This window comes from Alligator mississippiensis, chromosome 1 (genome assembly GCF_030867095.1).
Source record: "Alligator mississippiensis isolate rAllMis1 chromosome 1, rAllMis1, whole genome shotgun sequence".
Lineage (NCBI taxonomy): Eukaryota > Metazoa > Chordata > Crocodylia > Alligatoridae > Alligator > Alligator mississippiensis.
In genome coordinates, this window is record NC_081824.1 from 479,149,580 (window position 1) to 479,289,793 (window position 140,214).

The window sequence follows — 140,214 nt, forward strand, 5'->3', positions numbered from 1 at the left end:
TTGCCCCCTGCCCCCTACATAGAGCAGTGCCCCCCAGGCATGGCACAGTGTGAGGGGGCCAGGATGTTCCTGGGTCTGGGGCTACACGTGCAGAGTCTGTACAGCAATCCCAGCATGGGACTATTGTTAATTAGTCTCTTTACGATGTCGAGAGCTGGGGGCCGCCCCGGTTTTGGCGGCCGATGTGGACAACGGCACCGGCTAGTTGCCGGACGGGCGGCTAGTCCTCAGCCAGGGCTGAAAAAAATTGTCCGGGTGCCGCCGCCGGTTTCTTGGCGGCTGGGCTCCCGAGTTTCTTGAAGACAAACATTACGGGGGACAACTGAAAGAAAAACAGGGTGTGCACGTGGGGGGTCAAAGGTTCAAAACGAGTGCTCCCCCGGGGGACAGGGAGCAGAGCACCCCGGACAGCGCCCACCGGCCCGCAAACTGTTTCAGCTTGCCGGCGGCTACCGCCCAGTGGTGCTCCGCTCGGAGGCGGGCGCGCAGGACACCGAGGAAAAACGCCCCGAGGTGCCCGGGAGCCTTCCCGGCCAGAGCCTCCTTCCTGGATAGCCAGATGACGAGCTTGGCCAGAGCCAGGAGGAGGTTGACCAGTCGGTCCCGGGCCCGGGTGGGGCGACGGATGGGGAGTGCGTAAATAAACAGGTGCGGGGAATAGTGCAGCCAGAACTTGAGGAGCAGGTTCTGGAGGAGGAGGTGCAGGGGCTGCAGCCTGGCGCACTCGAGGACCAGGTGCGCCAGGGTCTCCCTCTCGTCACAAAACGGGCATCGGTCGGAGATGGTGTCAATCCGCGCCAGATACACGCCCGTCGCGACGGCCCCGTGAAGGAGCCGCCAGCCTAGGTCCCCGGCGGCTCTCGGGACGAGCTCCGAGTAGACGCTGAGCCACCGGGGACCGTCGGCCACGCCCTCGCCAAAGTAGTCCCGCCATTGGGTGTCTTGGCGGGACGCGAGGGCGGCGTGGTGGAGCGTCCTGCGGACGAGCGTGTAGAGCTGGCGCCGGTGGGCCGTCGAGAAGCGGACCGGCGGGGTGTCCCCCAGCCTGCAGAGGTGGTGAGGGGCGGAGTGCCTCGGGGCCGGCCGCTGGGCGGGCCCTATCAGGAACTCCGCCGGGCTGGGGGATTCGGGAGGGCGGGGACCGCCCTCTCGCAGGACTCGCTCGACGTAGGCAAGGGCGTCTGCGGGCAGCGCAGCTTTCACCTCCCGGACTAGGCGCGAGCAAGTTGCACGCCCTATGGTCAGGCCCGTGCGCCGGGCCAGCGCCGCGGGGCCCAGCCATCCTCGCTCGTCGTAGTCCAGGAGGTCTCCGAGCCGGGTGACGCCCACCCGGGCCATCCTCAGGGAGGCCTCTGGCGAGGCTGCCGCCGGGACCGCCAGCTGCGGGTTAAAGAACAGCGGCTCGGCCAGCAGGTCGCCGTCCTTGGCCACCCGCAACGGAGACCTGGAGGCGGAGATCAGCCCCCAGGCCTTGAGGAGGTCTCGGTAAAAGGCCGGCAGCTCCCCCGCCACCCGCACGAGCTCCAGGCCGCGCAGGAAGAAGAGCTGCCGGTCGTATCGGAGCCCCCGGAGGCGGCGGAGGAAGGCGCGCCCCAACAGGCTCCACGCCGCGTGGCTACCGTCACTGTACAGCAGTCTCTGCAGGGCCTGGAGGCGGAACGTCAGGACCTGGCTGCGGAGGCACACCAGGCCCTGCCCCCCCTCCCGCAAGGGGAGGGTCAGCACCCGTGCAGAGACCCAGTGCCGTCTTGGCCAGAAGAACCCCAGCGCCCGTCTCTGGAGCCTGGCAAGAACCTCGGGGGGCACGGGGAGGGTATTGAAGCGGTACCAGAGCATGGACAGGATCAGCTGGTTCAACACCAGCGCCCGGCCCCGGAGGGACAGGCACCGCAGCAGCCCCGTCCACGCCCCGATCCGCCTCGCCACCCTCAGTTCTAGGTCTGCCCAATTCTGCGGGGGGGAGGGGTCTGTGGGGCTCAGGTAGACCCCCAGGTAGAGCAGCGGGCCCGCGCTCCACTCGATGCCCCGGAGCGCGGGTGGGAGCGAGCCCACCTGCCACCCGGCACCCACCGTCAGCCCGGAGCTCTTGGCCCAGTTGACCCGGGCGGAGGAGGCCGCCGAATAAACCGCCTGGCAGGCCGCCACCCGCTCCAGATCTTCCGGGCCCTGGACCGCGAGGAGCACGTCGTCGGCGTACGCCGAGAGGACCAGCCGCAGCGCCGGTTCCCGCAGCGCCAACCCGGCCACCCGCCTCCGCAGGAGGCACAGGAAGGGCTCCAGGCCTAGCGCGTACAGCTGGCCCGACATCGGGCAGCCTTGACGCACCCCCCGCCTGAACGGGATGGGTTCCGTCAGGGACCAGTTGAGCTTAACCAGGCACTCCGCGGAGGCGTACAGCACCTGGAGAGCCCGCACAAAGCGCGGTCCGAAGCCGAAGGCCCGCAGCGTGCCCGTCAGATACCCGTGGTCCATCCTGTCGAACGCCTTCTCCTGATCGAGGGAGAGCAGGCCGAACGACAGGCCCTCCCGGCGCGCCAGCTCCAGGAGGTCCCGCACCAGGTACAGGTTGTCGAAGATGGAGCGACCTTGCACCGTGTACGTCTGGTCGGGATGGATCACGTCCGCCAGCACGGACCGCAGGCGCAGCGAGACGGCCTTCGCCACCACCTTATAGTCCGTGCAGAGGAGGGACACGGGACGCCAGTTCCTCAGGTCGCGGAGGTCTCCCTTCTTCGGCAGGAGAGTCAACACCGCCCTCCTGCACGACAGGGGGAGCTCCCCGCGAGCCTCGGCCTCGGCCCAGACCGCGGCAAGGTCCGGGCCGAGCACGTCCCAGAAGGCCCGGTAGAACTCCGTGGTGAGCCCGTCCAGCCCCGGCGCCTTGTTGCCGGGCATGAGACGGAGGGCGAGCGTGAGCTCGGCCAAGGTGAGAGGAGCCTCCAGCCGGTCACGGTCGCCCGCGCCCACCTGCGGCAGTTCCTCCCAGAGCGCGCTGCGGGCCGTCGCCTCGGTCGGCTCCCGGGAAAAGAGCCTTCCGTAGAAGGCCCTCGCGCGAACTCGCAGCTCTCCCGGGGCCGAGAGGGGGGTGCCATCATCCGCCAGCAGGCAAGTGATGTGCTTTTTGGCCCCCCTCTGCTTCTCCAGGCCGTAGAAGAAACGGGAGCCGCGGTCCATCTCCCGCAGGAGGTGGACTCGCGCGCGGACGAACGCGCCGCGTGCGCGGCGGTCCTCCAGGGCTCTCAGCTCCTCCCGCCTCTCCCTGCACTCTCCGCAGAGGGACGGATCCTGCGGGTCGGCGACCAGGCGCCTCTCCAGCTCCAACACTTCCCGCTCGAGCCGCTCTATGGCCGCCTCCCGCTCCCGGGTGTGCCCCCGGGCGTAGCTGCGGCAGAAGAGCCGGATGCGCGCCTTCCCCCCGTCCCACCATCCCCGAGCCGAGGGGAAAGACTGCCGCTGCCCGCGCCAGGCCAACCAGAACTCCCGGAAGGCCGCTCCGAAGCTCGGGTCCTCCAGCAGGCTGTTGTTAAAGTGCCAGTAGGCCGACCCCCGCCGCCCGGGGCCAAACGCCACCCGGGCGCACACCAGATGGTGATCGCTGAAGGGGGCCGGCCTCACTCTGCAGGACACGGCTCGGGCATCCACGCGGGGCGAGATGTAAATCCGGTCCAACCGGGAGTGGCTCGCCCGCTCCCCCCCCACCCGCACGTACGTGGGGGCCGGGGGGCCGTCGGGGTGACAGACTCGCCAGGCGTCCACCAGGGAGTGCTCCTCCAGGATCCCCCTGAGGGCGTCCGCGGCGGCCCGGCACCGTTGCCTGCGCGAGCGGTCCTGTTCCTCGAGGGTGACGTTGAAGTCCCCGCCTAAGACCAGGCTCTCGCGAGGGCTCAAGGTGCCCAGGTAGTCGGCCGCCCGGCGGAAAAAATCCGCCGCGTCCGGTTCCGCGGCGGGGCCGTACACGTTCACAAAGTTCGTTACCGTCCCCGCCGCTCGGGCCCGGACGTGGAGCAGGCGGCCCGGCACCGCCTCAACGTCCTCTAAGATCTCCGGCCGCAGGCTCGGGGAGAACAGGGTGGCCACCCCGCACGAGGTGGCCGACAGGTGACTCAGGAAAACCCCGTCTCCCCACTCCAGCCGCCAGGCGGCGGCGTCGGCCGGAGTCGTCCAGGTCTCCTGGAGGAAAGCCACCGAGTAGCCCCCCTCCCGCAGGAAGGAGAACACCTGGCTCCTCCGGAGACCCTGCCTGCAGCCTCGGACGTTGAGGGTCGCGATGTTAAGCGACGTCATGGCTGGCGGGAGGGGGCTCCGATGGCTCGGCCGGGGGCTCGCGCAGGGCAACGCCCAGCCGGTACCCGGCCCCGCGCCCGTACACCGTCAGGGCGTCGTACATGGACCGGGCCCGGGTGTACACCCGGGCGTTGCATCTGTTCGGCCCCTTCCCCTCCCTCACCAGCGCCCTCGTGGCCTCGAGGATGCTGTTAAAGTCGCCCCAGCAGTCCAGGGCCAGCTGCACCCGGGCCGGAGCGCGCCGGGTGCTTTCCCGCTCCAAGAAGGCCACCAGGTCCTCCCTGGAGACTGCTGCTGGTGCTGGGGCTGGGGCTGGGGGGGTTGCAGGCTCAACGCTGCCTGCTGACCCCCCCGCATCCTCAGCCTGGTCAGGTCCAGTGGGGCCTGGCTGGTTGGCTTCCGCCGCCTCCGCCGCGCCTCCGGCGGAGGCTTCCTCGGCCTCCATCTGGACCTCTCGGTCCGCTTGGCTCTCCGACTCGGCCCGAGGGAGATCTGCAGCCCCTTCGCGGGGGGCCTGGCTGGGGGTGGGGGTGGGGGTGGGGGGGGGGGAACCTGGCCCCTGCTCTTCCTCCCCATCAGGTGCCGCAGGGGCGGCTTGACTGGGGGCGGGGAGGGCCTCCCCCTCGGGACCCGTGCCGGAGCTCACCGGGGTGAGCCCCAGGGTCTCTTCGCTGAGGGGGGGGAGGGGCGCTGAGCTTGAGGTTGAAGCTGCTAGTGCTGTTTCTGTTGCTGTTGCTGTTGGGGAGGGCCCTACCTCCGCGATGGCAGGCTCAGGGGGCTCCTCCCGCATGGGCTCCTCCTCTCCTTCTCTTTCTCTCTCTCTTTCTCTCTCTCTTTCTGGGGCCTCCTCCACAGGGATTACCCGCACTTTCTCGGGAGGGGGGGGGTCTTCCGGAGCAGCTCTGCTGGCTGGTGAGGGGGCCTTTTGCACGTCGGCCCCCTCCCCCTCCTCGCCTGTGTCCGAGGGGGGGCCCTCCTCTAGGGAGGGATCGAGCTGCTCCGCGGCCTTTCTCTTTTGGGCCCGCCCCGATGGAGGAGGGGGGGGGCCCGCCCGCTCGCCCGCAGGGTGGTCCTCTCTATGGCCCGGAGGCTTGCCCGCGGTGGACGCTTGGCCCCGGGCCGGGGCTGGGGCTGGGGCTGAAGCCGGGACTGGGCCCGGCTCGGGGCCTACCTCCCTCTCCCCGTCTCCTGCTCCCTGCCCCCCGGTGACTGCGGCCGAGGCCGAGGCCGAGGCCGAGGCCGAGGGCTCTGCCGCTGGGGGGCTCCCGCCAGGGCTCCCGCCAGGGCTCCCGCCAGGGCCGGGGGGGCTGGGGGGGCCGGTGGCAGGGCCCCCCCCTCCACTGGCGGGGGCCTGCGGTGGCCGCCGCGCTTGCCCCAAGGGGCATTCTTGGCGGAGGTGCCCTACCCCGCGGCACTTGTAACACCGCAGGTCCCCCACCGTGAAGAAGATGCGGTGCAGGGCCCCCCCAAACATTACCTGGAGGGATCCCTCCGCCCCCAGCTGCGCTCCCGCCGCCGGCTGGATCGTTACCTGCCGGCGGAACGAGCGCACGTGTCGCAGGGTGGGGTCCCGGCACCCCAAACCCAGGGGCAGCACCGGGGAGATTACCTTCCCCAGCGATGATAGTCGGGGCAGGAGGGCCCAATTAGGGAGGTACGGGGGCACCGAACTAAGGACCACCCGGGTCCCTGGCTCCTCTAGGGGCTCCACGGGGACGTACTCCCCGTCCACTGTGAGCCCCCTCTCCACCGCCTTCTGGGCGGCGGCCTCCGTGGCAAGGAAGAATACTCCCTTGCCGTGGAACCTGGAGGCCGCCACAATTTTCGGGGCCCCCACCACCCGCGCTAGGGCCCGCACGTAAGGTTCGAAGGCGGACCCTTCCCGCTCGGGCAGCCAGCATCTCACCCCATTTCTCCGGGTGAGTGCCGGGAAGGGGGCCCCCCCTCCCCCCGGGATCGAAGACGCCCAGGCGGTGGAGGTGCTGGCGCCCGGCCCCCCGCCCGGCCCCGCTGCGCGGCCGGCGGCCGCCTCGGCGTAACTGCGCGCCCCGCCCTTCTCCCGGGGGGGGGGCGCTCCTGCTGCGGGGCCGGCGCTAGGGCCGGGACTCGGGCCGGGGCCTGACTCGGCTGGGTCAGGGTCAGGGGGCGGGCTGCCTTTTGGGTTTGCGGGGCCCTTGCCTTTCCCCGCCCCCCCTTTTGCGGAGGAGGCCCCTGACGAGGAGGAGCCCTTCCCTTTCCCCTTCCCCTTGCCCCCACCCTCCGCTCTAGGGCCGGGGCCGGGGCCGGGGCCAGGGGCAGTGCCGGGGCCGGTGGCCCCGAGAGAGGGGTCAGCCATTTCACAAACTTCAACTCCCCCTCCTTGCTTGGGAGGAGGGGGGGGGGGAGGCACCTCCTCCATGCTGCACCGTGCCGGGGAGGACCACGGGGGTAGGGCGGCCGGGACACAGGGTCACACTGGGGAGGGGGGGGGCACGCTGCTGGCCTGCTCGGCCTTCACAAAACACCGGGAGCGGGGAGTGGAGCACAGGACGCACACAAAATGGGCAGACACCCGGGGGGAGGGCGGGGGAGGGGAACAAAGGCAGCCCAGCCGCCAAGCAATCCCAGCATGGGGCCGTGCTGCACCACGCAGACATCCCCTGAGAGACCTCACTGCTCCTTGGGATTCGTCCCCATAACCCTGCACCTGGGGCTGCACTGCCCACGCTACGCCTCACTCCCAGCCTGCTCCTGGTGCCTGCACACACTCTCCTGGGACGCCTTTGGTGCAAGGTCTGACTGAGTCCAGGTCTACTGCAGCCAGGAGATATAAGAGGTTCAAAGGCCTTGGGAGAACGGTGAGGAAAGATTTGCTCATGGTCCATTGGTAGCTGCTGGGGTGAGAGAGCAGACGCAGGAGTCCCCTGAGGGCCACGGCTGGACACGGCCGGCAGAGCCCTGGGGACAAGCTGCTGGGACAGACAAGAGGGCTGGCTCCCAGGCCGGCATTCGCTCGGTGCCTGCAGCGCTGCAGGGGACAGTGTCTGTGGGCTGCATTGACGGCACTCGAGCACCTCAGTCCTGACTGCGCCCCTGGGGTCGGCCTGCGCCGCCTGGCACGAGGGGTCACACTGAGATTCAGGACAACCGCAAACTGGCACAGGGCTCAGCTTTCAGCCTCTGACTGAAGCAGGACTAGCACATTTCCAGTTTCAAAAAAGAGGGCACCTGGCAGGAAGGAGGGGGTATAATATGATAGCAGAGGGGGCAGAGATATGACTGTGCCCTGCCCCTGCCCCTCACTGCCAAGCCACAGCCACCTCAGCCCTGCAGCTGCCTATCACTCCCAACCCACAGTCCTCTGGCACTGCCTGTGCCCTGAGCTCCTGACCCACCGTCCCCTGCCTCCCCGCCCCGGTGCCCCTCACTCCTGTCCTGCAGCCCCCTGCTCCCCGCAGCCCTGCAAGTGTCTCCTGGAGGGCACGCAGCTCCCCCTGCCCCTCCCCAGCTCCCTCCCTGCCGGAGAAGCCGGTGCCTCCCCTGCCCTGCTGCAGCCCAGTGCCGGCGGGGGGGAAACTGCGGTGCTGAGCAGAGCAAAATCCCAATTCCCAGACACTTGGTGATATTAAAAACAAAACACCCAGACAGAGATGGGAGGACCCCAAAAGAGGACGTGTCTGGGAAAACCCAGATGTATTGTAACCCTGGACTGAAGGGACATGGTTTGTCTTTGCTGACCTGCTGCATGAGGAGCCACTTCCCATGAGGGTCCCATGATGCCCTGAGGAAGGGGAGGTCGCTATCTCTCTTCCCTCGTGCTGGCAGAGGTTTCTGCATGCAGGGGTTGTGCTGCTGGCTCTGGTTTATTCCTGCAGTGACCACTCTGCTGCCTCCGGGCAGGGGCAGGGCAGTGGGTGCGTTAGCTGGTCTTTAGCTTGGGCTCCCAGTGTGCTAAGCATCAAGCATGGGGGAGGCCTGTTGGCCTGAAATCCATGAGGAGGGTCCCAGGGAAAGCCAGTGCTGCCCCCAGCCCTTGCATTTGCTCACACAGGGCTGCCACGTGAATGCCACTTTCTCCTGCAGGTCCCTATTTCCCATGGGCGGTGGCTCTGGCCGTGATTCTGCCCCTTGTCGTTCTCCTGGGCAGTTTCTGCCTCTGGCGGCAGCACCGTGTGAAAGGTAAGTAAGAAAGGGGGGAGACTGTGTGGAGAGGTGAGCTCCTCGGAGATGGGACAGGACAGGATGGACGGGGCTCCATCCACTGCTCTGAGAGGAGCTCCAAGCACCGGGATGGACTGAAGCTGTGGGAGGTCTCTGAGCAGGCCAGACCCCACATCTGAGCCAGGAAAGGGGCCACGTGGATTCACAGCCCTGGAGCTCGGTGAAGAGCGCACACCGAACACCGCAAGTGCAAAGTGCTGCACCTGGGGAGAAGGCATCAACAACACACCTGGAGGCTGAGGGATGACCTCGGCAGCACAGCGGCAGAAAGGGATCTCGGAGTCATAGCTGACTCCAAGATGAACATGAGCCGTCGATGTGATGAAGTGATTGGTAGAGCTAACCACACTTTATCATGCATTAGCAGGCGCATGATGAGCAGGTCCAGGGAGGTGATGCTCCCCCTCTACGTGGCACTGGCCAGGCTGCGGCTGGAGTACTGCATCCAGTTCTGGGCGCTGCTCTTCAAGAGGGGTGTGGATAACCTTGAGAGGGTCCAGAGCAGAGCCACTCACATGGTTAGGAGCCTGCAGGTAAGGTCTTAAAGGAGAGATTGAGGGACCTGGATCTCTTCAGCCTATGCAAGGGAAGGCTGAGAGGTGATCTTGTGGCCATTTACAAATTCATCGGCGGGGAGGGGGGCAGCAAGAAATAGGAGATGCTCTGTTTGCCACGGCACCCCTTGGAGTAACCAGGAACAACAGCCACAAATACACAGAGCGGGTTTAGGTTGGACATCTGGAAGAAGTTCTTCACGGTTAGGGTAGCCAGAATCTGGAACGGGCTCCCAAGGGAGGTGGTGCTCTCCCCTACCTTGGGGGTCTTTAAGAGGAGACTGGACAAACACCTAGCTCTTTCCTACATGGGTCAGGGGGTCGGACTCGATGATCTATCGAGGTCCCTTCGGACACTACCAACTATGAAACTATGACACTGCAGCCAGCTGTCCCACCAGATCTGTGCTGCTCAGCTGGAAACATGGATGAGGAGGGAGGATTTCTGTGCTGGGAGCCTATTAATGTGCTTTTCCTGTTGCAGGGAAACACCATTACCATGGAAGTGGTTTTCCTAGTTGCAGGAGAAAACCACTTTCTTGGCAGGAGGTAGTACCCTGACGGATATAATGCATAGTTAGTCTCCCACTTTGTCTTCCAGTGGGAAGATCTCAGCTATATAAGGACTTTATGGAAATGAGAGACTCCTCCCTCGCTTTCTCCTGTGGCCATACAGCTGAGGGCAAGCAAAACTCAGGGACATCTGAACCCCGATCCTCTTGGTGTGGGCCTGCACGGAGGATGCCCGTCAAAGGATTTGGAAGTATCTGATGCCCCAGGCAGGGGTGGAGGATGCTTGCTGGTAGCAAGGCTTCATGTGGTTCTTGGATGACTCATGGATTTGCAATTGATTTGGCTGATTTGATTTGGGACATGAGCATTTTTCGTTTAAAACAAAAAGTGTTTCTCCCAAATTCAATTCTCTCCTCAGAGCTAGGACTGCTTGGCCGGAGATCGCCCCACAAGAACGGGCTGCACGGCATGCTGGTGTGCTAGTGTGTCTCGTGCACTGCGGGTGCTTCCTGCTGGTTTGCTCCCTGGTCTCCAGGGAGCCCGTGGGTGAGAGCACGGTCTTAGGGTTGCCAATGGCTGTGACCTGACCCGGTGTCTCCAATTGCGGAAACACAGAAATTGCTCTCGGGACGTGCAAGGCCATTCTCACACAGGGCTGGTGCTTGGGCCCAGCTGCTCTCGCTCCAGCTGTGCTGAGCAGTGACTGTCAGGCAGGACGATGCCTCCGTGTCCTGCTGGACTGTATCCCAGGGCAGGCCCCCAGGTCCATCCGCACCTCCTTCACTAAGCCCAGGCTGACATGAGCATGTGCCCGACAAAGGCCCCTCTGCCCCATCCCCTCATGGACATGTCTCTTCTACCCTGGTCCCAGGGGCAGCTACTCTCCATTGTCCTCACAATTAGGGGCAGGGACTAGCTGCAAGGACAGGGGTTGGCCTAGGATGGACCCCACCTGGTATCCAGCCCAGGTCCATGCCTCCCGCTGCTGACCCACTTCACCTTCCTCAGTCCCATCCCAGAAGCTCGAGGTCAGCTCAGTGGATGGACACAGAAAAGAGCAGGAAAGGGATGAGGACAAAGGGACACAAGAGTGGAAGGGCCCACGTGGGCCCCTGACTGCAGGGCCTTGTGGCCACAGGCCATCACACAGCTGATGTTTAGCCAGAAGGGTGCACAACAAAAGCCATCCAGGCCCTGCTCCCCTGCATGCACAAACACCTCTGACCCCGGGGACAGGTTCCCTTAGTGGGAAAAACCCACCAAGCTAGAGAGTATACAGTCTGGCCCAGAGCAGGAGAGACAACGGCCCACCCAACACCTTGGGCACCTGGAGGGCCAAGAATGTATTGGGTAAAAGATGCCCGATGATCCCAGTAAGTGGAACCAACCAGCCCACAGTCTTGGCCAAGCTGACCTGGGAGATAATCCCCCTCTTCAGTACGAGCAGGGAACCAGCCCCCCTGGGCCAGTCTCTCTCCAGTACAGCATCACCTTCAACTACCCCTGCCCTAAGGGCAGGAGTCAGAGGGGACCGGGCAGGGGGATGGCTCCTTTGGAAGAGACCTTTAGAGCAGGTCCTGGAGGGGATAGGAAAGAGTGGGGCAGTTTGCACCATGCCCTGGAGCAGGTCAGTCCGAGGCAGCAGGGACGTGGTGCGCAGGGAAGCTGATGCACACCTGTCTGTGTCGGCCCATCCCCTTACGTGCGTGTGACAGTACGCGCGTGTGCACAATACACTACGTCTCTGAAGCAATGAGCTAGGGGGACGTAGCTTGTCAGTACGACATAGCATCAGTGGGCACAAACCATGATGCCAACACTGTATCACCATAGTGATGAACTACGTTGCCATAGCTTGTCAAAAAAAGTAACCGTGCATCTCTGGGACTGCACAGCCCTGGCAGCACTTGATTTAGTACTACATGTCCACAGTCCCAAAAGGATGACAGGAAATAGGTTGCAGCTGAAGCAACCAAGAGCTCTGTCCTGAGCTGAAGGGAGGCCACGGCATCCCTCACAGCACAGGGAGCCCCTCGCTCGCCCCAGGGCCACGGCTGCCCCTGCCCGTCCCAGGAGAACGTGTGCTGAACTCTTGTCCAAACACAGAAGAAACGTGCTTTCCTCAGTGGTCCCCGTGGCTCCGTTAAGCCAGCTCAGGTCTATGCAGGGACAGTCAGGAGACAGAGCCCAAAGTGCCTGCCTGACTGTAGCAGGCCAAGTGACAGCCTGGTTTGTCCCCAGCTAAGGGCCATCCGCATTTCCACTGCAGACCCCAGCAGTGCGCTGAAGGGCTGCTCCTGGGCACACAGACCAGCTCTCATGGGAACAAGCCGGTGTCTTTACCAGCACGGTGACTATTGCAGAAGGGGTCCCTGAGCCCACAGCCCTGAGCAGCCTTTACACTCCCTGGTCCATGCCATTGCAGGAGACAGGGAGACCTGGCCCGTACGTAGCAGGATCCCTCCTCACATGGGATCCCCTGGGCTCTGGCCCTTCCGCGGCCTGCAGTGGGGCGAGGGGCAGGACTCTACCCTGGAGCGCACGGCCAGCCTTAACTCTGCCCTGCCCGGACCCCAGGAGCTAGTCCCACAGCCCGGATCAATGTAGGATTGGGGCTGCAGTTCTGAACCAAGGGAGCCTTGTTGTTAAATATGCTTTAAAGGTTCCCCCTCCTCAGGGAATCACAGCAGGGCAGAGATCGGGATGTTCAGGGACTGTGTCTGCATTTCCAGCCTGCAGCAGCTTCTTTTCAGTTTCCCCTGAGCTTTCCTTGGTGTGTAACTCTGGGAAGGGGGCCCATTACACCCCCCTTGCAGTGTGTTTCCCCCATAAGTTGCTGACAGCTCCTTTCACCCCATCTGGAGGGGCAAAGGGTTTCAGAGATTTCATACGCTTTCGGACTAGAAGGGACCTCAAAGATCATCAAGTCCACCCCCTGCCCCGGAGCAAGAGGTCAGCTGGGTTCAAAGGATCCCAGCATAATAAGCATCCAAACGTTTCTTGAATGAGTCCAGAGTAGGTGCCTGCACCGCTTCTGGAGGGAGTCTATTCCACGTCTTGGTGGCTCAGACAGTAAAGAATTTTTTTCTTATGTCCAGCCTAAAACAGTCTTGGAGGAGTTTATGACCGTGGGTGCTTGTTTTTCTTTAGGGTGCTCTGGTGAACAGATGTTCCCCCACATCCTGATGCAAACCCCTCATGTACTTATAAGCTGCCACCACGTCCCCCCGAGCCTGCGCTTCTCCAGGCTGAAGAGTCCCTTGGCTCTCAGCCTCTCTTCATAAGGCCTGTTCTCCTGCCCTCTGGTCATGTGCACGGCTCTCCTCTGGACTCTCTCAAGCGTCTCAACGTCCTTCTTGAACTGTGGAGCCCAGAACTGGATGCAGTACTCCAGCTGCAGCCTCACCAAGGCCAAGTGCAGTGGGTTTGGGGACCCAGGTGTGCTGTGGCCAAGGGGACAGTGAGGGACAGCCCCTGCGTGTATAGGTACAGTGGAAAGGCCATTGCTTGGTGCTCTTCATCACTGTGTCCAGTCTCCATCCGTGTAACACGTCTCTCCTGCTGTTTGTTTCAGAGAGGCGCCGTGCAGACAAAGGTAACTTTTCTTCATGGATTTCCCTACGGAGGGAAGGGGGAGGTCTCATGCTGTGCAGCTGGTGTCCCAGCAGGCCTTCAGGGCTCTCCTTGGAGAAGCTGTGTGTGATGTGTGCTGAGGAGCTCCCCAAGAAACCTCATCCCCAGCACCCCCAGCCTGCTGCTCTGTCCCCCCCCGTGCAGTGCTGCGTGGGAGCCCCAGGGGCAGGGCTTGTCTCTCCAGGAGCCAGGGGCTAAGGGGCAGGATGCATATGGGGGGAAGGCACAGATTAGAGGGGCTGGATTAGTTGTAGCTTGAGAGAAGGAGGGTGGTGAGAAATTGGGCTGTCAGGATTTAGGGGAGGCTACACCAGCAGAGTTACAGAGAGTTGGCAACCATGGTACTGACTCGTGTCTTTATTTTCTCTCCTCCCCTTTCCTTCCTGGGACCCTTGGCAGAGCTGGGTAAGTTGTGGTTTTGGTTTTTGCAGTGTCTTGTCCACTGACATGTGTCCTGTGGGGTTTGTGCCTGGTTGTGTGACCTCTGGTTTCTGGTTATTTCAGGACTTGCCCGAGCCCGACAATATGCAGGTAAGTGGAGCCAATGCTTCATCAGAGACTCCTGGTCTTGTCTCCCCAGGGACCTTTGCTTTCTGCTCTGCCCTGACACCCCTCGCAAGCACTACCAGGTGGAGTCACGATGTCCCTGCCTGTGTGCACAGGAGACAGGACGCTCCCCAGAGAAGTTGCTCTGCGGAAATGCTGGGGCCAACCGATTTCAGTGGAGCTGCCCTGGACGGGGCTCTTCAGCCTCCTGCTAATGAGGGGTCGAGCTGCTCCCTGCTGTCACCGAGTGTGGAGGAATCGCCCCTCCAGTCCCCCCTGCTGTGACCAGGCAGCGCTCCCCCCCACCATGTTTCATATACCACGGAGCTGGGACCTGGGCTGCAGACATGCCTGACCCAGGAGGACCTGCTCTCTTTGTCTCAAGTGTCCCTGCCACTGCAGGCCATGTGACTGGCCATCTCACCTGGCAAGGGCTGATGTCATTGGGAAACACCGGCCCACAGCCAATGGGGCTGCTGGTGGTGGGATTTTAGTGATGAGGTCACAACAGGTGTATACAAGGGGCCGCATGAGGAAGGGGAAGGGGATATATTTTGGGAACATGGAGCAGGCACGCGGGTTGTGCAGCTCTTTCAGACTCCAGATCCATGTGCGAGCAGCTTACCAGAAACGTCCCCAGGAACGGTGTTCTTGGAGCGTGGCACAAGGCTACCAGGCTGCTTCTGTTTGCTCAGACGTGCTCTTTGGATACTTCGCTGGCTTGTCCCCCTCCCTGAGCCTAAACTCCCCACCCAATAAAGCTATCCGCTATAGCAAGCTTTGTGGTACATGGTTGAGATGGAAGGGACCTGCTAAGGTGGGCTCGGCTTTTTACTTCCCCCCTGCCCAGGAGGTGACAGGGGAGTGCTTCAGGCCTATAGAAGCACCCCAGATCCCCAAGGACTACAGGGCCTGTGTATCCCGGGTGGCACAGGGCCCAGACAGAGACCTGAGTCCGGGTGGTGGCAGCATTTCCCCAGGCTTGTGGGTGTGCTGCGGAAAGGGGACGGCCAGGCGTAGGCACCCCAGGGACACACCTGGAGCTTGGTAGCTGGTCGGGTGCAGTGAGGCAGGTGGCTCAGCACAGGAACACCCCCACTGGCCCGCCACACCATCCATGGGCCTCACCACTCCCCCCTCTCTGCTGCTGCAGTGGCAGGTAGTGGGCAGAGGGCCAGGACAGCTGCTTATTTTTAGGGTCACTGGGGTGAGGAACCAGGCTCCAAACCTCGTCCACCAGAAGTGTGAGATCTCCGCCAAGGGAGAGAGGAGCTGCACCCCATCCGGGCCTTTAGTGCCCAGGCAGCAGGGGAGATGGACACGAAGGGAGTGTGGAAGTCAGTGGGATTGGAGAGCTGCAGGGTGAGGGGTGAGGAAGGGGCAAGAGCAGAGCATGCAGGGTGGGGGAAGGGAACTTGGCCTGGGTGATGAGATAGAAAACGACTGATCTGTGGTGCTGGGGTCAGGAGAGAGAAGCCTGGTAGGAGAGTCATGTTGCTTTGGGGGCTATAGGGCTGAGAGGATGGAGCCACGGTCTGCAGGTGCTGGGCAAGCTCTGGCCCCGGGGCTTGGCTGCAGGCTGGGGAAGGAGGGAGGGAAGGAGGAGATGCTGCAGTCAGGGGCCCTGACAGGCAGGAGCATCAGCTCAGCCCTGCTCCCCTCCTTCCTGGCTGCCTGGGAGGGGCAGCAGAGCCCCCCGAGCCCCCATGGGCCCTGCTCTGCAGGCTGCTCAGTGGACTGGTCTCAGGGGGCTCCTGGCTGCAAGGTGCTGTTCCCAACCATGGCTCCCAGCACAGCCTGAGCACCCACATCCCAGTGCTGCAACAGCGACAGGGCAGGAGCCAGCCTGTGCGGCAGGGATGGCGGCAGTGGGCTGTCCGGCTGAGGGGTTGCTGGCTGAGGGCTTCTTCTCCCAGCCACACAGCCAGCACGTCTCTCCCTCCCTGCTGCTTCCTCCTGGTGTCCTGCGCTCTCTTTCCCTGACACCCACGTCCTCTCCCAGCTGCCGCCAGTCTGTGCCCAGCTGCTCCTTCTGCCTTTAGTGCTCAGGGAAACCCCTCTCCTTCTCCCGCGGCAGCTCTTGGTCAGGCCGTGTGTGTTTCCTGGGCTTTGGACGGTGGCTTCTGTTACTCCAGGTCCCTCCCTCCAGGAAGGGGCTTCACTACTTCTTCCCTGAGGCAGCAGGGAGGGCAGAAAGCAGCCTTCAGCCGAGCCTGGGGTTGCCCAGAGAGCACACACACACCAGTGCAAGCACCAGCCCCTCCAGGCAGCAAGAGATGCCGACCCAGATGCCTGGGTCCCTGCAGCTGTTCTCCGCCCAGGGGGGTGCAAACCAGCAGTCAGTGCAGGCCTGACCCGCACAGAGCTGAAGCCAAGCAGCCACTTTCACTTGGGGCTGGTACACACGTGCTTGGGTCTGGGAGGGTCAGTCCCATAGATCTTAAATGGCTTTGATAGCCCAGGTCAGCTCTGTTGTGTGGGTGACCCCTGGGGATGTCATAAATGGAAGAGACTCTTCAAGGAAACCTAGCATGCCTCCCTCCTTACACGGATGCACACGCCCAGCCATGCAGAGCTGTCACCATCCCTTGTGGGTCAGATGAGCCCGGAGCCAGAGTGACCGTGGGGAGGGACTGCGCTGGGCCACTCTGTGCCCAGATCGGGGAGTGAGAGCTCGAGCCCCAGCTCTGCGTGGATCCCTCAGCCCCGCTCTGGTCCTGGCTCTGGCAGGTTGTTGAGTGAGCAGGGGATGGAGAGCACACACGTTCCCTGGGGTTGTGGGCCAGTCCCTGCAAGAATTGTATATGTGTGTGTGTGGGGAGGTCTGCCCATGCATGCAGGGGTCTGTGCATTTGGGGACAGACAAATCACTCTGGGAAGAGAGGTTCAGCTGGAGCCACCTTTGTTTTTTTGCCTGGTTTTGGGTGAGAGCAGGGGCCAATTTCCTCCTGCTGTGACATTTCCAATGCAAATGTCACAGCAGATTCAGGGAACAGAGCAGAGTGGATAATTTTTTGAAGTGCTCTGAACAGATCCCCGCTCCCAAGCTGCTCATCCTCCTCATCCTGCCCTTCCATAAGTGCTGGGGGTCCCCTGTTGTTGCCTTGGCCTATCCATGTCCTATCAGAAGCCATTGGGGTTTGTGCTCCTAAGTGTTTCCAAGTGTTTCCCCAGAGCAAGTGTAAATCAGATGTGTTTCAAAACTGCCATCTCTGTGCAGCATCTGGCACAATGGAGGCTGGCCTACAGCAGCTGGGCCCCACGGGCATGGGGTTATCCAGTACTCCGGGGACAGAAGGCCCCAGACCCAGCAGTGCCCCAGGGATGGTCTGCACAGGGCGTCCTTGGCCCAGTGCAGGATCTGCAGCGCGGACCCCAGAGCAGATGCACAACAGGGGTGAGCTGGGACTTGTGCCTGGTGCAGCTGAGCCCAGAGGGAGGGGCAGTCCCTGGGGAAATGCCTCTCCTCACTCAATGGCCCCAGACTCATGAGCAATGGGCCCTGTTCTCCCGTGCTTAGTGCCCCTCTGCTCCCTGCTGTCTCCCAGCCCGCCCCCCTGTCCCTCCAGTCTACCTGCCTGCCCCCCTCACCCCCTTCCCAACAGCGCCTGTGACACCAGTTCATGGGGAAGGCGCTGCCCCTCTTGCCCCGTCACCCCCGAGCTGTGCTAGTGGGGCCAGGCAGCTGAGCCTGGGGTGGGGGAGGGGCAGGACAGGGACCTGCTGGTATGACATAATCTCATGCCCCTCCCCCACCTGGGGCCTGCCCTGCACCCACCCCATGGCCCCCGCCCTCTCTCCTCCCCTCTGTGGGTGCACCACCCGGCCCCCTAGCCCCCACTCTGCCCCAGGGATGAAGAGGTCTGGTGGGAACATCCCTCTCTGCCCTGGGGCCATTTCCTGTTCCCCCATTTCCCCTTGGGGCGATGGTGATTTCCCAGCAGGGACTGACCCACGATTCCTGGGATGCGGTGAATTCTCTGTGATTCTGGGGACCCGCCTGCCCCGGCCCTGACCCGTGACTCTCTCCCCAGTGGACGTGACTCTGGACCCAGACACGGCTCATCCCAACCTCGTCCTGTCTGAGGATCGGAAATGTGTACAACACAGAGACACCCGACAGGATCTGCCCGACACCCCGGAGAGATTTGATCCTTGTCCCTGTGTCCTGGGCTCGGAGGGGATCACGGGCGGGAGGCGCTACTGGGAGGTGGAGGTGGGAGACAAGACAGAGTGGTACGTGGGCGTGTGCAGGGAGTCTGTGCGCAGGAAGGGGGATGTCACACTGTCACAACGCCACGGATACTGGGTCGTGTGGCTGGAAGATGGAGGACACAAGCCCTGCACCTCCCCCTGGACCCCCCTCCCCGTGCGCGTGCGGCCCAGGCGGGTGGGGGTTTTCCTGGACTACGAGGGGGGCGAGGTCTCATTTTACAACGTGACCGACAGGTCCCATCTCTTCACTTTCACTGACACCTTCTCCGGGACCCTGCGCCCTTTCTTCAGTCCTGGTCTCAATGCTGGGGGCACCAACGCGGCTCCCCTGACCCTGTGCCCGGTCCCAGCCCAGTCCTGAGGGAATCCCGGTCCCTGCCATGACCCGCGGGGGGCACAGACTGTCCCCTCCCCGTGCCCCGACTGCCACCCCTCGGTGTCCCCAGGGTGGGGGCAGGCTGACGGGTCAGGGCTGGGGTCTCCAACACAGGAGCTGCTCCAGCCTGGACCCTGGTGCTGCCCAGGCCCAGGTGTCATCTCCCAATCCCCAAATGCAGGGGCGATGCTTAGGGGCTGCACACAGGTGCACGTGCACCCCCTGAGCATTGCAGTGCACTCCCTGCAAAAAGGTGCCGCCGACACTGTTAGCAGTTTCTGCAGGCAGTCCATGATCAGCCCTGGCCGCCACCGGTGCTGCTGGCTGTGCCTGTGGGTCTTCACTGATCCCTGGTCAGCACTCGCCACCACCCCCACCCCCGCCCCTGCCCCTGCCACCAACAGTGCCGACAGCTTCTTTGGGAGCTCCCCACTAACCACCGCTGGGGTGCAGCAGCCGCCGATGGAGCCGTGCTCTCCCCAGCCACTGGGGGCAGGTGCCATTCATGCCCACACGCATAGCCCCCCCCTGGAAGGGACTGTCTCTGAACTCTCATCCTTCACTAACATCACTACAGTCACTCTGGGGTTTTTATTTTGTTAATTTGTTTGCCTCTCTCAGCACTGTTTCCCTTCCCCCCTGACCCCATCCTCTCCCCTCCTCTTCTCTCCCCTCCCTCTATTCCCTTTTATATTTAAAATAAATACCTTTGCATTGTACACCTGCTGTCTGCACATCATTTCTTACCCTCTGATGAGTGAGCACTTGCTCCCGAAAGCTGATGCATCTGGGATTCAGTAAGTCTGGTGGTGCTCAAGCTTTCTGGTTCTGGCGTGTGAGTCCAGAGTCACACACCACGGGCCTCATGTGGGTTGATTGGCACAAGTGTCCCAACACACGTCACATTGTGCCCAAGTGCCCGGGGTACAGGGTGCCTGGGGGTGGGGAGCAGCAGGGAGGGGAGATCAGCATCATTAGCGGTGCTCCTGGCAGTGTAGCCACTAGTATTTTTTCACCTCCTGCCCCTGGGTTTGGTGCCCAGGGCACGTGTCCCAGTCTCCTATTTCACTCTGCTACTGTCTACGGCTCCCGACATCTCCAAAATAACCGCCATCACCAAATCACTGGACCTGTGGGGTTGCATGACTTGGCTCTGCAGGCAAGATCTGGCCCATGGGCCAGGAATTGAGGCCTCCTGAGTCTATAAGGTGCATCTCTATCCTGCTTCTGTCGGACTTCACGCTAACAGAGCTAGCTGCCTCTCTCACTACACATCAATAGTTCTCCAATATTTTTAGAGTCAAGATCCCCACTCATTAGACTCAAGGCACCCTCAGAAAATGCCTGCTCTTCCTTTTCACTTGCTTTGCTACTGAAAAATAATATAGCAGTTCTTCTGGTGCAAAGAACTCAGAAAGGCCACAATGGATCAGCCAGTTGCTGCCCCAGGGATTGAGGGGGAGAAAGAGACAGCTCCACATCCTTTTCCCTGTGATGCACCATGGCCAGAGGGACCCAGACACGTGCCTGTGTCAGCAGGGCCCCACTCAGTGTCACCCCGTCCTCAAAGAGGGGATCAAGGGTTGTGTCTGCTCTTGCTCTGTTTCTCATTTGAGAATCACTGGGGGATACTGGGAGGCATGGGGGTAACGGGGGTCCCTAGGCAGGTACTGTGACCCACTGGATGATAATGGTAGGCACTGGGAGAGCACTGGAGCTAATGGGAGGTCCTGGGAGGGTATTGAGACAACTGGGTTCTCTGGGCATCGGGCTGTCCAGGTGCCCAGTTCCTCTGTGACAGCCCTTCTCCCCCCAGGATGCAGCCGTCCCACTGTGCACTGCTGGCCATGGTGGTAACTGGCCCAGTGCCCCCCAGTCCCTTGGCCCTGACTATGGACCCCATGGCAATGCTGGTGCCAGGGACTGAGCTGGGTGTGCAGCTGTCCCAGAGCCACAAGAGCTGTGACCCCCGAAACATGGTCCTGTTCCCCAGTGCCAGGGCCCTGCCTTGGGCCCTGCAGCCTGTGGCCCACAAACACAGTCCTGCCCCAGTCCTGGGTTTGGCCCCTGTGGGAGGTGCCTCCAGGACCCGGGATGGCAGGTGGAGGCAGCATAGGGCAGGGCACAGCCTGGGTCTGCAGCAGGGATGCACATGGCCAGGAGCGAGGCAGGGCCCAGACCTGCTCCTGCCTGGCCCAGCCCTGGGGGTGCGGAGGGGCACCTGGGTGGGCATCCTGTGGGGGAAGGGGAGGGTGTGTGTCTCCCAGTATCCCCAGTGCCTCCCAGTATTCTGGCAGACCACTCTAGAGCTGCAATGTGTAGACAGAGGCCTGCAGGGTGCTCAGCACGGGACTCACCGAGGGCAGGAGCCGAGGTCTGGGCCCCACACGTGGAAGTGCAGTGGAAATGAGCTACAGCAGAGCGATGCAGCGACACCCTGGTGACAGCCGGCCCAGCACGAGACTTGGACGCTGCGCAGGCTGCTCGGAGGCCCTGCGGGATGCTTCGAGACATGGGGTGGGGGGCAATGGTAATAGGGGAACCTAGCAGGACACTGGGACATACTGGGAGTGTGGCAGAAATGCCACCGTCTGTGTCTCTCTCCAGAAACCTGTCCTGGTCAGCTTGGGACCCTGGGGTCGAATCTCTAAGGGAGGGGGATTTTCCTCCCTGCCTACGTGACAAAAGCCTGGTGCCGAGGGTGCGGTCCCTCTGGTCACCTGCACGGGGGAAGGAAAAGCCCCTGCTCCTCTGACCAGGTGACCAGTGATGCTTTTTATATTGGTTTGCTAGTTGCCAGCACTGCTGGCGTCTACTGGACTGGGCTGCTGCGGTCAGACAGGCGATACAAGGGCCTGGGCCCAGAAGAAGGAGGAGAAGCCGTTTTTCCAGCATGGCCCAAGCATCAGGACACCGGGAGAGAGTCTGATCCATCTGAAACGCTCTCTCTGGAAATCTCCGAGCCAGATCTCTACCGTCTTCTGGATGATACGTGTGAGTGTTTGTAGGAGCGAGTCTGCCGTCCGCCCCGTCTTGCTCAGCGCTCCCCTGACTCGAGTGAGAAGGAGGTAAATGAAAGGATGCTCTTCCCTGAGGAGTGGGGTAAGATAAGGCAGACCACCCAGTTAGTTGTTTCCAACGGTGGAAGTCTTTATTTTACTCAGAGACAAAAGTATCTCCTTGCTAATTGTCTCATTAGCTGGCGGCGGCGGGTTGGCCGGCGAGGCAATGACTGGTTAAACTGGAGGCAGCGGACTGGCCGCGTGCATCAGGTCTGGGTTGCCCCTGCCCTGCAGCCTGTCCCGGAGGTGAGCGTCTCCCCCCTTGTCCCGTCTCCCGGCACAGACTCGCCGCGTGCGTCGCTGCGCGCTGGTGCGCCGCCGACAGCCGTGCCTTCGCGCTCCGCGCTTCCCGCGCCCGGGGGGCAACCTCTGCCACCGCTCCCCGATCCTGTGTCTGGCGGGGCGATTAGCCCTTCCCGCTCCCGGGGCGCGGGCCTGCACCCGGGACTGCATTTTGCCTAGTTTCACCCTTGGTAACCTCGGCTAAAGTCCCCTGTTACCCCTAGACCTGCTCGTGGTGCACCTGCCCATGCAAGAAAGAGTGCGGTTAGCCTTGGTTATGACCTCGTCACATGGCGACTCGTGTTCATTTTGGCATGAGGCAGGACTCCGAGGTCTCTTTCCAGTGCTGTGGTGCTCGAGTGGGCAGGACTGGGGTCCCAACCTGCAACGAGCAGCACCCACATCCCAGCCCTTCCCCTGGCCGGCTGCAGCCAAGCTGCTCTCATTTCATATGCCAGCTGTTTGCAACCCCACAGCAAGGATCTCTGCTCTGGCAAGATAAGGCCTGGGCAAGGGTGAAATAAGTGCAGGTTTATGGGCTAAATCAAGGTTGAAATGAAGGTGTTTGAAAGGTGTGAATGGGCTGGAGCTCCATGTTTTTTGCTGTTCCCGCTCCTCCTCCCTGGGCCCCTCCGGAGGCAGCGCAGGCTCCACCTGGATCCGTTAAACTGGAAACGAGACACAGGAGACGTAGCAGCCGGAGGGACGGCAGCAGTGGGCAGACACTGACCTGGCACTCAGCTCCACCCGGGGTCACTCCCTGCACCGGGGGGAGGAGATGCCCCCTCCAACACACCGCCCACTGCGGGGTCCCCTGCGCTGCTTCTGGCAGTAGGGCTGTGCGAGTCGGCAGTGATCCGATCCGGCTTCAGATCCGGCCATTTAGGATGGCAGTGATCCAGTCTGGAGCTCCAGACCGGGTTTCCGCCTCGATCCGGCTGAAGTGGCTCCGAAGCTTCAGAGCCGCGATCTGGCCACAGGGTATAATGGGGAATCAATGGAAGATCTATAACTTGGTTGTGTTTTTTCAATTTGGATGAAATTGGTAGGGATGGTAGCCTCTGTGGAGAGCACTAAGTGTGCCATGTTTTAAGACAATTGGTGTAGGGGCTTGGGGGAACTGCACCCCAAATTCTTGAAAGCCAAACGCATGTCATGGCTGTGTGTTACAACACAGGGGGTCAAAACTGCAGGGGTGGTGGCTCGTACTGAGGCCACAAAGCCTGCCAGCTGTGCGTGTCCTAGACCAGGCCTGAGTGCGTGCTGGGCCAGCCGTGTGTGTCTCGTGCGGGGACTCGGTCGTTTGGGGCCCTGCACCCCAAGCTGCCAACAGGCAAAACTCGTGATGTGGGTGGGTGACACTGTGTGTGTGTTAAGGTGTGCCCTTCCTGGTGCTGGGGCCTCTGCACAACACGGCAGTGTGCCCCACTGAGGCCTCCTCCTCCCCTACAGCCTCACGCCTGGTCCTCCGCTCTACCTGACAGCAGGTACAATAACTCAGCTGGCTCAACGCCAGTAGCATCAGCATCGGCATCAAAGGTACCCACACAGAAGTGTCACACAGCCTGTCTTTTCATACAGGAATTGACAGCGAGAAATAAAGATGTTGTGTTGTGTTGTGTTGTGTTGTGTTGTGTTGAACATATGATGTTATTCATGGTGTGTAACAGCTTATCTTGTGTTTTTATGTCTATACATGAATTATGAAAAAAAATGAGTACTTAAAAAAATGTATCTTTGGACGCTTTAGTGTTGCAAACCCCTTCGTCAGGCTGAGGAAGTACCTGCAGCTGGTCGTGGGTGGAAGGAATAGTAAAGAAGCCAGCGGCTGGCCTGGCCCACAATCCAGGGGAGAAAGCCAGTCAGTGAAAATGGAAATGGAGGTGTCGGGGGGGAGGGACAGGCTGGGTGGGGGTCGGGGGGAAAGGGGGTGTAGGAGCACAGGTAAAAGTGCAGAGGTGCCTGGGCTGTCAGGTGTCCGGCCGGGCGCAATGTGCCAGACTCCACTGTGTGCATTGAGTCCAGGAGTTTCTGTACCGACTGCCCAGGAGGCTGACGAAGTGCAGTCCATAGGTCCAGCTCTGAAAGGTGGTTTGTACAGTCAAACACGCACCTGACCTCATCACCAGAACTGAAGCCACCTTCCTACAGCTCAAAACACAAAACCTGCCAACTCTGTCCTGTACCCCGCAACCTGCCCACCAGAATCTAGCAAAGACAACAAACCCCGACTCCCCGTGGGGCACACTCCTCGCCAGAACAACACTCTGCCTCCAGTCTCTCAGCCTGACCCTGAGAGGGAACAAATTGCAATGCAAACCACTTTGCAGAGCTGGGCCTATGAACTGATGCCGGGTGTATGATCCGGGCAGCAGCCACACTCATCCTGCGCTGCCAACTCAGTCACTTCGCCCTGCGCCAGGCTGGGGGCAGGTCCCACCTGGCAGGAGCCACATCTGGTGCCTGCCCGTGGGGCAGCAGCCGCAGCAGTGGGAGTGGCACGGGAGCAGAGCAGGGCGCGGAGCGGTGGCACCGACTGGAGCAGCCCCCGCTGGCTGCAGCCTTTGCCCAGATGTGGCTGCACCTCATGGCTCAGCCCGCACCGCACCCCCTGCCTCGGACCTGCTTACACGAGCGGCCCCTGAGGGGCCTGGAGCTGGGACTTGGTCCCACGTCGGTCACACAGGGACAGGTACCACTGCTGGTGGAACCGCCCTTCAGCTCCGGCGTCTGCACCTTGGAGAACAGCCCCCGCCACGTCTTCTTTTAGGTGGCGTCCGGCAGCAGTGTGGGGCCCATGGGCTCAGCTCCGGCCCGCTCCCGACCAATGCTGGGGAGATGGGGAGGGGGCAGACCCGGGGCTGAGCCGGGGGACTGGATGCTCCCTCCCATCGGCTGGTGCTGGGCTGCACCGCCGGGCTGCAGGGGATGTCCAGGGGGCTGCCTGTTTTCAGTCTCTTTCCTTTGGGGGCATGGACTCAAGTTCCTCCGTCCGGTGACAGCGGTGCCTTGATTTGAAGTGAGCGCAGGACAGGAGTGGGTGGAGGGGACCTGCTCCTGTTGGCAGCCCCGTGGCAGCGCTGACAAGTCCTTTGCTGCACAGCGGGGTTTAATTTGAGACCTTGCAGTGGTCTCTGCCCGTGTCCACACAACAGGGTCTCCCTGGGGTTTCTCATTTATCCTGGGAAATGAAGACTGCTCTGTGGTTGAGGTGGGGAGGAGGGGAGGAGGCAGTACTTCTCCTTTGCCGAGGTGTAACCTTATTTTCTGTATAAAAGGACTTTTGTGGTATTTTATGCCTGACTCCATTGAAAAACCCCTCCATGGGGAGTGGTACAGAGTCAACACCCTTTCTGTAATTATCTCCAGAGTTTTGCCAAAGACAAAAACATAAAAAGAAAGAAAGCAAAGGGAGGCAAGGGGGCTAGAAAATAGAAAAGGGCAGTGATGCAAAGGAGAGGTCATTCAGGATGGAAAGAGCTGCGCTGTGGAGACACTCAATTTTGAAATGAAATGTAGGATTTAATGTCCAGGGTGCTGCATCCAGCTTTGAACCTCCCTCTCATTCTCTCCTCCCCTTCTCTTTCTGCCAAATGTATTTCTCAACGGACAGCAAACCTTTTTTGTGAAGACTGAAATAAAATTAAGGTATTAAATATGTGGGGTTTCTCTTTCTTGGACCTTTCATTTTCCCTGCTGGACAAGGCATGGGGTGAAGGGTGCACTTTTGTTCTGCTGTTTTTCATTTGTAGCATGCTCTCCGTGCTGTTGAAATAATCTAGAGGAGTGAATCTCAGCCAGGGTGAGTGGGCACTCTGGGGTGCCATCAGATTTTTTTAATGGTGCCACACAATATTAGTGCTGCTAGTTGTGTATCCATCTCCATATGAATCATAAAGAAAATGCAGAAGTTTCAGAAAGGAATCAATAACGTAAATAAATTGCAGATTTACTCTGCCATGAAATATCTGTTGGTTTGGTTTTTTCTTTAAATTCAAAGAATAATAGAAAGTTGCAACAAAAGAGCAGGCTTGTCAAAGATTAGCTCAGTTTGCTAACATACACATTGTATTCACTTGCATTGGCTGGGAATTGAACCCAGGTCTCCTACATGGCAAGCAGGAATTCTACCATTGAACCACCAATGCTTGAGGTAGCAAAATGCATGGTGGGACCCCTGGAAAGAAAAGGTGATGGTGACTCTTCCCTCCATTCCAGTTCACTCCAAGGACAAACAAGCAAGAGGTTTTGGGAGCTCTTCAATGCCATGGCCCAAAGCTCATCAATAAGCCCTGGCCAGAACTGAAAGAAACAGCCTGCATTGCAAAAGAGGGGAAATGTCACCCTGGGGAAGTGATTGAGCCACCTTTGGTGTGTTTGTTTCTTTGTCTTGCTTGCACAAGGACCCCAAATCCCTTTTTGAGCTCCTGCTTTCCATGCAACTCCCTCCTTTGCTGGGCTGGGTGCTGGGGGGATCCTGATCTGCAGTGATTAAAATCATCCGAGAATGTGGGCGCCCAAGAGGGGCTGGATGGGCATAGCAGACGCCCGCATGTGTGGTGTCTGTGCTACAGACTGGGCATTTGGCTGTTCCTTTCCCTTTTTCTGGATTAATTTTTGCAGTCATCCTTCACTGGCTCCAGGGCAAGAGCGGGGAGATTTAAAAAAAAAAATCCCCATGTTCGAAACCAAATGAGCCAAATCAACTCCAAATCCGTGAGTCTGTGCAGAACCATAAGTGGCCTGACTACCAGCAAACATCCTCCAGCCCCTTCTGGGACTTCAGATGTCCCCAGCTCCTTTGAGGGGCATCCTACATGCAGGGGTTTGGATGCCCCCGAGTTTTGCTTGCCCTCAGCCATATGGCCACAGAAGCAAGCTTGGGAGGAGTCTCCCATGTCCATAAAGTGACATAAAGCCAAGATCTCCCCACTCCAGCAGCTAAATTGGAGATGAATTATGCATTACCTTTGTGGGTACTACCCCCGTGCCAGGAAAGCGGTTGTCCCCCGGTGTGACTAGGAAAACTGCTTCGGTGGTCATGATGTTTCCCCTGCCAGGTAAGCAAAGGACTACACTCAATCTGATTTAATATATAAAGTTAAATATATTCATCCTCCATCATAAACCTTTCATCCTCCATCATAAACCTTTCATCACAGAAGAAGAACTGCGCACGTGTTACAAAAAACACACCCATTCCCCCGGGCTCCACACACCCACCCGCTACCATAGTCCCTTGGTCCAAAGAAACCCTTTAGGGTTTAAAATCTCAGTTCATTCCTTGTCCTTTTTGCTGTCGATGTTGCTGTCACTCCCACTGCTGCTGATCCTGTCGCCGACCTCCTCGCTGTCATCGGGTCCGGTTATGTCTCTGTCCTCTTCATTCTCACTGTCCAATTCCCCTTCCGTTGGGCTCTGGAACAGCCTGTGCCAAGCATCTCTCTTCCACGTGGAGTTGACTGTCTCTTCTCCGTCCTCTCCTGCTGATTTCTAGTAGTGGGATTGGAGCTCACTCAGAAATGTGTTTGCACTTCATCTGATGATCATGGGGTTAAAAGCAGAGAGAGCCCAGAGCAGAACAGCTTTCATGGGCAGTTTGCCTCCTCTCGGCATCTCCCCTCAGCCAGGGAGAGGAGAGCATGAGTCCCCAGCTCCATGGGCCCAGGGCTTTGTTCTGCATTTGCTAGGACACACTTGTCACACAATCAGTGCTACATGCTCATGCACCCATGGCATACCAATATCACAGAAATACATGTATATCACCTGTGGGCCAGATCCAGGCCGTAGGCTGTATTTTCCCAACCCATGCAAACATGGGGGAGGGCAAAGGAGAGGGAAGTTCAAGGAGAGAGCCAAGCCAAACACCTCCGGACTGGCAGAAGCATTGGAGGTGCAAGAAGCACAAGCTGCAGGCTGTGCTGAGATCTGAACTCAAATCACTGGATTTGAAGCCCAGATTCATAGATTCATAGATGTTAGGGTCGGAAGGGACCTCAATAGATCATCGAGTCCGACCCCCTGCATAGGCAGGAAAGAGTGCTGGGTCTAGATGACCCCAACTAGATGCATATCCAACCTCCTCTTGAAGACCCCCAGGGTAGGGGCGAGCACCACCTCCCTTGGGAGCCCGTTCCAGACCTTGGCCACTCGAACTGTGAAGAAGTTCTTCCTAATGTCCCGTCTAAATCTGCTCTCTGCTAGCTTGTGGCCATTATTTCTTGTAACCCCCGGGGGCGCCTTGGTGAATAAATACTCACCAATTCCCTTCTCTGCCCCCGTGATGAACTTATAGACAGCCACAAGGTTGCCTCTCAACCTTCTCTTGCGGAGGCTGAAAAGGTCCAGTTTCTCTAGTCTCTCCTCATATGGCTTGGTCTGCAAGCCCTTAACCACATGAGTGGCCCTTCTCTGGACCCTCTCCAGGTTATCCGCATCCCTCCTGAAGTGCGGCGCCCAGAATTGCACGCAATACTCCAACTGCGGTCTGACCAGCGCCCGATAGAGGGGAAGTATCACCTCCTTGGACCTATTCGTCATGCATCTGCTGATGCACGATAAAGTGCCATTGGCTTTTCTGATGGCTTCGTCACACTGCCGGCTCATGTTCATCTTGGAGTCCACTAGGACACTGAGATCCCTTTCCACTTCCGTGCCGCCCAGCAGGTCATTCCCTAGGCTGTAGGTGTGCTGGACATTTTTCCTCCCTAGGTGCAGCACTTTGCATTTCTCCTTGTTGAACTGCATCCTGTTGTTTTCCGCCCACTTGTCCAACCTATCCAGGTCTGCCTGCAGCTGTTCCCTGCCCTCCGGCGTGTCCACTTCTCCCCATAGCTTTGTGTCATCTGCAAACTTGGACAGAGTACACTTCACTCCCTCGTCCAAGTCGCTGATGAAGACATTGAAGAGTATCGGTCCAAGGACCGAGCCCTGCGGGACCCCACTGCCCACACCCTTCCAGGTCGAAACCGACCCATCCACCACGACTCTTTGGGTGTAACCTTCCAGCCAATTCGGCACCCACCGGCCTGTGTAGTCGTCCAAGTCACAGCCTCTTAACTTGTTCACCAGTATGGGGTGGGATACCGTATTGAAGGCCTTCCTGAAGTCTAAGTATACGACATCCACCCCTCCTCCTGTGTCCAGGCGTTTCGTAACCTGGTCATAAAAAGAGACTAGATTGGTCAGGCACGATGTGCCTGCCACGAACCTGTGCTGGTTTCCCGTCAGCATAATTTGTCCTGCCGGGCTCTCGCAAATATGAGCCTTGATAATTTTTTCAAAGATTTTGCCAAGGATGGAGGTGAGACTGACTGGCCTATAGTTGCCCGGGTCCTCCTTCCTCCCCTTTTTGAAAATGGAGACCACATTGGCCCTTTTCCAGTCCTCCGGGACTTGGCCCACGTGCCACGAGCGTTCGAATATTCCCGCCAGTGGCCCTGCAATGATGTCGGCCAGCGCCTTCAGCACCCTTGGATGGAGCCCATCCGGGCCTGCCGACTTAAAGGCATCCAGTTCTTCCAAGTGACTCTGCACCATCCCAGGGGTTGGCCATTACTGCATAGGGGGCTGCCCCAGGCCTGCGTGGAAAAGGCTTGGCAGCCAGAGGCCACCCGCCCAGGGCAGCCTGTCCCCAGGATCCTGAGTGTCTGTGGGGAAGAGCTCCTCAAGCTGGTGGGGCAGCCTGACTCAAATCCACTTCTCCAAATGGGCAAGGTTCGGAAAGAGGTCCTCTAGCCAGCCATGTGTAGCACCCCAAAACTCACAAGTCATTTGGTGCAATAAAGTGTGTTTCATGTTACAGAGCATCTCGCTTGGTTGTAAAGCATGATCATGTTTTCTGTGCGATTGTTGTATATCACGACTCCTACAGGACTGGAGCGGACCACCTCCCAACCCCCTCCGACCGTTGCCACCAGATTCCTCCACACAACCTGTCACACCAGTTTACGGACTCCCCACATCCTGGACCCCCTGGGAGTGGATGGGTCTGCATTAGCAGCCTTCAGTGAGGCTGCGTCTTGACTGGGGCCCTGTGATGAGGTCAGAAAAATGATTTAAGGCTCAGGCCAGGTGGGCTGGGGGGCTCTCTCTGGATCTCCCTAGGGTCCCTGGGGCAAAGTGGGCTCCCCAACTAGCCACAGTGCTAGCTGCTCTACTTGCCTTTGGGCACGCCAGCCACCTGACTGACCTGCCATGGCTTCTTCTTAAGTAATTACTATGCTAATCAGGCAGGAGGCTGCCCCTTCTTGCCCCGATTCAGGGGGCGCTATCTGCATCTCCGACCCTCCCCTACACTGCAGCCCGAGGCCGTGGCCCTGGTCGAGGGGTCTCAGCTGGGGCAGGCAGAGGAGAGAAGCTCCAGGGGAAAATGATTAACCTGATCAATCATCAATGCTGCTGGCCTCATCTCCATGTGTCTGGGGGATGTGCCCCCCGCCCCAAGGTCCCAGGTCCCTGTAACATGCTTGTCTTGCCCCAGGGCACCGTGCATGTGAAGCTTGAGCAGGTGGCCCTGGAGAAGCTGGCACCTGCTGGGGTTTTGGGAACCTCTTGACTCCTGGCTGGAGCAGCCACAGCCCCATCCTGTAGCTGTGTCCCTGGAGGAGGCAGGGCAAGGTGAAACCCCAGATCTTCAGGATGCGTCACCGCCTGTGCCCAAAAGGAGCCCTGCCACAGCAGGAGTCAGGTAATGTGCACATGCAGGGGAGGGCCTGGGTCTGGGTGCCTGAGCGGCGGTCCTGCGTTTGTGGTAAGAGGCTTAAATCTCTGTCCCTTCCCATCTCCAGCATGGGAGGAACCAAGTCTGTGGAGCTGCAGGGATGGGGTGGGAGAGGGCTCTGCGCTGGCAGCAGTCAGGGGAGAGCCCTGCATGCTTCTCGTTGCACGTGTACAGCACCTGGCACAAAGATCCTGTGTCTCGGCTGGGCCTTGTCGCGCTGACAGGTAACAGTCAGTGATCCTGTTCCAGCCACTCCTCTCTCGTGTGCTCATGGCCCTCTCTGCTCAGGATCGCACCAGTACAGGCGCTGGGGAAATGGGCTTCCCTGGGGGTGCTTTTAGCTGTTCTCGCGCAGTGAACTCCAAGCCTCTGCCCTGCTGACACTTCCCTTGACACAGAGGAGACCTGAAGGAAGGGGACTTAGTCCTATCGCTGCTGAGGCCAGCCTATTGAATTGTATTGCTGAGGCGAGCCCATTCTATTGAACCGTACTACTGAGGCGAGCCCATTGAACCGTACTACTGAGGACAACCCATTGAATCGTACTACTGAGGAATGAAACCATATTTTGGTATTTGGCTTCTCGGAATTCTAGGATTGTAAGTATAATATGAAAAATAATAGTATTGATTTAAATTTAACTTTTAGTTGTAATTGTAGTTGTTTTTGTAACACTAATTCTTATAGCATTTTTGGGAAGGAAGTGCATTTGGAGCATTGTTTCTGATATATGTAGTTATTGTGTTTTTAATGTTTGTGGGGTTTCTTAAAGCTAAGTAGTGTTATATGGGTAGCAAAGAGTTTTAAAATAAAATTGTGTTGTATAAATTAAGTGTGTAATCATTGTGAGATCGTGCAATCAGTTAACTACTCCCCAAGACAGTGCACCAAAACGAATCAGTAAATTGTGTGGGATTTTCTCTATTCCATAACCCACTAGAGACAAAACTCAACATTTGGCTTTTTTTAGAATCAAAATAAAACCCCAGATTTTGATTTTCTTGCAAAGGGAAAGTTGAAAATTAAAGATGCATTTTTTTTAATGCTTAAAATAATTAGTTTTAACCTTGAAATTGTATGTAGCAGTAATAGAAAACAAGCTTTAAGAAAGTCTGAACGTAAAAGTTATTTGAAAATGGAGACCTGAAACTTTTTATCCCAAAAAGGCTGACTTGGGACATTTAACACTGCAGGGACTTGTTCCCTGATTAACCCCCCAAAATGAAATGCCAGCCAAATCACCTTGATTTGCAGATGACACAAAACGAGGAAGGCTGTAACAGTGGAGGATGAGAGCAGAATTCACAAAGGTTTTGACGGATTGGAAAGCTGGGCTGAAGCGATCAGGATGCAGGTCGGTGATGAGAAATGCGAGGTGCTGCGCCTCGGGAAGAATCAGGAGCACAGATACAACATGGGTGACCCCCGGTTGGATGGCAGCATTATGGAGAAGGATCTGGGAGTCCTGGTGGCTCAGAGACTCAGCAGGAGTCTGTATCATGATGCAGATGCACAAAAGGCAAGTGCGGGTTTGGGATGCAATAAGAGAAGCACTGGGTGAAAGATGCTCTGTACGCAGCACTGGCTAGGCCCCGTCTAGAGTATTCAGTCTGGGGCTCCACTTTTCAAAAAGGACGTAGAGGAGTTAGAAGAGCTCAGAAGCAGGCAACGTGGAAAGCAGATCATGTCAGGTGAGGCTGAAGAAGCCAGGCCTGTTCAGCTTGTAGAAAAGGCGCTTAACAGTGGACATGTTATCAGGCTTCAAATATCTGAAGGGCTGCCATGCCATAGAGAAGAGGGAAAGCGCCTTTTCTCTCTTGCTGCAGAGAGGATGCCACGGGCCCATGGTTTAAGTTGCAGCAAAGCAGGGTTGGATTGGCTATCCAGAAACCCTCCTTCAGCGCTAGAGCAAGGAGGCCGTGGGATAGACGCCTGGGGAAGGTGGGGACTCTGTCACTGGGGCGTTCGAGAGGCTGGGCAGCCCTGGTCGGGGATGATCCAGGTGCAGCGAGGCCGTGCTCGGCTGCGGGGATTTCCCAGGCTTCTGGGCTTTGCTGGTCGTGGCACGGGGCTCGAGGGATTTGCTCCACGCTTGCTGCTCCGTGTGTCAGGTATTTGTAAGCCTCCCTCAGAGGCACTGGGCGGCGGATGCAGCCACGCCGGGAGATGTGTCTGGGCTGTGCCGGTGCTGGAGGGTCTGGCCTCTCCACGCACACGCACACACTCACATCTGGGGTCGGGAAGACATTTCCCCCCACGGCCAAGCTGTTATGAGCAGTGGGGGGTTCGCCTTCCCCTGTGGGGTGTGCGTTGAGGGGGCGCATGGTCCTCTCCTGGGATCTCCTGAGCGTATATTAACACCTTGCACTGACGCAGGGCATTGGGCTGCTTTTTAGCAAAAGAGAGACGTTACCTTGCTGTCTGCACCGCCCCTGGGCTCTAGCTTTTTCGGTACTATTACTTCAGAGTAAAGGAGTTTTGACATCTCAGCAAAACCTAGAAAGTAATATAAAGACACAAAATGAGCAAGGACAGAGTAGTGGATTCAATGGAGGATCTGGCCTTCGTAGTCGCGGGAAATGTCCTTCCAGATTATACACATCTAACAATGATTTGTGCCCAAGTCACCGTCCTTGACTTCACCACAGAGCTGCATCCCTGTCTGCTCAAGACTGGGCCGAATCCTCCGCGTCCAGCAGCCCCGGGCCCCCGAGACAAGGTGTATACACCGCTGGTCTCTCGGGCCAGCTCGGCTCCGAGTCCTGTCGACGGAGCAGGACTCGAGCGCACGAGCCTGTGCGGCGCGACCGCCTGCCAGCGCTCTCCTGCCCAGGCTCCTCAGCTAGCTCGGGGGCGCAGGAGGCCTGGTGTCCGGACCTCAGTTCAGCAGTCTGTGGGAGCCCCTTTCTCGGCCTGGCTCCTCCCGCCACTCTCATTCCCTGTCCCCAAAATTATCCCGTTCTCACCCCGCCCCACCAACAGCAGCAGCAGCAGCAGCCCCATGCCGCCAGCCCCGCCCCCCCCCACAACGGTCAACGGTCAATGCCCAATGGTCGCCAAGCCCCGCCTCCACCCAACAGTCAATGCCCAACGGTCACCAAACCCCACCCCCGCCCAACGGTCAACGGGCAACACCCCCACACAACGGTCACCAAGCCCTGCCCCCGCCCAATCCCCATGGCCCAGCAAGCCACACCCCTTCCCCCACCCGTGCTCCAGGCCCCGCCCCCTTGTGGGCCAGACGGGCCCATTTCACAGGGGGAAAATCGAGGCTGGGGAAGCACGACATTAGCAGGCGGGCAGCGGGCGGGAAGCACTGACCGGGGTACCTGCTGCAGCGCAGGCAGGGAGAGAGGGGCGGGCTCGTGCTGCCTGGTCCTGGCTCCTTGGGTGCACGGTGGCAGTATGCCTCCTTAGGGTGCATGGTGTCAGCGCTGCTCCTTAGGATGCATGGCGTCGGCGTGCCTCCTCAGGGTACATGGGGTGAGCCCTGCTCCTTAGGGTGCATGGGTGCTTAGGATATATGAGGTCAGCTTGGCTGCTGAAGGTGCACGGGGTTGGCATGGCTGTTTAGGGCGCATGGGGTCAGCGCCACTGCTTAGGGTGCATGGCTGCTTAGGATGCATGGTGTCGGCGTGCCTCCTTAGGGTGCATGGGGTGAGCCCTGCTCCTTAGGGCGCACGGGGTCAGCACCACTGCTTAGCAGGCCATGCACAAGTCTGACGGGCGGTTGTGTGTCTTGGAGCCGAGCATCCTTATGCTGCTTCAGTGCTAGGTTTGCCTGGTGCAAGGAAGGGATGGAAGGGGAAGCCAGCAACCCTGCAGAGTCCCGGGGCAGGTAGGAGGGCGGCGTGGCGGGCATACCTGTCCTCATCCTCGTCCTGCACAGCCTTGCCCGGGGGAGCCGCCAGCCTGCTCCTACCTGACAGGCACAAACAAGCCTCCGGCTCAGCGCCGTGCCACAGAGGGTGGGCTTTGTGGCAGCGGCAGGAGGGACTGAGCAGGGAGGGCAGGATTTGGAGCCTCTGGGGGCATTTGGAGGGGGCAGTTGGGCACTTCCCATCCCAGCAGCCTTGAGTCAGTGGGTGCTGAACCGAAGCCTCGCCAGCGACCAGGGGCTTGGGCGTCCAGCTGGCAGGGACGGCGTGGCAGGCACAGCAGGGCAGCGAGCCTGCTAAGGAGAGCGCCATGGTGAGTAGCGGGCATCCTCTCCATGCCGGCTGCATGGGGGACCCGCTTCCCCCGGCCCACCCTCCGGACACCTTCCTCGGACCATCGGTCTCCTTGGAGGAAGGTGCAGCGGTGCTGAGCAACTGGAGCGACTCCGAAGGGGTCTCTGGGCAGGGCTCCTGCTAAGACCTGGCCCTGGGCCATCTCCAGATGGACAATTCAGGCTCCTTGTGATCCTTGGAGCAGGTTGGGGGCAAAATACCCGCTGCCCCCCGGCCACCCTGCGAGGCCCCAGTGACCCCCGGAGCAGAGCAGGGGAGCCGGGCGCTGGCTCGCTCTGAGCTGGGGCAGGGCAGGAGTGAGGGCAGCCCCGGGAAGGGCAGAGGGCTTCCCGTGGAGCTGAAGTAGCTCCCTGGTCTGTCTGCCTACTATCCGAGCCCAAACCGGCTGGGCCGGGCGGCGCAGCGCTCCACCCCACCAAGGGGCTGCAGAGACGCTGGTCCCGGCAGCGCTGTGTGCACCGGGACCGTTCTGCCCTGAGCCTTGTGCTCTCCGTACATGAACGGGGCCGGCTGTCCCGGGTGGTTTCCTTGGGGAGCTGTGAGCCTGGTTTGTCAGGGGCAGGGAAGTGGGCTGGAGCCTTTGCCCCCATGCACATCCTTGTATTGCGTTCTGCTCGGCTTCCTCCCCCACCCCAGAAGTGGCTGCCTTTTAGCTGGGGTCCACCTCGCAAAGTGCCTCGCGGCCCATCCAGGCAGGGGCGGCTGCAGGAGCCTGCTTTGTCTGCACATGCGATTATTGTCACCGACCGGTGAAGGGAAAGCATTCATGGCCTGCACCGAGAGTGGGGGCGCTGCAGAGACCCCGGGGCTTTGTGTCGCAGGAAAGGGCGGCGCAGCTCCTTCACTCCCCTTGCAGGGCAGGAAGGGCTGGTTGGGTAACAGCCCCCGCCCTGTTCCTGTGGCCCCTCGCCCTGTCACCCCCTTCCCCTGTTTCTGTGCCCCCAGCTTCGCTCAGACGGTTCAGACCCATACAGTAGACTTGTTTCTAATGCCAGGCCTGCCTCGATCCACGACGTGGTGGTGCTGGCCCCTCCTGGCATCACAGTAGCTTTTCCCCTGCTGCATGCCCACATCCCCCTCCGACCAGCTGCCCCAGGTGGTGGTGGTTGTGGGGGGGAACCTTCAAAATTTTTCCCCACTTCTATGCAGATTTCTCAAGGTCCCTGCCCCCTCCCACCCAGGAACGAGGGTCTCCTGGCTCTGAGGGACCCTGGATAACAGCCCTCCACCCAAGCTCTGTGCACCAGGGACCGGCCCCGCACTGGGCGTTGTGGGTAAGGTGTGACCACACCGGCCACGGACAGCGCTCCCCAGCAAGCTGAGCATCGTCCCCACAGCAAAGCCCTGCCCTGTGAGCCAGAGAGGGGGCTCCGCTCGCTGGCTGCAGGAGGGGGTTGTTATCCTCCCTGTGGAGCAGCCCTCGGAGGACCCCTCTGCACTGTGGTTCCTGAGTGTGGCACCTCCTGCTTATCCCTTTGTAGCCAGCCTTGCTGCCTCCAGCCCCTTGCAAGCCGGTGTTGCAAGCTGTGAGTTCAAGTGCGCCCAATGGAGATGCCAGGGGAGTTAATTAGCCAGGAGGAAACGAGTCTCTGGCACCGAGCTGCTCCTGTCAAGCTGGGAGCAGCTGCTTCTGAGCCCCGAGGGGGAGGAAGGCGTGACGGGCCCTCAGGTTGGGCTTGCCCCGGTTGTGTGCCTGAGCCAGTTGCCTCCGGCTGCCTCTGAGCCACAGCTCAGCGGTGACCGGGACAGCGAGACCCTGAGGGGCTGCCGTGGAGGAGGACACCTGGACCCTGAACGACAGCCAGCAACATGGCAGGACTGAATCCAGCCTCTGTCCTGGAGGGATGGAGGAGCTGGGATCCAGGACTCCTAGGTCCTCTCCGCCGGCGTGCGGTGGGACGGCAGGGCGTGCGGCTCGCTGAGTGGTCACAGGCCCCGGGGCAGGCTCAGCCCCCGGCCAGGATGACCGGAGACGCTTTGTAGCCCTGGCGAAGCCTTGTGACAGGCTATCTAAGGGGGATGGGAGATGTCATCCTCTTCCTCAGAGGTGGTTGAGAGCAGGTCGGGGTGGGCAGGGGCATGAACGGCGGGGTCTCCCCTAACCCGACCAGCTCTGCTTCCCCAGCAGCAGCCCAGCTGGAGGGAGATCGTCACCAGGAAGCTGAAGTTCCCGCGGGGGCTGCTCGGCGCCATCCAGGACGGGAACCTGCCCCTGGTGCAGCAGCTGCTGCAGGTGGGCGATGGCATCCTGCGGCCGCTGGACAAGACCGAGGACCGGGCATGGCGGGAAGCCCTCACCCTGGCCATCCGTGCGGGCGGGGAGGAAGTGGCCAAGGCCTTGCTGCGCTACGTCACAGTCGACTTCCGCCAGGTCCACGAGGCCCTGCTGGTGGCCGTGGACACCAACCAGCCCCGCGTGGTCAAGCTGCTGCTGGACCGGCTGAACCAGGAGAAGGGGCTCAAGATGGACCTCAGGTCCTTCTCGCTGGCCTTCTTCGACAACACCATCGACGCCTCCCGCTTCGCGCCCAGCGTGACGCCGCTCACCCTGCCTGCGAGAAGGACCTCTACGAGATTGTGGACATGCTGACGCAGAAAGGCCACACCATCTCCCACCCCCGCCGCGTCTCCTGCCCCTGCCTGGAGTGCACCAGTGCCCGCCAGTACGACCTGCTCAAGTGCTCCCTCTCCTGCATCAGCACCTATAAGGGCCTCGCCAGCCGCGCCTACCTCTCGGTTGCCAGCGAGGATGCCATGCTTGCTGCCTTCAAGCTCAGTCGCGAGCTCAAGCACCTCTCTCGCAAGGAGCCCGAGTTCAAGGTCAGGCACTTGCCGGCTCCCAGGTCTTCACCCGTCCTGGTTCTCTTGTGGGCCGCAGCTCTCCAGGGGAGCAGGGAGCCAGGGCGTATCGGAGGGTGAAACTATTCCAGCAGCTCTGGGCTTGGACCCAGGGGGCTCAGCACCATCCTGGACTCCTTTCTGGTCCCTACCCCATGTGAGCCAGGCAGGGGGCACACAGGACCCCCCACATTATGCCCAGGGTGGGCAGCATGGAGCTGTTACTATTATTTTTATTTAGCTTATATCCTGCTCTGTGCAGAAAGGCTCAGAGCAGCTGACCATAATGACAAGCACCAACACTAAATTCCCCAAACGACAGTTCAGGGGCTCGCTGGGACGTTCGGGCGTGTATTCCAGTAGTGCAGTGGTACAATGTCCTGTTGTTCCCAAACTATTTTTACACCTATCTTTTTTTCATCTTCATTATTCTTGCTGCTACACTTAATGCTGCCGGCTACTTCCAGACTACTTACATCACTGATTTCTTACTATTGGGCATTTTTGAAAACGTATGCATAAACATACCCATACCATAACCACCCCTCCCTGCAGACCTTTCTTATCACATACCCTTCCTCTCTGTTCATTTTTCTCCCCACAACCAATAACAATGCTCATGCTCTGACAAAATCTGTAGGTGCTTGCTCAGTTTTAACCAGGTAGTGACCTTGCACCACTTCACAGGCGTGCACCCCAGCATGCTATGGTTACAAAAGTGTTAAATGAGGGTTAAAATTTAGTGTTCATAGTAGCATTTTTAGGAACCTTACACCCATCCTGCGAGAGGAAAAGCTGTCTGATAGGTGCTTACAGGTCGTGGGACTGTTGTCTCCGAGTGACCACCTCCAAATGCAGCTGTCACGCTGGTAGGTTTACTCCCGACATTGCTGGACCACTCCCAGGATGGTGCTGGCTCACATACATGTGATGCTGCATTGGGCGAGTCTCAGCATCTCAGTGCCTGCAGCAGTGAGTTCCTCTGCTGAATCATCTGCCTTTGGTGCTGGGGTCCCATCACTGTGCATTCAGGTCGTTACAGGATAGGGCTCCCAGGCATTCCTCCAGGCCGTGCTCTTCCTCCCGCAGCCCGAGTACCTGCGCCTGGAGCAGCTGAGCCAGGAGTTCACCTTTGAGCTGCTGGGGATGTGCCGCAACCAGAGCGAGGTGGCGGCCGTGCTCAACGACCTGGGGGACAGCAGCGAGGAGGAGGGCCTGGGCAGCCAGGCCTGTGAGGAGGACATCCCCAACCTGGCCTGGCTCCGCCTGGCCCTCCATTACGACAAGAAGAGGGTGAGTGTGGGGCAGGCGTCGGAGCTAGGAGTGCTGCAGTCCCCCTTGAGCCAGCACTAGGGAAGCTCCCCACCTGGGTGCTGCAAGGGTCCTTTCTAACGAGGGATCATTAATGAACTCTGGGTGCTTCTGGCTGGGGTCAGGGCATAAACCTTGGCATCCTGGTTCCAACGTGCTCCATTTGATTCAACCTCCCTAAACTCCCCCTGCAGCAGCCGCTGGGATCTGAGATGAACTTCTGCTTCATGCTCTCACCCCAGTGTGGGCATGGGAGTGTGCTGCACCCCAGAGTCAGCTGCAATTTGCTGGTAGGCGAAGGCTCCCTTTGCATCCTGAGAGAGCTCCTGTATGTTCCTGGGAGCAGTGTTTGCCTAGCAGGAGGGGGAAGCGATGGGTCACCGTGAGGGCTGCTGGTACTGACCCTCTGATCCCCTTCTCTCATCTTGGCCCAGTTGGTCGCCCACCCCATCTGCCAGCAAGTGCTGTCATCCATCTGGTGCGGGAACCTGTCCGGCTGGCGTGGCAGCAACACCCTCTGGAAGCTCTTTGTCTCCTGCTCCATCTTCCTCACCGTGCCCATCCTGTGCCCGCTCTGCTGGGTTGCTCCCAAGTCCCGGGTAAGTGGCCTTGCTGCAAAGGGAAAAGGGGGCTCAGGGAAGAAGGTTTCCTGCACCACCCTGCTGACGGCTTCTTACAGCTGCCTCCAAAGCACCTGACTCTGCCCCTACCAGACAGAAGGACCCCCAGAAAGACCCGGCCTGGTAATACCTGTCTCCCATAGAAACCTGCTGGCACTTCTAATGATCTCCCTTCCTGGAGCTGAACAAATCATGCGTGTGTATGTGTGTGTGTGTGTGTGTGAGCACATATGTATGTGCAATTACCCCCATGCATTTGGTCTCCACCAGGCTCTTGCCCCTTCTCAGTGCATTCAGAGAGAGGCTGAGGGGCAATGATGGCTACCAGCTGCCGGGGAGCCCCCAGGGACGAGGCAGTGGTCCAAGACTTAATGCTGCCCTTGGCTGTATGAAGGGGGACTCCCAATGCGAGCAGGCTCTGCTTCCTCTTTCCCTGGCGCAGCCGCTGCTGGATCGCTGCACCCAGGTGTGGGCTTCCCGCAGCCTTGGACCGCTGTAGGTTGGAGCAGCCTCAGACAAGGGAAAGAAAGAATGGCGTAGGGAGACTGAGGCTCATAGCTACAGACTGCAAGAGCTCGGTTTGACCGAGAGAGGATGGAGGGATGATGGGATCCTCTCCCACAGGAGCACAATTGGGGTGATGAGCTTGTTCCTCCAGGTGACACAAGCCCAACGAGGTCCAACAGCTGGATGTTGAGGCTAGGTGAACTGGGAGTGAAACCCAGGTGTGGACTTTGAGCACCAGCTGCACCTGGCCATTAAACCTGCTAGCTGGGGCTGGGAGTGGAGTGTCTGTCCTGAGCACTTTTAAAATCAAGGTCCTTTTAGCTCCGGCTCCAACCCCTGCTAGCTCAGGGCAGCTCTGCACTCTGTTTTACACAGACCGGGGGATGCTGCAGCCCCTTTTGCCTGATAATGGATGAATTCTCCCTTCACGCACCCGAGCTGGAGATCTGCTGGACCGAATCCTCATGGAGATTGAGGTCTGCTCCTAAGCACTTGCTCCTGTTTAAGTCCCTGCTGCCTGGTGGGCCCTGACCATGCAGCCAAATGGCCTTGAGTCTTGCTCCAGGCGAGACAATGTTTCTCCCATCAGGTGGGCAAAATGCTGAAGATCCCCGTGATCAAGTTCCTCCTGCCCTCTGCCTCGTACCTCTGGCTCCTGGTCTTCCTGCTGCTGGAGTCTGTGGTGCTGGAGCGCAAGCACAAAGACTTCTTGGGCCGGAGCCGGACCTTGTGGGGCAACTCCTGGCACACGGTCTGGGTGGCAGGTAGGTCACGCGGAGGGAGCCCTGGCAGGGTCCAGAGCTCCAGCAACCTGGCAGTGAGGGGTGCTGGCAGGAGCCTGCCCCAGGAGCCTAGCAGGACTCTGATGGCGCTCAGGTCCAGTGCTTGTTGCCTCCGGCTGGGGCTGATTCTGGAGCTGAGATGGGATTTAGTCTCCAGGGCCCAGGCAGTTCCTGGCCTCGGACGTGTCCGTACAGGGGCAGTGGGGACGGTGGTTTCCGTACGGGAGCCCACCCGTGGGATGAGGCAAAGGCAGCTAATTACACCAGAGCCAGCCACGGGCCAAGAGCTAATGATGCCCTGGAAAGCTGTACGTCCCCAGAGAAGGCCTCGCCACTGGGGCCCGAGGCAGAGGTTTCAGGCAAGTCACCTCCAGTGGCAGTGTCACCCCAAGAAGCAGGGTCCTGGCACTTGGGAGAAGAGAAATCACAAGGGGGGAGCTGTGTACGAGGGGTCTTGTGAGCCAGTGGGGATTGTGGCTGTGGACAGAAGCAGCAGATAGACCAGCAGTAAAATACACCGGTATAAGAGGCACCGATATAACTGGTCCATCTCTCCATTCCCATATTGGTCTAACAGTTCCAGTACCTTCACCCACTTACACTGGGGTAGGAGTGGGCAAACATTACGGTTAAATCAGAGCAGTGCAAGCCCTCACCTCCCCTTTTCCATATGGTTTTGATGACCTGCCTTTCCTCAGCCTCGGGTGGCTGACGTCCCTTTTTAAGCAGGGAGCCAGTAATTACTTCTCTCTGGGGGGAGCTCTCGCTCCTCTAGAGTCCGGTGAGCTGGGTTAATAGGGTCGGAGACCTCCAGTGCGGACCAGCTCTGGACCTGGTGGATGCTCCCTGCCCGGGGGGCAATGATTTTGTTTCTGAGCCTGCTGGAAAGGGCGTCGTTGTGGCCATAGGGAGGCCTCCACGGTAGATCATGGGCTGGGGTCTCTGCCCCAGCAGGGGCTAGGCTCGCTCACACAGCTGGTCCCTGCCAGTCCTGTGCCTCGACGTATCCCCCAGGCCCCGCGGGATGCTATACAGGACCCGAGTCAGAAGCAGTCTCTGTCCCAAGGAGTTTCCAGCCCGGGCAGACACACCAGAGGAAGGCTGGTTATCGGTGGGGGACCTGAGCCCAGCCCTCGCCAGAGCCCGAATTCACTCCCTGGAGAGGTGGCAGGCACAAGGGCCCCCTTGCTCCTGCCCATCCCCTCGCCCCCCAGGCTCCTTCTGGTGCAAGTGCAAGGAGGTGTGGATCGAAGGGCTGCGCAGCTACCTGCTCGGCTGGTGGAGCTTCCTGGACATCGTCATGCTCACATGTACCCGGCCTCCTTCGTGCTGCGGTGCTGGTCTCCGTGCCAGGCCGGTACCGCTGCTGGACGCCCCCTCCTCGCCCGAGTGCTACTACTTCACCAAGGCCAGCGAGCTCCCATACTGCTGCTGCTGGGGCACCAGCCACTCCCTGGGGGGACGTGCTGCCCCCCGCCCTGTCCAGCAGCCCCTGGTCTGGGACGGCAGCTGCCTCCACTCACGTCACTCTTGCCAGGACAGAGGCCAAGGAGTACAACCAGGACCGTGCTTCCTGTGCAAGAACGACGGGGCTGAGACTCATTCCCGGGGCATGACTCTATGACTCCCAGCCAGGCCTGGGCTCACATCTACAGACTCTCCATCATTACCCAGCCCCATGGGCCACCCTGTTCCCTCGGTACTTCTGCCTCTTGTGGGGAGACCGAGGGACCCCGAAATCCCCATCTATCCCACATCCCTACAGCCCGTGTTCAGAGAGATTATCTAGCACAGATGACCTCACGTCTCCCTCCCTCCCCTCTCGTGCCCCAGTGGGATGCATGCTCCCCCCAAAACACTCCTGGCCATCCCTTCCTCCAGGTTACGTGGGAAATCAGCCAAGATATCCCGGGCTCAGTCTGTTCCCTGCCCTGAGCCCCCGTTGCCGGCTGTGTCGGCTGGTGATGCGACTGCAGGGACATTTATCGGTGACGTGCAATGATCCTACCACAGCAAGATGCTGAGAGCTTGCGTATCCTCCTGAGCCAGAGCATTCCCCCAGCCTGCCACGAGGCGTCAGGGCGAGTCCGTGTATCCAGCCGTGGGTCTGCCCAGGAGTGCCCAGGAGCAGGAGGGGATGCTGGCAGCGTGTTGAGACAAATCTCAGCAATCCTCATCCTGGGGACGAGCCTGAGACAGCAGCCGCTTCAGCGCTGAGCCGAGGGCAGCCGTGGCGCTGCAGTAACAGCAGTCGTGATAAAAGCTCTTAGCTCTGCGGGAAGAGTGCAAGACGGGGATGCAGGAGCAGCCCCCTCGGCCAGCGCGCCCAGCCCCTGTGTGTGCTGCCCCACGGGTTCCCCCCACACCCTCACCCAAATAACAGGGCAGAAACCCAGAGCACCTGTAACAGCCCAGAGCTGAGCATTGGGACGGCCAGTGCTCGGGTGTTGCAGCCGCAGGGTCAGATCCTGTCCCAACTACCAAGAAAGGCAACCCCCGCCTTGCCAAAGACCCTTATAAAGGTCAAAGGTTATAGAGCCAGGGCACAAGGAGGGGAAGGGACAGGCCAGGGAGTTGGGGACAAGACCCAGGCCGCGGCTGGGCTATGCTGCTGCATTGCTACCCCTGTCCAAGCCTCGTTGAAGTCAGTGAGCCACCCCCGCGCCCCTGCCGTGGGTGCTTTGCCCCCCTGAACATGTGGGCTCAGACTGCAGGGCTGGGCATGGGAAGCAGGCTGAATAAGGTCACAGAGGCCCTGGAGAGGGCACCCTCCCGGTGCTAGATGCTAGACAAACCCATGGTACAGGCTGCTCCCTGCCCGCAGGCAGCATTGTCCCAGAGCGAAGCCCAGCCCCAGCTGGAGCCCGACTGCCCAGTGGCATGGCCCCCTGCACAGGGAAGCAATGCAGCCTCCAGTGCCCAGTCTCAGCTGGATTCCCGCTGGGGGACCGAGAAATGAATGCCCTTTGCATTGCAGCCTGCCCGGCCCAGGCTCCCTGCCCTCTGACGCCTTTCCCTGGCCTCCCCTTGCAGGTTCATGTTCATCCTGATGATCATCCTCACTGCTTTCCTGTGCGGGCTCAACAACATCTACGTGCACTACCAGGAGTCCGAGCGGCTGGGCAAGTACGACCACCCCCAGCCCTGCCTCTGCACCCAGCGTCTGGTGGGGACGGGCAGACAGTTCTCCATGGATTGGAGCCACAGGGCAGGGCATGGGGCCTGGGAAATGCAGAAAGGAAAGGGAAAGGCTGGCACAGTCCCAGGCATGTCCAGCAGAGAGAAGGCAGCGTTAGTGCCATTGCACCAGGTCCTTCTGTGGCCACGGCTGGAGTAACGTGTATGGAGCTAGTCACCCGTGGTTAAGGAAGCTGGATTCAGGCCACAGCAGGGGCAGGGAGGTGCTGCTGGGGGCGAGAGGGAGGGAGAGCCTGTCCTGAGAGAGCTGGGCTGGGTTTGCTTGGTGGGGAGAGCACTCCTGCCTATAACCCATCCTGGGAGCAAGCACCAGGGAAGGGAGGAGAGGTCCCCAATTCAATGCACACCGCTGGCCCCGGAGCACATGGGCACACCCTAGTCACGGATCGGTTTAGACAGGAAATGAGAGGACGTAGGTCTAAAGTCCAGAGCGCCAGGGCTTTCCCCCAGCAGGGTGTCCTTCCAGTAGAGAGGGGATCTCGCAGAGTCAGGTGGGAGGGTTGGGGTTGGAAGGGTCTTCCCAGTAGACTAGGTGTGCAGGTGTGGGCACGGCTCTGCGGGGCCCCAGACTCGCGGGGGTCGATGGTCCTGTGCCTACTGTAGCTCCGAGCCGGATCAGGCCCGCGCTGAGCTCACATCCCCCTGGTAACCCGCTACCCGCTCTGCGGCAGCTTCAACGAGACGTTCCCGTTCCTGTTCTGGACCATGTTCGGCATGGAAGAACACCGCGTGGTGGACATGCCCCGGGTCTTCGTGGCCCAGTTTGTGGGCTGGGCGCTTTACGGCATCTTCACCATCGTTGTGGTCATCGTCCCCCTCAATGTGCTCATTGCTGTGATCACCAACTCCTTCCAGAAGATCGCTGTCAACCCCGTTGGGAGCCCAGCCCATGGTGCGGGAGGGGACCAGCCAGGAGCGAGCCCCCCTGAGCCGATGGGGCAAGGCTGGTAGAAGCCCCAGCCTAGTCCTTTGACAAGGAAGCTGTTTCATCCCACTCACCCCTCCAGACAGAATCCATACTGTGCATGGACCACCAGTATATGCCACCCCAGAGCCAGCTGCATTTCTCTGTCACAGAAGCGCAGTCAGGGTGAAACCCAGGGGGCCCAGATACCATACCTGTCCGGGGCAGGCCCCCGGCCTTTGGCCCTGCTGGTCCCATCTCTAGGTTAAACCCCTCCGGCATGGTGGGGAACAGTCACTGGCTCCCCTCAGACAAGGATCCCTTGGAGGTTTATGCCAGGTGGGCACGTGGCAGACCTGGCCTTGCCAATCCAGCATTTGCACTGACGAGAAGTCTGCGCCCTGGGAGTGGGGCCAGGACCCCTGTGTCTGCCTCCTTCTTTTCCAGGGGGGATTCCCCCTGCCCCGCTCATGTCCCAGTGCCCGCCACCTGCCACCCAGCCCCATGCTTCGCTCCTCGTATACTACCAGCATGCAAGGCAGGACAGGCTGCCCAACGCCAGGGCCATGCTCAGTGACCCAGGGAAGGGGTGAGCGCAGGCCAGCTGGGGAACTCCTGTATGTGCCTGTAAGGCGTGCACGACCCCACGGCTCTGAGCTGCCCCCCGGCTTGTGTTGCAGGATGATGCCGACGCGGAGTGGAAGTTTGCCCGCTCCGAGCTCTACCTGTCCTACTTCCGGGAGGGCCTGACGCTGCCTGTGCCCTTCAACATCATTCCCACCCCCAAGTCCCTCTTCTACATGGCCAGGTAATGCCAGGGCCCCCACCTGTCTCAGGGCACGAGGCACCTCTGTCAGCTCACCCACCCCCTGGGAGACAGAGACCAGCAAGGCCCCGCTTTGCAGACAGGAGCTGAGATGCACGAGGGGGAAGGACTTGCCCAAGGTCCCCACAGCCATCAGTGACAACTGAACCCAGAGCTACTGGCTCTTCGCCCCATGGCTGCATCACCAGACCGTCTGTCCACCCGCCTCTGGGCCGCAGAGAGAGGCTTTGCAAGGACAGCCCTCAGGGGCTTTCCAAAAAACAGTGCCGTGTTTATTCGCATGCCACACACCCTCCCCAAAAGTTATGCGCCTTGTTCTGGGAAGGCAGAACGAAGAGAAAAAAACATTGGCTTTTATCCAAACTATTCAGAAACAGTTTCTTTTTTTTATTTAAAACACTCCCTAATTTTCAGTGGGTCATTTTTCAGCAAAAAGGTGAGTGTAAGATGTGAATGAATATGGCACTAAGCTTTTTTCTTCCAAATGACAGGAAAGGTTTGGGAGGGAAGGGTTAGAATTTTTCAGGTTTTGGTACAAGGAATGAAAGCCAGAAAACAAAACAAAAATACAACTGAAAATACTGAATCTTCCCTTTCTCTCCCCCTCCCCCCCCTCTACATTTTGGGACAAAAGGAAAAATAAGCAGAAAACGTCAATGGAAATTTAAAAAGACCCCAGCCTGAAGATAATTAGCATTTCTGTCTTTCTCTCTAGTTTGACAGTCTGAACATTTCTAAAAACCTCTGCCACAACTTGCAAGAAAAGAAACTTTTTGAAATTAGGAAACGCTAGCTGTTTAGACAGAAATCCCCATTGCTAGACGCGGTCTCTGGAGCAGAGAGAGGGAAGGGGACGCAGTGTGCTCCCACCGGCCAGGCGTTCGCGCGGAGCCGGCTCGCAGACCTCACGGCCCAGAGGGATCACTAGATCCCCAGGCCTGACACTCTCCACCATGCCAGCCAGTGCACGTCGCAGCAGTCCCTCCACGCTGAGCCTGGGATCTCGTGTCTGGCTAAAGCAGGACTGCCAGACAGGAGAGGGGCAGCCAGCATGGCCTGGGGGGTGTGAAGGGATGCCCTGGGGCTTGGCTCCTTACAAATGGGCACCTTTATTTCTAATTTGAATTTGCCTGGTTTGACATCCAGCCACTGGCTCTTGTTCTGCCTTTTCCTTAGTGGATTAAAGAATTTCCTGGCCTCTGGCATCGTTTTCTGTCCCTGGAGACACCTGCCCATTGCTATCAAATCCCTCCTTGCTCTTTGCCTTGATAAGGTAATATATTGAGTGAATCCAGGGATAAAGCCACGGTGGGTGCACCGCAGAGAGCTGGCATACAGCACGGGAGACAACCCCCCTGAATTCTGGAGCTGTTTGGCTCCCGGTGCCATGAAATGGGCTCATCTTTCCAATGGGCCAATCCCAGGCAGCAGGCCCAGGTGTTGGAAGGGCTTGGACCTGGCTGTGGGCTCCAGCGTGGGTTTTGCAGAGCCGGCTCTGCTTCTGCCTCGCCCCTTGTAGCCCACGTTCTCCTGTCTTCCCCAGGGGTGTCGTGCAGTTCGTTTGCTGCTGCAAAGCCAAGAAGCAGCAGGACTGCCCCTCCATCCCCACCGCTGCAAGTGTCCTACAACACAGCGGCAGGGAGGAGCTGCGTGGGCTGTGAGGTCGTTGGGAGAAGCGCCGTTGGGTGCGAGGCTGTTCTGCGGGGTGGGTGAAGGGTAAGCAGCACCGTTCCCTGGTGCCTGTGCAATTCCTCTTCCCCCTCCTCGCCCCAGGCTACCTCAGCCCTGGACGACACCATCCTGCAGGGAGAGAGCCGTGGCTCCTACAGGCTGCAGGTGCTCAAGGCCTTGGTGCAGTGCTGCATCGACACGGCCAGGCAGGGGTCTCAGGCCCACCTATCCCAGTCCCAGTGGGACTGTGGTTTGCTTTGCTTCCCCTCTGACTGCTCCAAAAATTCCCCCTGGGGCAGGAGTCCAGCTGAGGGCTTTTTCTTGACCATGTGGGTTTGGATCAGGACCCAGAGTGAGCTTCTTGCTCCCATTTAACACCCACCTGCATCCAACCAGGCTGCTGCAGCGTGGGGCTGTGGAGGGACTGGGAGCATCGCTGGGGTCGGATATGCAGCCGGGTCCCGCCCTGGTTGCCAGCCTCCAGTTTCATAGAGAAATGATAGGACACATAAGGAAGTGGGGCTGGAAGGGATCTTTTGAGATCATCTAGTCCAACCCCCGATGGAGGCAGGATCAGGCCGACCCACACCAACCCAGACAACCCAATTGTCCAACCTCTTAGCACAACCACACAGACACCCCCGATGCAGCACCAGGCATCGCACCTGCACCTGCCACAGAGAAAGCAGGGGAACTGCAGCAGCCAACGTCCTGCTGCTGCGAAGGTTGTTAATACACACCGGAGAGGTGCCAGGCAGAGGCATTTTCATTGCCCTCCACTGGGCTCTCTCCGAATTGTCCACATCCTTTCTGTAGTGGGGGCCCACAGCTGGACACAGGACTCCAGATGTGGCCTCCCCAGTGCCAAATGAATTGGTGGGGAATGTAGTAGTGGACGGCAACTTGGGCAGCAGGGACCACGACATGATTGAGGTCAGGATCCTGAGGAAGAGGAGGATGGAGAGCAGCAGAGTAAGGCCCCTGGACTTCAGACAAGCAGACTTCAGCTTCCTCAGGGAACTCATGGGCAGGACCCCCTGGAAGCCGGTCTGACGGGGAGAGGAGTCCAGGAGAGCTGGCTGTATTTTAATTAAACCTTACTGAGAGTGCAGGAACAAAACACCCGATGCGCAGGAAAACTAGCAAGTATGGCAGCTTTAGTGTGCCCCCACCACCGTCTTTCAGCGCGGGGACGCTGATACACGAGACACTGGAGCCTGTGGAGCGCTGTAATCACCACAGCACTGAATCGAGTCTGCTCGGACGGGCTGTAATGACAGTGCGCTGGAGCACCCTTGCTGCTTGTGTATAGGTGCCTGCAGGGCGTGCATACTCGTGCATTAATGCACTTTAGTTAATGCTCATTCAATCTAGTACATCCACTGTGAGGTACCAGGAAAATACGCGTTAGACTGTTTCATTTTCCATCCAGATGAGGTATTGCTTTCAGAGTGCAACAGAGTTAACCGTCTCCAGACCAACACGGAACAAAGTCTTCCACAAAAGAGAAGGCGAAGCAAGTTCCTCTGAACAAGACACTGGTTTCTTGGGATCTTAGCAATCAGGCGACATGACCAAGAGCAGCTGTGCGCAGCAGAGGGTGCGCAGACAGGCTCACTGCCGGGCGGGGAGCGCTCAGGCCCCTCAGCATCCATCCTCGTGGCGGAGGCCGGATCCAGACTCCCACCCCCTGCCTCGGTGTGGGGGAGCCTTATACAGCTCAGGTTCAGATTTCTTTATTCCTCCCCATTTCTCTGAGATAAGATCTCCTGGCAAATGGAGCAGAGAGCAGGGAAACTGAGTCACGGCCTGCAAGCACTGTTCTTCCCTTGGCTTGCCTTATTAGCAGAGGGCGTGATCCCTGGTCTCTACAGCCCAACTCCCTTGAAATTGCCCCTCGCCATCCGCTTTTCTCACATGCCAATCAGTGGGCTAATGAGTGGTTCTTTCCAGCGATGCTGGCAGCTGTGGTGCTCAGATGGCCGACCGCATCATCTGCAAATGCTCTTGCGGCCCTCCTTCGGGCACACAAAGCCTTACGGGCATTGACCGTTCTACCTGTCGCTGGCTTTCTGGTCCTCACGCTTCCGACATACGAGTGTGGCAACACGCACTTCTTCACCATCATCACACGCTAATCACTGCTGCCTGAATAGAAATGCTGCCACCACTGCCAGGCAGCTGGTTTCAAACTTTGGGTGGAGCAGGAATCGGAGGGCTGAAGGGGCACCTGCATCGCTGCACCCCTGGATCAGCCACAGTCCTATGCAGCTTATTGGAGAAGCCGCATCAAGCAGCTGGAGCCCCTCAGCTGTCCTGCCCAGGGGGTTGCTGCCGCTATATATACTCCTAGCTGCTTCATACACCTCCTCGAGCCAGGTCAGGAGCCTTGTCCTACTGAATCATTACCAGGCAAGTGAGCTTAGGGACTTTGTATTCCAGTAGTATCCTGTTCTGCTCTGTTAGTGCTCTGTTCCATGCAACTCTGTTATACCATGCTATCTTCAGCAACTACCAGCCTCTAGCCCAGGGGCAGGCAATTATTTTGGGCGGAGGACCACTTACTGAGTTTGGCAAACCATCAAGGGCCGCATGACAGGTAGCCAGGGGCAGATAAATATTAATTTTCTAAATTTTTTAGTGGCCCCGCAGGCCAGATAGAGTGGTCTACAGGCTGCATGTGGCCCATGGGCCACATTTTGCCCATCCCTGCTCTAGCCATATTTCCTAGGGCAGGTGACCCACAGCACCTCTGGGAGTACACAGCACATAGCTAATGAGTGCATACCTTGAGTCTAATAATGGTGGTGGCGCTTCTGAATGGCCAACGCACGGTGAGCAATGGTGTTGCTGCGTGTTGACCTCGGTGTTGACACTCTTCCTAAGGCACAAGGGACCGGCCCCTTTCACAGGTGTGTCACAAACCATCCCCGCCCCCTCCCTGCATGTCACTCTGATCCCCTTCCCTTGCCTGATTGTCTGCTCTGCTTTCTGCTTCCTTCTTGGCACTCCCTGCCCAATCTGCTGCTCTGCTTTCTGCTCCCTGGCCTATCTGCCACTGCGCTGTCTCTCCTCTCCCCGGTCTGTCGTGAGTGACCGGGACCACCCTTGTCCTAAGGGCTGAGCAGGCAGAGATGTGTTGGGTGTAGGGGGTATTGGCAGCACCAGTTTTCAGGTAAAGGGGTACACAGCCAAAAAACATTGAGAACCACTGTGCTGGGGAGGAAGTGTGTGTGTGTGTGTGTGTGTGTGTGTGTGTGTGTGTGTGTGTGTGTGTGTGTGTGTGGCAGGGGGGGGGTGTTAATCGAGCCATTTCATTGTGAAATGAGCAGGGCACTGGAAAACAGAGAGAGCAGATGGAAAACACCAGGGAGCCATCCTGCCCTTCTTCCTAAGAGTAGTTAATAATTCATCATCAAGTGGTTTCTGCAACAGGCCCCTCTCTAGCAGCCCGCTGAAGTCTGCCCAACCTCCCTTATGAAAGGAGATATATAGAGGTTCATGTACCACATGTGTTAGGCATGTTCAATCCCCGGCCTGCGTGCCACATCTGGCCCAGAGCCATGTCACCGTGGCAGGGTCCCCTAACCCCTGCGGCTTCGAGGCTAGGATTGGAGGGCAGCAGCAGGGGCCAGAGGAGCAAGCAGCACATGAGCGGATATGAGACGCGCTGCAGAGAGGGATCAGGGGAAAGACGCTCTGCAGTAAGCTACAGGAGCTCTGCTTTGGCAAGCAGGCAGCTAAGGAGCAAATGGAGGCGAGCTGGGCAGGTGGTGAGAGGAGCAGGGGGATTAATGGGCTACACAGAAACCCCTGGGTGAGTCAGAGGACAGGTGGCTGGAAAGGGCTGGAGGCCAGTATACTTCAAGCCTAGCTCCAGAGCTAGAGGGCCAGCATGGTCCTGAGCTGCAGAGAGGAAAGACCTCCTGAGAGCCCTGCCTCCAAAGGCAGGGGACCCAGTCAGCCCGGGCACCCAGGGGAGCTGGAGGGAGTCATCGGGCAGAGGACTGGGAGCTGCGGGGACCTGGAGACTAAGGAACCGGAGGTTTCAGTGGACTGATAGGGTGGTGTGGAGTCGCAGGTGGAGGCCTGCAGGTTGCTGCATGTTTTAAAGGACTGAAGCCCAGATAGGCTGGGACCCAGGGCTGAGCTAGAGCTGAGACAGGACTAGGGACCCCAAGTGCGACTAGAGAAGGGGCTGAAGCCCAGACAGAGCCTCGTATGGGTCTGGGACCCAGCAGGCTGTGTGGGCAAAGCCAAGCAGCTCATCGACAGCCCAGAAAGAGCCAGCAACTCAGAGGGCGGGTGAAGGATGTATAGTAATATTTGCAAGGCGTGGATGTGGCTTTGGGGGCAGAGGAGTCCATGATTAAAGCCCATAATGTGATTAAACCGCATAATGTGATTAAGGCCTGGAGGGCTATGAGTGGGGCCAGGGCAAGGGTGACGGGGCCAGTCGGCTGGCACAGCTGTATGGCAGAAGGGCTCCGAGCCCCCTGAAGTGAGACCATGCCCAGGTAACTCACATTGGCCTTGGACGGCAGTGTCCCCCAGTCTACCATCCAGGCAAGGCAGGTGGGATGACAGGGTGGTATCCTGAGAGGCAGGACGGGAGCCAGCAGGACAAATGGGGCCACAAGGGGTGCCCTGGATGGCCACGGATGCTGGATCCTGCTACAGTCATATGGCGGGGGGGTCCCGCCGGGTCTGGAAACTCAGTGGTGGGGAGCAGTGGATCAGGCCCCCAGCCTTGTGCGGCTGGATCCAGCTCCGGCCAGGCTAGGCCTGCACAGAGGGTTTGGGTCCCAGTCATACCTGCACAGCTGGATCAGGCCCCAGCTATGTCTGTACCAGATGCTGAATTAGGCCCACGGACTGGGTCCGGCTTGCGGACTGACAAGCCCACGGGGTGAAAGGTGGGTGGCTAATAGGTGCAGTGATCCCAGGCCGGTGTTTTGGGAGATGTGCTCTTTGCAGGGAGCTAGCTCATCCGTGCATGGCACAGCCCCATCTTGTACCACTACTTGGGGGCAGCACCTAAAACAAGGGGACATGGGACTTCAGAGGAGACACGCGGGTTGTTGCTGCCGTTGGCCGTTCTGCGCACAAGCCCTGCACAAAATAATCTTCAGCAGGTCTCAGCTCTGAACAAAACCAGCCCGGCCACGCGGGTCTTGTGCAGCCAGCGCTCCTGCGATGGTCTCACGGGTTGCAAACACCCCGCTCAGCTCTGTCGGCCACTGTGCTTTCTGTGGACTGAATCTCAGTTGTGGACCTATCGGGGCTGGAAAACGTACTGCTGAAATGCAGCGAGCTTTGGCTTTGTCGGATGCGCTGAACCCAGAAGCTGGCCTCATTGTGGGTGCAAAGAAGAAAAGGTGATGGGAAAAGGGGCAGCCAGCTGCAGGAGGAGATGAAGGAGCCATGGCAGAGAAGTTTAGCCATCAGGACAGAGAGGGAGTCTTGGGTCTCTTCGCATTCCCGGTTTCCCCTTCAACCCCTTCTCCTCAGTCTCCTCATGCAGCCCCTTTCTTCCCTGTGTTTCACCTCACTCAACTGCCAACCCCACGCGCATCTTCTCCTACACCCCACAGTCTGTCCATGCTGAGAGCGAGTCTCAGGACCTCTGCCCACCTCTGGTTTGTGGACCGCTCTGCAGACATGGCGGAGGATGGAGGCATGGACATCATGGGCATGGGGCCATTGGTGACTTGCCCAGAGGGTCCTTGAGATTGCTGCCCACCCCAGGAACAGTTCTTGGATGGATGGCCAACAAGGGGTGGGTACAGTGGTGTCTTTGTGCTTGGCTGCATATAGGCAAGGCCACACGCTGGGCAGGTCCTGGGGCCCCAGAGCAGTGGACTTGCAGTGAACTATAGAGGCAACACCTGGGAGCAGGGCGATGGGGAACATGATAGCTGCAGGGCACTGTGGGATGCTGGAGGACTGACCTATCATACTCTGCTGGAGGATACAGATGTAAAATGAGATGCTTTACATGGAGGATGGGCATATTAGAAAGATCCTTTCTGAGGATGGGCATAATAGAAAGATCTCATTGGGTGGAGATATCTGTCCCTTGATTTTTTTGAAAGACCTCCAAAGTACTTGGAGAGCTACAAATGTTAAATCTGTCCGTGCCCTCACTGCTTTATACGTAGGAAAAGGGTGACACGTAAGCATGGCCAAGCGTTTTATTATTTAGGAGTGATCATTTAATTTCTTTCCACTGGGTCACGGAGGAAAAAAAATGAATGGGGTAATCGAATGTTTTAATAGTAAACAGGATAAAATCATACTGATGAGGAAAGCCTGTCTTAAATTACATCCCGATTACAGCCATTATATGTGGTAGATGGAGATGGCTCACAGGTTTCTGCGCCTGAAAAGGAAAGGACAAGTTCACATTCAGCTCTTTGGTCGGGTTGTTTCCACGTGGAAACAGAACATGCTTGATCCAGAGTCATGGAGGCATAAGATACAGAGAGTACCGAGCTGGGCTTTTTTACAAAGCACTTGTCAAAATACAGCTCCTTTAGGGCACTTGTGTACGCTTGGACATGAGCTAATACTAAAGTGGGTGGAAGGAGTGCATCCATTCAGAGATCCGTCCACGGCAGAAGGGAACAAATGAATGGTAAAACAATAAACCCTGTTGCTACAACTACATCTTTTTAGTAAGAGGAAAGATCTTGGAAAAAATGAACTGTTTTACTGCCCGTTTCACTTCCTTGTTGCGTAAAGTGTAAATGAGGGGATTTAACAAAGGAGTTAAAATAGCAAAAACCACGTTGCTCATGACGTGGATATCAATAGGCATACGTGCTCTGTACGAGACATATGCCACAGCAATGGATGAATAGTAAGTGCCAACCACAATCAAATGGGAAGTGCAAGTGGAAAAAGCTTTACTGCGACCTTCCTTGGAGTTGATTTTTAATATGGAGATGATGATGTGAGTGTATGACACAACAACAAGCATAAGAGGCACGAGGGAGACCGTCATGGCAATGCAAAACCCCAAGAAGGTCTGAAAAGTGGCACCAAAATCCGGGCAGGCTGCTTGGACCACGGCCAGGTGATCACAGAAGCAGTGATAAACTTTGGTGGTTTCACCAAACGCTAACTGAGAGGTCTGGATCATGACAGGTGCCGGGATGATCAGGGCAGTTATCCAGGCACTTGCTGCCAGCTGGATGTTCATCCTCTTGGTCATTTTAACCGAGTAATGCAAAGGATTGCAAATGGCTTCATAGCGATCGTAAGACATGACCACCAGAATCAGAGCTTCTGTCACCGTTAGCCCGTGGAAACTGTACATCTGCAGGAAGCAGGCCTGGAAAGAAATCGTTTTGGCATCGACCAGAAACATAGCCAGCATTTTGGGAATGGTCGTGGTTGTGAACAGGATATCTAACACGGAGAGATTCGTTAGGAAAAAGTACATGGGCTTGTGAAGCTTTGGGTCGACCACCACAACCGTGATGATGGCGATGTTGCCGACTAGTATGAGCAGGTAGAATAAGAGAAAGACAAGAAAGAGCGGGAGCTGGTAGTCCTGAAGAGCAGGAAACCCAACCAGAAAAAAGCTTTTGGCAGAAGCATTGCTGTTGCAGCTGTCCATGGCCCGCGTCCTGAAACATCTGGAATGGAAAACACGCAGTCAGCGAGTACGTCCTGGGCACAAAGCAGTCAGCAGGGCCGTTCACACTGTGCCGTTTGCTAAAGATTATGATGCCGTTTCACTTACCTTCCAGTGCCCTTCCCTTCAGATGATATGTTAAGTGCAAAAGGTGGAAGAAGAGGTGGATTTTGTGCTGCATTTCCACCAACGGCACTGTCTGCTTCCACATATCTTGGCATCAGAGCCTCTCCGCTGTACGTCCGGCCCTGACTGCCGTGGCAGTGTGAGAGAGCAGGCTGAGGCTCTCCTGCTTGAGACGAGACTCAGCTGGTACCACCACCGCACCCAATCAGCTGGAAAAATGGGCTTCACTTGCTATGGGAGTCAGCCGAGATGCCTGGTCTTTCCAATGCAGGATGCCCGTCTGGACTGGTTTGCTCCCTACTGCACCCACACTTCTCAGTGCTCTGTAGGGTCTGTAGAGGGTCGTGGATCAGCCCTTGTCAGGGGAAAATCTGCCTCAAGCCTCCCCGGGAAGAAGCCTTGTCTGCTGGCAGTGAGGACACCGGGCAGCCAGCCCTGGGGTGACTTCTAAAGAGACAAGCTCCGGCTCTGAGCCCCTGCTCTTGTCTGCCCCGGCTCCCTGTAGCACCGTGGCCCCAGACAGCTCCCTCTTTGCTCAGCGCTCAAGATGGGGTGTCTTCCTCCTCACGTGAGAGAGGGGCGGCCAGACCTCCCAAACAGCACAGCAGACCGATCTGCTGCAAACAAGCAGTCTTTATTGTGCCTGTGCATTTCCCTCCGTCTTCCCTGGGGCTCCTGCTGTCTCTCACCCGCTCCCCCAGAGCCTCTCTCTTTCTCCTCCACCGCGGTGTCTTTCCTTGGGTTCCTGCTGCCCCTGGGAAACCTTTCTGTGCTCTCCCCATCTGGGTCATGGCCCACTCCTGGCTCTCAAGTTGCCCGGAGAGGGATTTCCCCCTTGCCCTGGTATAAACTCTGCATCCTCCGTTCTGGAATCGGTGCTCTCCATGGGCAGAGCAAACCCCACTGCCTCCCCTTGCTGGAAGCTGCCAGCCCCCGCAGCATCTCTTCTGGGTGCCGACACGCTCAGGAACCTCAGCCTCTTCCCTCCTTCACCAGGGCTGGGGCTGGAGCCCGTGACACTGTGGGGTACTTGCTGGGGTGCCCCATTCCCATCCACCCCTCTTCTAACGGGATTGCTGTACCTGCCGTACGCAGCACCGCACTGACTGCAGGTGCTGGAGTTTCTGCTCCGCGCTGTTCAAGGGCTTGTAGTTTCTTGCCAGGGACACAAACCCGCTCTCTGCCTGTCCCATCCCGGACAGCAGGGACCTGGGCTCCCACATCCCTCCTCTCCAAACACCCCTTGCTGTGGTCCATGGCAGGTGCCGTGTTCAGGTGCCCTGTTCTGTGCAGAGGGCTCTGGCTGCGCACCCTGCCTCTTGTGAGGACCATCTTTATTCCTCTTTGCTCCCAGGTCTTCAGCAAGGGGAGGCTGCAAGGGGAGGTAAGGAGGCCTCATTACTGCCCAGGGGGGCATGTGATTGCCCGGGGCAGGCTCAAGCAGTTATTGAGCCCAGAGCTTCCTAATTACCACCTGGCACTGGGATCTGTCCTCCTGCCTCGCCAGCCGAGGGCACTGATTTCTCAAGTGTTTCGTGGGTCCATCTTTGAAACTCTGCCTGGCATCTGTCACTTATTCCAGGGGTTTCCTATGGAGAGTGGGACGATTGGGGAACCTTGGGTCCTGTCTTGATTCCCCGTTCCCTTCCTCTCTTCCCTGACAGAAGAGAGTAATAGTCTGAGGTCTAGCCACCCCAAAGAGTACGCTGCTCCTGGGGCGCTCAGGCCCACCATTGCAGGAGTCTGGAGTATCTAAGTCTCCTTATCTCCAGCCCAGATTCTCCGTCCTACTCCAGCTAGCGTCAGACTCCAGCTTCGTCTGCAGCTCCTCCAACTCCAGCCCCCTTTTCTGCAGCCTAGCTAATCTAGGCGGGATGGGATAAGGGAGCTCTGCAGCCCAGGCTCCCTGAAAAGGACTGCCCCGTGACAGTGTTCACCATACTCATTTGTGATCTGAGGATAAGCATTTTCTTCTATGAGTTTTATAAGTCGTGTTTGGCTGTCCCTTGCTCTTGTGCTCTGAGAACAGGGATAGAAGACGCCCAGGAGACGTGTATGTACTTCACCTCTCTATCACAGGAGCTCAGAGCGTGGTGCTGGAAGACTTCCAGGCATTCCCATTCCTGCCGATAATTTTTTTAGACTGATAAATAGCAGATGTATGGGGTTTCTAAGAAAAAAAAGATTCAAATGGGCATTCAGCCTTTTTAAACTCTAAGTGAATTTAGCTTTTGAGTCCTTTTAATTTTCCCATTCTCTAATTACAAGGAGTTGACAATGTTATCGCTCTGGTCTCAAATACCGTTATAATCAGAATTTTCTGAGGTCATTAAATCTCTGATCGGCTTAAAGCTAACTCACCCTTCGGTAGAAAGATTGAAAGAACGAGGTTAACCTACACAACAAGCAGACTGTTTCTCTCTCGTTGACATCCTAGCACACAGGCAGTCTCCAGGCATTTTGCTCTCTCTCCTCACCTCCTACCTGCACCACTTCATTACTCGCTTCCCCCTGTGTTGCTCTTTCAACTCTGCAAAGGATTTTGGATCAAAGTTTACATTATAAAAGCCCTACTATAAAAAGCAAACGGCTTTATAGTATTTAATGCAAACTTTCAAGATGTAGTATCCCCCACACTAGCATTGTCCTGAAACTGCTCTCTTTTAAGACAAATAAAATGCCTTGGTTTGTTGCCTATTTATATTCATTGTATTAAACTTTCCCTCCATCCTGGTTTCCATCCGAAAAGCTAAAGCAAAGGAAGTAGGTAGTTAGACTGAAAGGTAAGAACATGTGATACAGCCATGTGAATAGTAACTCACTTGCACATTCAAGTGATGAAAAGTTCTTCACTGTGGCTAGGCTTATTCTCAATGATGGGCGCGAGACTCCAGCTGCAAAGCCTCTGCAACTGGCCCGACTAAGAGGACTGTGTGTCTTTTGAACAAACTGCTTGGTTGTTTTCCCCATCGCAGTCCCCAAAGGTGACATCAGCATTGGGGTTTTTTTCTTTGTCTTCAATTAAGAGACTGAAATGGCCTTCGTTACTTTAATGATAAGCAATCCCAGCAGGTTTGGGACCTCAGTGGCGCAGCAGAGTTCACAATAGGTGCAAATCACATTGAAGATGCTGACAGTCAAGGAGATGAAACGGAGATATTGGAACTAAGGTGTGTGCAATCTGATGACACATTACCCAATGTTTCAATGTCATGATTCATGGGGAATGCCGGCCTGCTCCCATCGAAAGTCACTGGATGTTGGCCATTGACTTAACTGGGTGATTGTCCCATCCAACCATGTCATTCCAAACTTTGCCTCATTAAATAATTTATGGAGCCATCAAAGCACCCCCAGATCCAGTTAATCCCCAAAAACTCATGTGCTGAGACTTCCAGTAGCAAAGGACATCTGAGGGGTGATCAGAAGAGCTGGGATCATAGAGTCATAGAACATGAGGGTTAGAAGGGACCTTGGGAGGTCACATCTAGTCCAACCCCCTGCTCAAAGCAGGACCAGCCCCAACTAGTTCATCCAAGGCAAGGTTTTGTCTAACTGGCGCTTCAAAACCTCCAAGGATGGAGACTCCTCAACTCTTCAGGTAGCCTTCACCAGTGCTTTACTACCTCTCCTAGTGGGAAAGTTTTTCCTTATATCTAACCTGAACTCCCCTTGCTGCAGCTGGAGCCCTTTGCTCCTTGTCCTGCCATCTTCCCCCACTGAGAACAGCCCCGCTCCATCCTCTTTGCATCCCCTGCAGGGAGTTGAAGGCTGCTATTCAATCCCCCTCGGTCTTCTCTTCTGCAGGCAAAGACAGCCCATTTCCCTCAGTCTCTCCTCACAAATCATGTGCCCCAGCCCCCCAACCATTTTCACTGCAAACATATTGGTTTAACACCTAAAAGGAGACTGCTCTACCTGGAGCGCTGCAGCTCCGGACACGTGGACACATCTGACCCGTAACAATTGTGCACTGGCTCCCGTGGCAGAGCCCGGCCCCAGGGTCCCTGCGGCCGAGCAATTCCTGCCCCGCTCTGGCTCCTCAGGTCCCCTCCCTTTTTGATCTCACCATCCAAGCCTTGAGGGAACTTTCATGGTGTCTAGGGAGGCCACCCAGCAGTCCCAGAGTAAGACCCAGTTCACTTAGCTAGCTGGTATGTCCTGTACTCAGCTGGCTCTGGTCTTGCCCCTCAGGCTCTAAGTTGTGGCCCTCCTGGCCCTGCCAGAGCCTCATGGTGCCAGTTCCCTTATGGGCTATATTCACAGCTCCATCCTCCCTTGTAGTCACACTTACGCCTCGTCGATATTACTCCCTCCTCATTGAGAGTGGGCTCTCTGGCCCAACGCAGCTGTTGGCCCTCAGCCTTCCCCGCCTTGGTGCTTCTGTTCTGGCTGTGCTCCTCAGCTTAGACTTCCTGCCTCGGGCCTTGGCTCCTGGGCCCCAGACCTGTCTCACACTCACATGATCCGGGCCCCTGGCCATGTCCTGCACTCTCGTCCTATGGGCCAGCCCTGAGCCCTCCAGGCCACTGAGCCCAGGCTGGCTACCTGTCACAGAGTGCCCCACCAGCACCCCACCGCGGTCTTCCTCCTCTCCTACAGCCACAACCTGGTCCTCCGGTCCCAAGCGTAAATGCAGCAGAAACACAAGCAAGCTGCTTCACAAACTGAATCTCCCCCACCCTGGCTCAATGTCACCTGAAGCCACACTTCCCACTCAGCTCTCCCAACCCTGCTCTCATGGGTGGCCTCGGTGCCTCCCTGCCTGTCTCCTGCAGCCCTTCTCTCCCAGGAGCTCCTCTTCCTGCAGCCTGTGGGCCTGACTGCCTCCTTTGCACTGTAGGGCAGGGCTGGGCTGGCCCCGCTCACTGCCACCACATGCAGCTCCAGGGATTCGCACACGCCAGGGACTCTGCAGATGGCCCTCCCACCCACACACCCACACCCTGCCACACCCCCTCACCCCCCACCAGACTCCTAAACACACCCACACCCTCCCACAGCCCCCACACACACTCCCACCCCCTCACACAAACATGCACACCCACACCTCCACCCCAGCCACACACCCCACCCTTGCAACCCTCCATATCCACCCCCCCACCCTCCTTCACATACCGCACCTAACATACCCATACCCCATACGTACACCCTGCACACCACACCACACATGCACATTGTAACACATCAGGGTCTCAGGGGTGGCCGTGATGCCCCTCACTGGCTCTGCAACTATGTCCTGCTCCACCCCTGGAGTACCCTCCTGTCTCGCCTGCCACACCTGGATGGAAATATAAATGAATAGGGAGGCTTCCCACAGACCTTTGCATAGCTCTGGTCCCACCAAAACCCCCAGTAGTGTCCCCCACACCCTAGTTATCCTCATTGGTCCCAGGCCCCTGGCTGGGTCTCTGTAGTCAACTGTGCCTGGCAGGTCACCCAAAGCCTTATGGGCTAATTGTGGCTCCAAATCCTCCTCTTTACCATACCTCATGAGTGTTACAGAAATGTTGTTCCTCCTTGGCCTTTGCCACTTTAATCTCACTACACCTTCTAGCCTGGGCCCACTGAATCGAACCAGGCTTTGAGGCACTAGCTTCAGTTTGTCCTTTCCAGTCACTGCTCCCCTGGCCCCTGTGTGGCTGCACCCTCTTTCTGTCTGTTCTGGGCTCAAAAACTGCTTGAGCCTACCCCTGGCAGTCATGTGCCCCTTGGGCAATAATGAGACCTCCTTACCTCCCCTTGCAGCCTCATCCTAAACCACTGGTAAAGAAATAGTAATGTGACATAAGTCCCTGAGCTGTAACATTATCATAACAAAGTAGCAGCCCTCTTCCCATTTAAGAGGGCAAACCCTTACCCTGAAATAGCATGCCTTCCTGCCAGGATACCTCGCATGCTCCCTGAGCCTCCCTGCTCCTGTAGGCAGCAAAGCAGTCAGCCCAGCATCCCTGGGCAGGAGCTCCTTCCCTTCTGGCATCCAGGGAGAGATTTCCCTGACAGCCCCAACCTTGGACTTATATGCACCCAGGGCCCTGCCTGCATCCAGTCAGCTGACCACTTGCAGGTGTCTGCTGACCGCCTCATTTTGCCCTGTTGCCCTAGCAACTTTTAGCTGCTGCACCCTGCCTGCCCTGCAGTGCTCCCTGGCTGGGCTGTCTTTACTTTAAAGTAACAGAGAGCCCAGGGCCCTCTGTTACACACACCCACTCCCCAACCCCACATACACCCCCTTCCCCACCACACAATATACAAGAGTAAGAGTGTATTTTGAGCTATTATGCAATTGCCTCTACATACATTAGGTAACCCCATGTAAATCAGGACAACATCTTTTTTTAAATAAAATTAAAATAAAATAGATGTTTTATTTTATTTTATTTTGTTTATTTATTGGTATACGGTTTCTTTATTTTCTGGTTTCAAGGAGGACCACGCACAAAAGAGTACTTCTAGGACAAGGGGAGGGACTTCCAGTCCCAAGATGGTGACTGGGGGTGGGGCACCTGTCAAGGGTTGGGGCTACAGATAATAAATGCAGTGCAACACACTGCCCTTTTCTATGAAGTTGCTTTTTTTCCTTTATAGACCAGCGGCTGATGCACGCCAGAGTTTTATTGGCCCTTTTGGCAGTGTGATGAGGCTGCCAAAGGGCCAGTAAAACTCTGGCATGCGTCAACTGTTGTATGACCGATAGATCTGGGGAGGTACTCCTCCCTCTCTATTCATCACTGGTGAGGCCTCAGCTGGAGTGCTGTGCCCACTTCTGGGCACTGCACTTCAATAAGGACATGGATAAGCTCGAGAGGGTACAAAGAAGGGCCACCCATTTGACTAAGGGCATGGAGGGTAGACCTTATGAGGAGAGAGTCCAGGAACTAGGCTGGTTCAGCCTGAGGAAGAGAAAGCTGAGAGGTGACTTGATAGCTGCCTACGAGTACCTCAGGGGGAAGCATCAAGAACCAGGACAGCAACTATTCAGGAGGGCATCTCAAGGGAGGATGAGGAACAATGGGCATAAACTAATAGCGGGTGGATTCAGGCTGGTCATAAGAAAGAACTTTTTCTCTGTAGGTGTCACCACAATCTGGAACATGGTCCCAGCACAGGTGGTGCAGTCACCCTCATTGGAGGTGTTCAAAATGAGGCTGGACAAGCACCTTGTTGAGCTCACTTGAGCCCAATACTTCCTGCTCAGGGCAGGGGACCGGACTTGATGATCATACAGGTCCCTTCTCCTTCTATGATTCCATGACACATTTTAAGGCACTTGCACACACTTAAACTGATTTTGCAATAATCAGGGTATCACATGATGATTGAAGGTGGTTGTCCAGAGAAGAAAGCAATCCAAGTAGCAAAATTCCCAATATAATTACCCTTTTTCAAGCCCAAGGAGGATAGTTAGCACTACCGGATTGCATGAAATTCATCCCACTGCAAGGACCACAAAGAAGGTTTTGCAAACCACTTTAGCCTTAATTAATCCCTTTTCAAAAGAACAGAAATAGTGCAGAGGTTTACATAGTGCTGAAGCAAATGTGCCCTAAAGCACTAAAATGTTTTTAAAGGGAGGAAAGATCTTGAGTACAATAAACTGTCTTATTGCCTGTTTCACTTCCCTGTTACGTAAAGTATAAATGAGGGGATTTAACAAAGGAGTCAAAATAGCAAAGACCACATTGCTCATGACGTGGATATCAGTAGGCATGTCTGCTCTGTAAGAGATGTAAGATACAGCCAAGGAAAAGTAATAACTGCCAACCACAATCAGATGGGAAGTGCATGTGGAAAAGGCTTTCCTGCGACCTTCCCTGGAGTCGATCTTTAATATGGAGATTATGATCAGCACATATGACAGGATGACAAGGGTAAGAGGCACAAGGGAGACCGTCATGGCAATGCAAAACCCCAAGAAGTTCTGAAAAGTGGCACCAAAATCCGGGCAGGCTGCTTGTACCACAGACAAGTGATCACAAAAGCAGTGATAAACTTTGGTGGTTTCACCAAATGCTAACTGAGAGGTATGGATCATGACAGGTGCTGGTATGATCAAGGCAGTTATCCAGGCACTTGCTGCCAGCTGGATGTTCATCCTCTTGGTCATTTTAACCGAGTAATGCAAAGGATTGCAAATGGCTTCATAGCGATCGTAAGACATGACCACCAGAATCAGGGCTTCTGTCACCGTTAGCCCATGGAAACTGTACATCTGCAGGAAACAGGCCTGGAAAGAAATCATTTTGGCATTGACCAGAAACATAGCCAGCATTTTGGGAATGGTCGTGGTTGTGAACAGGATATCTAACACGGAGAGATTCGTTAGGAAAAAGTACATGGGCTTGTGAAGCTTTGGGTCGACCACCACAACCGTGATGATGGCGATGTTGCCGACTAGTATGAGCAGGTAGAATAAGAGAAAGACAAGAAAGAGCGGGAGCTGGTAGTCCTGAAGAGCAGGAAACCCAACCAGAAAAAAGCTTTTGGCAGAAGCATTGCTGTTGCAGCTGTCCATGGCCCGCGTCCTAAACCATCTGGAATGGAAAACACACAGTCAGCAAATGCTTCTCTGGACAAGAAAATCAGCACGGCTGTTCACACTGTGCCATTTGCTAATGATTATGGTACAATTTCACTTACTTTCCAGTGCCCTTCCCTTCAGATGATATGTTAAGCCCATAGGGCAGGAGAAGAGGTGATTTATGTGCTGCATTTTCCACTAACAGCACTGTCTGTTTCCTTATGTTTTGGCATCAGAGCTTCTCCACTGTAAGTCTGGCCTCGATTGCTATGGCAGTGTGGGATAGCAGGCTGAGGATCTCCTGCTTGTGATGAGACTTGGGTAACTTGGTGCGGTGGTGATACCAGTTGGAAAAATGGGTTTCACCTGGTATGGGAGTCAGGGGAGATATTTTGGTCTTTCAAGGCACAGACAGAAGAGCAGATCCCAGCCCTAACTCATGGCACATCATGGAAAGCACCATGAGTTAGAGCAATACTCCAAATGCAACAGATATTTGCTACTGGGTTGAGAGGGTGGGAGATTAAGCTACAATTTGGAGCCCATCCAGAGAGAGAGGTGGCATATCTGCAGCCCTTTCCCTGTCCCCTCTCCCAGCTCCCATGCTGACTCAGGATGGGAGGGGGCGAAGGCAGGGAGGGAGGTCCCTTCTGGGGTTTCCCCAGCCATGCAGAAGTAGGAGGGTGGGTGGACCAGAGGTCCCACCTCAGAGGGGCTCCAATACACCTGCCTCACTGCCTACCACCAGCTGGGCATCCCCCAGAATGAGCTCCCTCCACTCCTTTCTCCTCTCCCATTCTGAAATCAGCACTGGGAGCAGTGCCTGGCTGTGTCAACTGGGCCTGATACCAGCGAGCACTGACAGAAGTTACTGAGGGCACTCCACTTTGGAGCACCTTCACTTTCACCCTCATATAACGAAGATTCAGATTTTTGCTGAACCGGGCCATTTTAAAGCAGTTTGCAGTCATGCACTTGTGTTTGATCACAGCTGTAGAGCACTTTCAGGAACCAGATCAGGCAAAAATTGTAACTTCTGTTTGCACCTTCAAATGCCAGGATGCCTGTCTGGACTGGTTTGCTCCCTACTGCACCCACACTTCTCAGTGCTCTGTAGGGTCTATAGAGGGTCGTGGATCAGCCCATGTCAGGGGGAACTCCGCCTCAAGCCTCCCCAAGAAGAAGCCTTGTCTGCTGGCTGTGAGGACACCGGGCAGCCAGCCCTGGGGTGACTTCTAAAGAGACAAGCTCCGGCTCTGAGCCCCTGCTCTTGTCTGCCCCGGCTCCCTGTAGCACCGTGGCCTCAGACAGCTCCCCCTTTGCTCAGTGCTCAGGATGGGGTGTCTTCCTCCTTACATGAGAGAGGGGCGGCCAGACCTCCCAAACAGCACAGCAGACCTATCTGCTGCAAACAAGCAGTCTTTATTGTGCCTGTGCATTTCCCTCCGTCTTCCCTGGGGCTCCTGCTGTCTCTCACCCGCTCCCCCAGAGCCTCTCTCCTTCTCCTCCACCGCGGTGTCTTTCCTTGGGCTCCTGCTGCCCCTGGGAAACTTTTACGCACTCTCCCCATCTGGGTCATGGCCCACTCGTGGCTCTCAATCTGTTTGGAAAGGGATTTCCCCCTACCCCAGTATAAAGTCTGTCTGGCTGGAGGCTGCATATGCAGCGTCCTCCATTTGAGAATTGGCAATCTCCATGGGCAGAGCAAACCTCACTGCCTCCCCTTGCTGGAAGCTGCCAACCCCCACAGCATCTCTTCTGTGTGCCGACACGCTCAGGAACCTCAGCCTCTTCCCTCCTTCACCAGGGCTGGGGCTGGAGCCCTTGACACTGTGGGTTACATGCTGGGGTGCCCCATTCCCATCCACCCCTCTGCTAACGGGATTGCTCTACCTGCCGTACGCAGCACCGCACTGACTGCAGGTGCTGGAGTTTCTGGTCCCTCCTGTTCAGAGCTGTTAGTTTCTTGCCAGGGACACAAACCCGCTCTCTGCCTGTCCCATCCCAGACACCAGGGACCTGGGCTAATGCATCCCTCCTCTCCAAACACCCCTTGCCGTGGTCCATGGCAGGTGCCGTGTTCAGGTGCCCTGTTCTGTGCAGAGGGCTCTGGCTGCGCACCCTGCCTGTTGTGAGGACACAGGAAATGTCTAGGTAGTTTACTCTCTCCTCCTTTCTGACCTGTGCTATGTCATTGCTTTCTTCCCCCTGTATTGCTCTTTTAACTCTGCAAAGATTTCAGACAATAGTTTACATTATAAAAGCCCTACTTTAAAAAGCAAATGGTTTTATTGTATTTAATGCAAGCTTTCAAGGTGTAGTATCCTTAACATCAGTGTTGTCTTGGAACTTATTTCTCAAGGCAAACAAAATGCCTTGGCTTGGTGTCTGTTGCTCTCCATTGTAGTAAAGGTTCCCTCCATCCTGGTTTCCATCCGAAAAGCTAAAGCAAAGGAAGTAGGTAGTTAGACTGAAAGGTAAGAACATGTAATACAGCCATGTGAATAGTAACTCACTTGCACATTCAAGTGACGAAAAGATCTTCACTGTGGCTAGGCTTATTCTCAATGATGGGCGCGAGACTCCAGCTGCAAAGCCTCTGCAACTGGCCCGACTAAGAGGACTGTGTGTCTTTTGAACAAACTGCTTGGTTGTTTTCCCCATCGCAGTCCCCAAAGGTGACATCAGCATTGGGGTTTTTTTCTTTGTCTTCAATTAAGAAACTGAAATGGCCTTCGTTACTTTAATGATAAACAGTCCCTTTGGGACCTCAGTGGTGCAGCAGAGTTCGCAATATGTGGAAATCACATTGAAGATGCTGACAATCAAGCAAATAAAAAGGAGATACATGAACTGGAGAATGTGTAACATGATGAAATATTATGCAATGCTTCAGCCCCATGATTCGTTGGAAACTGCGGTCTACTCCCATTGAAAAATACTGGACATTGGCCATTGACTTAACTGCGTGACACTTCCATCCAGCCATGCACTTCCAAACTTTGTCTCATGATTGAAGGAAACATGAAAGCACCCCCAGATTCAGTTAATCATCCAAAAGCTCATCTGCTGAAGCTTCTGGTAGCAAAGGACATTTGAGCAGTGGTGAGGAGAGCTGGGATCTTAGAGTCATAGAAATAAGGGTTGGGAGGTCACCTCTAGTCCAACCCCCTCCTCCAAGCAGGACCAGCCCCAATTGCAACATCGCAGCCAAGGCTTTGTCTTTCTGGGTCTTAAAAACTTCCAAGGATGGAGAGTCCACCACTTCTCTGGGTAACCTGCTCCAGTGCTTTACTACCCTCCTTGTGAGAAAGATGTTCCTCATATCTAACCTCATTGTCCTTTGCTCCTTGTCCGGTCATCTGCCCCCACTGAGAACAGCCCAGCTCCAGCCTCTTTGCAACCTCCTGCAGGGAGGTGAAGGCTGCTATCAAATCCCCTCGGTCTTCTCTTCTGCAGACTAAATAAATCCAGTTCCCTCAGCCTCTCCTCACCACTCCTGTCCCCCAGCCCCACAACCATTTTTGTTGGCCTCTGCTGGACTCTCTCCAATGTGTCCACATCCTTTCTGTAGTGGGAGCCACAACTGGTCACAGGACTCCAGATGTGGCCTCCCCAGTGCTGACCAGAGGGGAAGACTCACTTCCCTCCATCTGCCGGCAACGCTCCTACCAATGCAGCCCAGGATGCCATTAGCCTTCTTGGCACCAAGGGCACACTGCTGGCTCCTGTTCAGCTTCTTGCCCCCGGTCACCCCCAGGTCCTTTTCTGCAGAGCTGCTGCCCAGCCCGTCAGTCCCCATCTTGTACCAGTGCATGGAATAGTTATTTGGACAGCATCTTGGGCTTAGAGGAAAGTGCCTTCTCAGTGCAGGTGTCACCATTGCTCAAATGTACCACAGCTCTGAGGAGAGAAACCCAACTCCTGGCATGTGTCACACACAGCTTATGGCTAGAGATGGGTCTGAGCTACCACATTGCATATCCTGATGAAGACACCCGGTCAAGGCTGTTCTGTTTGGGGTTTTGGTTCTTTGCATGAGAGGTTCAGGATTCAGCTGTAAAATCTGGGCTCAAGCACCGGTTCTGACACCTTGGGAAAAATTAAAGCTATCCAAAAAGTAGGTTAGTTTTACCCATATTCTAATGACTGAATATCAGTGATGGGAGAGAATGCAAATCCTTATTAGCTAGGACATGACTTTTTGCAGGCTACTCCCACAAGCAGCAAATCTGCTCCCAAATGGCTTCACATATAGACGTCTGCCAAGGGCTGGTTTACAATGCAGTAAATCCATATAACATGAATTGCATGTGTAGACATGCCCAGAGACATCCAAATACTGGTCTATATTTAGCCACACTCTAATAACTTCCTATCAGTGATGGGAGAGATCGCAACTCCTTATTTGCTAGGGATGACTATTTGCCCAACTGAAAAGACCGCCCTGGGTGGAATCGAGCCTGTTTACCCCAGCCTGGCAAAGAGCTTACCGAGTCCCAGCATCCTTACTCTTGCTGGCATCTTTTGAACTGCTGCTATTAAAAAACGTATTGCAGCACAGAGCAGAGCTCCACAGAGCAGTTCTTAAGGGAGTGACTGAACCATGTCCGAGGTCTGCGTCCAAGACAGTCTCCATGCAGATACCCTGCTATAAGCATTCTGCGATTGCTGTCCATTAGAGGTGAGAGTACGAGTGTGTATGAACGTGTGTTTGATGCCACTGAGGACTGAGAAGTACCGAGTGGAGAGGAAAGAGTGGTGGGTGACTGGCTGACAAGGAATGGAGATGACACTGTAATGAATGGATTCGGGGAAGCAAAGGGGGTGGCATCCAGGCCAGAGGAAAGGACGTGACAGTAGCTGGACTGTGAGATGATAAAGACAGAAATAGGATCCTTTTCCAAATGGCTCGGAAGACAAGGCTGAATCTTTGAGCTAGCAGAGAGGTCGAAAGGGTGAGGCTTGGAGCAGCTGGAGCGAGAGGAGGGCAGCCGATGCCTAGGTTACAGATCTAAATGAGTGAGGAGGGAAGCACAGATTCGTGCGGTGGAACGGGACCTCCGGGGTTGCTTGGTCCAGCGCCCTGCCTGCACGCAGGATGCATCTCCCAGAAGCATCTCTGCCAAACACTTCTCAGCCTCCCTCCAGGGAAGGAGACGGTACAGTTTTCCCAGGCAGCTGCTCCAATGTCCTACTAGCCTGGCAGTAAGGAAGCTTCATCTGAGAGCTAATTTAAATCTGCTCTGCTCAGGACAGTTGTCTTCCCTTTCTTTATGGCACCCGTCAAGTATTTGCAAAGTGCTATTACGTCTGTGCCTTGTCTCTGAACGAGGCATATCCAGTCCTCTCAGCACCCTCATACAGCCTGTATTCTTCTAACCCCTCTATCGTCCTGTTCCGCATCTCTAGATCCTCTCTAGTTCCTGGACATCCTTCTGCCATAGAGGACTCCTTCCCCTCTTATGGGGAAGGAAGAGAGCCGGGCAGAATTAGGAGAACAAAAGCAGGCAGCTTTCAGCAAGCCTGGCTGCAAGTAGCAGCAGGTGGGAGCAGCCGACCCAAATGGGCTACAGGGCCCAGCCTGCAGGCTGCAGGTAGCGGTCCTTGGGTTGGTGATGATTGTGGCGGGCCAGTAGGGGGCGCTCCTGTGTTGAGCCGCCCACCTCCTTGCGCCCGCCCACCTTCCAGGCTCCAAGTGCCTCCCTGGGGTGCCTCCCGTCCGGCCGACCCCTTCCCTGGAGCACACCCGCTAGCCTGGGGTTCCCGCAGCCACCATCCAAGGCTCTGGACTCACTTCTGGCTCTGCGCACCTTGGAGAACACATGCCTGATCGTCCAATGGGTGCTAGACCCAATACCAGCACTTGGGGCACTTCCCCAAGTCAGGGGCTTATTAGGAAGCCTCCCTTAGTCCACAGACCTAAGGGGCCTCCTTGGCATAATTTAGACCCACCCCTCAATAAGTCTCCCACACCGGTCACAAGGAGAACTTTATTGATGACAGGGGGTAGGGCAGAAACAGGGTAAAAGGTAGAGCAGTATCATAGAAATCTTACAGGAATATCAGAGGAATCCCATAGAGCAAACCAGGGTGGCTGAGGTAGCCTTTTGCTCACGCATCTGAGTTACTGTAAGCTAAATATCTAGTCTGATCTCAAGTAGCTTACTCACTCGTATCGTCCGGAGGTGGTTGGAGTTTCCTCTGGAGGCAGGGCACTCTTGGAGCATGCGGTGATGAGGAGAGAGCCAGGCTCAGATTCACCTGGATGACCGCATGGCTAATCACTAATGGCTGACTGCCCCTTCTTCTTGGACTGAGCCCTTAAATAACCTCTCTGACCTCAGCAGCCCGGTCCAATCGAAGCTGCCAATACTGGCCACAAGCCGACCAATCTCCCCAGCATCACTGGCTACCTGGGCCCGCGCAGGGCCGGGTCTTTCCCCCCTGCCCAGGTGACCAGAGCATCCGCCTCCCAGGCGCCAGGCTTTTGTCATGTAGACCAGGTGGGAGATCCCCACCCTGAGGAATGAAACACCAGCCTCCCAGGCTGGCTGAGACGGGTCTCTGGAGAGGGGCACCAACGGTGGCATTTCTGCCACACTCTCGTCCTTCTCCATGCTTTGTGAGGGGCAGGCACTCAAACTGCACGCAGAGTTCACGGTGTGGGCGCAACCTGGATTTGCAAAGAGGCATCAGGATACTGTCTGCCCTGTTTACAATCCCCTTCATCATAATGCCTAACAATGTTGTTTGCCTTTATTTTTCAACAGCTGCTGAGCACTGAGCGGATGTTTTCAGCAAACTGTGCACAGTGAGTCCTAGATCTCTTCCCTGTGTGGTGATAGCTAATGTAAAGCCCATGAGAGTACAGGTAGGGTTTGGGCTATTTTTGCCAACGTGCTTTACATTCACTTTACATTTATCTGCATTGAATTTCACCTGCCATTTAGCTGCTCATTCCCTCGTTTAGCTACTCCTTAGGCTCTGGAAAGAGACCCCAGGCCAGAAGCAGCTGTCCCACCACAGGACCAGCGTCAGAGCGGGGTGCATGACGGCAGTGCGGAGGAAGCAGCAGGGAGCTAGAGGTGCCTTCTCAGGGCTAGAGGAGACCCAGGCCTGTGAATGCCCCTGTACGGAGTGTCGTATGAGAGACTGGCTGAGCTCAGCAGGAACCTGAGTCTGCTGCACAGCCTTCTGCAGGTCCTTGCAGGTGCCTCAGTCTTTCCTGCTTGGAATACTTTTGCCATATGAAAATTGTCCACCTTGCTACTCACTGCCTTCTCCAGGTCCCTGATGTGCCTGTTAAACACCACTGGCCCTAACACGGATCCCGGGGGAGCCCTGCTCTTTACTTTCCATCCTGGAAAAGGGCCATTTCTATTCGCTTTTTGCTTCTATCTTAAGGCAATTTCTAATCCACGAGTGGGCACAGCAGTGCTGTCTCACAGGCTCTGCCTCACGACCCAGCTCTGCCAGCTCCCCTTCCTCATCCCCTTCCTCCTCCCATCTGCTTACCCCACTACTACTACCCCCTTCCCAACACGTGTCTCACTGCGCTGGCTGCTTGGGGTGAGGTGACCCCCAAAGCAGAGGCTGGGAGGGAGGTTCCCTCTGGGCAGTTGTCTTGCTCAGTGCCCTGAGCTGCCCCTCCCTGGTATCAAGGCACCATGAGGTTTCTGCACTTCCTGGGCTCCAGGCCAGCACTTTCCTGACTGGTGCTGACCCACGGGCACAGGTCTCCCCCTGCCCCACTGTCGTGGCTAGCACAGAGACCAGAGCATGCAGGAGGAAAGCAGGGAAAGACTAGAAAAGTAACCCAGAAGCCAGGGCTGTCCTTGCACTGCGATGCTGGGCAGTGGCTGTTCCCTTCCCAGCTGTGCACACATGTCCTGACCACGTGGGCAGCCAGCTGTGCCGTGTGGTGGGCACTTCCTCCTGGGCATCGCTCCACACCTTGTCCAGCTCCTTGTCCAGCTCCTGGCAGCACAGACAGGGCTTCACACATGGCCTGTAGTTGGGTTTGTGCCCTTTGCAGTCCTGCAAGCCACCTCCATGGCCTTAGTGTGGAAGGGGACAGACTCCTGTGGGAGAGGCCAAGGAGACAGCCCACGTGGGGTCTCTCAGCTCAGCACATTGTGTGACCCTTACAGAGTCCAGATGTATTCCTGGCACTCTGCACCCTCTGACCAGGCCCTAGCTGGAAAGTGTGGGTGCAGGGGCAGTTAGTGTGGTGTCTGTATGGGCTCAGGAGATAAGAACAGCCATTGGATGAGAAAAAAATGAACCCTTTTATCACCAGTCATGGAGAGCTGCTGCAAACTGGAGCTCCAGCTTCCTGGGTTTAGGTAGGGCTCATCCCTCAATTCCTCCATTCACAACACGACCCATTACTTTGGCCATCTTTTGGAGTCTGAGTAAGACCTTTCAATTCTGGCAGACTTTTAGCAGGTGGGGAAAAGCTCTCAGTATTCCTCAGGGAACTTGTGTTGTTGTTGTAGTATTATTTACCTGTTTTTATTCACTTTGTTACAGTAGCAAGAAATCAAACAAAGAAATCAGTGTAATGAATTGTAAAGGGTGGCCTTTACATTTATATATTCTAATCTTTTGTTTCCACATCAGTACCGTGAAGAGCAGTGCCCTGGTGTGGTGTGGAGCACACAGGCCTTTGCTCCGTCACAGCCTGGAAACTGCAGGAGCGCTGGGTTTTGCCAACTTCCCCAGGGACAGGGGCCGTGGTCGCTGGCATCATGCAAACCCCATGGACGGCGACTGTCGCAGGTCCTGGAGAGCAGGGCAGACCGGGGCCAGGACCTCTGGAGAGCAGTGACTGGACTGACGGTGCCACACCTGCGTGCTGCTTGGTGGGAACTTTGACCTCTGCTTCAGTGATCTTGGCGTGTCTCCACAGGTGTCCTTGGCAGTCATTTCCTGTAACCATTTACTTTCATTTTTGTAACTGCTGGGAGCAGCAGGAAAGAGGATCCCCAGTGATCCTGAAATGCATTAAATGAACAAAAGGACGGTGAGGGGTGCCTTTCCTGAGGCCTCTGGGCCAGAACCTCCTGTCTGGATGAGGGGTAACACTCGTAGGGCCGGTGCTGCTGGGGAACAGCCCTGGGAAGGAGCACGGAGCGCAGCCCCAGCACCGGAGAGGAAGACACGGCCCAGCCATGGTGGTCCAGCGCTCAGCAGGTAGTGGGGGGCTCTGGGGAGGGGGTCCACGCTCGCTCTGAGATCTTCACACATGGACCCACTGACCACCCATGGGACCTGTCAGCAAGAAAAGGACCCATTGCTCACTCCGAGTCAGAGCCTGTGACACACTTGTGACAGGGTCCCCCCCCACCATCCCAGGACTGTGGGACTGGCACAGGCTTAGCCTAGAGGGTCCCCGGGCGATGGCCCTGGTTGTTCACTCCTGAGACCAGCCCGGCTGGCTGTGGGTGTGCAGAGGTGCCCCTGCCTGTTTCCCTACATTAGTGTGGGCAGCCCGTGCTTGTGTGCCATGAGGGGCATGGGCAGCGGCTGGGTCTGGCATGTGAGCCTGGGGTAAGGGAAGGTGCTGGGATGGAGGCAGAGACACGGACATCGCAGGGATCAGAGCAGCACTCAGGGAAGGTCTGGGTCTAGCTAGTGGCACTTCAGCCAAAAAAGTGCTGGCCTGCCCTGCATGATGTCCTCCAGTGTGTGCCAGGGCTTTTGTGCATTAAGAAGCCTGTCCCTGTCCTGAGATAACAGCGGGGGAGAAGGGCGGCTGAGGAGGGGCATCCTGAGACCAGATCCGTCCATGCTGGGTGATCAGGGCTAGCCCAGCAAACAGGCCCTTCCCCAGGCCATCCATGTCTGCCACCTTGACTTCCAGCAATGTGATCTGTTTTAATGGCTATGCAGAGCCCTTTTCAACATGCCTACAGCCACGACATTTGGTTCCCAGCCACAGCCCAGAGCAGGGCCCTTGTCCCCGGCATGGGGTCACGCTGGTAACATCAGGAACCTGCAATCCATGGGACGGCCAGCAGTACAGCACAGGTAAGCAATCAGTAGGTAAGCAATAAGGGGCCCTTTGGGCATCAGAGCTGGGGGGCAACAAAGGCACCAGTCGCAGGGCTCAAGTGCCTATACACTAATGCTGGGAGCATGGGGAACAAGAAGGATGAACTAGCACTCCTGCTTGCAGAAAACACTTACAACTTAGTGGGGTTAACAGAAACCTGGTGGGACTCGACCCACGACTGGGCGGTGCACACTGAGGGCTATAAGCTGTACGGAAAGGATGGGGTGGGGAGGAGAGGGGGAGGGGCTGCGCTCTATGTCAAGGAGCGTTATACATCGACCCTTATCAAAATGGAATCGGAGGAGGAGAAAGTAGAAGGATTGTGGGTTAGGCTACATGGAGGCCAGGGGGAAAGGGATTTGGTGGTAGGGGTCTGCTACAGACCCCCACACCAAGGAGAAGGAATAGATTTGGAAGTCCTGAGGCAGCTCTTGGAGACCATAAAGACTAGGGAGGCGGTAGTCATGGGGAACCTAAACTACCCTGGCATCTGCTGAGAGATGCAGACAACAAAATCCCATCGGTCACGCAGGTTCCTATCCTGTGTGCAGGACCTCCACCTGACGCAGGAGGTACACGGTCCCACTAAGGGGAACACCTTACTGGACCGGTACTGGCAACAGGGGATGACATGGTAGGAGACCTACAGATCGGTGGTCACCTGGGGGACAGTGACTACCAAATAACAGAATTCACCATAAGGCGTAGAGTGGGAAAGGTAACTATCAGGGTGGAAGTGCTAGACTTCAGCGAGCTCAGGCATTTAGTCGAAGACGCACTGAAGGGTAAGAGATTTGGCGAGATGGGAGCCCAGGAAGGGTGGCTGGGCCTTAAGAAAGCAATCCTTCGGGCACAGAGGGAGATGATCCCGATGTGGGGAAAAAGGGAGAAAGGGGCCAAGAGGCTTCCTTGGCTGACCAGAGAAATCCAGAGCAGCAAAGGGCAAAAAGCGGGGCATATAAGCAGTGGAAACAGGGAGAGATTACTGAAGAGGAGTGTGCCTCCTCAGCTCGCAGTTGTAGGGAGGCAGTTAGAAAGGCCAGAGCTACCATGGAGCTGAGGATGGCATCCCAAGTTAAGGATAACAAAAATTTGTTTTTTCAGATCTATAGGGAGTAAAAGGAAGGCCCAGGGAGGAACAGGACCTCTACTGAATGGGCAAAAGCATTCGGTGACAGACAGGGGGGACAAGGCTGAACTCCTCAACGAGTTCTTTGCCTCAGTGTTCCTAAATGAGGGGCAAGACAAGTCTCACAATGGGATTGTAGAGAGGGAACAACTACAAGCAGACCTGGACAGGTTGGACAAATGGGCACAAAACAACAGAATGCAATTCAACAAGGAGAAATGCAAAGTGCTGCACCTAGGGAGGAAAAATGTCCAGCACACCTACAGCCCAGGGAATGACCTGCTGGGTGGCATGGAAGTGGAAAGGGATCTCGGAGTCCTAGTGGACTCCAAGATGAACATGAGCCGGCAGTGTGACAAAGTCATCAGCAAAGCTAATGGCACTTTATCAATAAGCAGGTGCATGAAAAATAGATCCAAGGAGGTGATGCTGCCTCTCTATCGGGCACTGGTCAGACCGCAGTTGGAGTACTGCATCCAGTTTTGGGTGCCACACTTCAAGAGGGATGTGGATAACCTGGAGAGGGTCCAGAGAAGGGCCCCACACGTGGTTAAGGGCTTGCAGGCCAAGCCCTACGAAGAGAGACTGGGGCACCTGGACCTCTTCAGCCTCCACAAGAAAAGGTTGAGAGGCGACCTTATGGCTGCCTATAAATTCATCATGGGGTTGCAGAGGGGAATTGGTGAGGTTTTACTCACCATGGTGCCCCTCAGTTACAAGAAATAATGGCCACAAGCTAGCAGAGAGCAGATTTAGATTGGACATTAGGAGGAACTTCTTCCCAGTTCGAGTGGCCAAGGTCTGGAAAGGGCTCCCAAGGGAGGTGGTGCTCTCCCCTACCCTGGGGGTCTTCAAGTGGAGGTTAGATAGGCATCTAGCTGGGGTCATTTAGACCCAGCACTCTTTCCTGCCTATGCAGGGGGTCGGACTCGATGATCTATTGAGGTCCCTTCTGACCCTAACATCTATGAATCTATGAATCTATGGTGTCTAGACAGAGCAGAACGGAGGGCTGGTGTCAGCCCTGAATGGAGCTGGGACTCGTGCAACCCGTTCTTGCCATGGCCAGGGATGTGCTCAGTCTGACTACCCTCTGCTTAGAGGGACTGGACCAAGAGCCCCGCAGTCCAGAGAGGGGTTGGGTGTGAGCAGGCAGCTCCCCGTATGTGGGACCCAGAGGCCCCAAGGGCCAGCTCTACCCGCTGTGCTCTTGGGGTGGAGGGCAGGTCTGCTCCCAGGGAGATCCCTTGCCAAGGATGGGCACTGCAGGGACAGGGGCACTTCTTCCCTCTGGGGACTTCGCTGTCTCTCTTTCTGTGCTGTTCTGGATGAGCAGGGGAGGGGCTGTGGTGGGAAGGGGATGAGTGTTTTTATCTCACACGTGGAGTCCCGGCCTGCCCTGCTCCCTCCAGCTTCCCCCAGTGCTGTGTAGCACCAGGGTGGCTCAGGGGTGCAGATGCTCGTCTCTGCTAGCTCCTGCTGTGGGTGCGCCTTGCTGCTGTGTGACACTGCCCAGGTTGGTGCAGAGGTCTCTTCCCTTTGCACCATCCCACCTGCTGCCCTGCCACGGTGTCACAGCCCTGGGCATACTCAGGCTGGGTTTGTGCTTTTCTGTGCTGCACAGACCACACCGCCATGAAAAGGGAGGTTTCCTTGTTCTGCTTCAGCCCCTCAGCGAGCCCCTCTCTGCCCGGCTGCATCGCTCTCCTCATCACTCTCCAGGTTCACCGTCTGGTGGCAGGTAGGACCTCTGCTTCCTCGTGGCATTTGCTGCTTGCTCTCATGCAGAGATCCATTGCCAGGGGCTCCCGACACAGTCAGAGATGTGATCCCATCACCCCCTCCCACAGCCATCCCCCTGGACCCGGCACAGCCCAGGGCGGGCACGGAGCTTCCTTCTGCGCAGCCTCCCTGCAGGCCTGTGCCAGCCCCGCTCCTGCACCTGTCATCTCTGCTTCACCCTCCTCCCGGAGCCAGCCCAGCCCGGCCTCTTCCCTCCCCTCCTACCCCATCCCCACTGCTGGTTAGAGACCTTGTCCATGGCATCTCCTACCACTGGGGCACTTTCCCTTGTCCCTAGTCATGCCTCCAGTTCAGTCTGCGATGAGCCTGTTGCAGGCACTGAGTTCAGGTCTCAGGTCAGTCGCTCTCCCTTGGCTACGGGGTGTCAGCCACAGCAGTCTGGAGTCAGGCAGAAGGCAGGGCAGGGCGGCTCCTTGGATCAGTGGCTCACAACCTGTTTAGACTCACAGCTCACTTGTTAGACTCGAGGCACACCTTGGAAAATGCCAGCTCTTCACATTCACTCATTTCTTGACTGGAAAAATAATAGAGCAATTCCTCTCTTCCAGAGAAGCTTCTGTTGCGGAAGCATGTATCTGAAGTGGTTAGTCTCTGGGGGCATTTTTACACATGTGCCAGATGCAGGGCTTGGTACATTTAATTAGCAGCCCACACTAATGAGAAGCGCCCAGTGCTGCATTGGGTGCAGTTGTATAAGTGGTGCAGCGTGCGTCAGTGCTGAGAAAATGGTGGCAGTGCGCTTTGAACTAAAGCACGTCAAATGTGTTTTAGTTTAAAGCACACAGTCCACTATTTTCTCAGTGCTGATGTGCAGTACACCGCTTGTACAACTGCACCTGTAAGAGCTCCGGGTAGATTAATTATGTACTCCAGCAGACTCAATTAATCGAGTGTGCTCCAACATGCTGTTTCCAGCATGATGGAGAAGACTCACAGTCTTTGTATAAATGCCCTAAAGTACCACATTGCCCTCCCTTTTGTCTGCCTTTGCTTCTAACCATTTGTCTCTCCTGGATTTACAAGGGCCCCTTTCCCTGGTCTCTGACTCAGGAAACTAAATTCCTGGCTGGGATGCATAGTGAAATGCAGCCAGTGAGCAGGGCCTGAGGCTCTTCCCTGAGCCCTGTGGGCTGAGGTGCGGCTGGAAGACCCAGGCCTGTTCCTCCTCCAACATATACCTGCCCGTCCTGTCCATGCATGTGCAGGGCCCTGTCCCTTCTCCTTTGTCACTGCTGGGCCCAGGGCCAGAGAGCTGCCCCACTGCAGAGGGAGGCCGAGGGAGGCCATGCTGTCCTCTGCTCCTCTGCCTGCTCCAGCCAGGCTGCTCTGCATGCGTGTTTGCCTATGTCCACATTTATGTAATGCTGCCGTTGAAGCTGCATTGACACAGGTCATGGCTTCTGTCCAGTTTAATTTCCCTCTGGTCTTGCACTCTCCCCAGCCCAGTTCAGAGTGATTGGACCGGACCAGCCAGTTGTTGCCTCTGTGGGAGCAGTCGCAGTCCTTCCTTGCCGCCTCTCCCCTGCGACGAGCGCGGAGAGCATGGAGGTGCGGTGGTTCCGGTCCCGGTTCTCTTCAGTGGTGCACTTGTACCGGGGAGGTCGGGATCAGCCTGGAGAGCAGATGCAGGAGTATCTCGGGAGGACTCAGCTCCTGAAGGACAACATCACCTCTGGGAGCGTCTCCCTAACAATACGCAGGGTGCGACTATCCGACCACGGGCAGTACACCTGCTTCTTCCAGGCCGGTGTCTCCTATGAAGAAGCTCTGCTGGAGCTGCAGGTGACAGGTGGGTAGCTCCTTTACGGTCTGGGCCTGCCCGTAGTGCACTGAATGGGGCTGGAGGGCTTAACGGGAGCAGGTGATAGTTCACTTGTCAGTCCCCTAAATCCCATCTCTGCCTCCACTTCCTGCAGTGTGTGCTTCCTGAGATTTGTTTCCCGAGAGTAGCCTGGGAGGGTTTTCCATTCACATCCTGACGTCTGTCGAGGGCTGGAGCACACCGGGGAGGACCGTGGGGCTGGGGCAGAAGGTTTCAGTTTGACTGGCTTTTTAACACTTAATTGCATTAACTTATCATATGTACTGGTGGCGGTAGGGGGATGCTGTAGCTGTGGTCCAGGAGCAATGCAAGAGGCAAGGATTTTTTTGGTTGATATCTTTCATGGCTATATTGATCTTTATGCAATTGTGATTATATTGGATATATTTTGATATTTGTACATATGTTGGATATATTGATTTTGATGTGATTTTTCATATATTGATTTTGAGGTGAGAGGCCAACCCCTGTCCCCGGCATAACAATACATAGCCCCTCTCTTAGATAAAGTGAGCTGTGAGGAGTGTGGGGACTTTTCATGTGTATGGACGCAGACACAAGAGTCCTAATCCCTGCGTGGAGTGTTTCACTGGATTTTCTCTCCAGTCTCCAACCCTTCTCTAATACGGCTGAAACACTGGGGGCTCTGGGCTTTACACCTTGTCGTGCTAATCATCAGCCAGTTCACATGCCGTTAGCTGTGCCCAGGGGATGTTTGCTGGTCTCCTCACTTGTCACCTTTTCTGTATAATTGAAAAGGATACCCTGAGAGAAATGCAGTGTGTTTATTAGTGTTAAGATAACACAGCTAATCTAGAGACCAACCAGGACTCTCCTTACACCAGTAGCTGTAGCCTGGGCCAAGGCTGTTGGAGCAGAGGCCAGTTCATCTCTCCCCTTCAGTGCCTGCTGGGTGTATTTTCATGCCATTCATCACACCTTGTCAGGTCACGGCCAACCCTGGATGCAGCCCAGACCGAGCCCCCAGCCTCTTTCAGAATAAGCTCAGAGGAAGATTGCACACAGGCAGATTCACCGGTACAACCTGGGCATGGACGTGCTGGACGTGTCTCGGCTGCTGGGCCTCACTGCCTGTCCTTTGCTCATCCTGCCTGGCCTTTGGTGACGTGCTGAGCCCCGCCAGGCCTGACACGCAGCTCGGACCAGCGCATCTCTGAGTTTGGAGCTGAGAACTGGAAAGCTATCAGTACTGCCTTGTGTGACACCCCCATCTCACCTCTGCCTCAGCATCTAGGGGAGTTTCCCAGGGTGACAGCCTGAATGAGCTTCCTGCCAGAAAGAAAGAAGAGAAAGAAGGATGGACGGAGACTGAGGGAGCACACCGAGCTCCTGGTTTGGGGGAGGGCACATGTGGGTGCACTTGGCCCCGAGCATGAGCGAGAGAATGGGGGACTCTGGTGCATGGATACGGGTGGCAAGTCTGGGCTGTGCTGGAAGAGCATGGCACAGACAGGGACCCCGGGATCAGGGAAGGGGTGGGGATGTTGCAAAAAGCTCTTCATTGCACCTGGTTTGATAGGGCACAACAATTGGGGCCTACGTGGGAGAATACAGGAGCACCCTGCCCCGCCGGGGTGTACAGGACTTAGGCCACAGAAGTGGTGAAGTGCCTGAGCCCCATCCAGTCTCTCCCCATCCAGCCGGCTCCTCTCCCTGGGCAGGGGAAGCACCAGGGAGTGGACAGAGGAATGGCTATACCATGCTAACGGAGGGAGGGACTTAGCACTCAGGGGCACACCTCTCAGATCTGCTGGAAGTGGAAGCTAAAGCAGTGTACCTCAAACCCATGTGGGTAACGTTCATACAGAACAGCCTGATGAGCTATAACTTGCTAGAGTGTAAAAGCGAGTGTAAAAGGGTTTGTGCGGCTGAGAATAGCCAAGATTTGTGGCTTGTAGCCCATGGGGGGAGGTCTCATCTGGGGCTCGGGTTCAGAGCTTGCTCATGACCCTCGTGGGGTCTGGCCTAGATTCATAGGACACTATTTGTTATCGAAGCCCTATTTAAAATCAGCAGGTACTTTAATTCAGCCAATCAGAAACCACCTTCTAACATGTCAGATGTATGGTGAGATGCACCAAAACCCATGGGATCTCATGTGCTCTCATATGAGTTGATCAGCATCACACAGTGAATGCATTGGGAAGCTGCGCTGCCCTCGCACTGCATGAGAGTCCGGATCTGTGCCAGGCGCTGGGTTGGATCCCGCGTAATCAGGCATGCTCGGTGCAGGGCACAGGTCTGCGGCTGGGGGTGAGAGCACCCACGGAGATGGACGGAGCAGGTCACCCCCTTTAAGCTCTTGCTCCAGGCTGTGTTCATGTCCCAGGGGCTCTCGCACAGCTGAGAACAGCACATTGATGTGGGGGGGCCACACTGCACCTCCCTGGGCCTCCTGTCCTGCACATCGACATGGAGCTCCCCTGGCTTAGATACCAGCTCCCAGCCTGGGGCAGAGACTCTGCATCTCCTCTCTCCTGTGCCGCTCTAGATCACTGCCCATTTCTAGTCCACCCCTCCTCCCCCTCCAGCAAAAGACAATCACAAGCAGTGTGTAAGTGCAGCTTGTGCAGCTGGGCAAGTGGGGTTTGGGGGCTTCAAGTGAAATAGGATCCAGGGTCCAGCCCTGTGAGTGTAGTGAAGGGAACAGGCCTCCCAGACAGCACAGGGCCCATTCTCCAGTGTTTATCCCATAACTTGCTCTGCTGAGGGTCCTGAGGAGGCTCCTTCCTGAAGGTCTGAGCTGTTGATGTAGCAGGAGGGACTGGGATTTCCAAGGCCAAAAATGGTATTTTGTAGTCCACGTCCCTTAGATATGAACAGGAATTGAGTGCTCACATCCTAGCGGTGGTGCTGGGCAATTCCCCCGTACGTCTAGAGCAGTTGTGTCAGATTATGGACTGTGGGTGAATCCCGCCTGCGGAGCAGAAGCGTTCAGCCTGTGGGGCTTACAGAGGGGCTGGGGAAAGTGGGGATGGGGCCTGCTGCCAAAATCGGGGGCATGGAGCCCTATTGGTGACGTGTGTCAGCGGTGGGGTGTGAGCAACTGGGTTGAACAGCACGTGTCCATGGCACGGGTTAAGTCTCACCACTGCTCGCCCCACCACTGCCATTACCTGTAGCACGGTGACTGCTGCTGCCATTTACCCTACCACCACCACTGGTTGCACCACTGCCACTGCCACTGCCCCCGTGCTGTGTCCAGAGCCAGCCCGCAAGGATCCTTGCAGTCAGCATCTGCCCCAGGGGGTGGGCGAGTTTGAAGCCCTGGTCTAGACCTAACGCAGGATTTGTCTGTTCCTCTCCAGCACTGGGCTCTGACCCCCACGTCTCTGCTGAGGGTCACCAGGACGGAGGGATCCTGATGGTGTGTCGATTGGCTGGGTGGTACCCAGAGCCCGAGGTGCAGTGGAGAGATCACCGTGGGCAGCCGTTACCACCCGCCTCTGAGAAGGTGTTCACAGACACTGCCGGGCTGTTTCACACGGAGGTTTCTGTTGTGATCATGGCAGAGTCGAACCAGAACGTGACCTGTGCTGTCAGGAGCCTGTTCCTGCACCAGGAGAAAACAGCCACCATCAGTATTGCAGGTCAGTGCCTGCCACGCCGTGAGCACGGCGTTGGGGTGGGGAGGGTGATCACTGCTCATGTGTCGGACGTGTAGTGAGCCGTTTCCCAGGGCAGCACAACAGCCCGTCTGTGCTGCTCTCAGCAGGGCTTACAGGGACACGGGAGTTTGCAGTGACACCGACACCAGGACTCAGGCCAAGCGCCCTGTGGCTGAGCTGAGAGCTGGGCCCGGGTGAGCCAGGTGGGGCCAGGCAGTGAGTCCTGCCCAAGGTTTGCAAATGCCACTTAGGACTGGGGCACCCAGCTGAGACACCTGAGGGAGCCTGGTGTTCAAAGGCAGGTGCTCAGCACGGCTCCACTCCCAGACCCTCGGGGGTGTCCCAGGCTGAGTGTCCAGAGTCACTGGGCACTGCCGCTGCGGTCAGGAACTGCACAAAACATGAAAGTCCAGAGCATGAATCCTGAACTTGGAGTAGCTGGAATTAGAAGTGAGGTGCGAGATGTGAGCAGGGCAGGACAAAGCCTAGCACACACTCCCCTGGACTGGCCTCGGTCCTTCCTCTCCGGGTGTGCTCGGCTCCAGCTGGGAGGTGCTTTTCAATGACAGGCTTTAGCCAAGCACTGGTATTGCTGTAGTCAGACCTGCATGACTGGGCTCAGAGCAGGGGAAACCAGGTCATCCATAACATCCTGTGTCTAAAAGGGGTCAGATTAGACTCTCCACAGACACCTGAACCCCTCCCTGGTGCCTGTGTGTGCTCTGGCTTTTCCTTGCAGAGCCCCACGGTGCACACAGGGTCTCTGGGTGCACAAGGAGACTCAGGGGTGCAGCTCCCTGGGTGCGCAGTGACATCATGGTCACTCATGCAAGAATCCCATAGTTCCCAGTTCCTGATGAGAGACTGTAGTTCCCAGTGCCTGCTCAGGGTCTAATCAAACACCACATTTGAGGTCAGGAAGGAATTTTCCCCTGTGACATTAATGTTACAGACCATGGGGGGACAGGTCGCCTGCCTCTGTAGCAGAGGGAGTGCGGGGAGGCAGAGGGCGTTGTCACCAGATTTGCCCGTCACTTTGGGCTGTGCTCATTTATTAGGGATACGTTTCTGGGCTCTCTGTAATTCTATCAATGTGCTGCTTGTGTTACTTGTGTTTCTGTTTGGAGCTGTTTCTCTCCCTTCTGCAAGTCCTCACCCCCAATGGAGCTATCTTACAGGACTCAGTTTCAGTGGGGCTGGGTTCCTCCAGCCACCAAATCAGTCAAACACACACACACACACACACACACACACACACACACACAGATTAAAGTGACACGCCTGACCCGGCCCGGTTCCTCAGCATGGATAGACTGACACCCTCATCTGCCAGGAATCACTTAATCAAGGTAACAACACACTGCAGTCAGACACGAGCACACAGGTGAACAGAAGACCTCTGCATCCGGCTGGGTGTCCAGCTGACACCCTCGTGGGCCAGCATTCAGTTCCTTGGGGCACGTCTGACCCAAACGGGGTCAATCAGCCTGTACATGCTGATCCCCTTCTGTGTCTCCAACTCAGCACGTCCCAGTCCTTTGCCCTAACTGTTCTAGCTGTGGTAGCCTCTTGATGAGCAGACCCCACAGTATTTTGGGGCTTCACAGGGATCTTTGGCTTAGGTAAAAGAAGCGTTGCTGCAGAGCTTAACTAATACAATTCAGGTTGAGAAAGCTATGCCTAGAGAGAAAGAGAGCGAGAACGAGAGCTGGGATCTTCCCGTCCCAAGGCACTCGGGTGGTTTGTTGGCAGGCAAAATTCCCAGCACGATCCTTGAAGTTTAAACAGGCGATGGAAAGAGAGGATCTGTTTCTCCCAGCTTCTCGAGAACAACAGCGGACGGTGTCACAGAGATTTCTCTCTCTTGAAGCACACTGTTTGCTGTTTTACACCTTTCTTATACCCTTAGTCCAGCCTCTTGAAGGCACTCTTTTAGTTGTGGAAATCAAGAGGGTCTCAAGCCATAACTGACAGGGAAAATCCTGTTACAGGAACAGTTTCAATGTACATGAATTACCTTTTCCAGTGACAAGGGGTTATCTGGTTTGGAACATCTCAAGAAATGGATTAACAACCAGGAAAAACATAAGGTTTAAGGAGTAACCAGACACCTAGGAGCCAGCTTGAAATGCTTATGAATACAGAAGTAAACTGGAAGGGATACCACGGTGTTTCTTCTCAGCCGGCCTAGCTATGCTTGCACTGTAGGGTTTTGTATTTTACCCGTTGTGAACAAGCCTCAGCTTAGCATGAATTTCCGATCTTACCGTAGTCTTCTAACAGACTTAAGGGCATTACTTGAAGTGCTGATAAACTTTGAGGGGAGGACTTCCACCAGTCATCCTGGGAAAAATAGGACAGCATTTGTGGCCAGGGCTCCAATAGGTTGAACATTGTGATGAACCCTGAACCATTGTTCAAATGTTGCCCGTACCCGCTCTGACTCGGTCTCTTGGCTCAGCATTCCCTACCCCGGCAACCAAGACTCAGTCAATCAAGTTTAAAAAGGCCTCCCATACTAGGACCGGGAATGTACGGCCTGAGATGCCTGTTACACTTTTGTTCAGCTTAGTTGTGGTTCGGTGAGGTGTGAGGAGGGGGAAAGAAAAAGTCCTTTGTAAGTCCAGCAAGCTGGGTGCCCGGGCTCCCTCGGGAACACCGAGCTGACAGGTAACAGCACGGCTCTCTTCCTTGGGTCTCTGAAGTGTATTTAACAAACTTGCAGTGGCAGGATGTGGAGAGCGTCCTTGTCCCCTGCTGTATTTATGTCAGGTGAGGCTGTTCTTGGTGTCCTCAGCTGTGTGTCTTTTACCTGTGCGAGAGGGTCGTTTGTGCAGTGTTTGGAACAGGCTAGACAAGCGCGTGTGGGATGGTCGGGGTAGGGATGATCCTGCCTTGAGCAGGGGCTTGGACTAGATGAGACCTCCTGAGGTGCCTTCCAGCCCTACTTCTTGTGATTACAGGAGCCCATGTAATTCTATTTCCTATCAAATCCCCTAATAATAATTGTTGCCCTTACTGTGAGTTCACAACTAGAATGACATGGGGATCGCAAAGACACGGGGTCCATGCAGCACTGTTCATCTCGCGGCCTCTGGTTGCTGCAGCTGCTGAGATCAGCGCACGGGTCACAGGGAGCACGAAGGGCCTCACCAGTGCATCGGGCTGGAGGCTCAGAGAGGAGCCCTGGGCTCCGAGTGCCCCGACTCGCTCTGTGCAGGTCCAGAGCACTGGGAGGGGAGGAGAGGAGACACAAACCCGAGATGCAGGACCAGGCTCCCAGGGAGACAAGACAAGGGGTTTCCCATCAGCCTGTGCTGTGAAAGCTTCAAACATGGGCAGGGCTCCCAGACTTGCCCCCTCGCTCCCACTGTAGAGCAGCGACTCCCCAGACATGGCACCGTGCGAGGGGCTCTGGAGCCATACGCGCTGCGTTGTGCTCTGGGGTGCACGTGCAGAGCTTGCACAGCAATCCCAGCATGGGGCCGTGCTGCACCACGCAGACATCCCCTGAGGGACCTCACTGCTCCTTGGGACACGTCCCCATGACCCTGCACCTGGGGCTGCACTGGCTGCACTGCCCACACTATGGCTCACTCCCAGACTGCTCCTGGTACCTGGACGCATGCTCCTGGGGGGCCTCTGGTGCAAGGTCTGACTTGAGTCCAGTTCTACTTTACCCATGAGAGTTAACATGCTCACAGCCCTCAGGAGAGCACTGCGAATGGGTTTGGTGTTGGTCCATTGGTAGCTGCTGGGGTGAGAGAGCAGGCGCAGGAGTCCCCTGAGGGCCACTCAGTGCCTGCAGTGCTTCAGGGGACAGTGTCTGTGGGCTGCATTGACGGCACTCGGTCACCTCAGTCCTGACTGTGCCCCTGGGGTCGGCCTGCGCCGCCTGGCACGAGGGGTCACACTGAGATTCAGGACAACCGCACACTGGCTCAGAGCTCAGCTTTCAGCCTCTGACTGGAGAAACATAGTTTGTCTTTGCTGACCTGCTGGATGAGGAGCCACTTCCCATGAGGGTCCCATGATAGCCTGAGGAAGGGGAGGTTGCTATCTCTCTTTCCTCAGGCTGGCAGAGGTTTCTGCATGCAGAGGTTGTGCTGCTGGCTCTGGTTTATTCCTGCAGTGACCACTCTGCTGCCTCCGGGCAGGGGCAGGACAGTGGCTGCATTAGCCAGGCTGGAGCTGGGCTGCCAGTGCGATAAGCATGAAGCACGGAGGAGCCCCGTCAGCCTGAAATCCATGAGGAGGGTCCCCGGGAAAGCCACTGCTGCCCCCAGCCCTGTGCATTTACTCACGCAGGGCTGCCACGTGAATGACACTTTCTCTTGCAGGTCACTTTTTCCCCCGGCTCTCCCCCTGGATGGTGGCTCTGGCTGTGATTGTACCCATCATGTTGGTGGTCATTGTCCTGAGCATTTTCTACTTCCGCCGTGCAAAAGGTAATGTGACAAGGTGGGGAGGGGAGAGCTCCTCTGAGATGGGACAGGACAGGGTGGACGGGTCTCCATCCACTGCTCTGAGAGGAGCTCCAAGCCCCAGGGATGGACTGAAGCTGTGGGAGAAGTCTCTGATCAGACCAGACCCCACATCTGAGCCAGGAAAGGGGCCACATGGATTCCCACCCCTGCAGCTCAGTGGGGAACACAAACCAAACCCTGCAGCGAGCGGTCCTGCCAGATCAGTGCTGCTCAGCTGGAAACACGGATGAGGAGGGGGAGCTCTGTGCTGGGCAGCTATGGACGTGTTTGTCCTGATCCCTGCACACAGAGCAGAAGGGAGAGGGTCTGGGAGGAGGGGAGGTGGTTAGGTAAAAATCCTGTCCTCTGAGGCAGGTAGGGGCTGTGGATGGGCAAAGTGGTGCTGAGGAGAGTCAGCTATTCCCTCCTCAATGCTAGGGCTGCTCATCCTGAGATCCTCCCACAGGAAGAGGCTGTAGTGCACGTTGGTGTGCTGGTGTGTCCCGTGCACTGTGGGGGCTCCCTGCTGCTTTGCTCCCTGGTCACCAACGGTGGTGATGGGCCGGCAGGGATCTGCCTGTGGCTGGGGGTGGGATCCTAGAGCCGCTGATGGCTGAAGTGACCCACTGTCTACAGTTGTTGTAACGCAGAAACCGCACTCAGGACCAGCAGGGCCATTCTCAGACAGGGCTGATGCCTGGGCCTGGCTGCTCTCGCCCCAGCTGTGCTGAGCAGTGACTGTCAGACATGACGATGCCTCCGTGTCCTGCCAGACATGTACCCCAGGGCAGGCGTCCCGGGGGGACCAGCTCCAAGTGGAGCACCCCAGGCCCATCCCCACCTCCTTCACTAAGCCCAGGCTGACGTGAACAACTGCTGGAAGAAGGCCCCTCTCCCCCATCCCCTTATGGACACGTCTCCTCTTCCCCGGTACCAGTGACAGGTTCTCCTCTTCATCCTCACAGCTAGGTGCAGGGACTACCCACAAGACCAGGGGTTGGGCTAAGATGGAGCCCACCCTGTATCCAGCCCAGGTCAATGCCTTACTCGTCTGACCCACTTCACCTTCCTCAGCCCTGCACCAGGAGCCAGGGGAGCTGGGTCAGCTCGGGGCATGAGCAAAGAAAGGAGCAGGAAAGGGAGTGGGTCAAAGGGACACAGAAGTGGAAGGGCCCATGTGGGCCCCTGACCCCAGTCCCTTAGCACCACAGGCCGCCACACAATGGACATTTAGCCAAAAGGGCCCACGAGACCATCCACCGTGGTCCCTGCCCCCTGCACTGCCACAAAGACCTCTCACCCCGGGGACAGTTTCCCTTAGGGGGAGTATCCTATCCCACCAGGCTGTAAAACCTACTGTCTGCCACAGAGCAGAAGACAGATGGGCTCCCCAACACCTTGGGCACCTGCGGGGCCAGGATTTGTTGGGTAAAAGATGTTTGATGACCCCAGTAAGTGGAACCGACCACCCCACAGTCCTGGCCATCCTGGCCTGGGAGATCATTCCCTCCTTCAGTGCCAGCAGGGACACCAGCCCCCCTGGGCCAGTCTCCCTCTGCTACACCATCACCTTCAGTGACCCCCATGCCACAAGGGCAGGAGTCAGAGGGGACCAGAGAGGGGGGTGGCTCCTTTGGAAGAGACGTTTACACCAGGTCCTAGCGGGGATAGGAAAAAGTGGGTCTGTTTGAACCCTGCCGTTGAGCAGGCTAGGCCCAGGCAGCAGGGGTGTGGTGTGCAGGGAAGCTAATGCAAACCTGTCTGTGCCCATCTCCTTATGTGGGAGTACAAACTGGACAGGGTGAAATCTCACCTCTAACACTTCTCTCCCCCCCAACCCCCAACTCTGCAATCCACACTGGAAAATGAGAAAGGTGAGTGTCCGAGGCTAGTTATATGAGCTACCAGGAGGGTGATTTCAGAGACACCGCAGGGTGAATCTCACCTCTCCCATCCCCTAGCCCAGGCAGTGTGTTCTCCATCCACATTCATGGATCTTCTCCCTCCCCTAGGCCTACCTTGGCTGAGCTCCCTTATGTCCCTCCTGCCTGGTGCTATCTAGAAAAGAGCAATCCAGGCCAGATTTCCTTGACCATCGCCTCGTCCTCTCAACACCTCCAGCCCATGGCTCCATTGCCCCTCTCTGCTGCCCTGTCTGGGTGCTGTGTGTGAGGCAGGGCCTGTCCCCATGTGCTGTGTGTGGAGAGGGCAGCATGTGTGGGCAGAGGCCAGATAAGGGAGCTTTATTAGTTGAGGCAGGGTAAAACAAGGGCTGGTATCAGAGACCGGGCTGTCAGGATGGAGAGAGGAGGCTGGATCCTGCACATCCTGAGCAGGGAGGAGCAACTGGGTATGGCTGGGAGGTGCAGACCCAAGGGAGGGAGTAGCTAAGCCTGTGGGGACGTGTGATGGTGCCATTTGTGGATAAGAGCTCTCTAGAGGTGCAAGTATGTGCAGGGTCCTACTCAGACTGGGACCTCCTCCTGGGCAGCAGGTGGCTGGGGCTGGGGGACAAATCAGTGCCAGTGTCCGTATCCTCCAGGGCAGACGCTGCTCTCAGCTGTGCTGGGCCAGGGACTTTGTGGGGCTCCACACTCATTCTTGCTCTCTCACTTTGCGGGGGAACACGAGGCAATGAAGGGTAAATGCACTTTACTGGCTTCACTGACGCTCTGACTACATTGGAAATACTGTGAGAGCCGACCCGTGTCCCTGCCCATCTCCAGAGAGGCCTCGTCACAAGGACAGAGCTGCATGAATGGGCCCAATACTGGGCACCGTCCAAAGCCTCGCCCTCATTGCAGTGCCTGCCTGGGGCAGCCTGTGCCCTGTGGCCCCTGCTGCCTTCACCGCATGCACAAGCATGGTCAGACCCAGGTGTAGTCACAGCGTGGTCGGCCCCAGATGGACACTCACCAGCAGAGCCAGCGTTGGCCTGTGGGGTCTGGGCAGAGGGCGAGGCGTGGGCCCCTCCCTGTGCCACCCCACGCTGGGCCATCGTCACTGATGTAGCCCAGGGGCCCACAGGCTGCAGTCATGGGTGACTGGTGCTAGGACCATCCAACTCACCCATCTGCCTTCTCCCCTGGGACCTCAGGGCCCGTGCTGTAAACTCCTGAGTCCTGGGACCTCACGCACCAGCTGCCTCTTCCCAGAGACCAGGACTGCCTCTTCGGTCTCTGCCCCTCTGCCCCTCTCCTCCTCTCTGGGGAAAGGCTTAAGCAAAGCCTTTCCCCAGAGCCCACCAAAGCGGCGGCTTTCTGGGCCATGGGACAGGGAGAGCCCGGGTGCACATAGACCGGCCGTGCAGACAGCACACGAACACACATTGTCTAGCTCTGTGTCATCTTCTGTCCTCAGTGGTGATAGGGTGATGTTGTAACCTTGGTGGTTCAGGATTTGTGGGAGAGGTGAGAAATTTTGGGGGGTGTATCTTATATTGGACCACCTGCAGATCTGGGATTGAGTTACACAAGCTGTTGAACACGAGGCATTCTTCTTCTGGTCTCCTGTCACACAGCTGTGCACTTCACCCAATACGAGATATAAACCTGCCCCCCAAAAGTCCTTGCCGTTCACACGTTTCTTGCCCAGATGGCAACTTGCTTCCAGCTTCTGCACTGGCAGACAGGGAGATGCTGCCCTTGTCTGGGTGGGACCCGGGAGTTCGCTGGGCTCTGCATTAATTCTTGTTTTCTCTCCCCTTACAGTGAAGTACAAGGAAATGGAAGGTAAGTGCTCTATTCTAGCTTTACTGACCCCTGCCCTCATTGAAACCACCTGGAAAACCAACCAAATGTCCTCCCATCTCCAGAGGCCTCCTGAAAAGGACATAACTGTATGAATGGGCCCAATCCTGAGTGTGCTGCAAGGCCCCGGCCATGTTTGCAGTGCCTGCTAGGGGCAGTCCTGGGCACCGTGACCCCTGTCGCCTTCCCCACACATCACAAGCAGGGTCAGACCCACGTGCTGTCATGGGGTCATAAATCCCCTGCTGCACGCTCACTAGCAGAGCCAATGTCAGATGTGTGGTGCCCGGGCAGAGGCCAAAGTTCAGGCCCTGCCCCTGTCACCAAACTTGGGGTCCCTGTCACTGGTATAGACCAGGGGATCCATAGTCTGGAAAAGTTCTTCTGGTCTCCTTTCTCCCAGCTGTGCAGTTCATACAATAACAAATATCACCCTGCCACCAAAAACTGCTGCTTGCACACTTCTGCCTTAAACCCCTGGATGCCAACCTGCTCCTGGCTCTGTCCTGTCTGACAGGGGCTGCTGCCCTTATCTGGGATGGGCCAGGGGAGTCTGTGGTGCTCCACATTAATTCTCTCCACTTTGCAGCGAGATACAAGAAGTGGGAGGTAAATGAGTTTTTACTGACTCTCCTGACACCCTGAAAATCAAACCACTCCCTCCCCATCTCCAGGGAGGACTTGTGAGAGGACGGCTCTGTAGGGATCATCCCAGGGAGGCTCCTGGCCCCAGCCCTGACTCCCAGCACCCTCCATGGGGCAGGCCTGGGACCTCAGCCCCTCTTGCCTTCCCCACACAGCACATGCAGGGTCAGGCCCACGTGCTCCCATGGCTCATCTTGATCCCTGGCTGGACCTTCCCCAGCAGAGCCAGTGACAGATCCATGAGGCCAGGGCAGAGGCCAGGGCGTGGGGATCTCTCTTGCCCCAGCTCCTGAGCACTGGGACCTCCTGCTCCAGCTGCCTCACCTCTGGCACCAATCCTGACTCCTCCTCTGGGAAAGCCTCACATTGATCTCCCATATCTGTCCTGGGTCGGGTGTCTCAGATCGGGGGGGGCATGCACGGCTACTGATGCTGGGACCTGGTGCGGCTGTGGTACAGAGCAGCCCTGTGAGGCTCTGGGATCCCTTTCTGCAGATCACAGGGGTTTTTTGAAGCACAGAGCTCTTCAGCTCAGCTTCCCCGAACTCGTCTAGTCCCACAATTAAACCAGGCCCTCCACCCACAGCTGCCAGCCACGACCTCGCCTTCCTGCCCAGGCCTGCCTGTGTCTGGCCCAGGGTTTTGTGTGTCTCTGGCAGACTGTTTGTCCCCTTCTAGCACCGGGGACCTTTTGTCCTGGGTCTGTGCTCTCCCTGAGACCTGGGACAGGTGGGATCTCTTTTTCTACTATCTGGCTCCATGTCCCAAGCTGCTCCCACCTCCAAGAGGCTTTTAAACACTGAATGACTGACCAAGGTCCCACGCCCTGGGATGGGCCTGAGCGATGCCTGGTCCACAAAGCATAGGGGCAGAGCACATTCACGGTACAGCAACATTCATAACAGTCCCCATCTAATCCAGGGCTCCAACAGCGATGTCCCAGCTCACAGCCCCAATCCTGTGCGGAGCTGAGTGCCCTCTACTCCAATGCAAACCTGCAAGAACTGTGCACCCCCAGCACCACTTGGGCTCACACCCGGCATCACTGCTAGGACCATCCAGCTTGCCGTGCTGCTCAGGGCCCTGAGGCCCCGTTCTGTAAACTCCCAAATCCTGGGACCTCACGCACCAGCTGCCTCTTCCCTGAGACCAGGGCTGACACTTCATTCTCTGCCCATCAAGGCTTAAGTATCGCCTCTCCCCAGAGCCCGGCAAGGTGGCGGCTTTCTGGGCCATGGAACAGGGGGGGCCTGGGTGCACACAGACAGGCCGTGCACAGATGACCTGAACACACCTTATCTAGCTCAGTGTCGACCTGCAGAGCTGGGATTCAGGTAGCTTTTGAACACAAGGCATTGCTCTTTCTCCCAGCTGTGCAGTTTATATAAACCTATCCCCAAAAAGTCCTTGCCGCTCGCATGTTGCTTACCCAGATGGCAACTTGCTTCCAGCTTCTGCACTGGCAGACAGGGAGATGCTGCCCTTGTCTGGGTGGGACCAGGGAGTTTGCTGGGCTCTGCATTAATTCTTGTTCTTTCTCCCTTTACAGTGACGTACAAGGCAGTGGAAGGTAAGTGCCCTTTACTAGCTTTGCTGACCCCCTGCACACATTGAAAACACCTGGAAAACCAACCACATGTCCCCCCATCTCCAGAGGCCTCCTAACAAGGACAGATCTGTATGAATGGGCCCAATCCTGAGTGTGCTGCAGGGCCCTGGCCATGTCTGCAGTGTCTTGCAGGTGCAGACCTGGGCACCGTGACCCCTGTCGCCTTCTCCACAAAGCACAAGCAGGGTCAGACCCACGTGCTGTCATGGGGTCATAAATCCCCTGCTGCACGCTCACTAGCAGAGCCAATGTCAGATGTGTGGGGCCCGGGCAGAGGCCAAAGTTCAGGCCCTGCCCCTGTCACCAAACTTGGGGTCACTGTCACTGGTATAGACCAGGGGATCCATAGTCTGGAAAAGTTCTTCTGGTCTCCTTTCTCCCAGCTGTGCAGTTCATACAATAACAAATATCACCCCGCCACCAAAAACTGCTGCTTGCACACTTCTACCTTAAACCCCTGGATGCCAACCTGCTCCTGGCTCTGTCCTGTCTGACAGGGGCTGCCGGCCTTATCTGGGATGGGCCAGGGGAGTCTGTGGTGCTTCACATTAATTCTCTCCACTTTGCAGCAAGATACAAGAAGTGGGAGGTAAATGAGTTTTTACTGACTCTCCTGACACCCTGAAAATCAAACCGCTCCCTCCCCATCTCCAGGGAGGACTAGTGAGAGGACGGCTCTGTAGGGATCATCCCAGGGAGGCTCCTGGCCCCAGCCCTGACTCCCAGCACCCTCCATGGGGCAGGCCTGGGACCTCAGCCCCTCTTGCCTTCCCCACACAGCACACGCAGGGTCAGGCCCACGTGCTCCCATGGCTCATCTTGATCCCTGGCTGGACCTTCCCCAGCAGAGCCAGTGACAGATCCATGAGGCCAGGGCAGAGGCCAGGGCGTGGGGACCTCTCTTGCCTCAGCTCCTGAGATCTGGGACCTCCCGTTCCAGCTGCCTCACCTCTGGCACCAATCCTGACGACTCCTCTGGGAAAGCCTCACATTGATCTCCCATATCTGTCCTGGGTCGGGTGTCTCAGGTGGGGGGGCATGCACGGTTACTGATGCTGGGACCTGGTGCAGCTGTGGTACGGAGCAGCCCTGTGAGGCTCTGGGATCCCTTTTCCAGATCACAGGGTTTGTTTGAAGCACAGAGCTCTTCAGCTCAGCTTCCCTGAACTCGTCTAGTCCCACAATTAAACCAGGCCCTCCACCCACAGCTGCCAGCCACGACCTTGCCTTCCTGCCCAGGTCTGCCTGTGTCTGGCCCAGGGTTTTGTGTGTCTCTGGCAGACTGTTTGTCCCCTTCTAGCACCGGGGACCTTTTGTCCTGGGTCTGTGCTCTCCCCTGAGACCTGGGACAGGTGGGCTCTCTTTTTCTACTATCTGGCTCCATGTCCCAAGCTGCTCCCACCTCCAAGAGGCTTTTAAACACTGAATGACTGACCAAGGTCCCACGCCCTGGGATGGGCCTGAGCGATGCCTGGTCCACAAAGCATAGGGGCAGAGCACATTCACGGTACAGCAACATTCATAACAGTCCCCATCTAATCCAGGGCTCCAACAGTCATGTCCCAGCTCACAGCCCCAATCCTGTGCGGAGCTGAGTGCCCTCTGCTCCAATGCAAACCTGCAAGAACTGTGCACCCCCAGCACCACTTGGGCTCACACCCGGCATCACTGCTAGGACCATCCAGCTTGCCGTGCTGCTCAGGGCCCTGATGAGGCCCCGTTCTGTAAACTCCCAAGTCCTGGGACCTCACGCACCAGCTGCCTCTTCCCTGAGACCAGGGCTGACGCTTCAGTCTCTGCCCATCAAACCTGAAGTATCGCCTCTCCCCAGAGCCCGGCAAGGTGGCGGCTTTCTGGGCCATGGAACAGGGGGGGCCCGGGTGCACACAGACAGGCCGTGCACAGATGACCTGAACACACCTTATCTAGCTCAGTGTCGACCTGCAGAGCTGGGATCGAGGTAGCTTTTGAACACAAGGCATTGTTCTTCTTTCTCCCAGCTGTGCAGTTCATATAAACCTATCCCCAAAAAGTCCTTGCCGCTCGCATGTTGCTTACCCAGATGGCAACTTGCTTCCAGCTTCTGCACTGGCAGACAGGGAGATGCTGCCCTTGTCTGGGTGGGACCAGGGAGTTTGCTGGGCTCTGCATTAATTCTTGTTCTTTCTCCCTTTACAGTGACGTACAAGGCAGTGGAAGGTAAGTGCCCTTTACTAGCTTTGCTGACCCCCTGCACACATTGAAAACACCTGGAAAACCAACCACATGTCCCCCCATCTCCAGAGGCCTCCTAACAAGGACAGATCTGTATGAATGGGCCCAATCCTGAGTGTGCTGCAGGGCCCTGGCCATGTCTGCAGTGTCTTGCAGGTGCAGACCTGGGCACCGTGACCCCTGTCGCCTTCCCCACACAGCACAAGCAGGGTCAGACCCACGTGCTGTCATGGGGTCATAAATCCCCTGCTGCTCACTCAGCAGGAGAGCCAGTGTCAGATGCATGGGGCCTGGGCAGAGGCCAAATGCAGGCCCTGCCCCTGCCTTCAAATGTGGGGTCCCTGTCACTGGTATAGACCAGGGGCTCCATAGTCTGGAAACAAGGGAAATGACCCTCTTCACTCCCTCTATACCCATCCTGCTCCCCTGAGTGCCGTGGTGGCCCCAAGTCATTACCTCCAGCTCAGGGGCTCGAGGCACCGGCACGTGGTGCAGTTTGTGTGTAGCATCCTCTTCTGAGTGCTGGACCTCACCCTCAACTGCCTCAGCCCAGGGATGAGGACAGACCGCTCAGACTGTAAGCCTTAAGGCTTAAGCAAGGCCTTTCCCCTGCACCCACCAAGGTGGCAGCCCTCTCGGAGGCCCTGTGCTTCTTCAGGGCCACAGGACAGGGAGAGCCTGGGTGAACGCAGACAGGCCTTGCATAAAGGATCTCAACACACGTGGTCTAGTTCTATGTTAACGTCTGTCCTCGGTGGTGCAGTCTGCATGTAGCATCCTCTTCTGAGTGCTGGGACCTCACCCTCTACTGCCTCAGCCCACGGACCAGGACGGACCCTTCACACTTTAATCCTTAAGACTTAAACTACACTTTTCCCCTGCACCCACCAAGGTGGCAGCCTGGTCAGGAACCCTGTGCTTCGTCAGGGCCACAGGACAAGGAGATCCCGGGTGCACACAGACAGGCCTTGCATAAAGGAGTGAACACACATGGTCTAGTTCTGTGTTGAGTTCAGTCCTCCGTGGTGTTAGAGTGATGTTGTAGCCTTGATGGTCCAGGAGTCATGCAAGAGGGGAGGAATTCAGGGGTGGTATCTTTTATTGGACCAACTGCATGTCTGGGACTGCGTTAGACAAGTTTTGAACACAAGGCATTGCTCTTCTGGTCTCCTTTCTCCCAGCTGTGCAGTTCATCCAATAAAAGATATCACCCCACCACCAAAAACTGCTGCTTGTGCACTTCTGCCTTAAACCCCTGGATGCCAACCTGCTCCTGGCTCTGTACCGTCTGACGGGGCTGCTGGCCTTATCTGGGATGGGCCAGGGGAGTCTGTGGTGCTCCACATTAATTCTTGTTTTCTCTCACTTTGCAGCAAGATACAAGACAGTGGGAGGTAAGTGACTTTTTACTGCCTCTACCGACACCGGCATAGTTGAAAACACCCTGGAAATCAAACTGTTCCCTCCCCATCTCCAGGGAGGACTTGTGAGAGGACGGCTCTGTAGGGATCATCCTGGGGAGGCTCCTGGCCCCAGCCCTGACTCCCAGCACCCTCCATGGGGCAGGCCTAGGACCTCAGCCCCTGTTGCCTTCCCCACACAGCACATGCAGGGTCAGGCCCACGTGCTCCCATGGATCAGCTTGATCCCTGGCTGGACCTTCCCCAGCAGATCCACCAACAGATTTGGGAGGCCAGGGCAGAGGCCAGGGCATGGGGATCTCTCTTACCCCAGCTCCTGAGCACTGGGACCTCCCGCTCCAGCTGCCTCACCCCTGGCACCAATCCTGACTCCTCCTCCGGGAAAGCCTCACATTGAACTCCTGTGTCTTGCCTGGGTCGGGTGTATCAGGTGGGGAGGGGTGTAGGTTGTAACCATGGTAGTCTAAGGACACAGGCAGACAAGGTGCTTTGGGTGAATCTGGTATCTTTTATTAGACCAACTTAAATAGTCGGGAAAAAAATTCTTAGCAAGTTTGGGTTCAGAAACCCTTCATCAGGCTGAGGAAGCTTCTGCAGTTGGTGTGTGCTCGTCCTGGATGGAAGAAATAGTGAAAAAGCCAGAGGCTGGGCTGGTACGCATGTAAGACAGGGGAGGAGGGCACGCACGGCTACTGATGCTGGGACCTGGTGCGGCTGTGGTACAGAGCAGCCCTGTGAGGCTCTGGGATCCCTTTCTGCAGATCACAGGGGTTTTTTGAAGCACAGAGCTCTTCAGCTCAGCTTCCCTGAACTTGTCTAGTCCCACAATTAAACCAGGCCCTCCACCCACAGCTGCCAGCCATGACCTCGCCTTCCTGCCCAGGCCTGCCTGTGTCTGGCCCAGGGTTTTGTGTGTCTCTGGCAGACTGTTTGTCCCCTTTTACCACCGGGGCCCTTTTGTTCTGGGTCTGTGCTCTCCCTGAGACCTGGGACAGAATGACTGACCAAGATCCCAGGCTCTGGGATGGGCCTGAGCGATGCCTGGTCCACAAAGCATAAGGCCAGAGCACATTCACGGTACAACAACATTCATAACAGTCCCCATCTAATCCAGGGCTCCAACAGTCATGTCCCAGCTCACGGCCCCAATCCTGTGTGGAGCTGAGTGCCCTCTGCTCCAATGCAAACCTGCAAGAACTGCGCACGCTCAGCACTGGCTGGGCTCACACCCGGCATCACTGCAGTCATGAAATCGCTTCCTGGAGGGAGAGATCTCGGAGACCTTTGAGCTGGACGCACATTATTTCTAGTCGGGGAACGAGGGGAGGGGAGGGGACCGGCAGGAGCCAGTTACAGTCCCTGGTTCTCAGACTGGCCCTGGGGCTGCTCTGACTGACTCCACTTGCCTGTGGTCCCTGAGGAGGGGACTGTACCCTGACACCCCTGCCCCGACACCCCACCCATGAAATTAGCAGGTGGCAGCGGGCACAGGTGCGGGTTACTCTGCTCCGTGCCAGCTGAGCACTACCTGCACCCGGGCATTGCTCATGTGTGCAGTCAGGGCCAGATCCTGCCCATCTGCCCCATCTGCACAAAGGGGCTGGAGCAGGGGAAGGGTCTGCCCGTGTCCAGTTCTGCCTCCCTTGCACCTGTGAGTAACTCCCCCCGGGGCAGCCCCACTGGCTCCTAGGACCGGGGTGGGAGAGCATCACAGTCCAGGGGCTGGAGAAGAGAGGCCCCAACTCTGGCCTGGGGACCCGATCCTGCCACCTGCACCAGGCAGCATTCCTGCTGAAGCCAGCACTGGCTGTGCGTCGTGCGGGGCAGCTTTGTCAGTGAGGATCATGGCGACTGACTGACCTGTTTTCATTTTCCTTCCCTCTGTCCTTCCCGGGACGCTCCGCCAGAGCTGGGTAAGTGCTGGTTTTGTTCTCTGCAATGTCTTGTTCACTGATATGTGTCCTGTGGGGTTTGTGCTTGTTTGTCTGAACTCTGGTTTCTGGCTTTTTCAGGACTCACCAAAGCCCAGAGACATGCAGGTGAGTGAAGCCGACCCTTCCTCCGGGCCTCCTGGCCCCATCTCCCCAGGTGTGTCGGCTCCGCGCTCTGCCCCTGACTCTCGGGGTGCTGCCTGGCAGGGTCACGGGTGCAAGGAGACAGAAAGTTGCCCCGAGCCCCCAGGGCTGGGCTTTGGGGAAATGCTGGGCCTCAGACCCCGGTGCAGCTGCCCTCCCTGGCGGCTCTGCTGCCTCCTGCTAGTGAGGTGCTGAGCTGCTCCCTGCTGACCCCGGCCCTGGAAACGCTCCTCCCTCTGTGGGTGATGCAGTGGCAGGTACAGCATGGAGGACAGGGCACGGCTGGATACCCTCAGGGGGTGGTGGGGTGAGGAACAGGGTGTCCAAACCTCACCCACCAGAGCTGTGAGGTCCCCTCCAAGGGAGAGAGGAGCTGTGTCCCCCCCACCAGGACCCAAAGCCGTGCCTCCCCCTGCTCAGCTCCCAGGGCTCTGGCTGCACCCTGGAGAAGGCAGGGGTGCAGGGGCAGGCCCGTGTGTGCAGGGGCAGGCAGCAGTGTATGGGGCACTGGGGCAGCACAACATCCATGCGTGTCCATGTCGGATCCCTGCCAGGTGCTGGCATCGTGACTCCATGTGATGTGAGAAGCAAAGTGCTGCTCAGCATCAGTGCATGTGGCAGGATCAGTGTGCAGCTGTTTATCCCAGCAGTGCCAGGAGATCCCAGCTGAGACCAGGCCCTGCATGCTTGGAGCTGCCGGGACAAGGAGTAGGAGACAGCCCTGCCCTGCCTGGTGGCTTCTCATCTAAAGGGACAGGACAGACAAGGACAGCCCATGATCCTCTTTCTGTAGCCAGAGGCCCAGGGGACTCCAGGGACTTGCCCAGGGTCACACAGAGAGTCAGTGGCAGAGCAGGGAAGATACTCCCCATCTCCTGGGTGGTGGCCCAGCACCTGCAGCCCAAGCACCTCCATCCCTGCGTGCAGAGCACAAGAAACCCTCCACCAGGGCAGGGGTGAGCAGGCCGGGTGGGAGTGTCAATCTCAGAGAGAAAGTCGGGTAGCAGAGCCCACATCTCGTGTTCTTGTCACATCCTCTGGGTCTCGGGTCTCCTCCAGCCCAGGGGGCCTTGTCCACATCCTCTGCACAGGCACTGCCCCTGTGAGGGGGAGTTAACTGGCCCAGGGGTCGGGGATAGAGAGTTGGTGCCAGGGAAGCTGCTGAGGGGCTGTGGTTTGGGGCTGGGCTGAGAGAAGGAGGTTTAGGTTGCTTGTGGCCAGGATAAGGGGGTTTGCTCCAGGCCGAGGAGACAGCCTGGGAGATGGACACAAAGGGAGCATGCCGGGGCAGTGGGATGAGTAAGGGGACAGGGCATGAAGGGGCAGGTGGGCACAGGCAGAGGATAGAGGGTGGGGGCAGGAAAAGTGGCCTAGATGTGGAACCACAACATGACTGATCCGTGGTGCTGGGGGTGGGAGAGAGGATCCCAGTGGGAGGGTTGCTGCCGGAGGGCATCCTCCCACGACCAGTTTTGCTGCCTGGGCAGCCCCTGCGGCCGCTTGCTGGGGCTGATCACTGCAGCCATTTCTGGGAGCAGCTGCTGCTGCTTTGGGAGCGGCTGCCGGCGCGTCTGGCGGCAGTGGCAGCGATCAGCCTGTGCTTCCAGGGGGCACCGGTGCTCCCGCCTGCCTCGCCTGCCCATCACCTAGGTGGTGAGCGCGGCCGGTCAGAGGGGTGCACCAATGCTCTCGGGGGTATATGTTTGCCCCCATGCACCCCCTACGTGTCACCGCTGCCCCTGGCCCTGCTCTGCAGGCTGCTCAGTGGACTGGCCTCAGGCGGCTCCAGGCTGCAAAATGCTGATGCCCAACCTTGGCTCCCAGCACACATCCTGCTGCTTCCTCCCGGTGTCCCTGCGCTCTTTCCCTGACACCCATGTCCTCTCCCAGCTAGAGCCCAGACTGTGCCCAGCTGCTCCTTTTGCCTTTAGTGACCAGGGAAACCCTTCTCCTTCTCCCTGAGCTCTTGCTCAGGCCGTGTGTGTTGCCTGGGCTTTGGACAGTGGCTTCTGTCACTCCAGGTCCCTCCCTCCAGGAAGGGTCTTCACGGCTCTTTCCCTGAGGCCGCAGGAAGGGCAGAAAGCAGCCTTCAGCCAGGCCTGGGGTTGCCCAGAGAGCTCAGACACACCAGTGCAAGCACCAGCCCCTCCAGGCAGCAAGAGATGCTGAATAAGATGACTGGGTCCCTGCAGCGGTTCTCTGCCCAGGATGGTGCAAACCAGCAGTCAGTGCAGGCCTGGCCCACACAAAGCTGAAGCCAAAAAGCTGCTTTCACTTGGGCCTGGTACATATGTGCCTGGGTCTGGGAGGGTCAGTCCAAGAGACCTTATAGGGGCTTTGATGACCCAGGCCAGCTCTGTTGGGTGGATGAGCCCTGAGGTCCTCATGAATGGAAGAAGCTCTGCAATGAAACCCAGCAAGTCCCACGCCTTACACGCACACGATCACAGAGTCACAGAAAGAAGGACCAGGAGGAACCTGTGAGATCATGGAGTCCGGTCCCCTGTCATGGGCCAGGGTGCAGGGGGTGGAGAGCACACACGCTCCCTGGGGATGTGAGCCAGTCCCTGCCAGCACTGTATATGCTGGGGGGCCTGGGCATGGCTGTAGGGGAGTTGTGCAGCTCACAACAGGGGACAAATCCCTCTGGGAGGAGAAGTTGGACTGGACCCGTCTCTGTTTTCAGCCTGGGTGTTGGGTGGGAGCAGGGCCGATGTCCTCAAGTGGGCAAATGTCACAGCAGGTCTGGGGACAGAGCAGAGGGAAGGTGCATTCACACTGGTGCTCTGAACAGACCCATCCCAGACTGGTCATCCTCCCCAGCCTGCCCTTGCACAAGTAATGCACGAGTCTCCTGTGGTTTCCAAGGACTGCATTTCCACAGGCCCCAAGTGGCCCCGGAGCCCAGGTCCTGTTGGGAGCCATTGGGATTTCTGCTCCTGGGTCACTGCGATGTGTTTGGAAACTGCATCGGGATGTGCAGCTTCTGGCACAATGGAGGCTGGCCAGTGCGGCAACTGGGCCCACGGGACTGGGATTGTGCAGTGCTCTGGGGGCAGACGGCCCCGGTCCCAGCAGTGTCCCAGGTCCTGTGTACACGGGGTGTCCTTGTCCCAGTGCAGTTCCTCCGGTGGAGACCCCCAGAGCAGACACACGGCGGGGGTGCTGGGACATGTCTCTTGTGCAGCTGAGCCCAGAAGTTTGGGGCAGTCAGTAGGGAAATGCCCCCTCCTCGCTCAACTGCCCCAGACTCACCAGCAATGGGCCCTGTTCTGCAGTGCTTAGTGCCCCTGTCAGTGCTCCCCCTGCCCTTCCCTCCCCTCCCCACCCCGTGCGCCCAGCCCCATGCACGGCCCTGCCCTGGGCTGCGCTCTGGGGAGGCGCTGGCTGTGGGGTGCCCTGGCTGCAGTCCTGTGCCCACAGGGCTGGGGCATGGGGGTCCCCGCTGGGGCAGAGCAGCCCAGCCTGGGGTGGCAAGGGCAGCACCCACCTGCTGTCGGCAGCACACCCAGTGACCCCGGCCCAGAGCACAGAGACCCCCGGGCCCTGCCCCCTGCCACCCCTTCCCCCGGGCAGGCTGCTCTGCTGGGCCCCTCTGCTCCCTGCTGTCTCCCAGCCCGGCCCCCTCCCTGCAGCCTCCCTGCCGCCCCCCTCGCCCCCTTCCCAGCAGCGCCCGCGACACCAGCGCAGGTGTTTGGAGCCCACTCCTCTTGCCCCCCCAGGCAGAGCAGCCCCGCTGGGTGTGGGGGAGGGGCTGGGCAGGGACCTGCTGGGATGACATCATCGCATGCCCCTCCCCCTTCCGAGGCCTGCCCCGCCCCCACCCCATGTCCCTCCCGGCTCGTGGCTCCGGTGCCCAGGCCGGGAATGCCCCGGGGAAGAAGGGGTCAGTGGGGACGTCCCGCCTTTCTGTTCCCCCATTTCCTGTTCCCCCATTTCCTGTCCCCCCATTTCCCCGCGGGGCGACGGTGGTTTCCCAGCAGGGACCAACCCGCGAGTCCTGGGACGCAGCGAATTCCCCGTGATCGCGGGGACCGCCTGCCCCGGCCCTGACCCGTGACTCTCTCCCCAGTGGACGTGACTCTGGACCCAGGGACGGCTCATCCCAACCTCGTCCTGTCTGAGGATCGGAAATGTGTGAGACACGGAGACACCCGACAGGATCTGCCCGACACCCCCGAGAGATTTGACACTTGTCCCTGTGTCCTGGGCTCGGAGGGGATCACGGGCGGGAGGCGCTACTGGGAGGTGGAGGTGGGAGACAAGACGGGCTGGACCCTGGGTGTGTGCAGGGAGTCTGTGCGCAGGAAGGGGTGGGTCAGACTGACACCTGGCGATGGATACTGGGTCGTGTGGCTACAGGACGGGGGATACAAGGCCTGCACCTCCCCCATGACCCCGCTCCCCGTGTGCGTGCGGCCCAGGTGGGTGGGGGTTTTCCTGGACTACGAGCGGGGCGAAGTCTCATTTTACAACGTGACCGACAGGTCCCATCTCTTCACTTTCACTGACACCTTCTCCGGGACCCTGCGCCCTTTCTTCAATCCTAGTCTCAATGCTGGGGGCACCAACGCGGCTCCCCTGACCCTGTGCCCGGTCCCAGCCCAGCCCTGAGGGAATCCCTGTCCCTGCCATGACCCGCGGGGGGCACAGACTGTCCCCTCCCCGCGCCCCGACTGCCACCCCTCGGTGCCCCCGGGGTGGGGACAGGGCTGGGGTCTCCATCACAGCACTTGCTTCATGTCCCAATCCCCACGTGCACAGCCTGGGAGGGACCGGCTCCAAGCTCTCGTCCTTCATGTACAGATCCCTGCCGTCCCCGTGGTTTGTCACTTGGGACTTTGCTTTCCTCTCTCAGCAGTGTCCTCCTGCCTCTCCTCTCCTCCCCTCCATCCACGCCCTGTCCTTTGCTCTCTGCGCCTCCTGCCATAGCGTGTGAGGAGGTGAGCACGTGCTCGTGAAAGCTGATGCGTCTCCGAGTCCGTGAGCCCAGCGGTGCTCAAGCTTTCTGGTGCGCGAGTGCAGGGCCCCACACCACATCTAGGGCCACACGTGCAGTTGGACTGCACAGGCGGACCCGGACCCCGTGCACGTACATGACGGCTCAGTGCCCCGGGGACAGGGGTGCTTGGGTGGCAGGGTGTGGGGGCAGCATCCCTAGCAGGGACAGCCTGCTGGAGCCGGGGCAGAGCCACGATCCCCTGCGTGCGTGCTGTTGTGTCTTATTGTGTTTGCTTGCACTGCCCCTTCCAGGCCAAGGCCCCCGTGGTCAGCATTGCAGGGTTCAGTTGCTTGTGGCAGTTTTGTGGCATTGGTGACTCCATTTTCGCTGCCACGAGGAGCTGGTGGGCATTTGGTTCCTCTCACACACCAGGACTGGGCATAATAAATGACTGCTAGTTCAACACCGGAGTGAGCAGAGTGTTGTTGCTGAGCTCACAACTAATCGCGTGCCCTGCCCGGAGCGTGCAGGCTACAGACCATGGCTCTGCGCTGGCTCCGGAGCAAGCCGCCCGTCCCCCGTGCCCAGCACCTCTGGAGCAGCCCCTGCGCTGCTCTGCCGCGTGCTGGCGGCGTGGCTGAGGCGGGGTCTCCTTGGAGAGCGGCACGAGCCGTGCAGGCACGGGGGCTTTGAAAGGGAGTCCCCGGCTGACCGGACCATGCCCGTGGGCCGGACGTCCCCCACCGCTGCGCTAGAGCAATAGAAAAGCGGGTCGGCAAGGGGCTTCACTCGCAGAAAAGCAATGGAGCACACAGGTATGAAGTGGTCGAGTGGGTGGTGTGCCTGCACGAGGGGAAACGATGGGCTGTCTTGGTAGATCACTACAGGGACGAGGGGTCTTCGGTGTGGGACAGGGGAGCAAAGGGAACAAGACAAGTGTTGGATCCCTCAACTCAAGCAAGAGGGCCGCCGTGCCGGAGGAGATCCTGCACCGCTGCTCAGCCCCAGCTTGGCCTGGTCTGGACTCCTGGGAGCAGTCTGGGCTCCGTGTTTTAAACAGACACGGGGGAGTTCGAGACGGGCCAGAGGTGGGGAGGGAAGGCCTTGGAGAGCAAGTCCTCGGAAGAGAGGCTGTGGGAGCTAGAGACTATGAGAGCAGTCTGCAAATCCTTGGAGGGCTCCTCACTCGTCCTGGGCGCCGGCTTGTAGATCTCATTCTTCCCGGGTGCTTTCCTGGGCATTCATGACCTTCGTGGCTAGGGAAGGGAAGCAATGGCACCAGAGACCAGGCAGAGGGAGAGGACCAGCATGGGGCAGGGACCAGACCCAGGACAAGTGCTTGAAACACAGGTTTGCTCCTCCCTGAACCACCAAGGAAAGCCGGGGCTGGTGGAGACGGCTGCTGCTGCTCCAGCCCCCGCTCGAGGGGAGGGGAAGCAGCTCCTCGCTTGCCCCTTTCCTCCCCATCGGTGGATGGCCAGAGGACCTCTTCCTGAAGCCTTGTCCCGCTGGAGCAGTGGATGCGAGTCAGACTGCCCCGCCAGCCTCGGGAGCTCTTCCCCACAGACACTCAGGGGATCTTGGGGCCAGGCTGCCCTGGGCAGGTGGCGTCTGGCTGGCAAGGTCCTGCACAGAGGCTGGGGGAGCCCCCGATGCAGGGAGCGTGGTGACATGCCCAGCACTGTGGACTCTGAATCTAGCAATCCTGGCCTGAGTCTTGGCAGAAGCTCCGGCTTGTGCTTCTTGCACCGCCAGCTCTTTTGCCAGTCCCGGCGTGGCTTGGCTCTGCTGTGTCCTTGCACTTCCCTCTCCCTTGCTCTTCCCTGTGCTTTCACAGCTGGGCAAAACGCAGCCTCTGGCCTGGATCTGGCCCACAGCACGATTCTTCCAGCCCGCGGACGGGGGCAGTCCGAGCCGTGGCACATGCAGCCAGTCCCACCAGCCCTGGGCACACAGCGGGACTGGGGCAGCCACAGCCCCAGTTTTCCTCTGCCCCACTACTGGCAACATGGAGCAGCAGCAGCCAGATGCCGCCCCCCACCGCCATGGGCCCATCACGTCCACTCAACTGAGCCTGCCCTGCCTGCCTGCCTGCCGGGGACCTCAGCCAGGCCCAATGGAGATCCCACCAGTCTGCCCACTCTGGCATCCCCAGCAGTGTGTCTGCAATGGACTGGCCTGGGCCAGATGGGATTAATTGCCCTCCCCCACCCATCCGAGCTGGGTCAGCACCACATCCTGCCCTGCCGCACTGGGCTGGGTCAACTCCCCACATCTGATATACATGCATTGTTGTGACACTGCTATGCCATGGGGCACGAGCACGTGGCATCGCTTGTGTGACAAGTGCGTTCTAGCAAAGGAAGAGTGAAGCCCGGGGACCTCAGCGCTGCGGACTCATGCCCTCCTCCCTGCTGGACACGGAGCTTGTCGGGGCCTACGTGGAAAATTCACACAATTAAATGATAATATCAGTGCCCATTTGCACAACAACGTGAACGCATGACTGGGGCACCTGAAACAAAACAATGGAGCTAATTTCCTCTCTGGCTTTGGTATCCAGTACACCCAATGCCCAACTACTCTAAACTGATCAGAATAAGTTCCCTTTTCAAAGCGATTGCCTCTCCTGTGTTATTGGATCACTCCCCAGTCGAGATGTCTGTGCCAGCTGGACAATACCTGGGTTCTGCCCAGTTATCACAGCAACCTACCCAGTGCCTTACAGTGCAGGCGATAAGGTGCTCATCTCAAGTAATCAAGTCCTTCTGCGATTAAATCAAGTCGTATACCTCCAGTTTAGGGTGTTGGCTCAAGCAATCATGTCATGCCATAGTTCAGCAGATGAGAAACCTCCGAAGTGATGGAGGGTTTTTGTGCGTGTCGGGTTCACCCACAACAGCCAGAGATGGATCCAAAAGGCTAACATTCACAACACAACCAAGGGACAATGACCTCCACTCTCAGCCTTGTCTGCACCGTTATCTTCAGCCCTTCAAGAAAACTATGCATTGAGGAATGAGTATAAGAGAAGGATGCAGCTGCCAGCAAGGCGCGCTCATCTGAGAAGGGAAACCCCACACCGCCCCATGCTAACCTGTGCCCAGATGACCACCCGCAGGGACGGATCCACACCTGGTGGGAGGGAGGCTGCAAAGATCAGAACCACTTCCTTGCCCGTGTTGGTGAGAAAACCACTATTATGGCTAGAAATACTGGACTGGATTATAGCTTATTTTATTTGCAATGTAACTGTAGGTGCGGTGCTACCCACAGCCACATCCGGATTCAGGGTCCTGCAGTGTCAAATAGCCTCGGTCAGCCTCCCGGCCCTAGGGCTGGGGCCACCTCTCCGTGGGGTGCCTTCTGGGGGTTTCCCCACAGACTGGATCCAGGCAGTCCAACTACTTACAGTTTATTATTTACAAAACCGGAGGTGGTTCATGCACCTACTTTGAACGTCTTCAAGAGCAATTTGGATGCTTATCTTGCTGGGATCCTATGACCCCAGCTGACTTCCTGTCCTGGGGCATGGGACTGGACTCGATGATCTTCTGAGTCCCTTCCAGCCCTAATGTCTATGAAATCTGTGAAAATCTATGAAAACAGTCAACATCTGAATGAGGGTAAAGCAGACCAGGATATCTGTAATCGAATTGCCGAAGGCAGGTATCAATGCACTGAAACACGCCGTCTCAGTTGAATCACAGGCACCCTCAGTACAACTCCCCAGCGTCAACCTTGCACTGCAGTGACGTTCAGCAGGAGCACGCGGGGGAACAAGACATCCGCTCTCCGTCACACTGCCAACACAGGAGCCATGGCTGGTGCTGCTGCACAAAGACCTGCTCTCTGCCAGTGCCTCCTGGGCAAGAGCAGCTCTCCTCTGCTCCACGTCGGTGGGATCTCACAGGCAGGATGCAGGGTGGATCCTCCCCGCGTGCCATGGTCCTAGCGCCTTCCTTCTCGGAGCCTGGCTGAGTCCCCGGGCCAGAGCTCCCTGCCCGCTCCTGCCTCAGGACCTGAGCACAAACACGCGTGTGCTCTTGCAAGCAACAACTTTCTGCAAACTTGCCCGCTCTGCCTCTGCAGGGATCCTGAGCCCTGCTCAAATCCAGCAGCAGCTGTTAGAGAGCCCGATCAGCTGACTGCTGCTCCCCGTGCCGGGCCCGCTGGAGTCAAGGGCCCCGCTGTGCCCGGCAGCTGGGAGCCCCGTCGGCTGCTGAGGCTCCCCGTCCTGGGAGCTTGCTGCTGGCCGGAGCAGGAGGAGCCTGGGATCAGATCGAGCGTGGGCTCCCCTCGCGCTGGCAGTATAGTATGGCGGGGTCTGCTGTTCAGTCCCAGGATCACACGTCCTGCCAGGAAGCGCAGTGGTGGGGATCATGTGTCCGACCCCCTCGTGCCTTCAACTGCACATCTGCCAGGGCTGGAGACGCAGGAAGAGAGGAGGGTGGCGTGTGGCTGAAACTCCTGGGTGTGAGTGATATGTGACACTGGTAAGACGTGTCTTACTTGGGGCCCAGGCTCCGGCACTGAAGGCACCCCTCCACCTGCACGGGCTACTTTCTGCCTTTCAACAGGCAGACGTGACGTGCTTGGCACTGGACTGGTCTGTCATGCCAGACTAGCTGCAGAGGTGGGCAGTCCTCCATCTACCATCGCCACCAAAACCTGCTGCTTGGGTAAACGTTTCCAACCAGCCGGAGATCCACTCGGTCCTTGCACAGGAACCTCCTGCTAACAAGAGACCTAGTCCAAGGGACACGCGCCTACTGCCTGTTGTTATAAAGGCTTGGAGCCGAGGGGATCTGCTATATTATGCTCAGGTGTGTCTTTCTCTGGGCCTTTACAGCAGTCCAGAAAACAGATCACAGGGTAAAGACATGCCCCCCAAGCCTCCGAGTGGGGCAGAAAACAGTAAACTATTCATAGATTCATAGGTGTTCGGGTCGGAAGGGACCTCAAAAGATCATCGAGTCCAACCCCCTGCATGGGCAGGAAAGAGTGCTGGGTCTAGATGACCCCAGCTAGATGCACATCCATCCTCCTCTTGAAGACCCCCAGGGTAGGGGAGAGCACCACCTCCCTTGGGAGCCCGTTCCAGACCTTGGCCACTCGAACTGTGAAGAAGTTCTTCCTAATGTCCAGTCTAAATCTGCTCTCTACTACCTTGTGGCCATTATTTCTTGTAACCCCCAGGGGTGCCTTGGTGAATAAAACCTCACCAATTCCCTTCTGTGCCCCCGTGATGAACTTATAGGCAGCCACAAGGTCGCCTCTCAAACTTCTCCTGCGGAGGCTGAAAAGTTCCAGGTTTTCTAGTCTCTTCTCGTAGGGCTTGGCCTGCAAGCCCTTAACCATACGAGTGGCCCTTCTCTGGACCCTCTCCAGGTTATCCACATCCCTCTTGAATTGCGGCGCCCAGAATTGCACGCAGTACTCCAACTGCGGTCTGAACAGCGCCCGATAGAGGGGAAGTATCACCTCTTTGGACCTATTCGTCATGCATCTGCCTCCTAAAGCATTAAGACATATTTAACTGTAGTCAAGAATATTTTAATCAACCACGTCCTACATTCACTCTTACAAGAAGTCAATATGACCCATCTCTACAGCTGCACGTAGAGCAGGTTTAAATTCACTCCATTCATCAGATCCCAATAAGGACGTTTTCAAGGCGGAGGTTCCTAACATTGCCACCACGGGATCAGTGTTAGCGAGGGGCGCACCGATGAAGATCTTCTTGTTCGATACACATAGCCCACTATTAACCAGCCATATCGGCTGATATCGATTCGATAACCGATTTACAGGAGCACAGGTGGGCAGCGTGGGGAGCAGCTCCCTGCAGGTAAGCCTGTGGAGGGGAAGGGGCATGGGGGAGAGAAGAGGCATGGGGGGGTGGGGGCAGACTGAGGCCCCCACAGTCAGGGAGGGAGTGGGGCAGGAGCAGGGGCAGGAGCTGGGGTCTCTGCCCAGCCAGGGTGGTGAATGGGACCCAGGACCAGTGCAGGGAGCAGGATACAGCTGAGGGTGGTTTGTCCAGGCGATCAGTGTCCTGGTTCTCAATAATCTTAGTGGGGGCACTTGACATAAAGGTTGTTGAATGAACTTGAGTTCAAGCACTGACGCCACCATTTTTCAGCGCAGGGAAATTTTTTACTTGCTGCCTCCATGCCTCTCCTGGGGATGGGCGCAGTGGCTGGGAGCACATAGACGTGGTGTCTCGGGGCACGGCTAGAAGGCATATATGTTTAGCGATGAAAATTATAGGCTACACCGGGCAGAACAAGCCAAGAGCTAATAGCGTTAATTTTCCTTTTATCAGTGCTGATCCGACACGCAACCGATATGTTGGTGCACCTCTAGTATTACCAGCCGAGATCCCTAGTACAAACTAACCTACTATAGCCACAACTGTTACCATCTGCTCCAGTGTACGCAACACATTTTCCTCCCAAAAAGGAGCTCTCGTATCAGCTGCGTCTGATATACTGAAGCTGCAGAAGAAAATCAATAGTTAAGTAAAACTGGTCGAAATATAACTTGAATCCAAGCCTACAAATGCCAGTGAGAATTTGCAACCCTAGGGAAGGAAGGGCAAGAAGAGTCCAGCCGAGGGCAACAAAGATGGTTGGGGGCCGGGGCACCTGGCTTGTGAGCAGAGGCTGAGGGCACTGGGCTAATTGAGTCTGGAGAAGAGAAAACTGTGCGGGGAGGATTGAATAGCAGCCTTTGACTCCCTGCAGGGGGTGCAAAGAGGATGGAGCTGGGCTGTTCTCAGGACAAGGAGCAATGGGCTCAAGCTGCAGCAAGGGAAGTTGAGGTTAGATATGAGGAAAAACTTTGTCACTAGGAAGGGGGTGAAGCACTACAACAGGCTTCCCAGAGAAGTGGTTTTTACACACAAATTTAGGATCCGAGACCCTCACACTCATCCCAAGTCATTCAAAATGTGGAACTTACAGTCCATGTCCCTAACTTTCTCTTGAAGTTTTCAGTAGATACAGATTATTTAAAATTTGCTTTATGGAAGGTGCTGAAGAGGTACTTTGGGGAATACAAAAAGAAACACAGAAACAAGGAGAAAACACATTTATTTAAGCAAAAACAAGATTTTAACTGGTGAACAAAAATAGACAGACGCTGATAGGGTTGAGGATATAAGAAGGCTTTTGATGAATCCCACGGAGCTGGAACTTATGAAACGCTACCTCAGCAGTTGGCAAAATGCTGGTCTGACCTTTTTCAAGGATCCCTGTTTGGTGCACAAAGACGTAATTGCTCCTGATTACTTTCGACTGCCCTAAAAAGATAGCAGAATAAGATCAGTTCCCGTGGCTCGTACCCTTTTGGATGCTTTGAATGGTCTTCCAGGAGACGAGGGCCCAGAACCGAGGCCTCCCCTTCCCAAGAGCGTGCTCCGACCACTACAAAGCTGTTCAAAAGGTGGCCGCCCCCTCCTCCAGCCACGGTTTGGAACAGGACTCACTGCAGCTGGTGTGAGTTGGAGTATGGTTAAAGGACTGGAGACTTGGGCACCTCCCTAGCATTCATCTGGAGAGCAGCAGCCTATTTCATTTTCCATGACAAAATGGCACTTGTCCGTCGCTGGAACTGCTCGAACAGGCTACAGGTGCATTATAGACAAGAAACGCGGTAACAGCAGTTTCTGCTGCTTACGCTTCTGCCCGGCTCCAGCAAAAGTATCTCTGCATGTGACCCACGGGGAGCAGGATGAGCAGTAGTGGCCTTAGGGGAGGTAAACCGGGCGGCCACCCGGGGTCCCACACTTTCGGGGTCCCCAAAATTTTGAACCTAAAACAAACCTAGAATGTAGCTCAGTGGTAAAAAAACTCTTTCTTTCTGTAACTTATTAAAAACATTGTTCTTTCTTCAACTTATGAATACTGATTATCAAAATAGGTGTCGGAGCAATGGATTGACCACTGACTCTAAATTTAATTTGGTGCGAAAATCTGCCATTCTGTATGTATAATATGTCACTCAATAAAATGTGTTTGTTAACACTTGTGTTCAGAGTGTTGTATTACTTAAATGTATTATGCAATATTCTCCACTCCGGTTCCAATAAAAATGAGTTACCCTGACTATCTGTATTGTCAGTGTTGTATTAAGATACTTTCATTGCAGTTTCATGATAGGGCAACATGAAATTGAAATTGAAAATGTCCAACTTGCTGATAGGTCATCAATAATAAGCTTCTAATCGCCCCAAATGACTCTTGCCCAGGGCTCCAACAACCCTCAGGCCACCACTGAAACGGGGACCAGGCTCAGCAGTTGAGCTCCCTGATACTCAGGTCCTCACTAGGGCTGTGCGTAGCGGCTGTCTCGATTCAGTTTCGGATTCAGCCATTTTGGAGGGACAGTGATTCATGTGGGTGTTTTGGATTACTGTTCTGTTTTGATTCAGCCGAATCTGTTCGGGAGTTTCGACACTGTTTCGGTGATTCGGCCTTAGGCTATAATGGGAAATTACTAAAATACCTATAACGTTGTCATTTCTGGCCTGATTTTGAAGAAACTTGCAGAGATGGTATCCCCTTCTGAGGGCATGAACCCAGACAGGTTTCAAGGAGATAGGTGCAGGGGTTCTGTGAAACAGCCCCTCAAACGCTTCAAGGAAAAACTGGTATCACTTGCTGGCGCCGGCAGCCTGCTGCCATCCCGCATGCAGATCCGGAGGCCCACACCCCACGGGAGGGCAGCGGGGCCATGCCAGACTCCTTGGGCCGGGTGTGGGCCCCTGGATCTGTGCACAGGAGGACAGCAGGCTGCCGTCCCTCCCCCAGAGCACTGGGACTGGAAGGGACCTCAGGGACAGATCGCAGACACCGCCCAGCTCCAGATGTCAATATGAGAGCAGCCCTTCCCCTCCTCTTCCCCCGCCCCCCCTTCTTAGTTTCTGTTTCCCTGCAAGCCCGGCTCCAAAACTCCAAAATTGGCACCGCTCCCCCACCTCCACATTTCCTGACCCGGGGGGAATATTGTGGGCTGGATGACACTGCTGCAGGCCACATCTGACCCAGGGGGCAGGGGCTGAGCATCCATGTTCTAGGCCTTTTGTCTCCTCTCTCTTTGCTTCCAGCTGTGCTCATCACCCGGCAGGCTGCCTTGACTTGGGAAGACTACCGGAAGAAAGGCACTGAATACTTCGGCTTTCTCTGCTTCATTTATAACTAGATTGCCTTCTGCAATCTATAAAGGTCTGATAGTTTCTTTGATCTTCCTTTTCCTCTTGACATACTACTAAAAATTAACCATTTCTTTTTCTGGTCAGAACTGGTTCTAACCTTGTCTTTGGTTTTTTAGAGTGTATTACCGCATGTAGCATTTTTAGACAAAGGGGTCCAATCATGGCCTCAGTTCAATCAGTATGGATTCAGAGTTAGTCTACTGAACGGACTGTCATTTCACCCACATCAAAACTGCTTTTCACTGGTATGCCAAACACATTCAAACCTCCTGAAGTATTTCTCCCCTGTCTAATTTCACCCCCTCTAAAAATATTGAGAGCAACAAGAATGGCTCAGAAAGAAGTGGTCAGCATTTTCTTTTATTGAGGAAACTCTACTTTCTGGATTGTCTTTAGAGCTCAACTTTTTGAAATTGAAAAAGTGAAAAAAAGCAAGTAAAGTTTAATCTCCCAGGTGAGAATAGTCACCCGTGCTCCGCTCTTAATTAGGAGTAATGGAGGGAAGTAGCCTGGAAAACAGACGCTTACCTTGCCTACACTAGCAGAAGAATCAGGTTTTTTCTTGCTTGTCCGTGATTTCTGACCAGACCTGTGATGAAAAGTAAAAAATGTTTAGTCCCCATGCATTTTGAATGCTGCATTTCCTGAACAAACCGTTTAACAGGGCATCGTGACTATCTGTCCTGAGGTCATGCTTAATAAAACACTTCTGTGTAACTGGATTGTCAAATGGCAGGATTTGAAAGCCATGAAGGCCCCACAGTTCATGGCCCTATATTGAAGATCAAACGTGCCCTGTTTGCTTCTCCCCCTGTACTGCTGGAAGAGTCTGCGAGGTGCTGGGAAGTAATCCAGCTGCAACACCAGAGCTCCACGCAGGCTCACTGATAGCTGTACACAGGTGTACCTTAATTCAGTGCCCGATAGCAGGCAGGCAGGTAAGAGTGTTAAGAGCCCCTAGCTACCTCGCCTTGAGCCCTGGGGCTTATTCCCTCTGCACCCCCGCCCCAGCTACACTACTGCCTTTCATTTGATACTATAACTAAGAACCAGGGATCCTGGTTTTCTCTGATTTAACAAGCCCCAATTCAAATGTGGATTTGGGGAGTTCTTTTAAATGAAAGGAAATCTGGATCCCCGCTAATAACTCACTTGCAGCATTGCCCAGCAGGTCGTTCAAGGACCCTCCCCATGCGGGGAGACCTCAGCCCTCTCCGCATAGCACACGGCAAACAGGGGGACTGCACAGACCCCAGCACCGGACACGCTGCTCCATCCTGCCAGGGATGGAAAGTAAAAGCAGCATGCGGGTGCACGGCAGGCCTCTGCGAATGCACACAGCAGCCAAGGCAGAGCAGAGACAGTGCTGGGGAAGAGACCGCCAGGCACAGGGCAGGGGAAGCTGCTGCTGCTCCGCACACAGCACGACATGATGGCTCTCCCGCTCGCTTTCCCGCAGGTGCTCTGACACTTTCATCGTGGACGAGGCTGTCAGGCTGCAACTTCAAACCGAGGGCCTTGGCCTAAGACCACAGCTGTGCATCTTGACCTGCCGCCCTCTCACTACCCGCTCAGGCTGGTCAAAGCCATCCTGAAGTCTCTGGCAGGGCCAAGCCCTCTGTCCCCTCCCTGCTACCAGAGCGGTAACTGGGGTCAGCTGCCCGTCCCCTTCCCTCGAATAAACCCCTGACACAGAACAAGAAAGTGTCTGGGCAACAGGGCAACCTACCCAAGACTGCTTGGATGCTCCCTCTAGCTCGCTCCTTAGCTTTGCCTTAGTCTGATCTCCTGGTTCTTGACTCAGCTCAACCCTGGACCTCGCTCCTGGACTGACCCCCTGGCTTCCTGACCCAGCATGACCCCAAGTTTTACTTACCTATCCAAGTCCTAGGCAGTGCCCCCGTGATCTGGCATGACAAAGGTCCTCTTTGATCTCATTCAAGAGCATGTCATGGATGCCCTCTTCCTGATGGCCAATGAGCGACTATGGCTCTAGACCCTAATTCTCTTCAATTGGCATCTGGGCCCTTGCCTCCTCAGGACAGGGAAAGGCACGGTTTCCTTTCATGGGGAGAGAAGCAGGGCTGCCCCCACCGGGGAGCCATCCAGATCCTGCAAGCCCTGCGGCTGAAGCCCTGCTTCACCTGGCAGGAAGCAGAGTCACAGTAGGAGGCAGTAACCTCACTTACTCACCCAGCCGTGCCCTGCCCACCTGCCCTTCTGCAGCTGAGTCCGACCTTCAGGTTAGACCCAGCACAACGGTGGAGGCAACGGATGGTGACAACACAGCGCCCTCTTTTATCGTCCCACCCAACGTATGCCATGGGGAATTGGGATAAGGAATCAGGTTTAGATATTAACAGATTTGACTTCCCTTCGAAAGGACAGGCAATACTACACACTGCAATGGTGATAAGCAGCAGGAGAATCACGCTTCCTACGATTATCCCTATTTAAAGGGTATTGGAGGATGCTTGGAAAGACAAAGAGACATGAGGTTATGCTTTCTTTACATTCAGCCGTTCCTGGTACAACTGTAACACATGTTTTAGTGTGATTTGACCCAGGTACTTTTAGGACTGCATGCCTGTGCACGTGCTCTCTCTCTCCGGCTCTCCTTCTCCCCTTCCCTCTCCCACCAGTTAACTAACAGTACAAAAACTTGTAACTGGTTTTCTCTGTACATCAGGTGCCAGGTTTCGTATTAGATTTGCGGACGGCCAATAAATAGAGTAGGAGTAGAGAATCGGTGCAGGTCTCTCTCACTGGAAAAGACCTGGTGCCAATGCTTTCACTGAGGAGCAGGTGTGCAGACACCGAACAAAGGAAGGATGCATTCAACTGCTTCCAGGTATATAGCGCAAAATCTCTTGTGCAATTAAAGAGCTCTGCTCTCTTGAAAGGACGGCTCTCCTCAGTGCTAATCACATCCCTCAGGAATCAGGACCCCTGGAGCCAGGAGCAATGTTTCGTGACCGTGCCATGCCCACGGCTTGTGAGGCAGCACTGCCACATCTAAAGCAGAGGTGTTTTGGCTATTGCTTGCACCTCTGAGCTAAGGGCCAGGAAGGCTTTCCTGGAGCTAACTGGCAAATTGTCTGCAAAGGTAGCCAGGCACTGCTATAAATGAAAATAGTATCTACGGAGCAGGGCCAAAATGGTTGTGCCTGTAACTAGTAGGGTGAAAGTGCTAGACTTTAGGAAAGCTGATTTCAATGAACTCAGGCGACTAGTCAAGGACGCACTGCAGAGTAGGAGTTTTGAAGGGATGGGAGCCCAAGAAGGGTGGCTGTGCCTTAAGGAAATGATCCTTCGGGCACAAAGGGAGACGATCCTGATGCGAAGAAAAAAAGGGAAAGGGGACAGGAGGCTTCCCTGGCTGACCAGAGAAATCCACGGCAGCCTCCGGGCCAAAGGGGAGCACATAAAAAGTGGAAACAGGGAGAGATCTCCAAAGAGGAGTATACCTCCTCTGCTCGCACTTGTATGGAGGCAGTTAGACGGGCCAAAGCTGCCATGGAGCTGAGGATGGCATCCCAAGTAAAGGACAACAAGAAATTGTTTTGTAGATATATAGGGAGTAAAAGGAAGGCCCAGGGAGGAATAGGACCCCTACTCAATGGGCAGAAACAATTGGTGATGGACAGGGGGGACAAGGCTGAACTCCTCAACGAGTTCTTTGCCTCAGTGTCCCTAAGCGAGGGGCACGACAAGTCTCTCACTGGGGTTGTAGAGAGGCAGCAGCAAGGCGCCAGACTTCCATGCATAGACCCTGAGTTGGTGCAGAGTCACTTGGAAGAACTGGATGCCTTTAAGTGGGCAGGCCCGGATGGGCTCCATCCGAGGGTGCTGAAGGCACTGGCCGACGTCATTGCAGAGCCACTGGCGGGAATATTTGCTAACTGGCAAATTGTCTGCAAAGGTAGCGAGGCCCTGCTATAAATGAAAATAATATCTACAGAGCAGGGCCAAAATGTTTGGAAATCAATGAGTCAAACAGAAGCAATGAATGTGGTATTTGTCTTAATTGAGGTGCTGGATGACATTACATTTCTCAGAGGAGAGGAGAGCTGTTATAAAAGGCTGCGTCCATGTGTGCTGTGTCCCTTTCTAGGATGGAAACTCTGCTGCAGAAGTCACTGGGGTCAGAGATCGAGAGCAGTGGTTTGCAACCTGCGGTCGGTGGACCTCTGGGGGTCTGCAGACTATGTCTAGGGGTCTGCAAGAGATGACTCTGATCAATCAAAAGTATGTGAATGCCCACACTTACAAGTCAAAGGGATCCACACACCTCCGCTGGAAACTTTTTGGGGTCCACAAAGGAAAACAGGTTGAAATCCACTTTATATCTAGAGTGAGAAGCGGTCTAAGAGCACTCAGCAGCACTAGGGCTTGTGCAGTCTGTGTGCTTCATTTTTGGCTACTAAATGTAAAAAAAATTGAGGTCTAATATATTCCATAATCTGGGTATGTCCCATAAACATACCCTCATCCAGGATCATGCATTACATAAATCTCTTGAAGGATTAAAAAAGGAAGGCAGATTAGGCAGAAAAGACTCTCAGCAAATAAATGACCAGGTACACAAGCTTATTTGAACCAAGGGACAAACCCAAGAGACACATCAACCAAAAAAGGCAGGGCAATATGCAGAGTGGTAAGGTTGTCACAGCACTTACTAACAGAGGTAGATGAAGGAGGTCCACTGTCAAGCTTTCCTCCAGACCCTTTCTCTGTACAGTATGGGGGGGCCCATCCAAAGTCGCAGTGGCAGTTTCCGTTGCTGTTGCAAATCTGAAATACAGCAAGTGCGTAAACTGCAGGAAACAAATAATCTAATTCTTCTTCTATTTTGGTGTGTGATGAGTGCCTCCTCTTTGGCCTGCATGCTTGGTATCCCTTAAAGCGCAGTGGGGGAGCAAACTGGCCTGCTAATTTGGTCCCTCTAAATCCCTCTACGTAACAGGGCAGAATAATGATAACAGCCTCTGCATCTCTGGGCTAGAAAGTTAACGCACTAGTTTTGATTTAGGAGTACTCATCTCAGTTGGAATTGGAGAGTCTGAATGATAAGATGTCAAGGCATCACTACCACAGCCTCTAAACCTGGAACTGAAATCATGTAAAGACCCAGGGGGAAAAGCATGAAGTGAGAACCCAAAAGCTGAATATCTCATCAGAGCAGTTTTCTTCTTTCTCTCTTACCTCTGTTACAAAAATTGAAGACCTGTGTTTCATTAACTCTAGTGTCATGGAAAACTACCCTGGCTGACTGAGATTAATATTAAAATCGCAGAAAAGTAGGGCTGGAAGGGACTTCCAGAGGCTACCTAGTGCAGCCCCTTTCCAGAAGCAGGATCTTCCCTATCCAAACCGTCCCATACAAATGCTTGTCTAACCTCTTACTAAAAATACACAATCAACCATGGGCGACTGGTGCAACCATGGGCACGTGCCCCCCAGCGACCAGTCAGCAACTGGGGGAGTCTCCCCTATGGCAGATCTCGCCAACCGCTCCTGCTTATCTCCACCGAGCGGTGTGTAAGTGGGAAGCACAGCCTGTCAGGGGCTGCACCAGCGCTCTCAGGGGGTGCACGTGCACCCCTGTGCACCCCCTACGCATTGCCAGTACAATCAACCCTGTTGCACAGTCTAACCTGCCCCAGGTAAAGCAGTGGGGCAACAGCAATCAGTGTCCCTCCACCCCACCCTCCCCCACACCAATACCAATCTGACCTTGGGGTAAAACTCCTTCCCGACCTCAAATGTGGTGATCGGTTTGACCCTGAGCGGAGAGGCAAGACCCTCTAGTGAGGACCCTTTAGGTTTTAGTCTCAGCAGAAGCACTCGCACAACCAAGTCAAGATCCCCAGCATGGCTACACCCAACGGCCAAAGCCTGAGGAAGGCAAAATAACCCCACCCCATGTAAGAACAGGAGGGGAAATGATTCCTTCCTGGCCATATGTGACAAGCAGCAAAGCCCAGAAACAGGGGAAATGCCCACAGCACAGCATAGGCACAGCTCCTCCTACATCATCTCTGACCAATGCGTGTCCAACCTCCTCTTGAACACCATCCACGATGGCGAGTTCACAGCGTCCCTAGGCATCTATCCCACTGCCTCGCTGCTCCAACACTGAAGACATTTTCCTGGCAGCCCATCTAAACCCACCTGTGCGCACCCCGCTCTCTGCAGCGAGAGAGACAAGGTGCTTTCCCTCTTCTTTATAGCAACCCTGCAGGTACATGAGGACTGCTGTCATGACCCCACTCTTTTGGTTTGTTTGTAACACTATGCAGGGCTTTTAGATACTGAGCAAAACCATAATCAAAGACACGGATATGAACAGAAAATGGAACAACACCCACCGTGGTTTTTATCACAGGAAGGTCATGGCTGATCAATTAACTGTCCTATCCTGGGATCAGAGACAGGAGGGCCCTTGTCCTCTATCATCATCAGCAAAAAGCAGTGGTGTCTCTGCCAATGCCATTTCAAGGATCACAGGAAATGATATTCCTTCGCAGAAGAACATGATCTGAAATCTGCAGAAGGGGCCCCAAACAAGATCTATGTGGCTACAATTAGTCATGGAAGCACTAGCACCCCATGTGAAGGTGAGCTGGATTTAGGCCATGGTGCCCTATGATTTCAATGTTTTACTTTACCACCAGAAGGGAGAAGGTGGCAAGTACAGATTGGTACCTGTGTGTTTGCTGGGGCCAAGCATGGCAGAATGACACCTTTTTTCAGCACACAAAAGGTTTCATTCTGCCTCCCCGGGCCCCAGCAAACACACACCGGTACCAAACCAGACATTGCATGCGAAAAGGGGAGTTAAACCTCAATGTTAGGACTACATGACTGAGGTTTCAGTTTGACAAACAAAGAAAAACCACCAAATGATTCTGTTTCAATTCAAACATCTATGAAACAATGGTATTTTAGTCTTTTGCACAAATCTGGGACAAATGTTTCATCTGACCCCAATGAAACGGTTGCAGGAATTTACCAGATTTTGTTTTGAGTTGTTTTAGTCTCAATTCTTTCCTTCTAAAAAAACTATATCAAAATTGCCACAGTTAGGAATTTTTTTTTCAATTTCAACAAAATCATATTTCTTGATTGTTTTTCCCCACCAGTCATATAGTTTCAATGCAGTGTGAGACCCACTTAGCTTGTAGACTGACATTCATTATCCTTTTTCAAAAATGGCACGAAGTGCCAGAGGTTGGGAGACCACCCGTCCCTAAGGCAGGACGGTCCCATTGTGCGAACCTCAAGTCCTTGTCTCAGGCTGCAGGATTCTGGGGCAGTGTTTCTCCTTGGTTTGCAGTGCCTGCTGGGATCGGGAAACAGTGGGTTTCCCCTTGCAGGCTGGCAGCATTCAAGCGTGCAAGGGGCTGCCGGGAGAGGAGCTCAGGGGGTCCTACGTGCACATGCACGCCCACATACATGCCTTTGGCCAGGAAATACAGTTGAGAAGCATGGAGAGCAGCTCCCGGCAGGTAAGTCTATTGTGGGGAGGGGGAAAGTGGGAGTGGGGGCAGATTGAATCCCCTCAAGGTGAGGGAGTGGGGCAGGGGCTGGGGGTGCTGCCCAGACAGGCAGTGCACGGGTCCAGAGAAGGGAGCAGGATGGAGCCACAGGTCCATACTCTTCATTCTACTTTCCCTCCTCTCCCCTGTTCACGGGGGTGGGAAAGGAGAGGCAGGGAGGGGCATGGGAGGGGCATGTCCTCTTCCAGATTTCTGCATGGGGCAGGGGTGCGTATGGGCTGCCCACTGTGGGCTTGGGGTTCCCCACCCTGCTCCTGAGGGCCCCACACTGGCTACGCTGCCATAGCGAGGCACCCCTTGCCCACCTGGTAGCATCAGGGGTGCAGCAGCTTGGAGTTGTGCCCCCTGTTGCCACGGGGAAGGCAGGGGGTGCACGGCTGGTGAGGGGGATCCCAAGGGAAGGGCAGCAGGGCAGAGAGCCCCAAGCTGCACTGGGCTCTCAGCCGGCCATGGCAGCGGCAGCAGTGGGAATGGGGGAGGGAAAGGGCAGGCGTGTGTCCCGCCTCCCCCTTTTGAAAAGGTGGTCACCCTCATCAGAGACCAAACCAAGAGGCAATGCCCTCGCATCAGTCATACAGTAAAGCGTATTTTCACTTCAAGAGGGATGTAGTTGTGGAAAAGTCAAAAAGGACACAGAAAAAAGCAAGAGACACACACTCCACGTTGCTATCTTTTAGTCCCAGGCAGGAAGAAAGAATTAAGCACAAATTATGGCTGCCTGCATATCAGGCCCATTAGAAACATAGAATCATAGAAATGGGGGTTGGACGGGGCCTCAGGAGTCACATCTAGTCCAACCCCTGCTCCAAGCAGGACCAGCCACAACTGCATCATCTCAGCCGGAGCTTTGTCCACCTGGGTCTTCAAAACCTCCAAGGATAGAGATGTTCCCACCTGTCTGGGCAACTTGTTCCAGTGTTTTACTGCCCTCCTAGAGAGACAATTCTTCCTCATATCCAACCTCAACTTCCCTTGCTGCAACTGGAGCCCATTGCTCCTTGTTCGGTCATCTGCCCCCACTGAGGACAGTCCAGCCCCATCCTCTTTGCAACCCCCTGCAGGGAGCTGAAGGCTGTGATTTAACACTCCACCCCCACCCCAAGTCTTCATTTCTCTAGACTACATAAACCCAGTTCCCTCAGTCTCTCTTCACCAGTCCTGTCCCACAGTCCCCAGACCATTTTTGTTGCCCTCGTTTTCCTTCTGAGAAGGCCTGGCCACACTGAATAATGTTATTTAAAAAAAATCCAAGCACCAAGAGTGAAATCTGTGGACAATCACTTGAATGACAACTGTTAAAGAGAAACTTTTCAGTCCCAAATAACCTAGATACTGCTAAATAAATGAGCACCTGCAAGTTGGAACGTCACCTTTGCATTTAATCCAAAATTGAACTGAATGTACTCTAGCATTCACGGGATCTTTGCTACTTACCCCTTGGCCGTTGCATTTCTCATCACGGCAGTAATACTCCAGAATATTTGTGCTGACACAGGTTCTGTTTATACACATCTAGAAAAATACAGAGGTGTATATTAGATAAGAAGACAGGAATGAAGCCTGTATTCTGACTCCAGAGTAGACAGAGACATTTGGGAATACCACTGTGTGTTGGGGAGCAATGGGTAGTGATGAACAGAAAATGTATCTAAGCTTGTCTGAAAACATCCTGTTTTCAAGGAAAAAGGTACACAGAGTCCCTGCTGGAAACCTCTTGCTGCAGCGGACAGAAGCAGAGCCGTCAGGCATTGGCAGCTGGGAAGCTACGGAAATGAAGTATTTGACTGAGCTCAAAAGCTCAAAAGCCTCCAAAACTAAGCATTTTCAGAATATGATGTAAGAATCACTATTTTTTTTTAAATCTTCCCAGAATAAAGGCAACAGAATTGGGGATTGCACTCTTTGAAACCGTTCCCCAATTAAGTGACAAGAACCATAAAACAGGAGCACATCCTCTGGGGAGCATAAAGATTAACAACCCTAATTGTCTCCATCTCCCTGGGACTGGGCAGTTGCAATCACAATACATCCTGCCCAGCACACTTGCTTCCTGTAAGGGGAAAAAGTGCCTGGAAGTGCACTGCTATTTCCTGGTGCACATCTGCGTTCCAGCCCCACGCACTTGTCTAAGGATCCTACCACTGCATGTATCAGCATGGTAGAGCTTTTGCCGCGGTACCATTGTGGGGATGGGATTTGCCTTATTTCATGTCCTTGGAAGAACAATGCGCGGCGCCATGTCATTCATAGTGTCCCATACCCAGGAATGAACTTTGATGTAGGCAGGGTAGCAGTTTCAGGAGGAGAGGACCCATCCTCATGCCATCTCCTCTCGCTCTACAGAAGAAGCGTGGCATCTCTTGCCAGCTGCAGTCGGTCCTGGAGAAGGGGTAAGAGGGCCTGCTTTTGGGGTTCTTCCTACATACATGGGTCAGAGCAGGCTGTTTTGGGGAGTGTATCATGTAACAGAGATGGGGCAAGTTAGACTTGGAAACACCAGTTCCATGCCTTCTTGACTGAATCTCATTTTCATGCTGTCCAGGTATCTATCGGTGTTGTATGATACTACCTGGTCTTTATCACACAAGGTGCCGTCTTTCACCGATCCCACATCAGGAACATCTGGCCCGACATGGAAGTCTATACCCCAACAAATGGTATTATTAATGGGAGTCTGGACTGTAGTCTCCTCATCTGCCTTTACTGGTATGCTTTTAACATTAACACACTGCACTCTTCCTCACAAAATATCCCTGAAAGAAAAAGTTCACAGAGCATCTGAAGAGCTGTGTGGGATCTATAGTATATCCTATCATGAACAGCTGCCAAGTCACTCCCACAACTCCTCTCCCAGGCCCGTTTTCTGTGTGCCTTGCTAACCCTTTAGCAGCCCAGCGCGAAGCTTCTTATCTTTCTATCATGGAGCGTTATGGGCAGGTTTTTTTCCCAAAATTGTTCAATATTGCTGCAGTTCTGTAGAGACTTGGCTGCAGGATGGGGCAGGGGGGACTGCACAATGCTCAAGGCTGTGGAGAAAACAAGTGTGCAAGAATCCTGAATTTGGACTCAGCACAAGACACCTGCTCTGCTATTGCCAATTCTATTCCCCTTCTCTGTAAACCGACATGATACTGGTAAGGCACAGCAAGCAAATGGTCATTCTTGCATTAGTTTTCACTCCTTCTGTTCATGGTCATCCTGTATCGAACCTGGGGAGATCAAACTATTCTTGTGGGAACAGGGAATTTATTACTAGGAACTGGAGCTCTTCAAGATGTATTGCCTACATTCACATTGCTGACTGACGGGTGCATCTCACACCCTGCGCTTGGCACCAGGGATTTTCTTTTTTTTGCCATAGCAGTACTCGTACAGCGCAACCTGGCCTCCCCTCCGCTTGTGGTCCTGCATCAGTGGGATGAAAGGTCGCGTGTCCATCCTTGTAACACAGTTGGGTAGAACTGGAGATCCAGTGAAGAGGGGGTCTCAGTCAAAAGCACTGTACTCCTTGGGAGTAGGGCACAGAGCTGTGCTGCTGCCCAGCATGGCCCCAGGGGGCAGATAATGGACTCAGCTCCAGGGAGGTTCGCTGAGGAATAAGCAGGGTAACTCTGAGGAACGAGCAGTCATGGACCGAGCAGCAGCAGCACTGCCAGGATGTGGTGAGGATACCACATGACAATGCTTTTCCTCCTGAAAAGCCACCTGTATCTTTTGTCAGTGCTGTGACAAGGCAGGAACAGGTTACCACTTTAATAAGCCTGCCAAGCCCACAGCATCTTCCATGAAAACAGCTTGATCACGGAAGACAATCATCATCCACTGCGAGGGACGGCTGAAGAAGACAGACCAGGAGGGAAGGCAGAGCTGGGGCGCGCTCTCTCGGCTCTCGGTGCTGCTATGGCAAAAGTCTTCAGTCAAAGGCCCAGGACGTGAACTGCACCCACAAGTCTGGACGTGCAGGGAGAGAGCTGCTCAAGGGGCACGCCAGCTTTTTTTCCAGAATGAGGTTTCTTGAGAGAGAGATTGCAAGGCATTCAGAGGTGATGGATGAGATTCCTATTTTTATGCCACTAGAACCCCCAAAATGACGGGGTCTCAGTCATGACCGGGGCTGCACTCTCAGATACTTTCATAACAGCTGTCCCACCTACTTTTCAGCACATTTCTTGTACGCCAGTCCATCCCAACCACAGTTACCGCACCGGTCACCTCGCAGATTCACTTCTCTGAAGCAACTCTCTGGAGCGCGGCGGGCACCTGTACAGGTCAAGACAGAGCAGAGAGTTCACTGCAAGGTGGAAGATAACTGCCCCGTACATCACCTGCGTGACAGGTTTGTCTGGAACTGTCTTAACGGGAAAACACGTTGGCTTATGCTACAAAGATAGAGGGGGATAAAAAGCAAGGAATCGGAGGTTTTTAAGCCAAAATATGATGTTGGCAGAAGAGCACACAGATATCAATGAACCAGGAATATACTTTGACTGGAAACTAGAAAGCTTCTGCCCATTATTTCTGGACCTGGCTTCCAGCAGGAGTGGGCTCATGCATGAGCGCCATGCACCCTGGCAATGGGATTCACGTGAACTGCAGCTACTGGAAGGAAAGCAACCCTTTTTATCCAGTTGTGACTAAGAGAGAATGAGGACCTGCTGTCATTTAAATACTTCGTAGCTTGGCTGCCTGTCTTGAATCTCTGTGGAAAAAGTGGATTATTTCTTATTGGAGAAGGAGGAGCAGAAGAAGGGACAAGACACTAACTGTCACTCTTACACTGGCCGGCAGGGAGGTTACTAATTCCACACAAGGACGCATATGAATTGTGAATAAAAGTGAGGTTGAAGGAAAAGATTAAGATATCTTGCCTTCGCCAAATATAGCTTTGCACTGTCTGTCATGGTTATTGCATTTCCCTTGGAAGCAGATGTCACTTTTCCGACACGCACTTCCGTCTTGTCTAAACACGTCCTCTGGGCACAGATGTGACGCGCCGCTGCAATATTCTGGCAGATCACACTCGTCACCGATATCTCTACACAACTTTCCTGCAAGATCAAATTGTGTGGGGGGAAAACAGGCAAACCAAGCACAAGGATGAATAAGATTACTTTCAGCAAGCTTCTCACACAAAGAAATCTATCGTTGTAAAATGGCTTTATTTTAGGGGTACCCAGAAACACTCGAGGTAAAGGAAAAAGTCAGCCTGCATTCACAAGCAGGCAGCCCACTAACTGCAGAGGGAACCGAAGTGATGGACGGCATCTCGCCAGCCCAGCATTCAGAAGGGGACAGTGGGTTCAGAGCAGCCATTAGCACAGTTCATGTTTGAATTCATGCATTTCAGGTCTAATGGTCATGTGTGCCCATGCCTATTTGTGCCCTGGGCACTAACAGGCAACTGTTTTCTCCCCAGAGTCTCACCATCACAAGGCAGATAAGTCATCTTTGGAAATAGCATGATTTTAACACCAGATTCATGAGTCTGGGCAGCTGGTTCATGATCGTATGCTTATTCTCTGTATGCGCCATCACATTCCTGCCTTGGCCATAACCTAGACCTCTTCCTTTCTTTACCCACAACTGTCTACTTTGTGTTACCCATTGCCAATTTTTCACAGTTCTGCCTTGTCATGAGGAAAGCTCTAGCTTTATTTTATTCACAGGATCCAAGATACTTTTGTGCAGCGGTAGTAGATTTTTTTACAGCTGGGTGCCCTTCCTGACATGAGCTATCACCCTGGCAGAAGGACCCTCTGATGCTCAACCAAGACCTAGTGACAAGGCAGTGACAATTGGTTTCATGGCTAGCTGTGTCCAGGGTTATCACCAAGCCTGTCCATACTGTGTGCTACTGAAGGAGGTACCTCAGCAGTGAGCCTTGACTAATGATGGGTGTGCAAGAGTGATATTGTAGTGGGGATGGCCCATAAATGGCCCCAGAAAGTGCTAAGGGCAATAGCTTTGTCCTCCAAAGCACCAACCAGGCCTGCAGCCATTTTAACTGAGGCTATCTGGGAAGTGAGTACTGTGTGTGTGGGTGTTGAAGGTGACTATGATATGGGGCCTGTCACTAGGATGGGTAGAGACATAATGACACTCTTGCTGCTGGAGGGGGTCTCAGACTAGGGAGCGTGCAGAGCCTTTGGTCCATAAAGACTCAGAGAGGAAGAGGCACTCTCCCCCAGCATGAAGTGATGGGTGCAAGACACAACATCACCAGTGGGAATCTCCTTGGCCTGTTGAGGGCTGTACTACATTCAATCCTCAATGGAGTCATAGTTTCATAGTTGTAGGGTGGGAAGGGACCTGAGCAGATCATCAAGTCCAACCCCCTGCCATTGCAGGGAAAAGTACTGGGGTCAAATGACCTCAGCGAGGTGTTCATCCTTTTAAAGACCCCCAGGGTAGGAGCCAGCACCACTTCACTTGGAAGTTGGTTCCAGATTGTAGCCGCCCCGACTGTGAAGTAGTGTCTCCTGATGTCTAGTCTGAATTTACCCTCTGCCAGCTTGTCACCGGTATTACTAGTCACTCCCGGTAGTGCTCGGGGGAACAGGGACTCCCCCAATACCTGCTGGTCCCCTCTGACTAGTTTGTAAATGGCCAATAGATCCCCCTCAGCCTTCTCTTGTGGAGGCTGAACAGGTTCAGGTCCCTTAGCCTCTCCTCATAGGGCCTGCCCTGCTGCCCCCCATCATGTGAGTGGCCTCCTCTGGACTCTCTCCATGCTGTCCACATCCCTCCTGAAGTGCGGCACCCAGAGCTGGACGCAGTACTGGATGAGCCACCAGACTGATGTTGCCAACCCTGGCTGAACCAACTGCTATCCTCTGCTTCCTTTTCAGATGAGAAGAGAAAGAGCTGTGAATACAACACCGGCAGGAATGGGTTTGTTTTCCTTGATACAAAAATGGCTTTCCCTTTTCCTCAAGGCTGAGACCACCCTGACCAGGCAGACCTGCCACGCGCAGCAAAACAAGTGGGGTTCAGTGCAGTCCTCTGGCAGGATCCAGGGATTCTTGTGTCCCTCATCCCTGTAGCATCTGAATGCCTCCGTGTCTGCAGAACCTCTACTTGCAATTAGTTTCAGTGAAGAAGTCTGGAGGGGAATTATCCCCACAAGCACTAAAGACTCAGATGCCCAGTTCTGCCTTGATGTCACCGTAAATGCATGTCCCCATGCCCTAGACCAGCTGCCTATCTCCCATCTCCTGTTCCCATGACTAGACTCCCTTCCCTGTCACTGTCCAACCACAACCTGACACACTTCTCTTTGGTTCACAGCTGAGAGACAAGGAATTGCCTTCCAGCTCCAGATGAGCCCCGCGCTGTTTGGAGGATCCATTGTCCTGGTCAATGCTGCTGCTCTCCAGCTGTTTGCTGCTTTCTAAGTGTTCAGACCCTTCCTTTTTCCTCCTTGAAACAAGTCTTTCTGAGAGAGCCAGGAGGCACGTGCCTCCGCTGCTTCCATCTCAGGGCTTCAAGGGGATGTCGGGGGAGAATGACGGATACCTGCTCACACCAGCTTTGATTATATTCTGCTCTTAATGACACCACATTGAGAAGCGTGCTTGCTTAGGTGGGACCTGCCCACAGGGCAAAGGCAAGGCCATATGGAAGCTAAACAAATCACTTCTTGTAATCCCATATGCAGTTTGATGACCGCATTAAAAGACTGTGAAACAGTGAAACCTTCTGAGCATTTTGGTTCATACCATGATGTAACTGCCTGTAGTCCAGTGAATCTGTAACCACAATATTGGAGAAACAGTTCTCTCCATCATGTTCGTGTCAAGTTTTCTCCAAAGATGAGATGTCTAATGAGCATCTCTGTAGGCCATACGTGGACCATAGGCCATGTGCAGCTTGGGCCACAGATCACGTAGGCTGTGTCGTGAGTTGGGCCTAGGTAGCACGTCAGCTGAGCATGAGCCATAAACAGTGAAGAGGTGCACTGACATAATACAATGAAATGGAGCAGGGTTGGTGTAGCTCCAAAGCATAGCCCAATATGAGAAACCCTGTGTTAAGGCTATAATTGTGGTTAAACCATGTGACGTTGGACTTGGCTGAAGCTCAGTCAAAAAAGGGTTCTAAATCAGGAAGAGTCAGCAAAATGTTTCATCTATGCAGATGACCTGTGAATAATAGTCCAAAACAGTGCCTTTGATCATGATGAAAAAACCCTAAAAAGGCAGGAATTGACCTAACCTCATACTGCATTGATAACCAATTACGCACCAACTCAGAGAAAACACAAGCATGCGCCTTTCATCTGAGGCCAATTGCCAGCTCAACATTACATGGTCTGGGACCCCACCATCCCACTGTTCCCATACAGTTCAGTCTTGGAGTCACTCTCGATTGAACTATCTTACGCAAAGAACACATCCTGAAGACAAAAGCAAAGGGGAGCACTTGAAACAGTAATCTGTATCAGCTCTCCAACTCCAAACGGAGAACTATCCCTCAACCACCTGATCCACTGCTCTGGCTCTCAGCTTCTCCTCTGCAGAGTATGCATGTCTTATATGGGAGAGAGATGTGCATGCTAAGTACCGTGACCAGCTTCTTAATGTTAGCTGCTGACGCATCACAGGATGTCTGAAGCCGACCAGCCTAAGCAGTGTGAACCTTCTGGCTCTGGCTGGCATGAGGACAGCAGTGGCCAGCAGGATAGAAATGTCAAGACAAGCTGAAGATGTGAGATACCCACTGTACGAGCATCCCACAGCACACAAATGTCTGATGTTTCATAGTTTCATAGTTGGTCGGGTCGGAAGGGACCTGAGCAGATCATCAAGTTTGACCCCCTGCCATGGCAGGAAAGGATGCTGGGGTCAAACGACCCTGGCTAGGTGATTATCTGGCCTCCTTTTGAAGACCCCCAGGGTAGGAGCCAGCACCACTTCCCTTGGAAGTTGGTTCCAGATCCTAGCTGCCCTGACAGTGAAGTAGCGCCTCCTCATGTCTAGTCTGAATCTGCTCTCAGTCAATTTATGGCCATTATTCCTTGTTAATCCCGGTAGTGCTCGGGGGAACAGGGACTCTCCCAATGCCTGCTGGTCCCCCTGGGCCAGTTTATAGATGACCACCAAATCCCCTCTCAGCCTTCTCTTGTGGAGGCTGAACAGGTTCCCGTAGCCTCTCCTCATAGGGCCTGCCCTGCTGCCCCCTAACCATGCAAGTGACCCTCTCCATGCTGGCCACGTCCCTCCTGAAGCACGGCACCCAGAACTGGACACAGAACTCCAACAGCAGCCTGACCAGTGTTGCACAGAGAGGGAGGATAACCTCCTTGGACCTGCTTGTGACGCATCTGTGGATGCACGACAAGGTGTGATTAGGTTTCCTGACCGCATCCCTACATTGGCGGCCCATGTTCATTTTGGAATCAATAATGACTCCAAGATCATTTTCTGCCTCTGTGCTGAGGAGAAGGAGGCTTCCCAGCCTGTAGGTATACTGCTGGTTCTTCTACCCCAGGTGCAGCACCTTGCACTTGTCAGTATTGAAGCCCATCCTATTCTCATCCCCCTGTAACCTGTCCAGATCTAGTTGTAGGCTGTCTCTCTCTTCTAGCGTGCTCACTTCTCCCCACATCTTGGTGTCATCTGCGAACTTGAACCAAGGTGCTTTTCACCCCCTCGTCCAAGTCACTGATGAAGAAGTTGAACAGTGCAGGCCCAAGAACTGCTCCCTGGGGGACGCCTCTGCCCGTGACTCTCCAGGTCAAAAATTGTCTGTCCACCACCACTCTCTGGGTGAGGTCCTCCAGCCAATTTGTGACCCATCTGACTGTGTAGTCATCAACACCAGTCACCCAACTTTTTAAAATGAGGATGGGGTTAGAGACAGTGTCGAAGGCGTTCCTGAAGTCCAGAAAGACTATGTCCACCACGACACCTGCATCAAAGGATTTTGTGACCTGGTCGTAGAAGGCCACCAGGTTGGTCTGACAGGACCTGCCTCTAATGAACCCGTGTTGGTTGCCTCTAAGCATGATCTCCCCTGCTGGTCCCTCGCAGATGTGCTCCTGGATAATTTTCTTAAAGAGCTTCCCCAGGATCAAGGTAAGACTAACGGGCCTGTAGTTTCCTGGGTCCTCCTTCCTCCGTTTTAGAAAATGGGAACCACATCGGCCCTTTTCCAGTCCTCTGGCACCTCACCAGAGCACCACGAGTGCTTGTAAAGCCATGCCAGGGGGCCGCAATGACCTCTGCCAATTCCCTAAGCACTCTGGGGTGGAGATCGTCAGGATCTGCTGACTTGAACATGTCTAGTCCCACCAGAAGTTCCCTGACTAGGTCCTCACTGACCTTGGACCTGGCTGTGCCTTTCCTGGGTCTGTTGGGGATCCTGGTGGGGGGGGATGCCCCAGTCCCTGCTCAAAAAAATGGAGGCAAATAAATTGTTAAAGAGGGAAGGTTTGTCATCTGGTGTAACCACCAGATTTCCTAGCCTGTTCTGCAGAGGCCCTACATTACCCAGTACCTTCTTTTTATCCCCTATGTATTTCAAAAAGGTCTTCTTGTTATCTGTGATTGGGGTCGCTAGTCCGAGTTCCATCTCCGCCTCAGCCTTCCTGACAGCCCTCCCCCCACCCCCATGCACACAGTCTTGAGCAATGGAGATATAATCCTCCCTGGTGATGGCCCCTCCCTTCCATTGGGTGCACACCTCCTTTTTAGCTTGGAGACATTCCTGGATGCTTTTGGTGAGCCATGGGGGCTTTTGAGTATTCTTGCCCCCTTTGATCTGTGTTGGGATTGTCACCCTTTGGTCTTGGAGGATCATCTACTTAAGGAACGACGACTCTTCCTGGACTCCCAACTCCCCTCCCCTCCCCTCCGGGACCTCAGTGCCTCCCTGACTAGTCTCCTTACCTCATTTAAATCTGCCCTCCACATGAGGTCTTCTAGGGCTGCTACCTTGCTGCAGGCCTTTGACACCCTGTGCTGAAGTCATGCAGGAGACTCTGCACCTGCACCCAGCCTCTCGATACCACACCCAAGGAAACACAACAACAAATGTGGAATGAGAGGCTGAAGAAAATACCTGGCAGTGAAAAAAGGGACATTCCAGCAGCCAAGTCCTTGCCAACAGGGGCTGATGGACCCTGGCAAAGGTGTTGATGTGTCTGTCGCCTATGTATTGGATTCAGACACTACAGGGCACCAGTGAAGTTGTGGGGCTATACCTTTGGTTCAACAACCTGTGACTAGAGCCCAGAGCCCAGACTATGCAATACCTGCTGCAATGCCCATTGCTTGAAGGTGCGTGTACAATGAAAGATCTTGCAGAGTACAATAAACAACCACACGCATGTCACAGAATCATAGAGTCACAGAAAATGAGGGCTGGCAGGGACCTCAGAAGGTTACACTTAATCCAACCTCATGCTCAAAGCAGGACCACCCCCGACTACATCATCCCATCCAGGGCTTTGTCTAGCTGGGCCTTAAACACCTCCAAGGATGGAGACTCCACCTCCTCTCTGGGAAGCCTGTTCCCATACTTCACTACCTACCTAATGAGAAAGTTTTTCTTTATATCCAACTTCAACTTCCCTTGCTGCAACTTGAGCCCTTTGCTCCTTGTCCTGTCATCTGCCTGAGAACAGTCCAGCTCCATCCTCTTTGCAACCCCCCTGCAGAGAGCTGAAGGCTGCTATTCAGTCCCTGCTCAGTCTACTCTTCTCCAGACTCAATAAATCTAGCTGTTTCAGCCTTTTCTCACCAGCCATGTCCACTAATCTTCCAACCATTTTGACCTCTCCTGGACTCTCCCCCACTTGTCCACATCCTTTCCATAGTGGGGGGCCCAAAACTGAACACAGGACTCCAGATGTGGCCTCAGCAGTGCTGAATAGAGGGGATGAATCACTTCCGTGGATCTGCTGTCAACGCTCCTACCAATGCAGCCCAGGATACCATTAGACTTCTTGGCAACACGGGCACGCTGCTGATGGAGCGAGGAGGGTGGCACTCAGTCCATCTGCAGCTGGAGCTTGGGGAACCCCAGCAGTGGGAGGTTCACCTTTAGGAACACCAGCTGCTCCACCACTCCAAGCAGGTGCAGTGGGGTGTCACAACATCCCCAGAAATGCTGAACACCCTCTCGCTTGGAACACTGGTCGGTGGACAGGACAGGTGTTGCCAGGCAACCATGGCCAGATCCTGCCAATTCCGGCTGTAGCTTGCCCAGCAGGCCAAGGGGTGACATTCCAGTGGCTCCACATCCTCAGCGAGACAGACAGCCACTGAAGCCTCAGTGCTACCTGCCTGAGGCTAGGGTCTGGTACATTTGGACACCAGCATTGAAGCCATGCCCATGGCCAACATTGGCAGTGGCTGGCATGGAGGAGACGGCTGGTGCAGCTGCTGGCACTGGTGCTGGGAGTGCTGGCAGGGGAAAGTGGATCCCCCTCTTCCCCCTTGGATCGCACATGCCCACCATCATGTGGACCATACTGGATGGCAAGAGATATAGGCGTCTCCTGATACCCTCCTTCAGCCGCCTCACCAGTGCCTACACGTCTGGTGACAGTGGCCTGCCCCAGCCAGGAACATTGACCCCCTGAAACTTCTCCATTTGGTTCTTCAGTTCCCTCACTAAGGGGATCACCTGGCTGAGGACAGCATCGCCAGTGCTAAGGGTCTCGGTGGCCTTGAGGAAAGGCTTGAGGAGCAGCAAGATCTGGGAGATGGTACCCCACTCAGCTCTGTTTAAGGGGCACTGATCCCAATCTCCCCAAGCAAGGCCATCTCATGGAGGGTCTTCTGTTGCTCCACCAGCCTCTCAAGCATCAGGTATGTGGAGTTCCACCGAGTCTCCACATCCTGCACGATTCTGTGCTACAGGACGCTCAGCTCTGCCTGTTTCTCCCGCAGCATCTTGCCCCACTTGATGCTGCAGTAGAAGTACCCCTCCACCTTCCTGCATTTCAAAATCAGCTGGATTGTAGCAGTACTTATGGCAGCGCCATCACTGGCAGCCCTCTCCCCCTCCAAGGCATCCCTCACTATTAGATGCAGCCTGTGTGCCACACAGTGGATGCCAACAAAGGTGCCATCACAGACAGACTTCATCATAGTGGCCCCATTGTCAGTGACCATGAACCCGCAGGTGAGCTCAGCCTGCCCAACAAGTCACCCCTGCACCATGCAGATCATGGCCCCCATGGTCTCCCTTGCCGTGTGGGACTCATGCAGCCCCTTAGCTTGCAGTAGAGCCCACTGACAGCCTGACAGTGCCCCGTGAGGGAGAGGTAGGTGTGATCGCCACCCCGGCTGCTCCAGATGTTGGAGGTGAAGTGCAAGGCTACCTGCAGCTCTGCATTGTGCAGCTCCTCCTTCAAGTACTCCCTGCATGCCCGATACACCGAGGGTACCACCAGCCTGCTAAAGGAGATGTGATTGTAAAGTGGGGCCAGAAGTGCTATGAACCACCTGAACCCTGGCCGCTCAACTAGGGAGAAGGGCTGGCTGTGCAAAGGAAGCATTTCCCCAATGATCTGGGTGATCTTGCTTGCCTTGGGAATATGCATCCCTTTCTGTCCACCTTTCCCCTCTGGTCCAGGGTGGAATGCCTCTGGTTTGGGGGTAAGGGGGCTTTGCAGTGAGCAGGGGACTTCCCTTTCGGCACACTCGCACTGGTGCCAGGCTGAGCAGCAGGAAGAAGGGCAAGGGGGTAGTGCCTCCTCAGATGCAGCAGCATGGCCGTGGTGGAGAAGTATCTTGTGTCCTTGCCATGGCTCATGTGTCTTTGGCAGTGCTGGCAGAAGGCAAACCTGGGATCATCTGCCACCTCAAAATGATCCCACACTACACTACTCCCCTGCTTCTGGGTTGAGGGTGAGTATCCTGCCTTCCCCCTTCTCAGCAGGCTGAGGCTGAACAGCAGGAGGAGCTGTGTCAGCTGAGCCATTTGCCTCCACAACCTCAGCCTCCTCTGAGGTGCTGCTTTCTGGAGGAGACCAGGGTCTAGGGGAAACTTGAGGGGTGTGGAGCACAAACTCTGATTCCCCCTCAGTCCCCAGAGTTGCCTGAGCCAGCGTGCTCAGCATCCCTGGTTCCAGCCTCAGCTCCTCCTCCGGCAGCGGGAGGCTTGCGCTAAGAGCTGAAATTGGGGTGGAGGAGACAGTGATTCCACTGCTGGTGCCCACTTCTGGACTGAGTGGAGGTGGTGCAGGTGCAGGGACATCAGGTGCAGACACTGATCCCACACCTCGCTTCCACTGGCAGCACCGATGTCATGGCTGCTCGGGAAGGGAATACATCTGTGTTTGGGACGGTGGGGCCTTCAGCTCTAGCTCTCCCCAGACCTCCTCTCCCTCCCCTGCCAGAAGACCTGGCACCTGCCTTTCCAGCACGCTTCATATTGATCTTTCCTGTGCTGCAAAAGGTCTGTGTGTGTGTGAATCCTTTTGTATATCTGTCTGTCTTGTTCTCCTGTGAATATCTGTGTCTTGTTCTGCTCTGGATAACATTATTTGTGTGTCTTCGTGTGTCTTAATAGATTGTCTGTCTTCTGTTGTGAATATTGTCTGTGTGTCCTTGTGTGTCTCAATATATTATCTGTGTCTTCTTCTTCTGTAAATATCTGTCTGTCTTCTTCTGCTGTGATTTTTTTTCTGTATTTTGGGTCTCTGTGTACGTGCGTGCATGTGTGCGTGCATGTGTGCATGCGTGTATGCAAGCAATCCGTGCCTCCCTGCACAGTGACAGATAACACTGGCTAGGAAAACACAACTTTCTTTTTGCAAAGTTTCCAAAAAAATAATTAAAAGAAATAAATTGAATTGAAATACTACTAATAATTAAATAGACTATCTAAAATAAACTAAGCTAAATCCTAATCACTCCTTCATAATAAGAAAAAGCAGCAGACAGATCTCAGTCACAGTGCTCCTCTCTCTCACAGTCGCTGACAGGGAATGAGCTTCAAAAGGCACGGAAGGGCTGGAAATGGGCTTTTATGCTTTTTTTATTCCCACCCCACAGACACTGCCATTGGAAAGGGACCCAAGGAGAAATCCTTCTCACTGGCTGCCTACAGACCTCAGTCTTCCCCCCCTGCTCCTCCTCCTTCCTAGCCGCCCACTCTCTGTCCCTCCCCCACTCCTCCTTCCTCTTCTAATTGCCTCAAAATGGTTGAAGTGGGTCCAAAGCATCCGAAGTGGATCCAAAGTGCTTCAGGTGCCCCCGACCCACTCCGGACACCATTGCTGGGAACCAGCTTTGATCCAGACGTGGCGTTTTGGATGCCGAAGCATCTGAAGTGGGATCCGAAGACTCACACAACTCTAACAAATACTAAGCAGAAAAACTACGTAGATCTGGCAAAATGGACCAGAGCTCTGCTTGTGAAATAACTGTATTGTATTCCCAGTAGCTTTAATACATACAGAGCCAGGGCACTTGGTAAAACACACAGCACTCACCAGTGCAGGTCCTAAAGCTATTGTTTCTTTCCGTACTTGCTTCAGTGACCCGCTTCTGGTGCAGCTCTTTGGTGTTCAAGCATGCTTCCTGTTTGGGGGAAGTGTGGAGGTGACAGGAGGTGGACGATGGTGGTGGAGAGCAGTGATATGGAGAAAACATATGCTAATATTTCACACAGTTTGTTTTCATTGCTAGGGAAGATGAGCTTGCCAGGGAAATTTATAGGATGGATAAAGGCATTATACATGGGGTGGAAAGCAAAGTACACGTGATAGAGTGTTTGAGAGAAGGGTTTCTTATTGGGCAGGGGTTAGGCAAGGGTGCCCACTGTTGCCAGGATTTTTTGTCTGTGCAATTGAGCCAGTGGCACAGCACATTTGGAAGAATGAAGCAATTTTAGGGGTGATGGTACCGAGGGGAAGGAACATGAAGTGCTTATTGTATATGAATGATGTCATAGTGGTAGTAAGAAATGAGAGATCACTTGAGTGAGTATTGAGGTTGTGGAAATAAGTTTAACCAGGCCTCTTACTTGACTAAGAGGAGAGACAAAGAGAGAGAAAGAGAAGAGAAAAAGATGCTGATGCTGATGTTATGTGTTTCAAAATGTTCTAAGATAAGGGAAACCTTCATGCCTTGTTTTGTCTGTGTGCAGATGTTACCTTCCTCCTTTCCTCCAAACCAGAAGCTGATAACTGTTCCCAAAACACAGTGTTTTGTTTTGTTTTTCTGAGTAAGTAAACTGCTTACGTGTGACAAACGAATGATCAACTTCTTCCTGTTTCTTTCAAGGTTGCTTTGTCTGAACCCTGCATCTTTTCTCACTGTCTAAAGTATAAATGCACTTGTAAACTTGTAGAGGTCAGAGTTCCTTTGACAACCCTCCTTGTGATCACTTGTATAGCTTTAAATAAACCTAGATGGCTCGGCCAGTTCTGATACAACCACAACGTGAAGTTTGATTTCTTTCACAAGGAACATTATAGGATATAGGGACACAGCGGGAGCATGGAGTAACAAAGGGAAACGTATGCTTTTGGTGGTGGGGGACTGGGGAGAGTTGAAGACACATGGTTACGGGTGATTCAGGATGGTTGGAAAGTATTGGGGGTTGTGATGGACGTGAAGGGAAAGGGGAAATAGCAAGGGAGAAACTGATGGCACGGGTCAAACAGGTGTTGGGGTTGTGGAGCACTAGGGGCCTTTCCTTCAGGGGGAAGGTTTGTCTTGTAAAGCAGGTTCTGTTGCCTATGATTTCATTTATGGGTGTGGTATACCCACAGTGCTGGCTACAAGCCAGGAAAATACAAAGGGAAGTGTCCCAGGGACACCGGGGCTATGGGGAAAGCCCGGGCCAAAACCAAAGGGGAAGAAATCCCATACTTACCCTTCGCAGGAGCCGGAGGTAAGAAAGGAGCGCACACTGGGAAACCGCCCTCGCGATTCTTTAGCCGCGCTCATATGCAGCTGCGGCTGTGTGACATCAGCGGGAGACGCCACCCAGCCGGAATAAAGTTCAGCCCCCGGGGCACAGGCAGGGGGCAGAAGACCCAGAAGCCTGTGGGGAAACCCGAAGTCGTGAGTCTGCACCCATGGGCCTGTCTGCCCAAAGTGATGAGAGTTGCTGCTGCTGCAGAAGCGGCGAGAGCCGCAAATACAGAGGAGCCGACAGAGAAGCCGGGGAAAACGCCAGCAGAGAAGCCGGTGAAAGAACTGGCAGCTGAACCTGCATAAGAAGCCATGCCAGCAGAGAAGCCGGTGAGGAAGCTGGCAGCAGAATCGGCGTGAGAGCTGGCAGTGAAGCCGGTGAGGAAGCTGGCTGCAGAACCGGCGGGAGAGCTGGCAGCGAAGCCAGTAAAGAAGCCAGCAGAGAAGCCGGTGAGAAAGCCGACAGAGAAGCCGGTGAGGAAGCTGGCAAAGGAACTGGTGAAAGAGTCAGTGAAGGAACCGGCAGAGGAGCCGGGGAGAAAGCCAGTGAGAGAGCCGGCAAAGGAGCTGCCAGAGGTACCGGTGGGGGAACACTGACAAAGGAGCTGCCGGAGGAGCCGGCCGGGGCTACAGGACTTCAGGGGGGCTCTGAGGCACTGGGTAGTCTCAGGGCTCCTTGAGCTAGGGCGCTACTTCCCTCAGGCTTTCTTGCCTGAGGGGCTATACCTCCCTGGCAGGCACAGTGGTGGGGTTTCATTTTTTACCCGAGGTGGCACCATGGGTGTCCAAATAGGATAGGGTCAGCAGGTTTCAAGGGCCTCTTCGCCCTCATACCGGAACCTAGCCTAAGCCGCCAGGTCCCGTTGAGCTGGGTCTACAGGAAGTCCAAGGGAAGGGAAGAGACGAGGAGGGGCCAATAGGAAAGAAGACTGGGTGACCCACAGCAGAAGGTGGCATCTGGCCAGGGTGTAGGGGAGTTCGGAGCCCCGTGAGTGCCCGCCGAAGGTGTGACGACCCTGAAGGCTGCTTCGAAGGGGACCCCCACCACTGAAGATCCATTCAAAGTCATGGCAGACAAGTTTAGGGGGTCTTCCAAAGTCATCCGAGGCATCCTCTGGGGTCCTCTTGCAGGACCGGGGCCAACCTGGTCAACTGCCCGGGTGAAAGCGGCTCGAGAACGCCTAGTGGAGCAGAGGCGGGCACAGGAAGTTTGCTTATTTTGTGGGGAGGGAAGACAGAGTGGATGGCAGGGAGGGAGTTATATAAAGAGGATCAATTAGGGGGATGGGGATTGCCAGAGATAGAGGTTTTTGGTTTTGTGCATTTTTGGAAATTACTGGTGAGAGAGGGAAGGGGTGGGGAAAGTAGCAAGTGTTGGTAAACACTGGGCAGGGAGATTTTTATAACAACTGGGATTATATGGAAATCAGTGGACGGGATTGTGGGCATGGAAAGCAGCATTATGGACTGACAAACTGGGAGGGAGAGGGGTGGGTGGGTTACCAGATAACAGTAAGGTGCTCAAGGCTGTTAGGGGAAGGGATAAAAAGATGGATAGAGGGGAATTATCTTGGGCAAAGGTGAGATGGGGATGGAAGGGGTTAGTGGGGAAACACTGGAAAGGGAAGCCCAAAGATTTATCATGGAGGGTCGATATTGCTGGTGAGGAAAACTCAGCGTAGATAGGTCTTAATTAGATCAGTGAAATGCCCAAGGGAGTGATGTCAGCAGGAGAAAATGGTGTAGCATGTTTTATGGGAATGCATGTTCACACGTAAGGTATGGGGATGGGTGGGCAGTTTTCTTAGGGTGATGGGATGGGCACAGGATATCAGTTTTGAAGATGTAATGTATGGGTTGGTAGAAGAAGGGGAAAGGGAATGGGAAGTGAAGGTGATGTTAGAGTGTGTTAAAACAGCGATCTGGAAAGTGCGGTGTCTACTTGCTACGAAGGGGTTATGTTTTTCTGTGGAGGACTGTCTGCAACTCGCACGCTCAGAACTACGGTTCGATACAAAGGAAGGGAGCACAGGCACTGGTGCAGGGAAGGCAATGAGTATATGAGCACAAATACATTGGAATCTGTTTTTTTGAACCTGATGGTTTTGGATTGAAGAGACGAAGGTAGAAAAATGGAGGAAGGACAAAGGATAAAAAGGAAATGTAAATGTACTGATGCAAAAGATGAGTATCTAGTATGGAGTGACAAATAAGGAACAGATGAAATATGTTAGGTTTTTGTGAAAGATTTGGAAATCTGGATTGTATTATAGATGGAATCCAATGTGAAAGATGTAATATATTTTGGTTGTACATAGAGTTTCAAAATGCTGTCTTTAAGTTGTATATATGTATGACCTATATAGAAAAGGGTAAATAAGAAGTAATGTCATTGCTGGGGGGTGATATCAATTTGATGCGTGTTATCAAAAGAAAAATATGTACTCCTAATGCTTATGCAGATGTATGATCTGTGTTTATTTTAAACTTAATAAAAAAAGAAAGAACCCTGCCCAGGGGAGCCCAGGATGCCGGGTTAATGAAGGTTTATACTCTCGCAGGGGTGGAAGGCTGCTACATGCTGGTATTTATGTTATAGCCCAGGGGCTTGTACTTACGTTGTGATTACTGGTGATTTGGAGATGAGGCTATAGGGGAGGTGGAGACCTCGTTAGTGTTCAGGGGGGCACTTGACTGCCTTGAGCACTTAGGGAGGCATTGAGGGGCCAGGGGCCTGGCACCAGCAAGGGCACAGCCACAGAGTGGCTAGGGGCCTGGCATGTAGAAGTCAGGAGCTCAGTGACTAAAAGGGACAAAGGAAGCTAGTGCCTCGAAGCCAGGTCTTATCCGATGTGCCCAGGCTAGTAGGCCTAGCTAAATTAAAGGGGCAAAATCCAAGAATCCCGAGACCCCAAAAGAGGGACAATATACCGATAACACCCGTGAGTCATGTGGTATGGTAAAAGGACAGTTCGGAGCTATGCAATTAGCCCATAAGGCTTTGAGTGCCCTGCTGGGCACAGTTGATTGCAAAGGTCCAGATGGGTCATAGAGTATAGAGACCTAGACAGGGCCCTGGGGCCAGTACAACTGGAGTCAAGCAACAGTCCATGGGCAACCTCCCTTTATATTCATTTATAACCTATCAAGGCATGGCAGGCGAGATAGGGGGAGCACCCTAGGGGCAGAGCAAGGCACAGCCACAGAACCACCAGGCGCCATCATAGCCAACCCTGCGCCCCAACCTGTTACAGACTGAGAGAACTGTAAGTGCAATATCACGGTTACAGATTCACTTGACCACGGGCAGTTACATCACCGTGTGAATGATAAGGATCAGAAGGATTTCACAGCTTCACAGTCCTTTAATGCAGTTATTAAATGACATATGAGATTAGAAGAAGTGATTTATTCAGCTTCCCT

General features: G+C 55.6%; 5 protein-coding genes, 1 non-coding gene and 1 pseudogene across 6 annotated transcripts; 4 read left to right on the forward strand and 3 right to left on the reverse strand.

The window, feature by feature from the left end:
• Nucleotides 1-13,639: 13,639 nt before the first annotated feature.
• On the forward strand, nucleotides 13,640-19,040 carry LOC132249489 (E3 ubiquitin-protein ligase TRIM39-like; the record flags this gene model as incomplete). The annotated part of the gene is made up of 2 exons (XM_059724746.1): nucleotides 13,640-13,715; nucleotides 17,765-19,040. Coding segments are annotated over 2 exons (618 nt in total), but the record flags the coding sequence as incomplete, so codon positions are not given.
• A 6,702-nt stretch (nucleotides 19,041-25,742) lies between these two features.
• On the reverse strand, nucleotides 25,743-25,813 carry TRNAG-GCC (transfer RNA glycine (anticodon GCC)). Its single transcript has one exon. It is a non-coding gene; the product is annotated as a tRNA-Gly (tRNA).
• Nucleotides 25,814-31,738: 5,925 nt separating this feature from the next.
• Nucleotides 31,739-38,747, forward strand: LOC132249490 (short transient receptor potential channel 2-like; annotated as a pseudogene).
• Nucleotides 38,748-53,943: 15,196 nt separating this feature from the next.
• Nucleotides 53,944-54,917, reverse strand: LOC132249491 (olfactory receptor 2AT4-like). The gene has a single exon (XM_059724754.1). It carries the CDS (start codon nucleotides 54,901-54,903, stop codon nucleotides 53,944-53,946), a length of 960 nt encoding a protein of 319 aa, XP_059580737.1. The 5' UTR covers nucleotides 54,904-54,917.
• Nucleotides 54,918-62,593: 7,676 nt separating this feature from the next.
• Nucleotides 62,594-63,562, reverse strand: LOC132249493 (olfactory receptor 2AT4-like). Its single transcript, XM_059724757.1, has one exon. The coding sequence runs from the start codon at nucleotides 63,560-63,562 to the stop codon at nucleotides 62,594-62,596; it is 969 nt and encodes a 322-aa protein (XP_059580740.1).
• Nucleotides 63,563-73,392: 9,830 nt separating this feature from the next.
• On the forward strand, nucleotides 73,393-96,151 carry LOC132248814 (butyrophilin subfamily 1 member A1-like). The gene is made up of 9 exons (XM_059723179.1): nucleotides 73,393-73,603; nucleotides 76,382-76,498; nucleotides 78,002-78,349; nucleotides 81,712-81,993; nucleotides 86,352-86,459; nucleotides 90,188-90,208; nucleotides 92,421-92,441; nucleotides 94,659-94,679; nucleotides 96,068-96,151. The coding sequence occupies exons 1-9, from the start codon at nucleotides 73,414-73,416 to the stop codon at nucleotides 96,094-96,096; spliced, it is 1,137 nt and encodes a 378-aa protein (XP_059579162.1). The 5' UTR covers nucleotides 73,393-73,413; the 3' UTR covers nucleotides 96,097-96,151.
• A 6,092-nt stretch (nucleotides 96,152-102,243) lies between these two features.
• On the forward strand, nucleotides 102,244-103,595 carry LOC132249494 (E3 ubiquitin-protein ligase TRIM39-like; the record flags this gene model as incomplete). The annotated part of the gene is made up of 1 exon (XM_059724761.1): nucleotides 102,244-103,595. A coding segment is annotated over one exon (561 nt), but the record flags the coding sequence as incomplete, so codon positions are not given.
• Nucleotides 103,596-140,214: the final 36,619 nt, after the last annotated feature.

Excerpts from the sequence above, each read along its gene's own strand:
- LOC132249491 (XM_059724754.1), bottom strand. The coding sequence starts at position 54,903 with ATGGACAGCTGCAACAGCAATGCTTCTGCCAAAAGCTTTTTTCTGGTT.
- LOC132249493 (XM_059724757.1), bottom strand. The coding sequence starts at position 63,562 with ATGGACAGCTGCAACAGCAATGCTTCTGCCAAAAGCTTTTTTCTGGTT.
- LOC132248814 (XM_059723179.1), top strand. The coding sequence starts at position 73,414 with ATGTCTGCCACCTTGACTTCCAGCAATGTGATCTGTTTTAATGGCTAT. Across the intron at positions 73,604-76,381 it reads CGGCCAGCAGTACAGCACAG|ACCACACCGCCATGAAAAGG; the intron begins GTAAGCAATCAG and ends TGTGCTGCACAG. Across the intron at positions 86,460-90,187 it reads CTACTTCCGCCGTGCAAAAG|TGAAGTACAAGGAAATGGAA; the intron begins GTAATGTGACAA and ends CTCCCCTTACAG.